At 44.9% G+C, this 144,179-nt stretch overlaps 2 protein-coding genes across 2 annotated transcripts; both read left to right on the top strand.

The window, feature by feature from the left end:
• Positions 1-19,467: 19,467 nt before the first annotated feature.
• LOC147897884 (transcription elongation factor B polypeptide) lies at positions 19,468-34,330 on the top strand. Its single transcript, XM_087380720.1, has 8 exons — positions 19,468-19,663; positions 19,847-20,056; positions 23,673-23,810; positions 31,482-31,560; positions 31,720-31,794; positions 33,338-33,410; positions 33,514-33,672; positions 33,808-34,330. Exons 2-8 carry the CDS (start codon positions 19,859-19,861, stop codon positions 33,911-33,913), a joined length of 828 nt encoding a protein of 275 aa, XP_087236846.1. The 5' UTR covers positions 19,468-19,663; positions 19,847-19,858; the 3' UTR covers positions 33,914-34,330.
• Positions 34,331-64,145: 29,815 nt separating this feature from the next.
• On the top strand, positions 64,146-122,477 carry LOC147897883 (uncharacterized protein YJL213W-like). The gene is made up of 6 exons (XM_087380529.1): positions 64,146-64,892; positions 98,398-98,604; positions 120,990-121,265; positions 121,358-121,492; positions 121,638-121,766; positions 121,923-122,477. Exons 1-6 carry the CDS (start codon positions 64,680-64,682, stop codon positions 122,337-122,339), a joined length of 1,377 nt encoding a protein of 458 aa, XP_087236655.1. The 5' UTR covers positions 64,146-64,679; the 3' UTR covers positions 122,340-122,477.
• The last annotated feature ends 21,702 nt before the right edge of the window (positions 122,478-144,179 follow it).

Raw genomic sequence — 144,179 nt, 5'->3', positions numbered from 1 at the left:
CAGTAAACACCAAGACTCTCCGAGATCTATGCCAACATATGGATGAGGACAAGAAGAATGTGTTCTGTCTCTCAGTGCATGCAAATCTCATACAGTTAAATGCTGATGCAATACTACTATATGAATGCTTGATGGGAAGCCCCTTCTTCGTGTAGTATCCAGACTCCTACCTTTACTGCAACAATCACTAGCAACTTTCATGGGATATAACTCCCAAAAAAATCCAAAATTAAAGCTATCAATGCCTACTAGAAGCGACAAGGATCTTCCAAAGGAAAATGTGGTCTACCTTCAATCTAATCTCCCCTATCTTGCCACTCTCTATTATGATCTACTCACATCCCTCCCTAACTCCAGTTCTCTCCTCCATACCTTTCCAAAAATCCACGCTAATCCATATTCCTTGCCATGCCTCTCTAAACTTTCACCTAATCCAAGAATCTAACTCCTATCATCCGGTTACACCTAACTTTTTCCAACACTTGACAATCCATCCCTTGAGGATTATCAAGTTGCTACATGAATTTGCCCTACTCTCCCTCCACTTTCCACCAACATCCCTACTTCTACCTTCTCAAATTTAGTACTTGCTTTGACCTCAAGCTTTTCCCCTATAACCTCTTCCTCTCCCCCAAGACCACATGTTCCTCCAATCTCCCTTGAGTTTTTAATGGAAGACGCCATTAATGATTCCATCAATGAGCTTCAAGAATTGGATAATCCAATTAGCATAACCACAAGGGAGTTGCAACAAGATACAGATAGGATTCCCATGCCCAGTAATTCCATTGGTGATTTTTGGAGGCAATACCCAAACATGCAGTCAAGAGGAGGATGTGACCTCTCCAGAATTTCAATGAGTATTTGCCAAGCACAAATCACTCCAGACATCGACGTGAAATTAGAGCCACAACCTGCTTGGCATAGACCAAAGCTACTCAATGAAAAGTACCTCCTTGAATACATACAGGCCCCATCTTGCTTTTGGACACATCCCAAATTTGATGCGGTGCCCCGTTAGTACCGGTGGGATGCCAATCATCATGATCCAGATAATGTAGATGCTCCTCGGTCACAATTGGCCGTTAATCAATAGAAACTATAAAATGAAATGGACAAGCCTGGAAACACTCACTAGAGCCTTGGACAGACATGCATGAATTATGCAAAGCAGTTACGACAAAACACCCAAGGAAAGTGCAAGATACACTGAAGCCTTAGCAGTCATCCTGGAGGTGTCCCTCACCATTGATGACCATTTGCCCAACCTCAGCTTTAATCCAAATCAATAGATAGATCCTCAAGCAACACGTCACCACTTTCAAAGAGCCATATCTCTTCAAGGGAGTTATGTGTGTTTGTTTGAAGAAATGGTTGACACAGGCTTCTTAAAAATTGAGCAATCAATCTACGATGTTCGTGGATTACAAGGAAAAGATCGACAACAAGCTCACTCCACCTATCACTGCCGCCATCTTTATCATACTGATTGGGTAAAGACAACTGCATCATCTGTAGACCCAACCATAACCCGAGGATGGGTAATCAAATTGGTCCCGGGGAGTTGTTAACCCTATGGCAACAAGGGCCAGAAGTGCAGTCTAGGACAACAACTATGAGAGCATTGTGTGTGTAGAGTAGTAGCAAAGCTCCGCTTGTAATATCTTGAGCCTGAAAGATGGTATGATAAATCTTAAAGGATGAGGATAGCCAAAATCCTCTCTAGAAAAGATCCAATCATACTTGCAAATTTTGGATCTAGAGAGAAAAATACTAAATTTTGAGAGAGAAAGACTACAAGCCTACACTTTCCGAGGTCCCTCCACTTTGTGTAGAGACCCAAAAAGTCCCTCCACTTTGTGTAGAGACCCAAAAGGTCCCCCCCAAAAGTGGAGGGACTCCTGTCCAAAAGGTCTCCTACAAAACAAGTCCAACCACAGAGGTACCTATGGATTGTATGGAGACCAACATGTATAAATATCTCTCAATGGACTGAAGCTCCCACTCTTTGGAGTTCAGTGTTCAAGCTCACTATTGTGTTCATGCGATTGATATCCATTGCGTCCATGCTCTCTTACACTATCGTGTTCTAGCATGCCCTTACCCTTGCACTCTCTACCCTTGTAGTCCCTCCTTCCTCCTCCTTCCTCCCTTCTCCTCCTCCTCTTTCCTCCCTCCTCCTTCCTCCTCCTTCCTCCCTCCTCCTCCTCCTCCATCCTCCTCCTTCATCCCTCCTCCTCCTCCTCCTTCCTCCCTCCTCCTTCCTATCTCTGTTTCACCCAAGTGCAAGTGCCGAGGGTGTTGGTCACCTACAGTCGTGTCGTTGCTTGTTGTAGCATAGGTGTTCACAAGTTTAGCATAGGTCCTCAAGTCGTGTTTCAGTGAGAGATGTATGCTAAATTGTGGAAAGCAGATTCATGCACGCGTGGGTGAGAAAGAGGGCTTGATTATAACGATTGATGGAGGCTCTCGCCTCCACAAGAGTTCAAGGGTTTAGAAGGGTATTTCAGGGTTCGAAGGGGGACAGGGTTAAGAGAGCTAACTAGGAATACCAGGGTTCTGAGGGGGTTGCTAGGTTTAGGAGGAGTCCAAGGTTGAGGAGTGGAGAGCTAGTCTCCTTCATGGACTCGAGAGGTAAGGGTTCAGGAGGAGGGACAAGGAAGGAGGAGGATGAGAGAGGAGAGTGGAGTAGGAGGGAGGGAGGAGGAAGAGGAGGAGGAGGGAGGAGGAGAAGGAGGAGAGAGGAGGAGGAGGGAGGAGGAGGAGGAAGGAGGAGGAGGAGGAGGAGATAGGAGGAGGGGAAGGAAGAAGGAGGAGGAGGAGGGAGGAGGAGGAGATGGAGGAGAAGGATGAGGGAGGAGGAAGAGGAGGAGGGAGGAGGGACAAAGGAGGAGGAGGAGGGAGTATAAGGGTAGAGAGTGCAAGGGTAAGGGCATGCTAGAACACGATAGTATAAGAGAGCATGGATGCAATGGAGATCAATTTCATGAACACAATAGTGAGCTTGAGCACTCCTCCTTTCTCCCTCTTCCCTCCTCCTCTTCCTCCCCCCTCATCCTTCTCCTCCATCTCCTCCTCCTCCCTCCTCCTCCTTCCTCCCTCCTCCTTCCTTCCTCCTCCCTCCTTCCTCCTCCTTCACCCTTTCCCCTTGAATCTGTGAAGGAGACTAGCTCTCCACTCAACCTTGGACTCCTCCTAAACCCTGCAACCCCCTCTGAAACGTGGAACTCCTAGTTAGCTCTCTCAACCCTATTCCCCTTCCGAACCCTAAAATCCCCTTCTAAACCCTTGAACTCCCATGCAGGCCCTCTTCAATCGTTATAATCAGGCCCTCTTTCTCATTCACATGCACATATGATCTACTTTCCACACTTTAGGCTACACCTCTCACTGAAACACGACCCGAGGGCCTATGCTACACTTGTGAACACCTATGCTACAATGAGCAACGACACGACTATAGTTGGCCCTTGAAGAGATATGGCCCTTTGAAAGAGGCATCTTGTTGCTTGAGCATCTATCTATTGATTTGGATTGAAGCTGAGGCTGGGAAAATGGTCATCAATGGTGAGGGACACCTCCAGGATGATTGCTAAGGCTTCACTATATCTTGCACTTTCCTTGAGTGTTTTGTCATAACTGCTTGCATAATTGATGCATGTTTGTCCAAGGCTCTGATGAGTGTTTCTATGCTTGTCCATTTGATTTTAAAGTTTCTATTGATTAACGCCAATTGCAAGGAGCATCTGCATTATTTGGATCATGATGATTGGCATCCACCGATAGCGACGGGCACCACATCAAATGTGGGATGCATGTGAAAGGAAGACGGAGCCTATATGTATTCAAGGAGGTACTTTTCATTGAGCAACTTTGGCCTATGCCAAGCAGGCTATGGCTCCCATTTCATGCTGATATGTGGAGTGATTTGTGCTTGGCAGATACTCATTGAAATTTCGAAGAGGTCCCATCCTCCTCTTGACTACATGTTTGGGTATTGCCTTCAAAAGTCACCAATGGGATTACCAGGCATGGGAATCCTATCTGTATCTTGTTGCAACGCCCTTGTGGGTGTGCGAATTGGATTATCCAATTCTTGAAGTTCATTGATGAAATCATTAATGGTGTCTTCCATTGAAAACTCAAGGGAGATTGGAGGAACATGTGGTCTTGGGGGAGAGGAAGAGGTTATAGGGGGAAAAGCTTGAGGTCAAAGCAAGTACTGAACTTGAGAAGGTAGAAGTAGGGATGTTGGTGGAAAGTGGAGGGAGAGTAGGGCAAATTGATTTAGCAACTTGATAATCCTCAAGGTATGGATTGTCAAGTGTTGGAAAAAAATTAGGTGTAACTGGATGATAGGAGTTAGATTCTTGGATTAGGCGATAGTTTGAGAGGCATGGGCAAAGAGGCATGGCAAGGAATATGGATTATCGTGGATTTTTGGAAAGGTATGGAGGAGAGTACTAGCATTAGGGAGGGATGTGAGTAGCTTAGAATAGAGAGTGGCAAGATAGGGGAGATTAGATTGAAGGTAGACCACATATTCCTCTAGCAGATCCTTGTCACTTCTAGTAGGCATTGATAGCTTTAATTTTGGATTTTTTTGGGAGTTATATCCCATGGAAGTTGCTGTTGATTGTTGTAGTAAAGGTAGGAGTTTGGCTACTACCCGAAGAGAGGGCTTCCCATCAAGAATTCATATAGTAGTATTGCCTCAACTTTTAACCGTATCAAAGTTGCATGCACTGAGAGACATAACACATTCTTCTCGTCTTCATCCATATGCTGGCATAAATCTCAAAGAGTCTTGGTGTTTACTATTCTGGTCCAATCAAGACCAGATACTGCATGTAACATTTTGATTTGCAAGTTTCCAGAGTATGCATATTCTTCCTTCAAGGTGATCCTCTTGCTGTGGAGGATTGCAACAAGCTCTTGGTATAATGTAGTGATGCCTTGTAGCAGAAGATCTTGTGCTGACCCCTCTGCATCATCATCCGCTTGACCTAGTAGTTGAATTTCCAACTTGGAAATTATTGCCTTTTGATTTTGCCACTCCATGCACTTGTCTTTATACTTACCCAATGCGGAGGTGTATGCAAGCTTTAGACTATTGAATTGTTGAGCTGCTTTTGTATGCCATGGAAATTGATCATGAATCACATATATTTGGAGTATCTCTTGCTCTTGAGCATCCATTTATGCTTTGGTGTGCACAAGTATCTCTCTCGATGCCATGAATTCCTTCTCTAGTGCTTGAATTTGACGTTTACCCTCTTTGAGGTTGTTCTACAACTCATTGTTTGTGTCTAATGTAGCATGGGCTGATTCTCTTTAAATAGCAATATTTCATTTAAGTGCACCATTTCCTTCTTGACATCATCACAAGTGGCTTGCATATGGGAGAGGGATAACTCGACCTTTTCCTTTTGGTTTAAGGCATTAGATAGTTGTAGGTGTTTTTCTTGGAGAGAAACCGTGGCTTGTAGGACATCCTTTCTACTTTCTGCTAGAGCATTTTGTACAAGGAGTTATTGTTGCATTTGGTCTGCCATTCTTTCCTTGAGCTTAAGAATTTCAGCCTTGGCACTTTGCAACTTGGTTTGGAGTGATGGGAGCATCTGTCTTTCCATTTCACTTTCCTGCTCATCTGATGCCATGGTAGCAAATAATTGAGACCATTGTTGTAACTGTTGGCTATGATGTATGATTTGGAATGTGCTATGGCCTTGCTTGTATTGGACATATAGTTGACTCCCATGTGCTCATGTGGAATTTTGATCTATTTCTTGAATAGTAGTCTGTTGTATGGTGCCACTAGAGACATTTGGGGTTGTGACTCTAGAGTCATGGAGTCGTCAATGTTAGTGCCTTGTGATTCTTGGAGAGGCATGCTATTTGGCTCTCTTGCAAATTCATTATGTGGCATGGTATCCTCTTGGATTTCCATGCTCGAGTCCTTCTGTTGCGAGAGCAAGACTGAACTGAGTTGCAGTATTCTTTGGCAGAGTTCCACATTGTCATTCTCTCGAATTTGGTCAGATTGTTGTCCATCCATGCTATCTGCATTGAGAGTAGGTGGAGAGTAATAACTTTGTTTAACTATTGCTCTCAGCAATGGCTGAGTTGTCATACTTGTAGGGTATAATCTCTTTTAAGTTTCAACTTTAATATATAAATAATACTATTGCCATAGTCATCATCACTCTGGTAGTGGTCATTGCTAGTTGTTGTAGCTATTGCATACGCAATCGCTGCACAAGGAAATACATTGTCCTTGGTTTTAGGACTAACTACAAGCATCATACAAATATTTCCAAGAACCAATGCAATGGTTGCAAGAAATACATTTTCCTTGGTTTAGGATAAACTGTAACCCACACTAAAATAGAACCAGCATGGTTGGTGGATTGTTTGACTTGGAGTATAATAGTTTGACCACATAATGTGTATCCTTCATTGTGTAATCCTGTAGTAACACACGTGTTGTGGGGATGCCGTCAGAGCCCCCACTCCTAAGCTAATGGATTCACTACTCAGGGGGTGCACTGCAATAATAGTGCCAAAATTGTTCCTTCATAAAAAATGGGATGCACAAGCGGGGTTCGAAACCTATGTCTACATCATTGAGGGGGAATGGTGTGCTAGGGGCTAGGGTATAGCCACCACATGTGCGTTTGGGGTTGGCCCGCCTCGAATCATTGATGAATGATTGGGTGATGAAAGTGGTGAGGGGTCGAACTTCCACTATTTTGTGCAAGTGTAGGCAAGAGCCTTCAAGCTGTGCCTTCCAATGATGCATTAGCATGCTGTCTAGAAGCTTCTTTGGATATTCTTCTTCTGCCTCTGAAAATGAGAAAGCCACCTGCATAGTGGATCTATTGAGGTAGATCTGTAAGGGCTTTTCTTTATATGTTACTGTGCCATACTTATCTTTCTCCAACTCCGTGCTTTTATATGATGTTATAAATTGACAAATGTATTTTGTCAAAGTAGGTGTTGGTAAGAAGGATTTTAGCTTCTCTAAAAGACTACCTAGTCCCTTTGACTGCAAGAAGCTGTAAGCATCAGGTGACATGGCGAACATTGAGACTCGTGGCCATACAAGCTATATTATTCCATCTGTTGCTAGCTCTTTGTTGGTCTAGTCATCATGGTATTCCGCACCTGCATCTTGCATAGTCAATTGCTCTACCTCAATTTCTCCTGCCTCTAGGATCCTTTGGTTCTATGGCATTTCTTATTGGCATGTTGCATTTATTTGCTCATCAGTATCACTGTCCAAAACCACTAGCCGTGGCCATTTTGGTGCTAACCTTTGGGTTGATGATTTTGGACCGTGTCCTTCTTCAAGTGGGTGATTTGAGGAGGGCTATTAAGGTTGAGGCTTGAGTCATTTGGCATGGTGTTGCTTTGTCGATGGCATTGTAGGCCTTTTTTACATCTTATTGGACCATCTTCACCCTGGCATTGCACACATGAATTAGGTCCCAGTTTGATAGTTGTTGCCACAATAAAGTGCCATGTGCTAAGAGTGCATGTTTCTTTTGTGAGTGGCCAATGCATTTTACTCTTTTTGTGATGAGGGTGCTGTGTGTGTGGATAAAAACAAGTATCTCTTGGAGCTTTTATTTCTGCAATTTATTCATGGTGCTCGAAACATTATGCATGACTAGTGAGGTGGGAATTCCTCCTATATGCTTGATTTGCTAAGGGAATCATAGGGCAGCTAGGACTCGGTCATCACCTCTGAGTCCTAGGTTGAAATCGATTGAAACTACCTATATGTGTGAAGGCATACATATGCTAGTTAGTGCTCGTGATACAATCTAGTTCTAACTATGGAAGACTTGGGGCCCCCAAATCTTCATTATTGTCGAGGATGGCTTGCATGTTGATATAGTAGTGCTTCAGTAGGCTCCAATTTATTGTTGTTGTGAACTGGACTCCATCCTATGTTTCTAGCAGCACAGCTCCGATGGGATTCATTTTTTTGACTCTATAAGGTCCTTGACCTAGAAATTTGAGCTTGCTCTTATGGACTTTGGTATTGTACAATAAAACCAAGTCACCTTCCTTGATGTCTTTGTCTTTGAGGTTTCTATCAAACCATGCCTTCCTTCTTCGTTTTTATGTTGTCATGGCATGGTAGGCAACTAATCTGGTCTTTGTATGCTTCTCTTATTGGTAGAGTCTTTCTTTCAGCGATGCATGATGTCCTTACATTCTTGTATTGCTATGCGTAGACTGGGTATTACAAATTCTAGTGGGACCACAACTTCAAGGCCGTACACTAATTAAAAAGGTATATTTCCTATACTGACCTTGAGTGTGGTTCGGTATGCCCATAAGGTTGCATTTAGTTTCTCTGCCCAATCAGAATGCTTTGGTTCTACTACCTTGGTGAGGACAATGCATAAAATTTTGTTTGTGGATTTGGCTTGTCCATTCCCTTGAGGGTAGTAAGGTGTGCTCTTTCGATGGATCACCTTTGGCACTGCTGCCGGGGAGGTTAGCACCTGAAGCGAAAGCAGAGCATGTGCTTGCATGTGTGAAAAAGAACCCCCTTCAAAAAACCATTCAAGATACATCCCCCCTCAAGGGAAAGGAGTATAAAAATGCTTCCAAATGATGCAAAAGGATAATGTTGACTTACAAAATCACATTAATACTCTAAACACGCCAAATTAACCCTTAATCCCCCACATCCTATAAAAGCAACACCAATCCCCCTCATTTCTTTCCCCACACTTTTGCTAGCCACTTCCTTCTCCAAATTCCGTTAAGCCTCCATATTTTTCGTCTATCTCTATTTTCTGTCCTCCAACTTCCATCCACCATTTCCACCACCACTTTTTCTGTCAACCCCCCCTCCACCACTACTTTTTTCATCGCCCCCCCTTCTATCTCCATCTCCACCTCCCATTATCTTCCTCCCCACCACGTCCACTTTTTTTGTCCATCCCCCATCTCCACCAATCGAGGTAACCATCCTTTTCCCCTCCACCATCTCTCTACCTCTCTCTACACCCCATCTCCCCTTTTTTCCCTCCACCTCCACCCCCCCATCTCAATCACCTTCCACTCTACTATCTCTCTACCTCTCTCTACACCCCATCCCCCCTTTTCCCCCCATCTCCTCCACCCCCCCCATCTCCTCATCTCCATCAACCTCCACTCCACCATCTCTCTACCCCCCATCTCCACCCCGCATCTCCATCACCCTCCACTCCGCTATCTCTCTACCTCTCTCTACACCCCATCCCCCCTTTTCCCCCTTCTACCTCCACAACCACCCCCCTTTTTCCCTTTTCCTCTCCCCTTCCACCTCCACCACCACCCCCCTTTTTTCCCTTCCCCCCCCCATCTCCACCTCCACCCCCCATCCCCACCTCCACCACCACCCCCGTTTTTTGTCACCTCCCCATCTCCACCACCCCCCTTCCCTCTCCCCCCCCATCTCCACCTCCACACCCCATTCCCTCCCCCCCCTCCACCCTCACCTCCACTTGCATCCCCCATCTCGCCCCCCACAACCCCCCCTCCACTCTCTCTCTCTCTCTCTCTCTCTCTCTCTCTCTCTCTCTCTCTCTCCCCCCCCCTCTCTCCCTCTCTTCTTCCCCCCTCTCTCTCTCTTCTCCCCCATACTCTCTCTCTTCTCTCCCCCCCTCCCTCCCTACCCACTCGACCTACTCTCCCTACCTCCCTAACTAAGCAATGGATTAAGCCCTTGCTAGCCTTAAGGCTACAAGGCAGCCAGGCGCATGTAGTGCCAGAAGTAGTAGCACAGTCAGCCACCAACGGCAGTGTGCCAACCTTGCCCCACCTACCTCCTCCTCCTCCTCCTTCCTCCTTTCTCCAATCTCCCTTGAGTTTTCAATGGAAGACACCATTAATGATTCCATCAATGAGCTTCAAGAATTGGATAATCCAATTCGCACACCCACAAGGGAGTTGCAACAAGATACAAATAGGATTCCCATGCCCGGTAATCCCATTGGTGATTTTTGGAGGCAATACCCAAACATGCAGTCAAGAGGAGGATGGGACCTCTCTGGAATTTCAATGAGTATCCGCCAAGCACAAATCACTCCAGACATTAGCATGAAATTGGAGCCATAGCTTGCTTGGCGTAGACCAAAGCTGCTCAATGAAAAGTACCTCCTTGAATACATACAGGCTCCATCTTCCTTTCACACACATACCACATTTGATGCGGTGCCCCGTCGCTACCGGTGGGATGCCAATCATCATGATCTAGATAATGCAGATGCTCCTCGCAATTGGCCGTTAACCAATAGAAACTCTAAAATCAAATGGACAAGCCAAGAAACACTCATTAGAGCCTTGGACACAGACATGCATTAATTATGCAAAGCAGTTATGACAAAACACTCGAGGAAAGTGCAAGATACAATGAAGCCTTAGCAGTCATCCTGGAGGTGTCCCTCACCATTGATGGTCATTTGCCCAACCTCAGCTTCAATCCAAATCAATATATAGATGCTCAAACAACAAGTCACCTCTTTTAAAGGGCCATATCTCTTCAAGGGTGTTATGTGTGTTTGTTTAAAGAAATGGTAACACTGGCTTCTTAAAAACTGAGCAATCAATCTACGGTGTTCATGGATTACAAGGAAAAGATCGACAACAAGCTCGCTCCCTTTATCTTACCACTGCCATCTTTACCATACTCATTGGGTTAAGACAAGCGCAACACAACATCATCTGCAGACCCAACCATAACCCAAGGACGGGTAATCAAATCGGTTACGGGGAGTTGTTAACCCTGTGGCAAAAAGGGCCAGAAGTGCACTCTAGGACAACAACTATGAGAGCATTGTGTGTGCAGAGTAGCGGCAAAGCTCCGCTTGTAATATCTTGAGCCTGAAAGATGGTATGATAAATCTTAAAGGATGAGGATAGCCAAAATCCTCTCTAAAAAAGATCCAATCATAGTTGCAAAATCTGGATCTAGAGAGAGAAAGACTACAAGCATACACTTTCAGAGGTCCCTCCACTTTGTGTAGAGACCCAAAAAGTCCCTCCACTTTGTTTAGATACCCAAAAGGTCCCCCCACTTTGTGTAGAGACCCAAAAGGCCCCCACCAAAAGTGGAGAGACTCCTGTCCAAAAGGTCTCCTACAAAAGAGGTCCCACCACGGAGGTACCTACGAATTGTGTAGAGACCAACATGTATAAATATCTCTCAATGAAATGAATCTCCCACTCTTTGGGGTTTAGTGTTTATGCTCACTATTGTGTTCATGCGATGGATCTCAATTGCGTGCATGCTCTCTTACACTATCGTGTTCTAGCATGCCCTTACCCTTGCACTCTCTACCCTTGTACTCCCTCCTCCTCCTCCTTCCTCCCTCCTCCCTCCTCCCTCCTCCTCTTCCTCCTCCTTCCTCCTCCTCCATCTCCTCCTCCTCCCTCTTCCTCCTCCTCCCTCCTCCTCCTCCTCCCTCCTCCTCCTCTCTCCTCCTCCTCCTCCTCCTCCTCCTTCGCCTCCTCCTCCCTCCCTCCTCCTCCACTCTTCTCTCTCTTCCTTCTCCTTCGTTGTCCCTCCTCCTCAACCCTTACCCCTCGAATCCGCGAAGGAGACTAGCTCTCCACTCCTCAACCTTGGACTCCTCCTAAACCCTGCAACTCCCTTTGAACCCTGGAACTCCTAGTTAGCTCTCTCAACCCTGTCCCCCTTCGAACTCTGAAATCCCCTTCTAAACCCTTGAACTCTTGTGGAGGCGACAACCTCCATCAATCGTTATAATCAAGCCCTCTTTCTCACCCATGCGTGCATGAGATATGCTTTCCATGCTTGAGCCTACACCTCTCACCAAAACACGACCCGAGGACTTTTGCTACACTTGTGAACACCTATGCTACAATGAGCAATGATAGGACTGTAAGTGACCAACACCCTCGGAACCTGCACTTGGGTAAAACAGAGACAACATATCCATTAATTTCAGCTGATCATACCCATGAATAGGGGGTTTTACTGAATCATGCAACCACTCAAGTGACAAGGCATCCACTATCTTTAGCCGTTCATTGTCTCCACTTCACTCTTGTCCTTCATCGTCTTCATCATTTAAATGCATTCGCCTTTAATCCTCTTGGTTTGTGCATCAATTTCATTAGCAATATCCCCGTATCCCTCTCAGATCTCCTTTCCGTCCATCCCATCTTCACTTCAATCTATAGCAATGTATACCATCCTAGAGATAATGGAAGAACGTGAGCATGCATTGTTCAACAGAAGAGGCATAGGATGCCTTCATGGATCGCACCCTCTCATCCCACCGCGTACCTCACCAACACCACCATCAAAGGGATCCTTAGATGCAATAAGCTTATGAAGTTCGCAAAGCTACCATGGGAAGAGGTATGCAATGAGGCCCTTGCAGAGGACATCTTGGATTCCTATGACAAGGAGGACCATGGCATCACAATACGGGATGTGCATGTGTTTTTATATAAGTCATTTAGATGAGGCCACTAGCAGAAGCTAAATGTTGTTGATGAATATTTCAACGAAGATAGCTACTCCTCCTCTCAGATCTCCATATCCCTCTCAGCTCTCCGTGCCCTCCATCCCATCTTCACTTCAATCTGTAGCAATGCATACCATCCTAGTGATAAAGGAAGAACACGAGCATGCATTGTCTAATAGAAGAGGCATAGGATGCCTTCATGGGTCGCACCATCTCATTCCACCGTAGATCTCACCAACACCACCATCAAAGGTATCCTTCGATGCAATAAGCTTATGAAGTTCGCAAAGCTCCCATGGGAAGAGGTCTGGAATGAGGCCCTTGCAGAGCAAATCCTGGATGCCTACGACAAGGAGGACCATGGCATCACAATATGGGACATGCATGTGTGTTTATCTACAAACTTGTTGGGAGAGGTCTTTTAGATGAGGCTACTGGCAGAAGCTAAATGCTGCGATGACAATTTCAATGAAGATAGCTACTTCTCCTCCCAGGATTATTTGATCAACTAGGCACCGAATGAAGGTCTCTGGGTTGTCTATGATTTCCAAAACCATCTACTCCATTGCATTTTGGAGGCCCAAAGACCCCTTCCTACTAGCTCTTGCACGATTTCATGGAGATTTGGAGAAGTTTTGTATCTTTGTGATGCCGAATCATCTGTTTCTCTGTCAAAAATCCATTCAAAGGTTCAAACCTTTAATTTTTTTATTTCAGTTCAATTGCAAGGGTTGACTCCCCGTTTCCCATTCATCGGTTGGGATTTTGGAGTTCCAGCAAAAGAGAGATATTTGCAAATTTTCTTACTGAGTCCGATTATGTAGTGACGCCCATGTTTTGAGGCATATCAGGTCCTATTTTCAGTAGCGGTCATTGCTGTAGGGCCATGATTTTGGGGACATACCTTATACAGATCAATCTGGTTGCATTCTTAGTCGTGTATCCTCATTTGTGCTTTGTTTTGGGCTACAATGGATGCTTTACAAGCATTTGGATGCATTGTGGTACTTGTTGGATGCATTGATAGGCCCTGATTGCCTTATGGGATGCTTTATTGATGGATGTTTAGCACACAAATGCTATTTTATGTTGAGGGACAGCTTTGACACATTGCAATTGATGCACTCATAGTGCTATGCTCTCTTGGATGGGACATTATTGATGCATGTGCCATTGGATGCTATTTATGCTTGAGACATTTAGCTCTTATTAGCATTGGGTTTGCCATTGTTTTTTCATTATAGGTTGACATTTTCTTTTGTGTCAGATATGCTCATATGGATGCATAGTATATGCACATGAGTCATATGCATTTTGATGCTTTGAACCTTGAGTTTGACACTATCCTCCATTAAGGCAGACATATTTGGGTTCACCTGGTATTTGGTGTGATTTCTCTCTTGCAGGTACTAGCATTTGGAATTTTGCTTTATTTGCATCATGGCATCCTCTTTGATGTCTTAAAAGGAGTTTTTTAGCATTAAAAAGTTTGATGGGACAAACTTTTCTTTGTGGAAAGAATAGATAAGGGATGTGCTTATTCAAAAGAAGTAGATTAAATCCTTGGTAGGGATTGAAGCTAAGCCTGTAGATATGTCTAAGGATGATTGAAATGAGTTGGATGCATTAGCAAAGTCTACTGTTAGACTTCATCTTGCAGAGGCAGTTTATTTCATAGTAGTAAATGAGTAGAATACGAAAGATTTATGGAAGAAATTATGTGCCACTTATAAGAAGGAAACTACCACTACTAGAGGTTGTTTGAGCTACAAATGAAGGAAGGCGCCTTCATTTCTTCTCACTTGAATGAATTCAATTATTATTTTCAACCAGCTTCAGGCTCAAAAGCTAAATTTTGATGTGAAGACTAAGGCAATATTCCTCGTGTTCATTGCCATTCCTCATGGGAGACCTTCCTTACAACTGTCCAGTAACTCTGCACCTGGTGGAGTACTAAAGTTTGATGATGTTGTGTGGGTAGCTTGTTGGCTAAGGAGATTAGAAAAAAGTCTATGGATGGCAACAAGCATGATGCAGCCTTAAATGTGCAAAGGGGCAGATCACAGTTCAGGGCGAAGTCCCATGAAAGAGGGAAGTCTCGTAGAGCAAATCCAGGGCACGGAACATTGAGTGTTACCATTGCGGTAAGAAGGGCCACATAAAAAAGAATTGCTACAGGTAAAAAGAGAGCAAAAGGATAAGAAAAAGAATGCAAATTGGGGTGCAAATAAGAAGGAAGAGAGTCCAAGGGAAGAAAAAGAAAAATTGAAGATCGAGGAGATCAATGCAATCACTGATGATAGTGATAATGACATTCTCTTCCTATCTAGTCTACCTGCATAGTTGCTTACCAATTTAGATGATGCATATTCCCAAGATTGGATTTTGGATTCTGGTGCTTCATTCCATGTTACTCCCCATAGGGAATGGTACTCCACTTATGACAGTGGAAAGACATGTTGTGTGCATCTTGGAAATAACTATGCATGTGACATAGTGTGAGCAGGTGACATAAAATTTTCTTTTGCAAATGGGTCTGCATTTGTTTTGAAAAATATGAGACATGTGCCTAAGCTGACCAAGAGTCTCATTTCAGTGGGTCAGCTAGATAAAGCTGGTTTTTAGACCACCTTTGGCTTTCAGAGTTGGAAAATTCAGAAGGGCTTTATGGTTTTGGCAAGGAGTGCCAAGTGTGGGACATTGTATCCCTTACATATACTAGGGGTGTCTAATCATGTTGTTACAATAATTGAGCAGCCAAGTACTTCTTTGTGGCATTGCCAGTTGGGGCACATGAGCCAGAATGGAATAAAACTCTTATGCCATTTGGGTTATGTATCACATTTGAGTTTTTCTAACTTTGAATTTTGTGAGCATTGTCTCTATGGGAAGCAGACTAAATCAGCCCTTAAAAGAAGGGGGAAGAAAGAGCTTGAAAAACTTGATTTGGTGCATTCAGACATATGTGGTCCCATGCCTACATGGTCATTAGGCGGAGCTGAATACTATGTGACATTTATTTATGATGCAACTAGGAAAGTGTGGGCTTATGCTATAGCTCAAAAGAGCGATGTGTTCCATGTATTTCAAAAATGGCTGGCTTCAATCCGGTAGAACACTAAATGCCTACGGACTGACAATGGTGGAGAGGATCTCTCTCATGACTTTCAGCATTTCTGTGATACACGTGGGATCAAGAGGGAGCTCACGTCCCCTCATACTCCATAGTAAAATCTAGTTGCAAAATAGATGAACTGCACCATTTAGGAAAGGTTACAATGTATGCTTTACAATGCAAGTCTTTCTGGTGGTTTTTGGGCTGAGGCAATGAAGACTGCAGTGCATGTGATCAATAGATCACCTAGTAAGAGTTTGGATGATGGTATTCTTGAAGAGGCATGGAGTGGCAAGAAGCCCTCTTACTCTCGTTTGCGTATATTTGGGTGCAAGGCATATGCACATGTGCCAAAAGAGCTTTGAAAGAAGCTAGATCCTAAGTCTAGGAAATGCATCTTTCTAGGTTATAGTGAAAGTGGAGAGATGGGCTATCGTCTCTAGGATCCAAAAGCAAAGATCATAAGAAGCCATGATGTGGTCTTCAATGAGAAGAAGATGTATAAGACACCCATGAGGGATGTGGGAATGAGGAGAATCACTTTTTAGGATGTGAATCCATCTGCATATGTTGATAGATAGCAACCTATCCATGCACCGAATGGGCAGGAAATGGTGCCACCATGTACTCCCACAGGTACACAATCAAGGGCAGATGATGGATCATCTATTGGAGGAAATGATGAGCCAAATATGGTTGATATGTAGGTGGGACAGCAAGCTGAAATGCCCTTGAGAAGATCAGTTAGAGTGTCTAGACCACCTGAGAGATTTGTTCCAAGGGCATACTATGTGATGCTTAATAATGATTGTGGGGAGCCTTCTTGCTATAGAGAGGCTATGATGCGCGAGGATCAGCCTAGGTGGGAGTATGCTATGCAATCAAAGATGAGTTTACTCATGACGAATAAGACTTGGGACTTGGTTTCTTTGCCACATGGAAAGAAAGCATTGCCATATAAATGGGTCTACAAGATGAAAGTCACAGGTGATGACATGCCTAAGTACAAGGCCAATTTGGTTGCTTAAGGGTTCAAGCAAGAGAAGGGTGTGGAGTTTGATGAGATCTTCTCTCCGGTTGTGAAGATGACCACACTTAGATGCGTACTTGGACTTGTGGCAGCAGAGAATATGGATGTCAAGACACCTTTCTTACATGGGGATCTGCATGAGGAAATTTACATGGTACAACTAGAAGGCTTTGAAGAAAAGGGCAAAAAACATTTGGTTTGCAAAATGAAAAAGAGTCTCTATGGCCTTAAGCAAGTGCCTAGAGAATGGTATCAGAAGTTTGATACTTTCATTTGGTCCCAGGGTTTCAGAAGAAGTGAGATTGATCATTGCCTCTACCCTAAAAGGGCTAAGGATAATAGCCTAATAATCCTGGCACTTTATGTGGATGATATGCTCTTGGCTAGCATCACGCGTGACAGGAGTAGGAAACTCTTTTGGCTTTCATAGAAGGAGTATATTACAAAAGTGTTGCAACGTTTCCATATGGAGGGGAGGAAGGCAGTAAGCACTCCATTGCATCCATATGTGAAACTGAGTCAAGCATATAGTCCCAAATCAGACGAGGAGAGGGCCATGATGGCCAAGGTTCCTTATGCATCAGCGGTTGGGAGTCTTATGTATGCTACGATAGCTATCAGACTGAACATTGCATTTGCAGTGGGAGTTGTTAGCCGGTATATGGCTAATCTAGGAAAGAGGCATTGGGAGGCAGTTAAGTGCATCATGAGGTACATGAAGGGTACCAAGGAGATGTATCTGCTTTGGCAGAGGAGAGATGCGTGTACTTGGGTACACAGATTCAGACTATCTAGGGCATGTGGATAGTAGGAGATTCACTTTTGGTTATGTGTTCACCTTTGCAGGTGGTGCAATGTCGTGGATGTCTCGCACACAGAATTGTGGTGCTTTGTCTACCACAAAGGCCGAGTATGTTGTAGCCACAGACGGTTGCAAGGAGCCTTATTTGGCTTGATCGGCAAGTGGGAGATTTGGAGGTGTACCGACATTGCATAGTGATTCCATGAGTGTTATTCAGCTAGCACGGAATCCAGTCTTTCATGCAAAGACCAAACACATTGAGGTCAGGTACCATTTCATCAGGGAGGTACTTGAGGACAAGCGCATAGAGCTTGTCAAGGTTCATATAGATGATAACCTTGTAGATATGGTGATGAAGAGTCTACCTAGTTAGCAGTTTGAGTATTGTCGTGTATTGATGGGCATTGGAGAGTATGCTCACTGGTTGTTCTCCCTTAAAGGCATGTTGGCTTTTAAGTGGGAGGTCGTGGTTTAGAGTGCTCTCACCAATGGAAGCGGAACGAAAGAGGGTGAGAGAGAGGGAGAGCTAGAAGAGAGCCACACAAGTTTTTGGTGGGTGCAGAACACCAAGAGAACACCCTAATCTTCTATGTCATCCATATATATATGTGTTTTAGTATTGTACATAACTAGGGTTAAGGCACAGTGGCCTTTAACCTCCACATCGGCCTCAAGAAGAGGGTTGGTTATGTGCCTCGGTAATACGTTGCATGGATTGTCACTACCTTGGAGGATAGGTTGGAAGTGAACGGGCTCTCCACTTTTGATAAAGCCTTCAAAACACAGCGTAAGACTGTGAGCAGGGGCCAGGCACATTGCAAACTCGGCCCTCATCTATTATCAGCTCACAGTTGGAGAAGTGCATTGGCCAGACACCATTCCAGCACCTGGTGGTGGAGTAGGGCCGTCCGGCACCAAGGAGAGCAATGGCCCAAGGTCGAGAGACAAAGGTATTGAGACAAAGACTCCTAGTAGCACAGCGGGCAAGGTGAGGATAAAGACCAGAGTGGTGACAACAAGGAGGAAGGCTCCTCTGATAGTGTCCGAGCAGTAGGTGCATGAACCTCCTATTGGGCCCCAACAGCAAGACCGAGAGCAAGCTCACAATCAAAGCCAAAGTCAAACGAAGTGGTTGCCACCAGTTCCATTGTAGTAGTCACAATCAAAGCCAAAGTCAAACGAAGTGGTTGCCACCAATTCCATTGTAGAACTTACCCCTCCGGGTATGCTTTGCACTCTGGCCCCACCCGAGCCATTTTCTCTTGATCTCATGCTACTCCGTGACGACCATTAGGATAGGATGCCACTGAAACCTTGTGGCATTGCCTAAGGGAAAATGTGCTTGTCGTAGCAACTTGATTTCTTGGCGAATCACTGGCTCCCTCCCCAGGTACTCGACCACAATTTATATATTAAGGCACGGTGCCGGGAGCAACTATCAAAGTTTTTTTAGGACAACACGCCCGCGCTACGACACCAATAGAGTGCCCTTAGTGTAGAGCAGGACAGGCTGCAAGAGCAGTTGGAGAGTAGGAAAAATGTGTACGATGAATTGTTGGTTGCTGAAGAATCACAGTGAGCTTCAGCACATTCACACGGAGTTACAGAGAGACCATGGGAACACACGGAGTTACAGAGAGACCATGGGAACCTCTAGTGTGAGGCGGAGGTGTGTGTGTTTTCAGCTCGGAGATTGTCCACTTCAATTCTTTGTTCATTGCTCATTTCACAAGAGGCGGGCGGGAATCAAAATATCCTACTTCAACAAGCAGCCTTGGTTCATTGGTAGATGCTCCACATGCCGGAAAGGTGGGGCTAGGTTCGAATCCCGCTAGTCATTCGCAGGTTTGTTGCTCAGTTGAAGTTCTCTGCCCGTAGTTTGGAACGACGCCGCCCGGGGTTTTCGGGTGTGACTCGGATGCCACGTAATTTTTGGCCATGCGGTGTCTGAGCGTAGCTGGTGGCTCAAGTGTCAACAAGCAGGTAGGAGACGCGGTGGACAAGCAAACCATGGTTGAGGGTGACGTGAAGTTTGGAACAACGTTTGGACTGCAGTGGAGGGATTTCTTGGCAGTGGAGGGATTTCTTGGCAGATTAGAGCATTTTGAGTGTTGCAGTGAATTGGACGGCGATCGATCGATCGCTTTTGCACGAACACGATGGATTGCATATAATCGAAGCACGCTCCAGCTCTCCATTGATTCAATCTCAAAGCTGTAAGTTTTTTGGTTCCAAAAATCCGGCTTTTCACATGCAGTTTCTACCAGTTTTGGAAGTTTCGCACATGGCAACATGCATGGCAATCGAAAAGTATTTCTTATCATCTGCAAAGCGCCTGCTATAGCATGATTTTTGTATCGTGCTTTATACGCCCCCGTTGCGACGCGTTTGGAGCGTAGGTGAGGGCTGGAATGAGGACGGTGGGAGTTTTGCCGGTAACACATGGTAAACGGAGCAAGTTGCCTTCATTGGAGGATCTGTGCGTACAGAGTGCGATCGACAACCTTCAGTATTTGGGGGACGTAGGACAAACAGATCTTAGCCTTCTTGCGAAGATTCTACCACACTGTACGCCGGAACAACTGCATCGGATCGAGACTTCGTCGAGTGTAAGTTATTGTTATGATTGTTTTTTTGGACTGTATTATCTAAGATGGCTAGCTTGGCGATTTTGTTTTTCGCACATCAAAAGAAAGAGTTTTATGCTTTGTGATTGCTTTGTTTGGGTAAATCATGAATTAGTTGTTGAAAGTCTAAGGCATGGCCCTCACATTCTGGCTGTAATGTTAGGTGTGAGCCCTCACAGCGCAGGATCACCACTTGCCAAGTCACATGAATGATGAATAATGAATTAACAAACACCAAAAGGCAAGTGGTGAGGGTCAATTTAAGGACTGGTGGTGATTTGGGGTTCTTCCCAGTCTTCATAAGGTCGAATGTCATTTTTTTGTTCGCCTATGATATCATGCATTTCTTCTGTTTCTTCAATGCATCACGTCCTGGATCTTTGCTTAGTAAGTAGTCTTCTTTAATTTCCTTTTTGGCCTGCCCCAGGGAGAAGGGCTTAGTGATGGTGCTACTTTTGAAAGGGATAAATAATTTTGGCTATTTTTTGTTTGGGTTTTTTGGTGTAATTCAACTAGTACCTGGTTTAAAAACAACGCGTTTGTATTCAGAGATTACAGCTAATGCGAGGCCCATCCTCACCCCTCCTCCTCCTCCTCCTCCTCCTTCCCCCACCTTAATGCCCGCCTCCCTCTTGCCTCTTGAGCTCCCCTCCTCCACAACTTCACCACCCTTGCCAAGCCCAAGAGCCTGATCACCTCCACCACTTCCACGGGCCTCACCTCTACCAGCCTCTCCTGCAAGATCATCACCACCTTCACCATCTGCCCCTTCTTTATAAGCTTGAAAACCTGCTCGTATAGCAAGGTCCATAAAGAAATTTGTCTCCGCATCTTGGTGCTGTAACTCTAGCTTATGATTTCGTCTGGAAAGCCTTGCACTCTATGACTCGAGACAGTTACAAACCAGAAATTGATTTCTCTCAAAGCAATAGCATAGCCCTGAACAAAACAACGATCGTCCAAATGATGCCAAGGTGCCGTTCTCATGGCAAACAACGTCAAAGTGTTTCTCAGCAGCAGCTCTGCAGCGTTCGCGATATTCTTGTTGTTTCTTTTTGTGTTTATTTTGAAAGCTGCTGATTTGATGACATACGTTCAACTGTGCTGTCTCCATAGCAGATGTAGCTTCAATGCTAAGATTGCTAGTGGCCTTCTGCCTCTCCTCAAACCTACACATAATCTCTTTGGTGAAAGAGAAGACCCTCTGTGCCCTAGCAATGGGCTCCTTCGTCAGTTGCTCACTACTTTCTGCCTAAACCTCTTCCAAGTCAATCCCAACCTTGTTCTCAGATGGGTTGCCCACCTTCAACGGAGTTTGCGTATGCACATTACTCACCGATATGCTTTTGCCCCTTCCGCACTCTATCCACGACATCACCATCAGCCAAAACGTGGCTGTGTGCAATCCCTAGTGCAATGCCTCCACATTTGAATAGTGTCACTAGGCTTATCATCAGTGTGCGTGCTACATGAGGTGCAAAGGGGGAAGCGTGTTGGCGGATGCTTTGCACATTGTTACAGCTTGCCCCATTTCAGGTTGGTTCCATGTTTAGAACATAGTCACATGAAAACCCGTTTCGTTTTGTCAAAACCTCGAAACGACAAAACAGAGAGAGAGAGAGAGAGAGAGAGAGAGAGAGAGAGAGAGAGAGAGAGAGATTTTATTCCTGGTTTTTGTTTCTTGATTTGCTTGTTTATTTTTGCTTAGTCACCTTCTGCCTTTCTTGTTTTCGTTCTCTTTTGTTTATTTGACACCCATTATAGAAACCCATTATAGCTGCTTATGCTTGGGCATTGATGATGACATAAGTGTTGCTTTGCTTGCTAAGTATGTCTTCCTTTTGTTTCTAAAAGAAGTTTTTGTTACCTCTTTTTTCTTCTCTTTCGTTTTCTCTTTTGTTTTCTGTGTAGATTTTTGGACCTTAGAACAACAAAAAATCTAAATCTGTATGATTGGACATATTCTAGTCTTACAAAGGTATATATTTATGCTAATAGACATCGTTCGCCTAGGGAGTTCTCTATTGGAACGATGGTATATTCTCTTTTGTGTATTCCCAAGGAATCCAAGAGCCTAAGTACTAGGCATGTTAGGAAATTATCCCCCAGATTTTGTGGCCCATTCAAGATTATACGAAGAATTGGCCAAGTTGCATATGAAGTTGAATTGCCTCATAATATAAGAATTCATCCAGTCTTTCATGTCAGTAGACTGAACGAAGTACTGGGTGCTAAGGATCAGGTAGTAACTCCTCAAGAACTTATAGAGGTTGAAGCTTTGACCTTTGTACCAACGAACGTGAAAGTATTCTTGGATTTCGTGAACTTCAAGTTAGAAATAGGACGATCATTGAACACTCCAGATTGATGCCATCTTTCAGACAGTGACATTCGTTCACCGAGTTTGGGCCTTATCCAGCTGGAGATTGGCGAGGCTGGCACTAGAGTCATCTAGAAGATTAGTAGAGAATGAGGTCTACACAGCATGGTATGCATGTGTATCCACATGGTTTGCCAGTCAGGGTATCCAGATGGACCGGCTCCCCCCCTTTGAGTGCAACATGGATGCACCGCCTGAGTTGATCCCACGAGATGAGATTAGTTGTATCCTACGGCTAGATCTCCTCCAGCTCCATACATTTCAGACCTAGGGGAAGGAAGAGTTTTGTGCAAGCTCTCGTTTGTTGTCGGGTGCTCTCTCCGAGGTGATTACAGTATTTGGTGCTGGAGGGTTCACACTATGAGCTGCAGAGAGGGTGTTAGGATTTAGAGCATCTCATGTGTGGAGAGTGAGGGCTTCTATGTGGTCGGGTCAGCTGACTTGACCGAGCTCAGATCAAGCGAACCACGACTCGTCACTGGTATGGTGCGGGTCCAGGCTGGCTTCTAGGGCTGCAATGGCATGGACGACTCCTCCAAGCACACCTTTTCACGAGATAGGGTCCTACATAGAATGGGGCTGATATCCTATGAGATCCCTTTCTTTCATCTCAGTTTTCAACCCATGGGATGACATGCACCCAACTCGCGTGGACAATGCACTTTCCTAATTTGTTTCTTGTTGAGCGGTGCTAAAAATGCGTGGCACGATTGGACAGTTCCACCTTGTCACATGTTGTCTTTCTAGCTTTAAGGCCTTGTGGACTTGACTTGTTTTGTTGGAAAGTGAGAATCTTGTAAAGTACAGGAATACTGTTGTATCTCAACAGCCAAGTTTTGAAAAAGTTAATGGTTTTGTCAGCTTTCTTTTAAGAAAAGGGGATAAAATCTGCTCTCTTTGTTTGACTAGTTGTGAAATACACGGAGCACACAAAATTTTTTGGGGGATAGTGTCTAATGTTTGATCAAATCGTTTAGATTTAAATATGTTAGCGTTGTACTGCAATTATTTCTTGGAGTTCGTGTGGTATCGATACTACGAATGTACACAGGAAAATTTCCAATCTTCGTGGACTCTATAATGAATGCACTGCACTTTTAGTTTCTCTTTTGTTCTTGACTATTAATGACACATTCTCATGTGAAAGTTTTTGTTTTGATGAATTACATGACTGAGCTAGATCGTAAGATAACTGAGATGAAGTTTATGCCTTTGCAGCGAAGAGACTTAAGTTCTATAACAAATGAGTTTTGGCGCAAGTTCTATCTTCATAAGTTTGGCCCTGAGAATGTGAAACTGGTGTTGGAACGGATGAAGAAGCGAAGTGTCTCTTTCAAGTGGCATTTATTGTATCAGGTATCACAGACCAACTAACTTGCATGATCTATGATGGTAATAGTTCTGGACTTTATCTTACGTTTGTGATGACGTGTCTCACAATCAGTCTTTTCTCTCATCTCTTGCGGTACCTCTTTTTTGTGCTTGATTGTCCTTTTGAATTCTGGTTTACATGAGATGTTGGCATGTGGTACGCTCTTCTTGCTGCTCTCTTCATCTAACTCAGTAATTTTGATACACCAGATACTTTGCAATGTCAAACTTTAAACGAAGTAATCTCCATTGCATTTAGTTCAAACTTTGTTGAAATGGCTTCCAGCTACTGTCCAAAGCAAACACTTGTACGTTAAGAAACGAGCTTGTGACCCAATATATTGACTTCTCCCGATATGGAGAGATGAGGTGAGGTTCAACTTGACATTGAACGAAATCAGAATTTACCCTTTCTTTGTAGGTAGTTGAAACCAGGCTGCAATCGCTTTTGAATGTATGATGATGCTTTGTGGTCATCCTAATGCTGCTCCTCCTCCCCACAGCAACCTGTAATACCCCATTCCCTCTAGTGTTCTCTCCCCCTTTACCTTTTCTTCTATGGTCACATCAACAACAGATTCAATCTCCAATCTCCTCCTCAACAAAAGGCCTTTATCAAAAGAAGATGTTTGTCTATCAACAAGACAAAACCAGGGAAATGTGAAGAAAATCATGAAAACATCTTCACTCTCCAAATGAGTAGGGATGTTTACATATACTTCTAAATTTGTATGATTGGACTTATTCTAGTCTTACAAAGGTATATGTTTACATATACTTGGAGGTGCGATCCATCAGAAGGACTGAATCAAGACATTCCAGTGTATGATTAGGAAGACATCCTCAAAAAGGCACTCACACATTCCGTACTGCTCCGTCAGCTGGAGTTTCATTCAAGTCTCGAGTCAAAATGTATGCTTTGCTCTGCCGTTTGGCATGGGATGCCATATGACCAGCTTGATCACAAAACGAATAGACAATTTTGTTCTCAAGAGCCATTTTTGAACTTCACCAACAGGTAGGCTTGATGGAATCCACCTGTTTGTGTACACCCAGGCCCATTGTTTCTTCTGTTGTCCACCCATTGAGATCCATGAATCCAGACTCCATGAAAACTCCTGCCATAATTGCTCTATGTGAACTTGCCACCTGTTCTGCATGCTGCTGACTATTTGGGTTCGCACTTAGAAACATAGGCGAATCAATTTCTGGGCTGGAGTGAAGGCAAAGCACCCGGAGCAAAAGCTGTGATGAAGATCAAGGTTCGGGTAAGGAGGGATGAAGATATGTGGAACTCTGCGACAATAGAACTGAGAGAAGCTGGCAGGTAGTGATACACCTCAAGGAAATGCAACCAGCAGCCGATGCAATACTACTCGAATGATCAGGCACAGTAATCGCGACCCACCACAGGATTTGGGGCTCACAGATGGGGAAGTGACTACCTGAACTCCAACACCCACTGCGTGGAGAAACTAGCCAAGGGTCTAGGTTTTCACGACAGTTTTCCTTTTCTTTGCTTGATTCAAGAAATGATTTGCCTTGCACAACGTCATCTTCGTTCTTTTCCTGTCTTCCTCTTGCATGAGCATTGTGTTGGAAAGGTCACCTCCCCATTGGTAAGCCCCCATATGAGGAGAGCATGGGGGAGGGAGACCTAGGGCAAGAGCTGCCACATGGGCATCTGTTTGGATGCCATGTGGGCAGCATGCCTAGAGGAAAGAACATGTAGAGGGGGCTGCCACATGGGCAGTACCCCACAGGAAAAGAGAGAAAGGGGCTGCCACATGGACAGCATCATGGCTGTCATGTGGGCAGCACATCTAGAGAAGTACCTGGAGCCATCTGGGAGTATGATCAGCACCATGGATAAGGCGACAGGCAGAAGCAGGTCCAGGAGCAGATCAGTGGCAGTTTGGAGCTCCAGACAGAGGCGAGGAGTGGCTGTATGAAGGTGACGCATGGCGGGGTACTGCAGCAGCAAAGGCGCACACGTGCGGGGCAGGAATGGGGCCTGCACAAGGGCCTGTTGATGGCGGAACAGCTGCAGCAAAGAGCAGCCTGGCAGCAGCCCAAAAGGCTAGGGCCCTTATAAAGGGCTGGTTGGACCAGCCAACCAGGTTGGCCAGCAAGCAGACTGGTCGGCCAGGATGATGCTGGCTGGTCAGTATTTATTGCAGGCCTTTGGGCCTATAAAAGGAGGGCTTCCAGGCCTTCACAAAACATCTTCTGGAGCAGCCATTCACAAGCAGATTGGAGCAATGGAGCAGCTGCCTTGGGTCCTCCCGTGTGCTGCAGACAAAGGTTGAAAGGGCTGCCCACCCACCTAGGCTGACATTCAAGGCAGCAAGGTGGAGAGGATCATTCTGGACAGAAAAAGTCTATAGATGCTGGAGGTGGAGCACGCGGGCTCAAGCCTAGAGATAGCTGGCAGATAGGAGGACCTTGTGGTAGGATCAGAGCACCACACCATTGGTGGGACTCTGGATCTATCTCTTTTGTATTGTGTCCATAGCTTTGGACGGAAATATATTATTTTGGTGGTTTCTATATCTGGCTGGTTCATTGTCTATTGATGATTCTGCACATCTATGTGATGCACATTAAGTAAAGAAGTTTGTGATTCCACTCCCACCCACACACTGTGTGAGCTCTTGGGCTATTCTATCAGTCTCCCGCTTTGCGTACCCTCTGTTGGTCGATTTCTAACACATTGGCCCCCAGCTTCTCAAAATTGAGGGGCTTAGATCCCTCTGTAGTGGTTAGTGTCGTTACCAAACCTCCGAAGCTCTACAAAGAATATTTAGTAATAACAACACAATTTGACTTGTGTTGACCCTCTAGCCTATAGCTGCTTAGTGCTAGCTGATTTTTGACAAACTCGACTTCAATCAAATGCTCATCCCTTCTCCATCTTCATTGTATACAACTAATTTTGGAGCGTAAGAATCCGGCGAATGTTGTTCGTCATGTACAAGTATTTCAGTGTGGTCTAGGCCTCTGTCAAAGTATTCGCCAATTGAATGTGCAGAAGCACTGCATCTGATGTCGTGGCAATGCTTCCTTTACTACCTTACCTTGCGGCATCCACTACATCCTCGGGTTTCAGTTCTTCGCCTGTGGCGACCTTCCAAATCTTCCTAGCCACTATGTGGCTCCTTATCTTCACATTCCACATCGGGTATTTGCTTACCTTCAACTTGCCATTGCCCCCAAAGTTGGGTAACAGCATCTCTCTGAAGCCATCAAATCCTGAAAGAAAGTGGAACGTAAACTGACAGATGGAAAACTCTGCTCACCTTTTCCTTTTCTTGAAACACAACTGCCAAAGTCACAACTTCCGGGTCGATCTGTGAGCCCCTGGAGCTCAATCACCTTTCTTGGCTCTTAAACCTTTGAAACCTGAACTGGCTCTGGTATCATGTTGGAGTAAAATGTGAGCAGTACGGTACCATGTTAGAACACACAGCACAAAATGAATCGCCCACAAGATCACACATGAGAACTTTAGATCCTACTTGACGTGCACAGATGCGTGTAAATGTAAACCACCCTCAGATTTGGAATAGGCAGTAAGATACGACAACCAATACTTGAATAAGAACATCCAAGAGAGGACCCAAAACGTATTACAACGTGGTGCACTCTCAAACCACACTATGTGGACAGCAGGTTAGTTGCTGCATCTGAGGCCAGAACGGTGTTGCCCTAATCTGCTGCTCACTAGCCCAAAGCAGTGATTGACAATTCCCTTTCTGCCTCTGTATGTTCCACTCTCTGAATAAGCCCTACACACTCGCTAAAGTCTACTGTTGCTTCTGGCTCCTGAGTCCACCCTGCTGGAACTCTGGTCTGCATCTTCTCTTGTGCCTTGGTGTAGTTATGAAGCCTGGTACCTGGTATAGCTGGCTGATTCTCTGCCCTTGCTGCTGCCTTCTACTGGCCCTCTTAGTGCCTAGGTATGCACTCCTGAACTGCCTGAAGCAGTCTGCAATGGACTGGCTGAATGACTATGCTCCCCAACCGCTCCCCCCCGCAGACTGCTGGCGGCCTGACCAGCCGACTGACTGGCCGACCAGTCTGTGTAATCGGCCGAGCAGATCAGGCCCTAGAGGCCTATAATACCTGCCTTGCTTGCACGATTTTCGCCTATCTCCAGGGCTGACAGCAGCCCCTTGTGCCCCTTCAATGGGGCCCCAACTGAGCTCCAGACCTGCCAGTAATCAAAGCCTGTGTGTGGCCCAAACAATGGCCAACAGCATGGCTGTCTCTTCCAGGACAGACCTGCCCTAAAAGGTGGGTTGTATGTAACTCTAAAAATGATATCTGTATGCTGCCCGTGTGGCAGCCTCTGTGCTGCCCACATGGCAGCCTCTCTCTCCCTCCATGTTCCCCCTACCATGTTACAGGTATCACTCCCCTTGCTCTCCTTATTTGGGGGCTTACGCACGGGGAGTTGACCGGCATGCTTTATACCTATAAAGACAGTAAGAGAAAGAAATTGCTTTAAATTGCACTGGGTTGCCAAAGGATATGGAGAAGAGGGAGCTAGAGTTTACTGGTAACCAATCAATGTATGTTTGATCATGACCATAGCTAGACTACAAGGACAATAAGGGAAGCAACTTAAATCGGATGTGTAGTTTATGCCCTTAACTTGTATCGGTTGCCAAAGGATATGGATAATGACAGAGTCTACAGTTTATTGCTCACCTTTAGCAAACTTTTGCTCAAAAAATGAAAATCACCTTTTATGTGATCATGAACAATGAACAGATTGAGATTGGAAATCAGCCAGTCCGTGCTTCGTTGGAGTACAACCCTGTAATTGACTATCACAAGAGTGAAAGAAACTACACTATTTGTTGTGTTTTCAGAGGATGATTTTGGGCATCTTCTTGGCTTCATCTAGATGCCGTATTAGCGGACATGCAAATTTCATCTTGTGAACTTTTTGTCTATGTTTGTGATTAGTTCTTTCTATCTTAAGTGGTGCTTCGTCCTAGCATCCATCTTTCTAAGCATGTTTTGCTTAGAAATTCTGGGAGACGAAAGTAGAATACTATAGCCTGCACGTAGCTTCAATGAGAGAATGTGGACTATTTTTTGATTGGCCTCCTCTTTTAGTGCTTAGCTTTTGTCATAGCTGAGTTTGCCCTTCGCCTTTAGAGTGCTCATAGAACCTTGGTACAAAGACCTTTGTACAAATGGATGCTTAATTTTTGTGTGTGTGTGTATATCATGTATGTGTGATAGCATTTGTTTATCCTATGGTTTCCGCCCGCATGTGGGGATGTCATAGTTGCTAGTTCTTACTATGCATGATGGAGTTTATGGTTTTGATCCTTGTGAGTGACTGTCATGAGATTGAAATTGCACTATTTGTTAGGTTTTCAGAGAATGATTTTGGTGAATTCATATAGATATACATTGATGTAATGTTTTTGAGCTGCAAAGCCCTAGCATCTATACTCTCTGGCGCTGTCAATTTGAGGATATGCAAGTACGGTGTAGATACATGTGTCACAGCCACATATAATGGGATGCTGTCCAGTAGAAAACTCTAATGTAGAAAAAGTAGAAGCCGTGCCACGTGTTGCATATGAACATCGCATAAAAAAGACACCCAAATGCAAGGAAGAGTTTTTCAATGAATGGCGTTTCGAAAGTATTGCCGAATGTGATTGCCATGAGCTGAGCTCCAGTGGTGGTGGATACTAGAAAACTGTATGGAACTAGAGTGTGAGAAAGAGGGAGGAAGAAGCTCTTGGAAAAAAAGACAAAGATTCCAGTGGTGGTGGATACTAGAAAACTGTATGGAACTAGAGTGTGAGAAAGAGGGAGGAAGAAACTCTTGGAAAAAAGGACAAAGATTGAAGCAACTTAATAAATACTAGGCTTAGATCAGGCAAGGTCCTGCCCATGAAAGCTTAGAGAGAAGGAGAGCCTAGCAATCTTTGATGATGGAAAGGCTAGCTTGGAGTAGGGTACACCATTTCTAAACCTCCGGAATTCATTTTGAAGCATAAGTTTTATTATGCCTCTAATCGTACTGCACCAATCGCGATCCAAACAATCTTGAAGATGCAAACCTTTGAAGGTATGTGGAATTTTTTATAAACAAGTGTTGTAATAGACTTTCATTTATTGGTTGGTTCCAAGGATCTATTTTTGAAGTGGTAAATCAACCTCCGTACTTCATGTGATGGGATTTTTAAAGGAAAAAGTATGAAAGTTACTAGAATGTTATTGTGGCAAATCCTTGTGTACTGATTTTGTTTCATAGCTGTTTTTATGTGTGTTTTTAGAGGATGAGTTTGGGAATGTTCCTGGATTCATCTAGGTATACACCATTTCTAAACCTCCAGAATTCATTTTGAAGCATAAGTTTTATTATGCCTCTAATCGTACTTCACCAATCGCCATCCAAACAATCTTGAAGATGCAAACCTTTGAAGGTATGTGGAAATTTTTATAAATAAGTGTTGTAATAGACTTTCATTTGTTGGTTGGTTCCAAGGATCTATTTTTAAAGTGGTAAATCAACCTCCGCACTTCATGTGATGGATTTTTAAAGGAAAAAGTATGAAAGTTACTAGAATGTTATTGTGGCAAATCCTTGTGTACTGATTTTGTTTCATAGCTGTTTTCATGACAAGTGGCTGCTACTAAACAGGCTTGAGAAAGGTCACACTCATTGATTTTACTAGTTCACCATGATGACTAATTGGCTGCTGCTATAATGGTCGTTTCTCTAAGAGGCTTGAGAAAGGTCACACGCATTGGTTTTACTAGTTCTCCATGATGACTGAGTTGCATTCTTGAATGTGAAGTCTACGTATTGAGATATGGATTAAGTGGATTACCAATGCATAATCTCTAGACCTTAGAAATTTATTGGCTCGACTTTCTTGATTTCGCTCGTTGTAGTTTGGCTTTGGATTCATGGCTAATTGCTGTGGCTTTACAAAGGACTATTTTATCCATATGAATAAGCTCGGAATTTTAGCTAGCACTGATGATGTGGTATGGTAGGTGGTTTTGGAGCCTACATTGGTGAATGCCTGTTGTTATAACTTATAGTGTTATTTCCTTTTTGTGATGTTTAAGTTACAAATACATGTTATGCTACTAACCAGAACTCTGAACCTTGAACGTGGCAAAAATTGAATCTAAACAAGTGAAATTGAAACAAGTGGAAATTGAACTCAAAATAAGGGGACCTGGAAGTTTGAACAAGGCCAGAACAAGTGAACTTGGAACATGTGAATTTAGAACTTGAACTAGCTACTTTGGAATCCAAAACACGGAACAACTGAAGTTTGAACCTAGAACCTGAAATGGACAAGTAAAATTCAAACAATTGGCATGAATTATCTCTGGAAGGTGATTTCAACCAAGCATTTGAAACCATGCCTTGAGATTTTATAGTTGATCGGTCATAAGCCTTAGCCCAATGCTCTAAACATTCATAATCCAGTGGTTCTGCCATCTTGTCCCATAGAGCTCCCTTGTTGTTAGACTATAAGGTAAAATTGTACATGCTTTTAAGTCATCTTCTTGCTTTATGGCTATATTTCTTGTCATTTGTCTTTAGTCTTTGTAGTTTTTACTTAGCAATTCTATCTGTTCTCTTAATACTGGATTTTTGATTAGGCTAAGCTGCGGGAACAAGAAGAAGTACAAAAAAAATGTGTGGATCGCTTGAAACAATTATACATGGAGGCTGACGTGCGTAAGTGCACCTAACCTTGGCTTGTTTCTATGCAATTTATTTGAATCATTTTGGCACCTTAATCAATTTTTCGGTTTGGCATTTTCAAGACTTTATTGGGATTCACATACTGATCTCTTTCGTTGTCTTGTTGGCAAAATTGATTTGTGCTATTACTAGAGAAACAAAGCAGACAAATCCAGCTGTGCACTAAAGTCCCCCCAACAAGTAAACGAAGAAGATGTGAAATAGGAGGTAAATGCCTCAACAATTGCCTTTCTAGGAATTGCGGTCCCTTTCAATGTGATTCATTAGGATATGAATTTGAGATCCTTATGATGCACATAACCCAATGGATGTCTTTCTAAAAAAATAAAAAGTATGACCAAGATCGACTAATGGAGAGACTTTTGAGTTTTTTTTCCCTAGTCACTATCCAAAATGTTAAATGTGCGTTATACGTGAGCATAATGATTGCATGGTTGATTTTAGAATGATAGACACCGATTGCTCAATAGGTTTTCTCATTAAAAGCCCCTAGCCAATATTATTTCTTTTGTCTTCCCATTGGGATTTAATGTCATAAACCCAGAATCACGATTCACATCGTAAGGAAAACACGAAGTCAAACGTTATCAATGCCTGATACTAATACATTGATGGGGAGGAATATTAATGAGTTATTCTTCTTGTGTGTCTATTTGTGCGTGTCAACCATAAATTAATTGAGTGTAAGATCTATTTGACCTCATGATGTGTACACTGTTTGTCCATACTATGTATGACCTAATTTGTGGCCATGTAAGGCATTTTAAGTGCTGCGTAAGGTATGGCTAGGGCTGGGCTGATTGTTTTGTAGACAAAAGCATTGTGTGGTACACATGCCAAACCATACAAAAGAAAATTTCCAAAGCTATGTTTAGAAATTGCTAGCTAAAATTTAGACTTAGATCTTAGAATGAAATATGTAAATGTGTTAGAGATCACTGCCCCACCTGTGAGCCGCCATATGAGGACATAGGGGCAGTAGATCTAAAGGGTTAGGTGCAGGAAAACAGTGACAGCAACAGTACTCTGTCTGCGGTTGTTCTGCAGCAGGATAGGGTTACAGAAAAACCCTAAAACGTGGACACGAGCAGGTCCAGCAGGCCTCAGTCAGAGCCTGATTATAGGCACTTGCAGGCTGCATACTGCAGCAATCTTTGCATAGGGCAGAGGGGCAGGTACAGGCCCTGGTCTGGACCTTCTATAGGTCAGATCTAAGGTTTGCCAGTCGCTAGACAGTGTCATGAAGACAACTCTCTCCAATACACAACAGCAAGAAATAGAGCAGCAAAGGTACTATTCAGTTTAGGTCGCCACAAGAGTGACTGATGTCCCAAGCATCTCGCAAAGTGTTGGGCAAAATGGAAACTAGGTGTCTGTCTCTTCCGTCTCTGGCACTCACAGCTAAAGCTACCTTCTTCAGATCTATAGAATTATAAGTACATGGGTAACTTGAAAAGCTGTATAAGCGATTCACAGTTTTTAGTGATACTTGACAATCATGAATGGAAGGATTGACTTGTTGAACCCACATCTTTTTTCCCCAAGCTATTTAGGTTTGCTGGCTTGGTTGAAGTTTTAACTGCTGGACTGTGAATGGATGCTAATGGAGATGTCTTTTTCCTCGTTGGGCTCCATATTTATTTGAAGTTGAAATTTGCCTTGAGAGATCAGGTCTTGAGGGATGTTGAGAGAGAAGAATGGAGACCACTTGTAACCCTTACGATTCTGGTTGTTATCTTGGATACGTCAGGTGGATCTGCCAATCAGTTTGCTAATGTGAAAGGGCGTTTGATGAAAAAGGCAAGGATGGAGTTTGCCGCAAGGTGCAAGTTCCTATATTATTTCTATTTTGTTGATTTCATCCTTAGTTCCCTTATCTCTTCAGAATCATTGACTGTGAGGTTTGTATTTGGGTTTTGAATATAGTAATGAGGCAAAATTTGCCAAAATCAAGTATCAGCACACGCTTCCCAAAGTTAATGCACCGCAGTCCAGAAGATTGATTACACCTTTCCCTCAAAAGTCGTCAGAGCCTTCTGAAAAGCTGCAAACTGTTCAAAAGATGACGAAGCCTCCAATTGTTGAGTAAGATTTAGTCTTCAGTTGGTGCAGTTTTGTATGTTCAAAGAAACGGTTAGCTTCTTTTGCCTCATCCTGTTGGTATTGGGTAGTGTTTATCAACCTAGCTGGTGAAATTTGATCTGTCCGACCTGTCAACAGTAAGGAGCTCAGTCATACGTCGAACAACCCCAGGAAGGACAGACTCTCAGGTAGAAACTGCATGGCAGCTCCACAATCTGCCTTGGGTCACATGTGCAAAAGATAGCTTTCTGAGTAAAGCTTTGAATGCACATCTTAATATTGTGATTCTTTGCCCTATGTTTTGTGTTAGTCATGGGTACGCTTTTTCAGCCAGAATCACTGCCCTTAAAATGTCTTTGTGCGAAAGGCATTCTTGATGTAACAGAATTAGGTGTACATCTTAAAGAAATAGGGCAATCGAGGAAGCAAGGAGATCTAGTCTTCTGCCTTTCTGCTATGTGTACTGGCTCTATTGAATCAAAATACATGTGTATGATTTGCAAGCGTCCTGCAAAAAAACTATTTAAAAAGCATCGGGTTTACAAGTCCTCTTGCTCTCAATTATGGAATTTTTTGGAGGGAACTTCCCTGGCGCCTGTATGGGCTATTGGGTTCTTCTGCACTGGCTCTATTGAATCTAAATACTTGTGTATGATTTGCACGAGTACTGCCAAAACACAATTTAAAACACATTCAGTTTATAGCACCTCATGCTATCAATAATGGAATCATTTGGAGGGAACTTATTGACCTGTATAGGCTATCGTCTGTGGTCATGTTTCCACTTTTCTGTATCACTTTATTTATTTTTCATGCCAAAATTTGGGAATATAATTGTGCTCACACATGCAAATGCACGCCTACATGCATACCCACACATGCATGCACAAATACCTGCACCCACGTGCTCACTCTTTTTTTTCACCTTGAGGAAAGAAGTACCATCTATGAGAAGCATTGAAACCGATACTAAGACTCAGAGGCGCTGACCAAAAAGTGTCGGCTGTTTTGCAACATGCGTCTTGAGATCCCAGCTTGTTGCCTAGGTAATCCCAAAGGCTGGTGCCAATAGCGGACTGATATGTAAAAATGTAAAAGCTACTTCTAGGCCATGCCTTGTAGAAACCCCATTACTAGATGTAACGTGTTATCTAGATGTTTTAGGTTGTGATGTTGGCAACCATTTCCAGACGTCATTGTCCAAGGAAAGCTTCAAGCTCCATTAAGATGGAGGGAGGAATTGTGTGTCTTGGTTGATGACGTTCTCTCCCACCTATTAGATAAATAATCTCCATGGAGAAAGCATGTCCCAATTGGTTAGCCACATCATTATGCAATCTTGAGAGAGCAATGCCACATCCTTTGGGCCGTAGGCAATTCCATAGGAAGTAGGCTATTGCCTTTGTCTCTTCCCTCACATGAAAAAGCACATCCCATCTCTTGGCATTTGCTCTCATGATGGGTGGACATATCTTTCTCCAATGAAGCTAGTACAAAGATGGGACCAAAATTTGTTGATGATCTTAATCATCACTTACTGCTCTAGCTAGTAGTGCTTCCACAAGGGGCTCCAAGATGAGGCATCTAGTTGTGTCTGTTAATGTAGGTGGTGTAAGAGAAGGCTATTGTTCTGTGGCATCCCCCATTTGAGATGACCAAAATCACTCATCGGGGTTCCATTGAATCTCTCTTCTTCTACAACCATAACCTCCACTAGGTATACTCCTTTGTATGGTTTGTGATCGATGGCCCATCTCCTTTGGAGTCGTGTAGTACTTAGCTCCTATGCCACTAAAGGAATCCAAAGTAATTGAAATGTTGAGCACGCTATGCAGTGGCATTTGGAGCATATGGGAGGCTTGCCATGGCTCTGTGTTAGTTGCATCAATTTCTTCCTTGCCATTGGCATTAAGTGTGCTAGTGCATGTAAGAATCCCTTGAACTCCTTGGGGATGAAGCGGAAACACGTGGAGGAGAGTTGAAGCGGAAACACGTGGAGGAGAGTAAATCTAACAACAGGAATGGTGGGTGTGAATACAGGGACGAGGGCACACCACAACCCTCAAGAGTATATATTAGGATAGGATAGGCATTTGGGTGGAACCGGTTCAAAGTGAACCGTGTTCACACTGTATATGAGGTGGCACAGGGCCTTAACCCCAACAACCTCCCACCTGAAGGCAATGTGCCTCAAAACAAAAAAAAAGAATTACAGCAAGTACATATAAAATGTACAAGGCCTATCCAACACCCATCAGTGTCCTGCAATGTGCAAACCGCTCTGCTGGCAAGGGCTTAGTGAAAAGATCAGCAGGGTTATCATCAGTATGGATTTTGGCAAGCTCTAACAACTTGTCATGCAATACCTCACGAATAAAGTGGTACTTAACATCAATGTGCTTGGTCTTCTTATGAAAGACCGGATTCTTTGCCAACATAATAGCACTCTGGCTATCACAATGCAAAGAAGGAATATCCCCTGAAAAGCCCAAGTCTCCCACCAGACGTGAAAGCCATATGGCCTCCTTGCAAGCCTCAGTGGTTGCAATATACTCTGCCTCTGTGGTAGACAATGCTGTGCATCTTTGTAACCTGGATATCCATGAAATAGCACCACCTGTGAAAGTAAACACGTAGCCCGTGGTGGACTTACGATTGTCTACATGCCCTGCATAATCTGAATCTGTGTATCCATGCACTTGTGCATCTTGCTTGCCAAAACATATGCACACATCTTGAGACCCCTTAAGGTATCTCAATATACCCTTAATTGCCTCCCAATGCCTCTTACCGGGGTTAGCCATATATCTACTGACTACTCCCACTGCAAAAGCAATATCTGGTCTAGTAGCAACCATGGCATACATCAGACTGCCACATGCAGAAGCATAAGGAACCTTGGCCATATTAGCCCTTTCATCATTTGACTGAGGGCTGTCCTTTTGGCTGAGTTTCAAATATGGAGGCAATGGTGTGCTCAAAACTTTTGCTTTATCCATATTGAACCTCTCCAGAACTTTGCCAATGTACTCTTTTTGAGAAAGATAGAGTAAACCCTTTGACCTGTTCCTCACAATTCGCATACCAAGAATGTGATTTGCATCACCAAGATCCTTCATGTCGAAGGTTTTGTGCAGTTTTGCCTTCAAGGCATTCATATCAATAGATGAGTTCCCAGCAATAAGCATATCATCCACATAAAGAATGAGTATAAGAAGACTACCATCTCTTGTCTTCTTAGTGTAGAGGCAATGATCATGATCAAACCGTCTGAATCCTTGTGCTTTCATGAAAGCATCAAACTTGTGATACCACTCTCTGGCTGCCTGCTTGAGGCCATAGAGACTCTTCTGCAATTTGCATACAAGCCCTTCTTTTCCCTTGACTTGATATCCCTCTGGTTGCTACATATAAATATCCTCATGAAGGTCTCCATGAAGGAAGGCCGTCTTCACGTCCATTTGGACAAGATCCATGTCCTGACAAGCAACCAAAGCTAAAACAGTCCTTAATGTAGTCATCTTGACTACAGGAGAAAAAATTTCATCAAAGTCAACTCCCTTTTCCTGCTTGAACCCCTTAGCAACTAATCTTGCTTTGTACTTGGGCTTAGCATCCCCTGGAGTGATCTTCAACCTATAGACCCATTTGCATGGTAGGACTTTCTGGCCTATAGGCAGCTGCACTAGATTCCATGTCTGATTCTTCTCAAGAGATTGCATTTCTGAAGCCATGGCTTTCTGCCAATTCTTTGCGTCTTCCCTCTTCATGGCTTCTTTAAAGCACGAGGGCTCACCACAATCTGTCACCATAATGTAATCATCAAGTGCATTTACCCCTGGAACAAACCTATCAGGCATACGAGACACCCTGGTGCTCCGCCTAACCCAACCATCTTGATTAGGTGGCTGATTTACTTGCAGTTCCTGCATATTTTGGGGCTGTACAGCCTGCTCTGGAAGCACATCTTGCTGAATCTCAGGCTGTATTTGTGGTTCTTCCTGTGGAGGATAATATGGAGCATTAAAAGCCGGAGGTGGCTGCTGATTTTGACCATTTTGGACAGCATTTTGATTGGCATTTTGTGGTTGTGCTAAAGGTCCTTCCTCCTCAAAAATGACTCTTCTCACTCCAATGGTATTGATAGGCTGTTTTTGCATCCTATCTTCTCGAAAAATCACATCATTGCTCCTCACAATCTTGTGAGATTCAGGTCCCACAACCTGTAACCCATCTCTCCATTGTCACCATACCCAAGAAAAATACACTTGCGTGACTTTGGGTCTAATTTGCTGCGTATTTCCTTTCTGATATGCATAAAGGCCTGGCAGCCAAACACCCTGAGATGTTTGTAAGAGGGTGGCTTTCCGGACCACACCTCCTCAGGTACCTTTAAATCCAAGGCACGGTTGGGTGACCTATTGATGAGATGTACTGCTGTCTTAACAGCTTCTGCCCAAAAACCATGGGTCAATCCTGCTTGTGAGAGCATGCTAAGAGTCCTCTCTTGAATGGTCCTATTTGCCCTTTCAGCCACGCCATTTTGTGGAGGATTGTAGGGAGCGGGCAACTCCCTCTTTATCCCCTTTTCATCACAAAATATAGTAAATTCCCTTGAGAGGTATTCCCCTCCATTATCAGACCTGAGGCATTTGAGCTTCTTTCCTGTTTGATTCTCAACGAGTGCCAACCAAGTCTTGAAGACTTTGAACACATCACTCTTATGCTTAATGGGATAGACCCATATCTTCCTTGATGCATCATCAATAAAGGTGACAAAATACTTGGCACCGCCCAAAGAAAGATTGGGCATTTCACATACATCTGTATGTACTAAAGTTAGGACTTCTTGCTTAACATTTCTAGCCTTTTTATGGGCTGATTGCTTATGTTTGCCATAAATACAATGATCACATGCTGAAAAATCAGAAAAATTAAGTCTCGGCAAGTAACCCAAAGAAGACAATACTTTCATTCCTTTCTGGCTTATATGGCCCAACCGGCTATGCCACAATGAAGTGTGTGGCTGCTCGGTCACATGAATTACATTAGCATCAACACCCTCAACATACAGTGGATACAAGGTGCCTGATTTGCAGCCCTTGGCCACAACCATATTTCCCTTAAGCACCTTCCACATAGAATGACCAAATTGGGTGAGATACCCAGCATCATCAAGCTGCCCAGTGGATATCAAGCTCTTCCTGAGCTGTGGCACATGTCTCACATTGTGCAATATAAATTCAGAACCATTTGGGAATTTTAAATGCACATCCCCAATACCAACAACGTCACAGGCATAATCATTCCCAAGTTTCACGCACCCTTTCTTCCCTGCATCATACGAAGCAAACCACTGCTCATGAGGAGTAACATGATAGGATGCACCTGAGTCTAATAGCCAATCCTGTGCATATGAGCCATCATTGGCCACAAGAAAAGAACTATCACCAGAGGAGGCAACAAGTATGACATCGTCATTATCTTCATCACTGCTAATCACTGCATTGAGCTCCTCAAGTTTAGCCTTGCCCTTGGTGTCTTTGGCATCTCTTTTCACATCTTTGTCCTCTTCTTTTCTTTCCTTATCCTTGCCTTTGTTTTTCAGCTGAAAACAGTCCCTTTTAATATGCCCCTTCTTATGGCAGTAGTGGCATTCAAGGTCCTTCCGAGGACGGGACTGACTGCGAGATTTCCCTTTATTTTGGTTTTCCCCTCTATTTTGCTGCCTACCTCTGCCCACAGCCAATGCACTTGCATTCTTATTTTCACTGCTATTCTTACGCCTCACCTCTTCCTGCAGAAGAGCGCTTTCCACATCTTGGCATGACAATCCTGTGAAAGCAGGGGCTGAATTGCTTATGGCTGTAGCAAAAGTATATCAACTGTCAAGAAGGGTACTCAAGAGAAAAATGGCCTTCACCTCATCATCAAAATTCATTTTCTGATTTGTGAGTTGGCTGAATATAGAGTGAAACTCATTTAGGTGAAGTGAGAGGGCTGTCCTCTCTTTCATGCTTAGTTTCATAAGCCTCTTCAACCAAAACACTTTACTAGCTGCACTCTGACTCTCGAAAAGGGACTCAAGTTTTTTCCATATGCTGTAAGCAGTGGCTTCATTCTCTACATTGAAGTAGATCTTCTTTGAGATGGTCAAAAGAATGGTACTTTTGGCCTTCTCATTCATGGTTTCCCACTGAAGGTCACTAACTTCATCGGGCTTGATCCCTTTATACTTGATAGGCATATTTTGATCTTTCTGGACCAACACATTATATATTTGGTTCTTCCAATAAGAGAAATTTGCATTCCCTTCCAACTTCTCGATGTTCCAGTAGTTGCCTTCGTTGCTTGAAGACATAGTGATAAGCTGAAGTAGAAAGAAATAAATACACCTAAGGCACAGAGGGCCTCAAAGTCACGTACTGTGACTAAATGCAATGTTGTCCACTCTCCAAAACTGATTGCAAAATCTCGTCTTTTGTCACTGCATTTGACGCATAGACATGTAAATCCCCTTCCAAAACTGTTTACAGCGGCCAATAACACCAATTTGAGCAAAAGCCCTTTGTTTTGGCGTCTATTGAAGAAAATTATGTCAAATAGGTACCCACAAGTGCGTAGAAGCACTCTAGCGTCAAAAGCCCCAAATTTGTTGCATGAAATTTCTCCAAATTCGGAGAATGCACCACAATGGAGCAAAGCTGTAGACGTTTTCTTTCGAACGGGGATCCACTCATGTAGCGTCGAAAGTGAAGGCTCTGTGTGTTGCTCTGCTGCGCAGCAGCACTTGCGACAGCCGATCACTTGCTTTACTCCCCTGAAGACCTCGAGTCAGAAAGCAGGCTCTCCGCGCTATTTGACACCTGGAACGAAGCTGATAAGGCTCCGCTATTTGACGCCTGGAACGAACGCTTCGCTATCGTCAAAGCGCTGGGCCTCACACGCTTTGCAAGCCTCACGAACGAGGAGTTCCAATCACCCGCTTTGCAAATCTCACGAACGAGGAGTTCTTTAGTCTGAGCCGTTGCAGGGCATCACAGGAAGCGGCAGCAAAGCGTGCGTTGCAGGGCATCACAGGAAGCGTGCGCAAAGCGTGCGTTGCAGGGCGAAGCGTGCACAAAGCGTGCGTTGAGCCTGCTTCACGAGCTATATGCAAAGATGAAAGACTCGCTCTGATACCAGTTGAAGCGGAAACACGTGGAGGAGAGTAAATCTAACAACAGGAATGGTGGGTGTGAATACAGGGACGAGGGCACACCACAACCCTCAAGAGTATATATTAGGATAGGATAGGCATTTGGGTGGAACCGGTTCAAAGTGAACCGTGTTCACACTGTATATGAGGTGGCACAGGGCCTTAACCCCAACAGGGGAGCTAGCTCCAAGCCCCCATGGATTTGGTAGTTCTCTATCCCATTCTATGTTGATGATATGTGTGGTGTTGTAGCATAACCATTGAGCTTGTACCTTTGGATGCGAAAATCAAAGGTTATCGTTTATCTCATCTCTACATTGAGGGATGTCTAAATGAGTTTGGTTGAGAGAAGTTGCCACACCCTTAAGAAGATTTTAATGAATGGCAACCTCCTATTCAATAAAAGGGCAACTCTAAAGATCCATTGGTGCAACTATTGCCATAGTTCCTTGTGCGAAGGTTATTCTTAGAAGCCCTTGTTAAAGCAACAGTTTTGAGGCTTGGAGCTTGAGGTAAGACCTTTGACAATGAGCTTGCTTAGGAAGTCTCTTCACCCCAGCTTTGGTTAATGGTGCCAAGACCCCCCTCTATTTGTGTTACTTTAGCTACAAGGAGTGTACCAAGTCCCTAAGCTATCCCATGCATCCTATGTGGAAGCATCAAGGCACAATGCACCAAGTTGTGGCCAGAAGGATCACAAAGTTCTCTTTGCCAAGGCAGAGCTTTAATAGAGGACCCTACGGCACACACTCTTTAGTATTGGGGCAATTTGCTCTAAAGGTATGAACCTCCTTGGTGTTTGTGAGAATGAAAACTAATTTGTTCCAATTGATCTTGGTTTTTGAAGTAAAGTAGTAGAATTTTAGCAACTGTCTCACCCTCTCCAACTTGGTTCCACAAAAAGGGCCATGTCATGCACAATCTTAGAATCCAAGAGCTTCCCCTCTTGTTGGTTTAGGAAGTGCATCCTAGCTAAGCTAGTTGCATTAATCATAGAAAATAGCTTAGGTCCTTGCCACATCAAAGAACTTGGAAAGGCACTAATGGGCAATCTTATCCTATTGAGTGCGAGAGACAAGACCTCCCCTAGGTTACTGGCAATCATAATTTGGTTGGAGCAACTAGCACACGAGGTTGAAATCCCATGCACCCACTTCTCGAGAAATTGGATCTCTAAGAAATTTCCCTCCTCTGCTTACATGTGCTACGTACATGTTTGAAAGGTGAACTCATCGGGGATTGTTTGAGCTTCTCACTCTTATGCCAGACAAATATTGTGACGCCTACAATAATCCTACCTCTATCAGAATACCTTGATTAAAAGTTTGGTCACCTCAATTAGAAAAGTCTTTATATCATTAACTAAAATTATATAGTTCAAGTATTACCATTACCCACGTAAAATATGTGCATCATGTTATAGCAAATAGAAATTTCCTTATAAATATAATATGTGCATCATGCTATAGCAAATAGAGTTTTCCTTATAAATATAATATGTGCATCATGCTATAGCAAATATAGTTTTCCTTATAAATACAATATGTGAGTCATGCTAAACATAGTTCGAATAAAGAACCACGTATGTTCTACAATTGATGCACCCTATTTAGGGCAAAGACCAAATTAGTCTTTACGTATTGCATGGTACTTAGTCACGTTTACTAATAATTATTCCAAGAAATGATGGATATAATTTATGAAACAATTCTTGTTTTAAAAAAATATCATGGGATGACGAGGGAGGTCACACATGTAGTAATGATTATTCCAAGAAATCATGGATATAATTTATGAAACAAAAAATCAAAGCATTTGACCGCTTTCAAGCTTTTAAAGATTTGATGTAGGAAGAAACTTGTATATATGTGTAGATTTTGAGATTTGAAAATGGTGGTGAAACCACTTTAGACCAATTCTTGACTTCGAAATATCATGGGATAAAGAGGAAGTCCACATGCTAATATACACCATAGCAAAAAGGTATGTAGGAAAAAGAAAAGGGTAATTACTGCATGTACCCATTGCATGATGGATGAGAAGTATATGCCAAAATCCTATTTCTCAAAAGCACACAATATTGTGATTTACTTCATGAAGATGGGTCCCACATCTATTTAAAAAAACATGACATTAGAAGAGGAATTTAGTGGCAAATAGTCAAGGATTACCCACCTCAGGATCTGTGGCTCGCATACTTGTGCACATGTTGAATGGAATTTGTCAAAAGACACCTGATAATTAGTACATAAGTGATTGTAGATGAACAAAGGAGTGACAATTATTAGTCTATAGTGGTACAGATGCCAATTCCACCATCGCCCAAGAAATTCAAACAAGTAACAATACATCATGCCAACAAAGAGAAAATCGTCAAGTGTGACTAAAGTTTCAAACCAAATACCCATGAATGTAGATAGAGTCAAATCAATGATGTACATTGTTAAAGTCAACACACATTACTTAGAGAGTGCTTTTGCATAGCTTAGAAGGAGTCCAAGGGAAGTGTATGATAAGTAGACGTATGCCACAAACTTTGCATACATGGGAATGTGGACAAAATAAGTGTGGTAGCTAGTTATAAAGAGGTCTAATAACACCCGCAATTGTGGTTAAAAATGGATGAAGAATACAATGCCATATTGATAATCAAACATGGACAACAGTGTTGTTTTTCAAGCCCCCTCCCCTTGTCATGAAAAATTGTTGTACATTTGGCAACAACCCATATATATATTTTGGAAGAAGTATAATGCTGTTTTACACTATTTTCCATATACTTATGCCGAGTATAGTGCACTCACTTGTGCTCATTTGTTGACATTAGGGAAATTTTGGACTCAAAAAGGGCCTCATAAGGAGTAGATTAGCAAATTGGATTAAGAACTAACAAGGCCTATTGAGGGTCCCATCACCCCCATATGGGGACAAAAAATTACATCTCTCTAGCCCCTTAGTGGTCCCAAAAAGTGCACCTCCCTCTCCTAGTTGGAGCCCCTCCCCCCCCCTCCTCCCCTTTTGCCCCCACTTCCAAAAAGTTGACTCTCTCTACACCCTTTGGGGTGGTTCCCATTCTCAAAAAGTATCTTGCGGATATATCCCCCCCCCCCAAAAAAAAAACAAAACAAAACAAAACAAAAAGTGCTTAAAAAGGCCCATACCCGCCATTCCAATTCTTTCCCCAAACCATGCATATCCACCCAAATCACTTTCCAACAACTAAATATTACTCCTCACGGTAGCCACTTTTCAACCCCTAAATCCAAAGTCTTCTTTTGAACTTGCTTCCATTGATCGCTGCGGAGCACCTTGTATGTCAAGGTTCTACTAGAGCGCGCTATGACTCGTCAAGCCATGGCCACAAGATTGTCGACAAAGAAACATTAGATCAATTATGACAGCAAGGAGCAAGGCATGTCGACCTGTGGAGTGTGGTGGACTCTATCCAATGGATCCTTTAATAGGTGCTTCTCTTATGTTTGAAAATGTGATAAGTTTGATTCAATATGTAGGAGATGGCCTTCAAGGCTCAATTGGCTATTGTAAATGCACGGCCATTCCAATGAACAACTAACCCAAGAATTAAAAAAATCCATGAAGACTTAAAGATACCATGCATAGTCTCCATGAATAACTAACCTAAGAACAAAATAAACTTGTTGATCTACAATTGCAAAAGAAAGGTCACAAGGTTCAATCACAATATTAATTGATGATAAGAACGACTTGTTGAAAGAGACTCGGTCCCTCTAACAATAGCTTGCTACATTGACTAGGAGATTAGAAGAAAAAAAAAGAACCCCTCGTTACAATCATAGGATCAAGCCTATACCCAATGGAGAGGTGGTAGAGCAAGGAAGCACGGGGTGCAAGGTACACAGTATGTATGTTTGGACTACTTTGTAATTATGAATCATTACTTACAAATGATACAATAATCATTTATTTTGCTAATGTTATCATGCTTTTTATAGAAATTTTATGAAGGAGGTTATTGAAAGAGATTCATCATCCAATAAACTTTATGCCATAAAGAGTGTAGTGAAGAAGAAAGATTTCATTTCTATTCTTAGGGATACCCGTCGGCATGATTTCAGCATGCAATTTTACAAGAGGCTACAACTGATTTAGAGAATGTTGTAGATCCATTAGAAGTTGTCATGCATGCGATGCTGCTAGAATTAGTCAGCAAGGATACTTAATTGTATATAACATCTTTGTAAATGCACTTCAAGTCAAGGAATCCTTTATTGTTGAGAGCAATATATGTTAGAAATGCAAGGAAAAAAACAAATTATAAATACAAATTTCAAAAAGCATGATGTTGAAAGGAATAAACAAGATGAAAGGCCAACAAAGCAAAAAGAAACGTGGACAAACTACCAAAGGGGCAAAGCAAGGATCGAGCACCTTTGAGTACACGGAGCATAAAAACGTCTTTTTGGATGTATGTGGGGTCCAATAGAGTTTTACAACATAAAAGCATGGTGTAGGTGATTTTTATATTATTTATTTGAGCTACAATTTTTATCGGGGTCTTTTCTAATAGTGTAAATCTTATAATTTAACAGTTTGTGAAGGAAAGTTGGGGTTATCAGATTAGATGAGTGTGCACTGTGAATTTGGACAAGGCCACAAGTTAGAGAGGGCTAGTATCACTTTGATGGACAAATCCCTTAGACATAGGAAGTTACAGAAGATTTTAGTGTGCAATCCGAAAGACGCATTTGGTGGCTTGCCACATTTGAACCCCATTCCAAGTGTCATAGATACTCGAAAAAAAGGAGAGTTGTGTCAAGTTGAAGAGCTTGGATCCTTCAAAGTTGAATGGAACATGGCAAGAGACCTTAAAACACTGAAGTGTATGTTTGGAATAGAATTGAGTGCAAATGCAACATATCCATGCCTTTTTTGTATACACTCACAACAACTTCGAGTAACGAGATGAGCACAGGAAAACATAGAGGGAAAGGGAAAATAAAAGAAGAAAAGAATTTGGAAATGGTAAAGATGTGATGACTGACATCATAGCCTACTTGTGTGCCTGTTGTCCATGTGCCTTCATGTAGGAGCTAATCTCCCTCTCCAATGCTGACCCATAAATCTTGGCGAATGCAGATCTTGACGTTGTTGGAACAACGCCGGGTGCTTAAATTACTATGGCCAAAGAGAGGGGGCATTTGGAAGTGCTGGGAAGGGTGTGTGGCATTCAACATAATGTATCTACAGGAACCAGTCGGCTGCCTTCCCCCAAGGTGGTCGAGGCAACAAAGTAAGTGCAAAAGAATGCACAGTGCACTCTAGCTAGAAGCACAACCTCCACATCTTCTCCTCGAGCTGATTGACTTGGGTTGTTTTCCCCCTAAGAGCGTGGGCTTTGGTTTCTGAAAAAGTTCTAGCGGCCCTCCCATGAAGCATCAAACTCCTCTACTGCCACCTTGCCTTTCTCTATCGTGCACCCACCGCCTTTAGTCGTACCCTACTATGATCTAGTTACCATGGGGGTCGGAGGGCAGCTTGTCACCATTCCTTCTACATTGGCTTTTACACCTGCACCTGAGAGACCACCTGCCCCACCACCCACATCATCGAGATCTGGGGGTCATCGAATGATGCTTAGACAAGTCTTTGAAACTAAGGCGCATTGCTAGCACACAATTTGGGCATCCCACTCTCGCCGCATCTCATCCTGTAAAGTGGCTGACAAGTCAAATAGCTGGTCCACGTTGACTACCACTAGGCCAACCGTCCTCGCCAGAAAGTGTGCCAATGTGTCCAACATCCTGTGCAGCTCCACAAACATACTCTGCAGACTTTCCTCATGAAAAGAGTGAGCGTTATGCATAGCCTACTCCACATTGCATACCTGCTCTTCAAGAGTCTAGAGTCAAATCTTGTTTTGCTACATTTGTGCCACCTGACTCTGGAGCATAGTGTTTTGCATCTGTAATGCCTATTCTCATTCCATAACTCCTCTAATTGCACGATATTGGCTTGCTATGCTGCACAATGTCTTGACAACCCAAGAAAAAAATGGCCACAGGCCTCCAACTAGGCAAGTTGTGACAATGATGTCAAGGGCCTCAAAAAAAAAGTTGGTGGAGAGGACCCATCTACGACAAATAGTGCTAGAGTGACCAGCAATGAACAAACCAACTGCGTAGACATTGTCGAGGTACCTGCTACTGTGCTGACATGGGAGCTGTCATGGTCGAAGTGCCAATTGATTGCAAAATTCTCTCTCACCACTATTGAAGACCGACAAGGTATTTAGCTCCCAATTTCATTTGACTTTGGCTTGCCGCAACCAAGGGTGACCCAGCAAAAAGTTGTACTCTGGGCTAGGTGCTTCCATGCGAAATGATGAAGTAGATTCTTGCAACCTCCATGAACACCGCTTTCAATATTCCAAGTGGGCGAACTCATCACTCGCTAATTTGCCATCCAAACCAAGAATGGTGCAGGCTCCAAGTGCATCCAGCCCATCTCCTAACACGTCTTCAATGTCGCAATGTTAACCTGGAACCTTCATTGACAAGCACTTTGCTCATGTGCTTTTGTGGAAATAACTGGAATCCGCATATTAGTGAGAGGTACTGCTGGAACTGGAATTGACGCGGCATGGAAGACCTCCTACCACTTCACTTGTCAAGGATTGTATGAGTGTTTTGTGGAATTGCAGCACCGACTACAGCGACCACCCTAAGGAGATTTGAATTGGTGCATCTAGGAGATCCTTTGCTCCCGATTCATCAATCTAGGGGGGTGCCATCTCCGGCTACACGTACTCAACTACCGCTCCAGTTGGCACTGGTTCCAGAATGGGCTTCGAACACTAGGATCCTAGGATGGCTCTTCCGTTTCCATAGAACGCGGCACCTCCATGAACTAAACTTTCCAGACTTTCTTTGGTCTAGGTTTAGGTAATGGTGCCACTTCAGGTGGAGTCGCTAATCGATCACTTGTCGTCTCACCACTTCCTGAACAGGCTACTAGAGTAGTGTTGGTGTCTTTTCTAATTTGCCCCACACTACTTTGCTCAGGCATTCATGGAAATCTTTGCAAGTCTCCTAGAAACATAAAAGGTGGTTAGCAACTAAAAGTTGTGTAGGAAAGCATTGGATCACCAAACAAAATGTACACTGATGCGGGTAACAAATTGGAGTCACAACCTAAATTAGAGGAGACCAAAAGTACTCAAATAGAAGACGTGGGATTGGTAGAATATCGTGTTGGGAGGATGGACATTGATGACGGCTCTTTGATGACATTTTTAGCTATAACCTCTTTACCATAGTCACCTATAACCTCTCAAAGCACTGCCACTCTGATAGATCACCCCCCTGGATAGGTATTGCATACATGGTCATCAGTCTCACTAATGTGTTGAATAGCCATCCCTGTATCGGGAGATCCTAGAAATGTGCATGAAAGCATTATCTCTAGGTGGGTCAGAGTCCCTAGACTCCTATAAGTAATGCCCTAGCTACGTGGGTCATCGTGAAGATAGGACCTGCAAAGACTATCCCTAGGTAAGAATACAATGGTATAATCTCCACTGGCTCCCCTTGATATGTGAATCTATGTTGGTGAAGCACTACTCGTGAGGTGGTGAAGATCATGACACTAGTCTTGACAAGGTTGTACTCTCAGTCCCTCTCTTTGTAAAACATCTCCAGGGCCTCTAGGTGTCTCTATAGGCCTACTTCTAAGGAAGATAGGAGGACTATGTCCTCCTATCCCTCTTGATATCGATATGTGAAGCTGTGTTGGTGAAGCACTACCCCTGAGGTGTTGAAGATCCAGAAAATTTTATTGCCAAGGTTGTACTATTAGGTCCCTCTCTGTGCAAAACACCTCTAGGGCCTTCAGGTGTCTCTATAGGTCTACTCTAGGTGTTTATGTAGGCCTACTTCTGAGGAAGATAGGAGGACTATGTCATCTTCTTACATCAGTATCTGTATCATCAAATCAGCCAAGAGTGACCCATGACCTCCTAGGTGATCAATGAAAGTTGTCCACTAAGTTTTTAAGGTTTCACATGGTTAGGAACGAGTGTGGCATTAATGACATCATGTGAACGTAAAATCAATCTAAAGAAGTCTTACATCAATCGTCTTTGCCTGTGGAAAGGATTTTCTCCTCATCAGTCTCCTATCATCAAATTTCTCCTCATTGAGGACTTCCTTGATTCATTGATCCCTATATAGGCAGCGCCCTTGTGGAAGCCTGATTTGGATTGATGGGTTGCTGGTGGCTCGAATTTGGGATCTAGATGGGCCTAGTGTAGCAAGGGCTAAATGATGTCCGATTCTAGAGCATGCTTTGGTTGATTATAAAAACTAGAGATGGATATAAGCATCCCTTCTCACCTGCTGGGGCTGAGTGTCATGCGTTGTACCTTCTTTCTGTGTTTTTACAGTGTGTATCTTGCATCTGCCAGCCAGGGATAGCATGATAACTTTTCATCCACACAGCAAGTGAACAAAAACAAAACATCTTCTCAAAACAAAAGACCAAAAATTCTGACAATCAACATGCCTTTGGAAAAAACAAACTTAGGTATTATTTTATGTACATCAAACCCTAATCTACGCTATCAACTATGTAAAGTATTTTTTGGAGCTGCATGGATTTCCAGGTGATGGTCCATCACATGAAGTTGAAACTCAATCAAGTTCTAGCTCTCTACTTGCTGGAACTTGTGTTGATAGTAACTCGGAGCTTTTTGAAAAGCCATGCACAGATTAAGATGATGTTGATTCCTACCTCATCAATGATTAGTGTTGATGAGAGGGGGCAACCTTATTTCACCCCTACCATGCTCTCAAACCAGTTTGAGAGGCCTCCAAGGGTACACACACACTCTCTCTAACTAAATCGTATAAACTCATCACCCCCCAAACCATGACTCTTGTGACCTATATCTCCTGAAGTCACCTAATTAGATCATGGAACTATGTTGAAGGCCTTTTGAAAGTCTACAAAACAAGCATAGACTTCTTAGGATCTTGATCTTGCCTCCTCAATGATTGCCCTCAATGTGAAGATGTGATCAAAGTGGAATGCTATCGCCAAAACCCATTGGTCTGGTTTCCATGCTTCTAGAATTGGATGCTAGGTTATGAATGATCGGTAAGGGATAGCCTGGAAAAAGATGGCATGGCCTGGCGTAATCCACTACCTAGTCATCATTGTTAGGCTCCTTCCACTTGGGCAGCTTCAGTAGATGTTCGTCTGGTGCATTGAGGAGCCTTATGATAGATTGAAGTTGGGCATATCACACCAACTTCCCTTAGAGCTTCTCCTTCTGTACTTTGAGGCTGGCTTGATGGAGCTGTGTGTTTTTGGCTTGGAGGCTGGCCACTTCTTCCTGTACCCCCTCTAGGGTTTGCAGGTCAGCTCGGGCCTTGTGTGCATCCTCTACTACTAATAGTATCCGAGCAACCTCAATTGCCATTGTGACTTGAAAAGCTTGCAGTTTGAGTGAGTAGTGTGTAGCTTCTCTACCTCACACTAGAGATTGCCGTGATCCCATTGTAATTCAGTGTGAGTGTGTTGAACCTTGCTATGATTCCGTAGCATTTCATCGTAAACATTCTTCTTGCTCTTCAACTACTCCTATAAGCTGTTCTACACCAAGGGCACTCTATTGTTGCCTTAGCATGGTCATATTTTCATTAAAAAATCTCAGTATTTGCTTCCGATACTATGCATGAAGAAATAAGTTATGGTTGAGTACATGAGGAGGGAGTCAATGATGTGCCAAGTAGTTTAAAACCTGGGCTACTGTGAGCATGTTTTCCCTTAGGCAATGCCACTAGATTCCAGTGGCACACCTATCCTAATGATCGTCTTAGAGTAGCATCGGGTCAAGAGGGAACGGCTCGGTTGGAGGCAAGGTTCAAAGAACATCAGGAGGCACTAGTGCTACAATGGAGATGGTGGCAACCATTCATTTGATGTTGTGAGCCCACTCCCTGGTCCTACTATTGGGGCTCACCACAGGGCTCTTACACCTCCTACTCAAACATGAACTTGAGTGCGTCCCAGCCAGTTGTGGCTACTAAGTCAAACTCGACATTGTATTCTGACTTAGAAATTCCATTGTAAGAGGAGGAGCCTCCATCCTCATTATTTCCACTCTAGGATTTTTTCTGCACTTTCTCATTGTGCTCCTTGGACACTACCTTTGTCTTCAAACCTCTGCAGTTTGTTGTACCTCAGGATCACTTTGATGACATCATTCATAAGGCCTACAATGGGATGAGGGGGTGTAACCCATGAAGGTCCCTGTGCATGCTCTGCATTTCTCTATGATCACCAACATGATGTATGCTACAATGGACGAGAGTGAAGATGGGGCTGAGTGCAAGAAAACTTGAGAGGGAAATGGGAATAGTGCAAAGAAAGAAATGTAGAGGGCAAGAGGATAGGAATCGAATGCAAGTGATAGAGATGACAAAAAGCTAGAGCTAAGCGAAAATGATGAACAACTAAAGATAGATGTCTTCACTTGAGTGGCTACATGATTGAGTTAAACATTCTCTTCTTGGGCATGATCAACTGAAATTAATGCCCTCGTAATCCTTAGACTACCATGTGGTTGCATGCAATTCATCCCTCTATTGTCACTAAACAGCTTGCTAGCATATGTGCTAATCACAAGTCTCTAAGGCAATCTCAACCGAGTGGCCTGTATCCGAGCCCTATGTTAATGAGAAACTTGTTGCTAGGTAGGGTTTTACTTTGGTCCCATTATACAGCTCCAAGAACACATGTCCTTACAAATCCTCAAGCTGTACTGTTCCATTAGGAAAAACTTCAATCGGCTTGTAAGGCCCATTCCATCCACGTTTGAAATTTGTTTTTTGGGGTCCCAACTTGGCATTATATAGTAACACCAACATACCTTTCTCCAAATGTTTAGGCACAATATGCCTACTATGCTAGGCTTTCCTTCTCCTCCAAATCACCTCTGTGACCAAGCTGCTCAAAGACGTAGTTCATCCGTCACTTAGCTGATGCAATCGTCATCACTTGATTGCCTTGGATTCGCCTAAGTGATGTTTATCTACCACTTAGATACTGGGAGCAACAAATTACAAGGGCACTACCACTTCCAAATCAAAATCCATTTAGAACGGAGTCAAATTTGTGGCGACCTTAAACACAGTTCTATAAGCCCTTTGAGTAGTATGGAGCTTAGTATCCCAATCACTCCTTTTAGACTACACTCTCTTGGTCAAAATTTTCTTATTTGTAGATTCATCTTCTCCATTATTTCTTGCATAAAACTGGAGAGACTATATGCTTAATCTTGAATTCATCCTTCAGTAAGTGCATAACTTCATTAAAAAAGTTGACCCTTGACCATTGACAATCTGTATTGGGCACCCATACCTACAAATGATATTTTAAAAGACAAACTTATCTATTCTCCAAGTGAAGTTATCCCAGAGTGCCTTAGCTTCTGCCCATTTGGTAGCATAATCAGTAGCACCACAATATAATTATTCTCTATGTAAACTTGGTAGGCTTGAAAGGACCAACAAAGTCCAATCCCCATCTTTGGAAGGCTTCCCTAGGACACGTAGGTTGTAAGGGCATAGAATAATTTGGAAAAATATGGCTAGGATGTTGGTGTATATTACAATGCATACTCTTGGTCTGAGGATCCTTGAATAAAGCTCCCCACCATAGTCTTGCTTGTAAGACTTTCCAAGCTATAAATTCCCCTTGAAAGTGTCCACCAGATGGGCTCAAGTGAGCTTCTTGCAAGACTATAGCACATTCATGTGCTACAAAACCCATCAATGCAAAACACCATCTGCACACTGACACAATAAAGATGCCCACCAATTAATGTGAATTTTCAAGCTTTCAAGGTTAACTCTCTATGTTTGTCTCTTGGCATACTATCAAGAAATGTTCCATGAGACATGTAATCCATAATTTAGCATACTCATTTTCATAGTTATCATATGCAAAGATCCCAGCATCTGGAATCTCTATAATAACCCCTTCAACTGTGTGTAGTCGAGACAAATAGTCGGCTCCCACTTACATTTTACCAGTCTTATGAATAATCTTAAAATTGAACTCCTGTAGTAGTAGCATTCAATGCACCCTTCAATGATAGTCTTGTTGTGATTAAATAAAGAAAGGCCTGATGATCAACATAGAAAACAAAGGGATTGCCAAGTAAATAATGCCTTTAGTTTTGCATATTGAATATCATGCCTAGAGCTTTAGGCTTGCTAGTGCTATAATTAGAATTTACAAGTGTCAACTACTAGAGCTAGCATAATGTACTGGGTAATACAATCAACCATCTGGTTGTGCCAATATAACTTCTAATGCGTATCCAGAGGCATCAACATGCACATGGAAGATGATATCCCATCTAGGTTGCCACAAAATTGTTGTAGCCATAGCTCGACTTTTCAAGTCATGGAATAAAATACTCACTTCAAACTTGGCATCCTTCTTGGTTAATTCATATAATGGAGCTGCAATCTTGGCAAAATATTTGCTAAAACTCCTAGAAAAGTTGATAAACCCCACAAAAGAATATGATGGTGTCAGATTCGTAGGATCTGGCATTTGTTGAATGGCATGAATTTTGCATGGGTTGGTTCTTATACCATCTTGCGGAATAACATGTCTAAGAAAAATACCAACTCGGACACAAAAAACACTCTTCTAGATTAAGCAAGATTCTCGCTTGCTTGCACCTCTAAAATGATTTTTCCAAAAATTAGACATGTAGAATAGACAGAAAAATCATCCAAATAAATACCTATAAATTCAGTCAGATAGTCCCTGAAAGTCTCTACCATGAACGTCTAAAAGGTTGATGGTGGATTTCTCAAACCAAAAGCCATTATCTAGGTTGGATAAGCACCCCATTTTGTAATAAAGGTAGCCTTACATCGATCTTCTAGAGCTAAAATGATTTGATTGTAGCCACTGTAACCATCCATACATGAATACATTTCATATCCTACAACCTGATCTAAGATCCCATCTATGAATGGTATTGGAAATGGGTCAACATTCAATTTATGGTAGTCCATACACTTGGAGTTTACCATTTTTCTTGGGCACTACCACACTAGGAATAAGCAATTAGTATAGTCAATAGCATAAATGAATCTTGCTGATCATTACAAAAAAATTAGACTAAAAAACGGGCCTTGGAACAGAGCCCTTGGGCTGGTGATATGGAAGAATGAGGTGAATGAAATTAAGTAAAATATTGGATAGTGGAGGGCAATAGAATATTTTGAAATGTTCTCACTTTCCCATTTCTTTGTTCAAAAGCCCAAAATTTGATGTAGGCCTCCGACTTGTTGCCTCCACTCTCTCATCACATTTTTAAACAGTAACCAAACTTTTAAAACTTAGTTTCTCAACCAAACTTGTACCATTTTTCCTAAAACCAAATCCTCCCATCCAACCACCACACTCCTCTTATTCTCTTTCATTTGCTTCCCTCTCCCTCATTTCTAAGATCCATTTTAGTTTTTTCTTGCTCTAACCCTATTTTCAAATATCTTCCTTTCTTTTGAGCGAGAAGTTTATTTCTTTGTTCTCCCTATCATGGGATGGAATCTCGTGCCAAATTCTCATCAATTCCCCTCTCTACTTACATTTTCCTCCTATTTCACTTTCATCTTTCAAAACTTTCAAGATCTTTGAATGAGATTCACCCTACCTTCTTCTTGCTCTATTTTGGGTGCTTTTCTTTCAAATGTGGCCTCTTCTTCTCTTAGCTAAGATTCTCTTATGATCGCAAATTGTTTTCAAGCAAAAACTCAAGGGAATCATGTTCTGGATGAACCATGAATGATGCAAGGTGTTTTGAGCCTAGAAGGATCTACTATATGAGACTCTTTGAGAAAGGATGAAAGAATATTAATTTTCAAGCATTACACTTGCTTATGCATGAAAAATCAATCTTTCTTTTGCCCATCTCTCAACACTGGTTTGTAGGGGGGCATGATTTCAAAGCACTTGTGAAGTTTTAGGGTCTATCTGAGTAGATTTCATGGAGGTTAAGGTGAGATATCCTTTGAAGCAATGCAAGATAGTAAAAATTATGAAATATTAAATTTAATGATGCAACTTTGAAAAATATAGTTTGTAGTTCATTTTATCTAGTTTTATTTTTTTCTTTTACTACATAGTTTGAAAACGATAAAAGATTTATTTGTTTTGGGAAATTTTTCATGAGAAGTGAGGTCATAGAGGCTTTCTTACAAGAAGGAATAGTGCAACATGTATAAAAGCAGTTACTTTGGGTTTTTTTTCAAGCAAATAAATAGTTTCAAATGCATATACTCTTGCTATGTACAAATTTTGATAAAACATTGTTTGAAATAGATTTCAAGATGTTTGGGAGCATATAATTTGTTTTATAGAAAGATCCATGAACTTAAACCTTCTAGAATACAAGAGGGGGCCACTGGGGAGAACAATTTTGATCACATTTTTCCTCCAAATATCCCTATTTCAAGAATCGAGTCTAGTCATTCACCAGTTTCTTATTTATTTTACATTTAAGAGTTTGACAAGGTTTGTAGTATTTAAATGTGATTTTGTTGTTTATTTGGAATTTACAAAGTCAAGAGTGCCTCTAAATTTGCTAAATGCAAGTCAATTTATTTTTTGTTTGTGTATGTGATATTAGTTTTATTTTCTATCATTTTACCATGTATATGTGCTAATGTAATTGATTTCATAATTTTTTAAAGCATGTTTGATATAGTTTGTTTTAATTTTTTATTTATTTTACATGAAATAGATTTTTCTTTTCGAGAGACATGCAAGAGTTTAACAATGTTTGTAACATTTAAATGCATTGTGTGTTGTTTCTATGTAATTTATTGAGTTAAGTGTGTTTCTATATTTTTCTAATGCAAGGTCATTTTATTTGTTATTTATGTGATCTATGTATGCGGTGATATTAGTTTTGCTTGTTGTCATTTTACCATGTTGTATATACTGATGTTATTGATAGTTTAATTTAGCATGGTTGATTTGGGTAAACATCATTTATGTGGTTTGGTGATGTCATTATTATATCATGCTAGGTGCAAAGTGTATAAAACCATGGATGTCGTCAGGAAAAACAAAAATTCGACATCCATTTTCAAATTGATGCAAAGAATGCACCATTTATAAAGAGGAATGAATCCTCCTTAGCAAGTGAAAGTGATTTTAGTAGCGCTTCCAAATCAAGGAAAAACACGTATGGATTTGTGGTTAGAGGGGAAAATATATCCATAGTATATCCACAAACTTGTTAGGATCCTCAATTCCATGGGTTGAGTAGCTTAACAAACTTTCTTTTTAAGGGTGAGAATGGTTTGTTAGGATATCAAAGGTTGATTGCTCATGGAGCAAGTAGCCTTCACACCCACTACCAATATTTGCTTAACAAAAGAGACAAAAGGATTGCAATATTAGAGTCTTGGAATCAACATTTGGTATCATCTATGCAAGCTACAAGTGTTCAGATTGTTGTGAAATAAAAATGGTATGATGGCATAGAGAATAAAAAATAGGAATTATTGGTAAAGGTTTAAACATTAGATGCTCAGTTGAGAGAGCACGTTGTAAATGCAATATTCAATTATAGAGATAAAACACATCTCTTAAAGATGAGATCAGGAAATTGGAAAAAACATTAGCATTCATGAAGTATCTCTTATGGGTCCACGATTTCCTAAGAGGAACCTATCCATGATGAATACTCTAGTTCTATGGGTGATGTGTTTACAAAAAAAATGTTAGAGTCTACTATACAACATTTAAAATTGAAGTCTAAAATTAGAGATTACATCTAAGTCAACGAACAAAATTGTGAACCAATTCAATGCAACGAATGCAGAGGGAGTCTATGATGCTGCAGGTATAAGTACAAGGGCATATCGGCTCATATTTAAGAGCTTAAAGAAATCATGTCTTTTTGTAGGAATAAAAATTAGCTTTTCTAGCAAACGGCTTTCTGGATAGTAATTTTTTTTCCAAGGAATAGCTTCAGAGTTAACAGGTGAATCGGCTTTAGTGCCTTGCTCACAAACGAACACGCGAGACTTGGATGAGGCATGAAATATGCCCAATAACCACCCAGAAACAAAATGATAAGGCTCTCATCTAGAAGCTTAAGCAAATCTCCCAAAAGCAAGATATACTTACCCCTTTCCTGGTTCAACATAACGTGTTGATTGTTGCATGTAGACTTCCTCGTCTACGTAACCATTGAGAAATGCATTCTTGACATGGCTCAAACACATTCCATCTACTGAGTGTCGCTAGTGATATCAAGAACCGTATGGAATCCATCTTTGCTACTACTGGAGCATAAGTCTCATCATAATCTTGACCATATTGCTGTGCAAATCCTTTTGAAACTAGTCTGGCTTTGTATCTTTGAATGCTTCCATCTGGATTGTACTTCACTTTGTATAGCCATTTGTTTGCTATGGCCTTCTGTCCTAGTGGAAGGTCACATAATTCCCAAGTATTATTCTTGTACAAAGCACCCATTTCTTCATTCATAGTAGTTTGCCATTCTAGCTTGTCTACTGTGTCTTTGAAGTACACTGGCTCTTCTGTAGCCATGATGGTAGTCATAAGAGCATAATTGGTGGTTTCAACCTAAATTGCATTGCCTTTCTGAGCATATGTCAATCTGGCTAGTGGTCTACTTGCCCTAGTAGACCATCTGAGCTGCTGTGGTTCTTCTGGGGGTGTTTCTGGCAATTCTTGCTCTTCTTCATCAACCTTTCTTTAAATGATTGAGTAATCGGTGCATCTATCTCCTGTGTATTTGAGGTTTTCCAATTTGATTCCTCATCAAAGATTACATCTTTGGAGATAATGACCTTTCCGTTGATGGGATCATACAGCTTGTATAATTTGCTTTCTTCATTAGAGCCAACCATGATGCATTTGCGTGACTTCGCATCTAATTTTCTGCGATAGTCATCATGTATGTGGGCATATGCTATGCAACCAAATATGCATAGATGGCTTGTGTCTAGTAAATGCTTCATAAGGTGTCACACCCTGAATCGGTTCGGTCGGAAGCTAATTAAGCAAGTAGTTTGCAGTGGCTATTGCTTCTACCCAATACTGATTCGAAGATGCTTCTCACTAAGCATTGTAGCACTATCTGTTAAAGTACCATTCTTCCTTTCAGCTCTTGCATTCTGCTGAGGAGTATCTGCACAAGTGAATTGGCTTCGAATGCCGTGACTTTTGCAAAAATTCATGAATGCTGAAGACATGTATTCACCTCCTCTATCTGATCTCAAGACTTTGATCTTTCTGCCTGTCTGGTTTTCTACCATGGCTTTGAATTCTTGAAATCTGGAAAACACTTCATATTTCTCTTTCAGAAAGTAGACCCAATAATATATGCTATAGTCATCGTCGATGAACGTCAAGTAGTAAAGTGAACCATTTATGCTGCGGGTCTAGGCATAACCCCATACATCTGTATGTATCAAATCAAGAATACCTCTTGCTCGAGAGGTGCTTCTGTCGAAGTGGTTCGCTTTTGTTTGCCGAAGCAGCATGCTTTGCAAACTTTTCCAAGAAACTATAGCTTAGGAATCCCAATTGCCATATTCTAATTCATGAGATCTATCAAGCTCTTGAAATTGACATGACCATATCTCTTGTGCCATTTTGCGGATAGTGGCATCTATTGCAATAATTGAGCTGACATCGCATGCAAATTTGGTACTATAGCTAGCATTCTGTACAAGCATCCTTCCTTGGCTCCTTTTCCTACTAGTAGCTGAAATCCTCTGGATTTGTCTCTGATAGTGCATTCATCTCTGTCGAAGATGACTCGGTAGTTGTGTTTCATCATTTGACCTACTAATGACAAGAGGTTCTTGCTGAGCTTCGGAACATAGAGTACATCTTTCACCAATCCTTTTGTACCAATGAAATTGTTCATAGGGATAATGCATATCCCTTGAATTGGATTTAATGTATTATCTATTGTGTCGATGACATTCTTTTGATCTTCTAATGGTTTCATCTCTATGAACCATTCATGATGATTTGTCATATGAGATGATGCACCGGCGCACCGCTGTTGATGTACCAAGGATCTTGATCCGCTTGGTCGACTTGATAGAGCTGAAATCCTCTTTTGTATTGCAATCAGTGTCTAGATACACTGTCTAGATACACTGTATCAATCTTCTGTAAGTGAAATGCTAATATCTACTTGTTGTACTTGGATATAATTGTGTCCTTAGGGAAATTGGCAAGGCACATCTTAAATTGGTTGTTTTGCTAGTGAGCTATGAAATTGTGAAGCATATATGTTGGGATGGATTGAATTAATTGATCCATAAGCTCTTGTGCACGAGTGATCTTAGACAATAAATAGCCATGTCTTTCTGTCTGATCCTTTTACCAATCATTTTAGATCTCGTCCACTTTATAACAAAAAGGTTGCCTATCTTGAATTCAGTTGGGAAAACAAATTACTCCTCTTCACACCACGTTGTGGGAATTTGCCACCATTAATGCATTCAATATGCTGCCACTCATAGTCCTCCTTTGGACAAATCACCGACTCCTACATTGACCTAAGGTTGTCATACTTGCTTGCCCTTGGAAAACAAGATGAGGATCTAGGTGGTCAATTGATGGGACTTTCATAAGTATCTATCTCCATGTATTAATGCTCCAACATGATCACATCTCGAAGCATTCAAAGCTTGACAGATTAGGTCAATCTATGTGCGCTTTATAACAACATCCATTCTTGTCTTTGAGTCTCTTGACATAATTGAGCTTGTAATACTCAAGCTATTTTGCCCAATCCTTACCTTATAATTCTAAGCCAGAACTCTTAGGTATATCTTTGTTTGCTTATCTAAAAAAAATTTAAAACTACATTGTAAAGCTATCTTAGGTATAGCTCTGTTTGCTCATCATATACGAAAAGTACATTCATTGTGTTTGTAATATCCTTGTTTGAAATTATGCAAACGCTCAAGGGAAATGAACTTTTAGAACACTAAGAACGCTAGTCATTATAACAAAACCCATGATACATGTAGTATATACTTACATTCCAACAAGTAGCAGCATGAGGCTATTCGAGTGACTACCAGACTCATGTCTTTAGAAGTTGACCCTCTAATACTATACTGCTATCCCCCAAAAATTATGTTGGTTTATTCTCATTTGCATTGTTGTAAATTTGGAGAGAGAGAGAGAGAGAGAGAGAGAGAGAGAGAAGCATGGGCTAGCCAGCTTGGAAGTTTTCATTTTTATTAAAACGATGTCAAAGGCTTGCTATAAGAGCAGGATAAATCACCTTTTGAGACCTCTTTGAGAAAGAGAGAATGTGAATGTGAGGGAAGCTATGAGGGAAGGATGAAATGAGTGAGGTGGAGTGCCTATATGGGATGAAATTGTGAGTGAGAATGTGGCACTTCTAGGAAGAAGGAGTGCAATCCTTGTTTCATTGGGTGTCACATGTGTTTTATGCAACATGTTGTGTGCTTACACCATACAATATGTGTGAGTACTTATGGGTATGAAGATTTTCAAGGAATTGATGGTAGGTGGCATGCAAGGCCATGTGGTGATTATGTGTAAGTCCATTTTTTGCACTCAATTGACATGCCCACCTAACCATGTGTATGATCTAGAGAAACTAAATTGTAAAAAGTATAGAATATTTTGATTGGGTGGTTGGTCATTATGTTAACATGGCTTGCTCGCATCCTACCCATCAAATACATAGATGTAGGCAAGAGCTTTCACTCTTTTGGGACTCTAATGGTTAGGTCATTGTTTGGTTATGGAAGCACACATGTAACAAATTCTTTAAACTCAATTGATTTCTTAGGTGAACAAGTGGAGCACTAAGGTCAACGGGATAACTTTGAAATTCCTTTCAAAGGGGGGACTTAAACCCATGGCATCCATTACCCATCAAGAAGGGCTTACCCACTAGGCTACATGAAGATGCTATGAAAGAGTAGAGTACAGGATTTGAAATTCTTGCCCAGGAATTTCTCTTTCTTTACCCCTCCCCTTGCCTTTATACCCTCCCCTTTCCATTTTAGAACTTTTTTCAATTGTACACATTCTCTTTGAATTCCTCTACTTGTCATCATTATACAAGAATGTGCTTTGAGAGCATGTTGCTATCCTATGTTATTATCGAAGAAGTCAATCCAATCGACTTGTGTGTTGTTTTTTGCTTTTGATTGTTTGAAGATACCATCTACTCCATTAACTAGCCCATCCTTGATATCCAGGTTGCTTGAACAAATCTCCATGGGCACATTAGGTTTCAGATTTAGTTTGTTGTGTAGCCCTGTTGTTGTCTTTTGGCCATTTGGAAGGTCGGCTCGCCTAACACAAACCATGTAGAGAACACACCCAACACTGCTGCATGCTCCAAAGACCACCACAGAATATTATGAATTTGCTCTAGTATGAGCAACACCATAAGGTGCTTTGCGACACACTGCCAACACATGCAAACCTTTGAGTATCGAGACAAAACACAACAACGTGCTCCAAACCATTTGCGACCTCATGTTTAGTGAATCTAGTTTCCATAGCTATGTGTTTGGAGCCTTGCAATTTCTTGTAGTACTATTTGGTCAACCTTTATGGGTTTCCTCTCTAGCTTGCTCAGGAAGTTAAAGTTCTCAGGGTCTGACACATGAGAGAGCGCCATGCATACTAATCTGTGAGACTTGATGTTAGATGGGTGGAATGCCAAATTGTTCATGGATACCCCCTGGGTGCGATGTACTATTCTTGTGGCTAATGAGTGGATTGGAAACTGTGATCTAGATATGGTATTTAGACTAGTCTTTCTAATTCAAAATTCTCTTGTTATTTTTGGGATTGGAGTCCATGTGCAAGGTGTGCTATCATTATACAAGAATGTGTTTTGAAAGCATGTGTGCTTTCCTATGTTATTATCGAAGAAGTTAATCCAATCCACTTGTGTGTTGTTATTTGTTTTTTATTGTTTGAAGATACCATCAGCTCCATTAACTAGGCCATCCTCGATATCCAGGTTGTGTGAACAAATCTCCATGAGCACATTAGGTTTCAGATTTAATTCGTTGTGTCGCCTTGCTGTTGTCTTGGATATTAATTGACCGGCTACAAGTTTGGCTTCTTGTGTCTTTCGTCTTGAGAGTGTGGGGAGATGAAGAAAGTATCTGGAATATCTTGTTGTTGTACTTGTCCTTCACAACGTTTGCATAAAATAGATGAGGGATGACATTTGGCATGTGCACGTAAGAGGTAACACTATTACCTTCGGTGTATGCCTCTTGTGCTGCTGTAGCTCGAAAGCCTTTCCATAGAAGTCACTACTCTCGCTACCTCTCACCATATCCCTCAACATCTTTTGCAGTCCTGAGAGGCGATAAGCCTGAAACAACATCGGACATTGCAAATCAATTCATTGCAAGTCAATCACTTCCATTATCACAAACCGCAACGTAGGACCAGCATATGATAATACAGGGAAGCACTGAAGTAAAGCAGGAACAAAATAAAGGGACATATGAAAGGCAAAACCACAGAGTAGAGTGACGTCGATACCCGCTAGCCAAGCAAAATAGACCAAAGCCACAAGGAAGAGTACGAAACAAAGAACCAAAAGCCCGCAAATACTATGGATAATTCTTTCACACACATTCACATGAACCATTGCTGGTACATTGTCATTAGAGACACGTAAGCTAGAAACAAAATGTGATTAATGGAAGGAAAAGGTCATCACACGAACTTCCAATTTCATCTTGGGCTGGGAAAGGATTCAAGCTCTGACAAACCTTTCAGTTGCAAGACATCATGAAACACAATAGTACAAGAGAATAGCTATCCGTTTCTTTCATTTCATTGGAATGTTAACCTGAATGAAGCTACTCAAACATCTTACGATCATTCAACACGCCAAAAGCTGGACCTTAACATCAAAATAAAAAGAACTAGCATCATTGCCCCAAACTACCATAAATCATGCTTCACAGTGGACCGATTAGTTGCACTAGAGTTTGGGGAATGCTAGTAGCTGGGGGTGACGAGTTACCATGAAATACACCATTTAGTTCATGACATTATAGGTCCACGTCTATGACAGATGTCTTTGGTAAACTTGTTCCATGTAGTGCATCGTTTGGCGACACTATATTGAAAGAACCTACTTTCTTTTGTAACTCGACCCCTCTAGCATGGCTTGCAAAGGGTTCCGTGGACGGCAACGGTGTAAACCCAGCGAAATAGATTAAAGTGACATATTCAAAGATAATTGCATACACTAGACCGAAAAAGTATTCCAAGAAACCGCATGTACCATTCAATCTAGAATTGCCTTTGTCATCATTTCCATTGATGCCTTGCCCAAGCCTCTTCTTGAGATTTGTTCTTGTGAAATGAAAGGAAAAGAGAAGTAGGAATGTAAAGTGAGACGAATGGATCTGTCCAAAAATTTGTACTTTTAGTGTCCATCAACTCCAGAGGGACCTCACATCTTGTGCTTCCTTCCATCACTTGTATAATGGAGGTAGGTAGATGCAAGATACACACGATAACAACACATATATAAGGTACAACACACGACACAGATGAGCAGGTAGGCTTACATAGAACTCCCAAACCTTGGAAGATCAGCTCGCCAACACAAACCATGTAGAGAACACGCCCAACATTGCTGCATGCTCCAAAGACCACCACACAATATTATGATTTTGCTTTGCTAATGAACAACGCCACAAGGTGCTCTGCGTGCACACATTGCCAACACATGCAAACCTTCGAGTATCCACAAAACACGACATGTTCCAAAGCATTTGCATCTGGAGGATGCCACGATTTGCAAGCAGTGCCGAACATTCCGGCAGCACTCGCAGAGAATCACTAAAAGGAATGCAACACATGGTCCAAACCATCTACATCCGAAGGACGCCACCATCAACAAACGACGCCAGACATGCAACCATCTACACACCCCCCATTGCAAACAACGCTGAACATACCGACACCTCTACCGCCAAAGGCATGCTCCGAAACCATCTGCATCCATCTACAAACGGCGCCAAGCAAACCGACACCTCCGGCCGAAAGGCAACGACAAGTGTACGAATGTGATAGTGCGAAAAAGCAGAGGATGAAAAAATTCAAAGGAAATGAAATTTTGTGTGTTACAAAGAAAAGCCCTTTCCCAAAATGTCTTTTCATCTTTCACCTTCAAAGTTTCACTTTTTGGAGAACTGAACTCCAAAGCTTCTCTCGAACAAGTTTTCGTTGCGAGCTAGCCTCGCCGGCACCGATTGCTTCCTGCATTCAATGCTCCATCAGCATCTCGTTTTGATTTCAGTAGTTGCATTGGACATCGCCGGAGTAATTTCCGACAGACCACACAAATCTGGTTCCATTTGACGCTCAAATTTCTCAGCTTGGAATTTGGTGTCTCCCCTCTCGACCGGACAGAGCAGGACACATCTCGTCGATTTTCGCAGCTCAACCGGACAGACGCTACGGCGTGATCCGGATTCCGAATCCATTTTGACTCTGTGGAGGAGGACACGGTTCGTCTTTAACCGCCTGCAGCCTTGGCATTATCGAGAATCGGAGTCCGCGGAGCAATACGGTTTGTCTGCGTGAGAAGAAACGGAAGTGGACATACATAAAACAAAAGAGGATCGTCATGGTCGTCCCATTCGAGGCTCCCTATCCAGTAATGATCTTGTCTTCTCTTAACTAGTCCAACTAGTTCTGGTGCTGAAACATGGAGTCCGGTGTGACAGACTCGTTTTCCGGGCTTAGGACCTCTTCATCCGGAGGAGGTGCCACAGAGGATAATGGATTGTTGCTTTGCAATTGTTCGGTTATCCAGCTCGGGGAGGCTGGCTCCCGACCTGTTGTGAGCAAAGGCGTACACATCTTGATAAGAAACAAGCTAATTGAGTACATGGGGCCGACCCCAGTCATTCCTTCGCAGGTACCTTCCTGTCTAATTTAACAGATGAAAGTTTGGACTCTGGAATTTATCGGATAGCAGTTCTTCTCATGCTTGGACAGGGACGCGCTATTGCCTTTCACGTACAAAGCTTGATCATCGCATATACCTTCCAACGACTTTGACTCACTAATATTCTGTTTGAAATAAATACGTTCATCGCCCTTCTTCTGGTTTTTGGCAAAACCGAGAATTTGTTCTTTCAGCGTGGCACTAGATTTACTGCAGCTTCGCTTGTTCCTCAGCAAATGCGTTTTCTGCGAGTCCCCCTCCAAATCTTGCAAATCTCGATCCATATTGTTAAAATATCATGTCTGGTTATTGCAATACTAAGCAGAGATATGTATACTTAAAGATACCTGATAATGCTGATTTTCTGAAACGATTTCTCTCATTTGGAAGATTGCTTTGGAACCAGCAGCCAAGGCAAGTTTGATAACGAGAATCTCCCTTGGGGTGCTTGTTAGAGACTCACTGTACCCACCTGTGAGCCCCCGTTTTGTGGGGACAAGAGGCAGTGAGAGTAAGGAGGGATGGGAAAGAGAGACCCAGGCAAACAGAGTTGGCAACCAGCACACGGGCTGGCTGCTGTCTGCAAACAGCAGAGATTTGGGGGGGGCCCTTTGCCTTCCTAGAAGCATGGACTGGCTGCACAGGGCACCCTTTTATAGGGGCCTGTGGCAGGGCCAGTCGGCCCAACCAGGGCCACCGACCAGGGCCGACCCTGGTCGGTTTTCCAGACTGTTCTGGTCGGTCACCAGTCAGGGGACCGACCCTGCTGGTCGGCCAGACCAGAAGGCCTGGGCAGTGCCTATAAAAGGCCCACACTTCCCTCCATTCTGGCATCCAGTGCAGGACAGAAAGCTTTTGATTCTAACGCGTGGGTGCATGTGCACAAGGAAGACAGGACCAAGCTTGATTCCCGAAGCAGACAATGTATCTTTGTTGGGTATAGTGAAGAATCCAAGGCCTACCGCCTCTTCGACCCAGTAAAGAAGCAAATACTCATCAGTCGGGACGTTGTCTTCGCGGAAAAAGAACCTTAACCCCAGGAGGAGCCTCAGATTGAGGAGGAGGAGATTGTTCAACCCCTGATCCCACCCCGTCCCAGGTTGACCATTCAAGAGGTTACCCAATCAAAAGCTGATATTCCACCCGATACTCAGGAAGAGCAGGATGTTCCAGAAGAAGTTCCCGTTCCTCCTCCCACAGAGAAGCAGAAAAAGTTGCCCCAATGGTACCTCCGGACATTGGAAGAGTCTCGGGTCACCTCATTACCTGAGAGTAGCAGTTCCGGATTGCGACGGTCTCAATGTCTTCAAAAGGCCCCATCCGTGAATTTTGCTTTGGTGGCTCAGATTGTTGAGCCAAGAACCTTCGAGGAGGCGAAGGACAATCCCGAATGGCAGGCTGCCATGCAGGCAGAGATGGATGCTATCCTGAAGAACCATACATGGGACTTAGTGGCCAGGCCCCTTCGACGGAAAGTCATCGGCACTAAGTGGGTATACAAACTTAAATACAAATCCGACGGCAGCTTGGATAAGTATAAAGCAAGGTTGGTAGTGAAAGGCTTTGCTCAAACTGAAGGCATGGATTTTGATGAAACTTTTGCTCCCACAGCCCGCATGGTTACTATCCGGACAGTGATTGCCCTTGCTGCCCAATTCCAGTGGCCTATTTTTCAAATGGATGTGAAGTCCGCTTTCCTTAATGGAACCCTGGAGGAGGAGGTATACGTGGAACAGCCACTGGGCTTTCAAGATCCAGTGTCCCCATTAAAGGTCTGCAGGTTGAAGAAGGCGTTATACGGGCTGAAACAGGCCCCCAGAGCTTGGTACCAAAGGACTGATATATTCTTTCAGAAGATAAGGCTCAGTCGGAGTCCTTCTGAGGCAAACCTTTACTTGTTCATTGAGAAGGGATTGCGATTGGTACTCATCCTCTATGTTGATGATCTTATCTTGACAGGTGATCATGTCAAGAAGATTTCACAGGTCAAGGAGCTACTCGTGTCTGAGTTTGAGATGATTGACCTTGGGTTATTACATTACTTCCTTGGGATTGAAGTAAAGCAGGCCAAAGACAGGATCTTCATTTCACAGGAGAAATATTGCAGAGAAATTCTGAAGAGATTTCAGATGGAGGATTGCAGAACAGCATTAACTCCCATGGAGGTCGGGCTTAAGCTAAGTGTTCACGACACATCTCAGCCGGTTGATACTCTTTTGTATCGACGATTGGTAGGAAGTTTGCTTTACCTTACCAATACTCGCCCTGATATTTGTTATGCAGTTGGGCTATTATGCCAGTTCTCTGCTTCTCCCAAGAAGAATCATTGGGATGCAGGTTTACGAGTGCTGAGGTATCTGAAGGGTACTTGCACCTTTGGGATCAGCTACACCAAAGGCATCGAACTAGGCTGGTTTTGTGACAGTGATTGGGCAAGTGATGTGGACACCAGAAGGTCGACGACAGGATATTGTTTCTTACTTGCATCTGGTGCCATCTCTTGGCTAAGTAAGAAGCAACCCAAAATGTCCCTTTCATCTACAGAGGCAGAGTACAGAGCCGCGTGTACAGCAGCTTGTGAGACACTGTGGTTGAGGTGGATTCTGGAGGACATGGACGTGTGTCAGGAGAATGCGACAGTGCTGATGTGCGACAATCAGAGTTGCATAGCTATTGCCAAGAATCCAGTGTACCATGCGCGGACCAAACACATCGAAGTTCATTACCATTTTGTTCGAGAGCTCATCATCGACGACGTGATCGAGCTTATCTACTGCCCGACCGCCGACAACTTGTCCGACCTCTTCACGAAGGCACTCCCTCGAGAACAGATGGAGCACCTCATCAAACGCATGGGGATTGGCCCACAGTTGTGACATTGAGGGGGGGTGTTAGAGACTCACTGTACCCACCTGTGAGCCCCGTTTTGTGGGGACAAGGGGCAGTGAGAGTAAGGAGGGATGGGAAAGAGAGACCCAGGCAAACAGAGTTGGCAACCAGCACACGGGTTGGCTGCTGTCTGCAAACAGCAGAGATTTGGGGGGGGCCCTTTGCCTTCCTAGAAGCATGGACTGGCTGCACAGGGCACCCTTTTATAGGGGCATGTGGCAGGGCCAGTCGGCCCAACCAGGGCCACCGACCAGGGCCGACCCTGGTCGGTTTCCAGACTGTTCTGGTCGGTCACCAGTCAGGGGACCGACCCTGCTGGTCGGCCAGACCAGAAGGCCTGGGCAGTGCCTATAAAAGGCCCACACTTCCCTCCATTCTGGCATCCAGTGGAGGACAGAAAGCCTCAGTTATAAGGCTGTGCTGTGCACTCAGATCTGGTATCTTCTGACAGAGAGAGTTCCTTCAGTTCGCCTCAGCACTTGGCTGAGTTTTGTATTGCTCCCCTGGAGCCAGTTTTCTGCCCACCATCCGGTGGATGAATATATTCTCTTCTGTCTAAGTTTTCTCTGAGTGAGTATTGTATCTGTGATCAGTTATCTGAGTTGAGTGTTGCTAGAGCGGGAGAGATCTTGGCTGGAGGTTAGAGTGATTCTTTCCTTCTGTTTTCTAACAGTGCTTCTGTTTGTGGGGTCTTTAAGCAATCTTCTGCCTAACTGTAGTCCAGGCTCTGCATGACATAGTTTTTGGTTTTGGTGGTGTGGCGTAGTGCGGGTCCATGGTTCCTGTTAGAGCCTAGCTGTCTAGTGGCCACCCTTGGTTTTGGTGGTGTGGCGTAGTGCGAGTCCATGGTTCCTGTTAGAGCCTAGCTATCTAGTGGCCACCCTTTTAAAAGGGTTGTATATCATGAGATTGAGTTACTCACAGGAAGTCAACCTGTCTCCCTGCAGCGTTACAGGTTCACACAAAAGGAAGAAAGGCTTCACGTGATTGATCACCTGATGTATACAGTTCAGGATGAAGGAACGTACTTGGGCATTGACATGATCCCACAATTGTGCCAAGTTTCCCCGCTCCTTCCAGTCAATGATGCCAAGGTCCTCCTGGTCTCTGGATCTGGCCTGACTACTACTAAAATGAAATCATAGGATTGCAAGATTGACTCCATCATTACCTTCCATACACCATAGTTGCTTCCGTCCAAGTGATGGTCCACCATGAACGTAGGAGGGATTGGATCTTCACCCACTTCTCAGCCGTCTCAAACAAATTTGCCTTCTTGGGGGTTGACCTCGATCTTGTAAAGGGAGGGTGGTTAGGAAAGAAAGGAGAGAAGAGGCTGCAGGATATTTGCAAGGTGGCTGTCTTTCAGCGAGGCCTCCTTTTGGCTAGCCACTCCTTCTCCGGAACTGTCCACTCCTCTGATCAGCAGCAAACACCTGCCCTGAGTGCTCTCTGTGTGTCCAAGGCTATAGGCTGCCTTGGGTTCTGACACCATGTCAGAGTATGCAGCGTAATTATGTGCATTGAAGAGAGATGCAGAAATGCGATTAGAGAGAGAATACTGCACCGTAGAGTGTAAGTGATGTACTGGAACAACGCTGGTCTTTACTGCTCAGAAAACCACAACTGGCTTAGATTAAATACAAAGGCAAGAACTGCACCTTTATATAGGCAGTAGGGGGGCAGACTGGGCAGGCCGACGGGCTACTTAAAGCCGTGGTTCGACCCGACCCACCAGCTGGCAATAACCAGCCTTGAACAGCCCTCTACCAGCCCCTAAAGAGGCCCTGTTTCCAGCCCTTAGCGAGGCCCTCTAGTCAGCCCCTCATCCAGCCTAACTACCTTGGCAAGATGCCTTGGCACTGCCCCCAGACTACCTGCATAATTTACAGGGAGAACCTATGACTATCGTTGGGCGGCGGGCAAACCCACAAATCATCCCTCACTCTCTATAGTACAAACAGGAGATGCCAAGAATTCTAACGTGCGCAAATTGTCAGCACAAGTGACTCAGAACTCTGAATGGAGACTATGTTTGGAAGGGTCAGCCAGTTTAAGAAGTGTAGGAATGGTTTTGGGTCCCTATCATGTACCAATGAAGGGGAGCTACTGTTCTGCCAATAGAATTACATAGATTAAATGGCTTGTTCAGCTCTCACAAACAAGTTGGATGCTGAACTTATGGTGCTGATGACTTGCTTTGGGCATTAAGGAGATGCCACTTGACAAAGAAAGACAGTCACAAGGTGTCTCTGTTTCTTCTGGCTCCTTAACATGAAAACTTTTCAGTGGTACAGCACCTTGTAACTAGCTGGATGTGGCAGGTATATCTGTCACTATGAGAAGGTGAACCTGTAGCATGGCTCGAGGAGCTGCTTCTGATTTTGGGGCAGCTGCACTGTACAAGAGGTTCACCCTTGTTAATCCCTTCTCGACAGGCTCATCTTGTGCTCAACAGAGGAGGGACTGCCTTTCAGTGGTACATATATTGTTTCTGTAGCCCACTTCACAGTCTACACATTCTAGCTAGTTATTGTGCTTGTAACAGTGGTATATCTTGGTTTTAATCAGGATATCTGCTGTACGCCTTAGTCTTCTGTGTGCTTTTCGTGTCTTTGAAAAGAAACCAGACGAGGGAGACCAGGCCATGTATGGGTGGCTCCACATCCTTAATGCCTAGCCACGTTTGAGTACTTAAATCCCAAACTGAATTCAGGGATATGGAAGTGCCTGCACCTAAACCACTCAAATGCATATGAAAGAAACAGAAGCAGACCTATCTACACGTGGCACTGACTCCATGGAACACACATTAGCTCTCTATTCCCCTATGATCTTGCCCAACAATTACACTTCAGCACTTTCATATTAACTCGATCCAAGGTCCTAATATGGAAATTATCTCTTTGCATTGGTAACTCTTTGATTGTTGAACCCCTCAACCGAAGGGTTTTAATATTCAAAAAAGAAGACGAGGCCGAGGAAAGGGCCGACGCCAAAGCCTAAGCCAAACGACGAAGGGCATCAGCAAGCAAGTGCAGAGTGAACAAGAGAAGGTTTGGGCGAAATAAGGGATGAGCCACTTGCCCAAGTTAACATAGCATTCACTGAACCAAGATGATTGTTGCTGGAGCACGCCATGGCGTGTGCCAGGGGACCGCCTATGGTAGAAGCATTTCGGTGTTGGACTTGATGGCACCTATGTTTGAAAGGTTACCTCCCCATCTGTAACCCCCCAAATGAGGAGAGCATGGGGGAGGGAGACCTAGGGCAGGAGTTGCCCAGAGAAGAAAGAGAGAGGGGGCTGCCACATGGGCTGCTAGCACCTCATACCTGGCAGTATGGAGCCACGATGGAGGACAGCAGCGTGGATCAGACCCGGGACAGGTGGCGGCGTTGTACGGCCCAGTACGGAGATGCACACGTGGTTGAATGGAGCTGGAGATGGCACAGACATGGCGGGGGAAGCCTTGAAGGGGTCAGCCACTGAACTGGCCTGGTTAGGGCTGGTTGGACCCAGACAACCAGGGCAGAACCATGGGCTGGGTCCCTGCATAGCAAGTGGGCTGCAAATGGGCTTGGCCCTGCCCTTGTATAGGGCTGGGCTTGCTGGTCGGCTGGCCAACCAGATGCACACGTGGTTGAATGGAGCTGGAGATGGTGCAGACATGGGGGGGCAAGCCTTGAAGGGGTCAGCCACTGAACTGGCCTGGTTAGGGCTGGTTGGACCCAGCCAACCAGGGCAGAAGCATGGGCTGGGTCCCTGCATAGCAAGTGGGCTGCAAATGGGCTTGGCCCCCTGCCCTTGTATAGGGCTGGGCTTGCTGGTCCGCTGGCCAACCTCACAGCCCTAGAAAGCATGCCCACAGCCCCATAAAGAGGGCTAGGTGGGGTCGGTTGAAGGGGCCAGCAGTCGGCCAGAAGTGGCCCTGCTGGTTGGTCATTTGGAGCCCCTTTGGGGCCTATAAAAGGAACCCCTTGGGGGTATGCTACATATCCAGCAGATCAGCAAGCATAGGAGCAGCAGGACCTCATCTCTAGGCCTACATCCAGGAGGCAAAAGAGGGCCAGAGTTGCTGCAGACTGAGCTCACTGGGGGCTGAAGCCTAGGCTATCTACTAGGGCAGCAAGGTGCTGAGATCTTTGGACAGAGTCTACATACGCTCGAGGTGGAGCACACGGCCTCAGAGTTCTAGAGGTACCAGCAGATAGTAGGAGAACCTTTTGGTAAGAGTCAGAGGACCACATCCTGGTGGGACTCTGGATCTATCTTTTGTATTGTGTCCATAGCTTTGGACGGAAATATATTCTTTTGGTGGGATTCTATATTTGGCTTGGTTCGCTGTCTATTGGTAGTCTGCACAACACATCTATATGAAGCACATTAAGAAAAGAAGTTTGTGATTTTACTGTAGCGGGAGATAGACTATTGTCACTCTCTCTCCTGCTCAATACTAACTGCAACTGCAAAATGATGCACTCAATACACAAAGTGATGCTGTGGATGTGAATGAGAGAATCAGAGGGAGAGAATGTAGTGGACCTCCGAAGAGGAAAATAGATACAACTGAATAATGAATGCCTAAAGGGCTGAATACAACTGTATGAAGGGGCTGAAAACCTCACTGCAAAACCAGAAGACTAGACTACCTAGAGGAGGTGAAGCCTCACTAGATCCATGAAGAGGCTGAGGCTACCCTGCTGGTCTGGCTGCGGGGAGGCGTGACTCTGCTGCTCTGAAGGCTTGAAGGCGTGAGAAGTGGATGAAGAATGAGGGTCCAAGGCTGCCCTTTTATAGGTTGATAGGTCAGCATGGCCGACTTGGTCAACGCTGACCGTTGACCAAGGCAGGCAAAAAGCCGTTGACTTTTGACTAATAAATTAACTCTGTGTTTTTTGACCTGCGATGACATGGCATTGACTGTCTGTTGACTGTGTGCTGATTGCTGACTGCATAGGGCTTCTTGCATGGCTGTAGGGATGCTTGCGTGACAGTTGACTTAGCTGCCTGTGCTAGCACCAGCTAGCATGGCCACGGGCGTGTGGATACCCGTGAGATCCCCTTCTGTTAAAACTCGAACTAGGGTATGAAAGGGGCCTTCCATCGTGTTGACAGAGGTGACTGTCTGTGGTATACTTGGATGATAAATCCTGATCCGAATGCCTGGTTCATGAATCCGGAAATGGTTGCTAAACTCATGAATTTGCACGTACTGAATGCCTGGATTTGGTGCTAACTTCTGGTATGGATATTTGCTATGGGTTAATATTCTAGGATGAGGCTCCCTGTGGTTTTCCTCGGTGCATATAGGTGATAGGGACGGAGGAAGATTGGGTTTGAGATAGGCATCCCGGTCTTGGTGTGTTGCCTGCTGTAATACTATATCCTGCTTTAACACTGTATCTTGTTGTAATACCGTGTCTTGTTGGCGCCAGCTTGAACCCCTTGAATGATTGATATCAAAGGTCGAGGTGGAACACCCTTACTCCAATAGATGAACTTCGACCCATGGCTTGAGATTTTGACATCCAAGCCTTGGTCTTGATAATCTAGTCGGACTTCGAACCGGTGCCACCATCGTGCTCCCAAAATGACGTCCGCTGCCTGAGTGGCTGAAGCTACCTGCATGCTGCTCTCTATCTGCTGCCCTGGAAATGCACCATTCAAGGTCATTGGTTCCGTTGGCGTAAGAGGCAACTGAGCGTTCTGAGCTGCTTTGGTGGAGATGATGTCCTCGGAACTGCCTGAGTCTGCCAGGATAAGGACCTTCTGACCACCGACCTGTCCATAAAACTAAAACATATTGGGAAACTGACGAGGCTCTCCCTTCTGTTGAGCTTCAAGCTCTTGAATGACTACTGAGGTTGTCCATGTAGTCTGTTGTTCATCAAGCTCCTCGATGGTGTTGCTGAACCACTTGATGTGGCTCCTGCTGTTAGAAGCTTGATGTGGCTCCTGTTGTTAGAAGCTTCTGGTAATGCGGGCAATTCTTCTTTTATGGCCCGGCACATGACAATGGAAGCATCGGTTCTCCTTGGCGTAGTGCTCGTGTCGCTGTATCCAAGTATCCGCCATAGCCATTGCTATCCTTCGCCATCCAGCTCTTCTTCTGCTGCCCATTCCCACCATCACCTGGTGTGGAATCCTGGGACTTGTTACTGTTGACTTGCTTGGATCCTTGACCCTTGTGCATGAGCTCAAAATTCTAAGCAAGCTCATATGCACACTCATAATCCCGTGGCTTGAAACTTCTGATATACCACTGGATGTCTGTACGCAGCCCATGGAGAAATTTGCTTAGCTTCTGGCTGTCCACCAACTGCAACTATATAAACACATGAGTGAACTTATTGGCATAATGATTCACCGTCTTGGTGTCTCCTTGGTGTAGCTTGTAGAACTGATTGAGCCTGTCCAGGTACTGCAGTGGTAGGAACCGTGATCAAAGATCTTTCACGAATTCCGTCCAGCTGTAGAAAGGTGTCTCCTTGTCTGCATCATAGTGGTCCTTCTGCCACTTGAGCCACCAAGTGTCCGCCTCGCCGGTGAGGTGCATGGATGCTAGGATGCACCGCTCGGTGTCCTTCGTAGGCATCACTGAAAAATAACTTTCGAATGGATTGAGTCGTGATGTGAACACTAAGGGTTCCTGCTTGCCATTGTACCGTGTAAAGTTGAACCTCCTTGGAAAGAAAGGCTTGGCTGGAGGTGGAAGTCTCTCCTTTTCTCCCCTCGCTGGTCGGAGTAGCGAAATGAGAAGCTGCCGATCCCGTTTTTTCTTCTCTTCTCGAGCAATACATTCTCGAAGCTCCTTGGCCTCCTGAGCCTCGCGGTCTTGGAGTTCCTTGGCTTCCCGAGCCTCTCGATCGTGTTCTTCTTTTGCTTCCCGAGCTGCCCTCTCGGATTCTCGAGCTTCTTGATCGCGCTCTTCTTTTGCTTCTCGAGCTTCCCGATGCGTTCTTTTTTTGCTTCCCAAGCTTCCCGATTGCGTTCTTCTTTTGCCTCTCGAGCTAGCCTTTCGCGCTCTCTGGTGGCCTGCTCACGATCCTCCCGCATCTCTTGAAGTTGGGCCATGCGGGTGAAGAGAGCCTCGGACTGTTGCTGCTGCATCTGCATCATAGCCTGCATCATGGCTGTCATGGTAGACATGGAAGTGTCTGCAGGATTTTGTATTGGGGGTGGTGGTGGCGATTGAGGCACTGAACCCTCATCCCCCTTGTGTTGGACTGCTCAGTAGTGCTCGTGGTGTCCTTGCCGGATCTTGTCTGGACCATAAAACAATAGAGCTGCCCCTAAACTGACCCTCCCTATCTCAGGAAGAAAACTGAAACTCTAATACCAATGTAGCAGGAGATAGACTATCCTCACTCTCTCCTGCTTAATACTAACTGCAATTGCAAAATGATGCACTCAATACACAAAGTGATGCTATGAATGTGAGTAGAGGGAGAGAATGTAGTGGACCTCCGAAGAGGAAAATAGATACAACTGAATAATGAATGCCTGAAGGGCTGAATACAATTGTATGAAGGGGCCGAAACCTTCACGGCAAACTGGAAGACTAGACTACCTAGAGGAGGTGAATCCTCACTAGATCCCTGAAGGGGTTCAAGCTACCCTGCTGGTCTGCTGCAGGGAGGCCGACTTTGCTACTCTGAAGGCTTGAAGGGCTGAGGAGTGGATGAAGAGGGCTGCCCTTTATAGGCTGACAGGTCAGCCTGGTTGACTTGGTCAACGTCGACCGTTGACCTTGGTCGGCCTAGCATTGACCAAAGTCAACTCTTTGACTTTTGACCAACGTTGTCAACTCTGTGTTTTTTAACCTGCGATGACAGGGCATTGACTGTCAGTTGACTGCGTGCTGATTGCTGATTATGTAGGGCTTCTTGCATGGCTGTAGGGATGCTTGCGTGTCAGTTGACTTGGTTGCTTGCGCTGGCACTAGCTAGCATGACCATGGGGGTGTGGATGCTCGTGACATCCACCCACACACACACACATAGTGTGAGCTCCTAGCTATTCTATTAGTCTTACGCTGTTCGTACCCTCTCTTGGTTGATTTCCAACATGGTATCAAAGCCCAAATAGGAGGCACACACATTGTGTGAGCTCCTGGCTATTCTATTAGTCTTACGTTGTTTGTACCCTCTCTTGGTTAATTTCCAACATGGTATCAAAGCCCATATAGGAGGCTCACTAGTGTAGGAGCTTGAAGGCATGGACCTTGCTAAAGCACGACTCTGATTCAAGGCTCTAGGGAATCGACTTCCACGACTGGAGGATTGTGCTCTTGCGAGAATGCCCATGCCTTGGCCTTGATCATAGGGACGACGACGGACTCGGTAATACCTCATATCCAGATGGTTGACATGAGTAGAGGCGTGGACATTTTGAAGGATCTGTATGAGACATAAAATGCATCCTTGATCTTGACTCTTTAACATCAACTCTACAACATGGATATGGATGAGGGAGATTCAGTACATGACCACTTGACGAAGGTCAAGGTGGTGAGGGATCAACTAGCATCGGTTGGTCAGAAGGTAGACTCAAGCCAGTTGGCCTTGATGGTACTTGGGATGCTACCATGGAGTTTCAAGAGCGTCGTTATGGCTATGACAGCAGGACAGAGGACAAAACCTCTGACCTTTGAGGAGTTGGGCCCGTTATTGCTACAGGAGGAGGCTCGGGAGAAGCTCTATAACAAAGACAATGACAACAAGGCGTTGCTGGAAAAGGACAAAGCCGGCAAAGGACAAGGTAAGCCTAGTGGTGGCAAGCTCAAGAAGGATGATTCTGGAGATGAAGAGGACACTTCCAAGAAGAGGAAGCAAAAGAAGAAGTGCTTCTATTGTGACGAGTTAGGCCATTTTACGAAGGATTGTAGAAAGAAGAAGGTGGATCAAAAGAACAAGGAGTCGTCGTCCCCGACTCAGATTCAGATGGTGAAACCAAAGCTAAAGCTAATTTGGTAATCGGATAATTGTTCTTGCTAACATCTCCATGTGTTACTGAGGTTAGATATGGAGACCTAGAAGTCATAGTGAAGATGTTTGATGTTGAGATGTGGGCCGACGGGTAGTCAAAGACCTTTGTGAAAGTGAAGGACAGTAGGGAGTGTTTGGACTCTTCCAGGTGCGTGGCTGTTGATACTAACATGAGGGTTGATTCCATGGAGTGCCCTAGGTTCTACTATCTGCTGGTACCTCTAGATCTCTGAGCCCGCGTGCTCCACCTCAAGCGTACATAGACTCTATCCAAAAATCTCAGCACCTTGCTGCCCTAGTAAACAGCCTAGGCTTCAGCCCCAAGTGAGCTGAGTCTGCAGCAACTCTGGCCCTCCTTTGCCTCCTGGATGTAGGCCTAAAGATGAGGTTCCTGCTGCTCCTATGCTTGCTGATCTGCTGGATATAATGCCCCCACCAGCAGGGCCTCTTCTGGCCGACTGCTGTCCCCTTCAACCGACCCCACCTAGCCCTCTTTATGGGGCTGTGAGCTGGCCAACCAGGTTGGCCAGCCGACCAGCCAGCGCAGCCCCATGTAAGGGCCATTTGCAGCCCACTTGCTATGCAGGAACCCAGCCCATGGTCTGCCCATATTCTGCCCTGGTTGGCTGGCTCCAACCAGCCTTAACCAGGCCTGTTCAGTGGATGACCCGCCAAATGCCCCCAAGGGGCTCCTTTTATAGGCCCAAAAGGGGCTTCAAAATGACTGACCAGTAGTGCTTCTTATGGCCGACTGCTGGCCCCTTCAACCGACTCCACCTAACCCTCCTTATGGGGCGGTGGGCATGCTCACTTGCTATGCAGGGACCCAGGCCCATAATCTGCCCTGCTTGGCTGGCTCCAACCAGCCCTAACCAGGCCTGTTCAGTGGCTGACCCCTTCAAGGCTTCCCCCGCCATGTCTACGCCATCTCCAGCTCCATTCAGCCACGTGTGCATCTCCATACTGGGCCGTACAATGCTGCCACCTGTCCCATGTCTGATCCACACTGCTGTCCTCCATCGTGGGCTCCATACACCAGGTATGAGGTGCTGTCCATGTGGCAGCCCCGTCTCTTTTATTCCTCTAGGCATCTCCTGCTGTAGGTCTCCCTACCCCTTGCTCTTCTCGTTTGGGGGCTTATAGACCGGGAGGTGACGTTATCCAATACCCCCTCTCACAACACATCTCTGCCCAATCCGACTCGTCGATGAAGTTGCCACAGCAACTCCCATGATGAAACCGTATGGAACAATCCAGTGTCGATCTCGATTCCTAGCTTTTCAACCTGGGGCTCTTGCTCCTCCAAGTCCAGTCCTGCAAAAGCAAACCATCCTAGTACACAGGTCCATCCAAGGTAGCACCTGATGGCACCACCACTTTCAGTCACGTTCCCACCTTCAAACTCGAGCAATCCAGATGCCACCATCTTCCAGTTTTCACCTTCATAATGAGTGAACAACCTGGAGTCTTCAAGGCACCATGCTCTCAGTGTCTGTTTCAACTGGTCCTCCCTTTGGCACGTCTCGAGAAATGAAATCCCAAGAATATCTCCGGATAACTTGGACGTCATACTGCATGTGTGCGTAGGTGTAGACGAATGTAAATGCAGGCTGGTGGTACCTACCATGCTCTGTCAGAAGGGAATGTATAAAAGGGAGTCAACGAGAGTTAGCTAGGGTCATCCTAATTGCTATTGTAAGTAGTGGGTGTGTTGTGTTGGCTAATAGCCGGTTGTACCGTCTCCGTGCAGAAGACTATCAATGGAGAAATATGAGGGCTATTTGTCACTTTAACATGTGTGGACAATTGATAGACACATGGTTTCTTGGGGAAATTAATTGTACGCCCACATTGAAAGCATCTAAAGGATTACTTGTCTTTGTTTTTGAGTGATGAGTAGGGTGTTCTTGCTTCTCATCACCTTGAGTCAATATTCTTGAAGATTAGTCATTTCCTGCATTTCTTGCTTTGCTGGACTGTTGCTGCCCTTATGTACACGCGCGCATGTGTACAGACACAGATATATACTTGAAGCAGATGCCTGATTTGAGAATTGCAGTCACATATGCAGTATGACATCCTTTGCTTCTTTGGATGATGCTCTCATTATTCAGCCCATCATTGTGACAGCAATAAAGGAGAAGGAAGTACTGATATGGTACTTTAAAATCATTCAAGAGAAAAATGCACGGCCTTGTTTTGGGATGACTACCGCAGCTAACAGATATGCTAATGCTGAGATCAAATATGCATTGATGAGCACATAATGCATGCTCCTCATTGGCATCAAGATGCATAGGGCCATTCTTCTTGGCAAAAATTGTTTGACCTTATCTTCAAGGAAATGTCTAGAAGGCAAAGGATTGCTCAGGTGGATGGTGGAGAACTATGAACCCCTTTTATTGCCAAGGGGTATTTTGGATGAGGGGATTGATTATGAGCAGACTGTGAGAAGTGCAGCAGAAATGAAGAGAGAGATAGCCAACCTCAGAAATGAAGTGCAGCAGAAATGAACACATTGATAGCACATAATGCATGCTCCCCATTGGCCTCAAGATGCATAGGGCCATTCTTCATGGCAAAAATTGGTTGACCTACTTCAAGGAAATGTCTAGAAGGCAAAGCATTGCTCAGGTGGATGGTGGAGAACTATGAACCCCTTTTGTTGCCAAGGGGTATTTTCAGGATGAGGGGATTGATTACGAGGAGACTGTGAGAAGTGCAGCAGAAATGAAGAGAGAGAGAGCCAACCTCAGAAATAAGTGCAGCAGAAATGAACAGGAGTGAAGAGAGAGATAGCCAACCTCACACACACCAAACAAGAAAGGAGAGAGAGAGAGAGAGAGTCTATTAACGTCCATGGAAGACCAAGAAGTCTATGGGACAGCATGGAAACCAATTAGTACATCAGCTTAGGGAGCGTAGCTCCCAGGGAGTGCATAAAGCAGCTCCATTTATTTAGAGTACCTACATTATGACTTGGAAAGAAACATAATCGGCCATACATCAGTTTAAGACTGAGAGTCTTCTGGCTTGGATTTAAACTCTTTAATGAGTGCTACGCCCTCACCGTACACTGCCCATTTCCCATCATTCCTTGCAGCCTTGACCTTACCTAATTCCGCTGCCTTATTTTTCAATTGATCTCGTGTAAGTTCTTCAGCTATCCATATCTTAGTTCCTTTCAGCTTGTAGGATTGTTAGAGAAGCTTGACTCGTAGATCCCTTGAGTTAAGCGTAATGATAGCATGACCTTTAGACTGTAAGATACGAGTTACTTTGGGTTCATCGTCATCATCAAGAGCATCATCCATATCAACTGTCCAATCAATATTAGGCATGGCTGCTTTGACATGTGCTAAGGTGTCGCTGAAAGAGTCCTCCTCTTTGTACCATCCTTGGGGTAGTCCCCCTATTCTAATCTTCAAAGCATTATCACGCCTAGTTGCATGTTCTTTAATCTCTTCCTGAATGTCAGCCTTGTTAACCTTTGCATGAAACTCCACAATCACTTCCTTCTTTGCGGTCTGTACTTCAATGTGAACTAGGTCTTTGACTGTGGAGACTAGCGGGGGGGTAGGGGGGGAAGCCTTGTAAGATTTTACAACCTCATCGATGATTGCTGGTCCTTCTAGAACCTGAATTCTAGCTACTGCATCTGCCAATTGCATCTTTAACTCTCTTACTTGGCTCTTGTAGGTAAAAAATCTGGTCATGGTGCCCAATGATGGGTCGGTCCAGACCTCCTCGTAGGTATGTATGTGCATACAGAGAGGGTATCATAGCTGCAACGGCGGCGTATCGGGACCTGCTGCCTGAAATGATTGGGGTTGAGGGGGGGGACTTCGAAGAGAGGCTCGGCCATTCCTTGCTGGCCATGTCTTCTGCTGCCCCCTGGCTGAGCTAACCCCCTAGCTGAGAGAGAGAGAGAGAGAGAGAGAGTACAGTCTACTAGTGATCTCAGGAAAAAACCCCATGCGATAGGGAAAACCCCTACTATAAAGAACTGCTCAAGGGCTGCTCAACCCTGCTCAAGAGACACCACACTGAGATGAAATGAAAGGAAGGGGGGGGGGCTATATATAGCCCCAGCCCCTCCCTCAGTCGATTGCAAGACTGACTGACCCCCTGCTCTAGGGGCCGACTCCTGCCCTTAGGTGGGCTAGCTGCAGCTCCTCGGGGACCGACCCCCTCTGCCCTCTACAAGGGCTGGCAGACTGTCCTATAACTATAAGGGGCTGCACCTCAGCCCTATGAGTGGCCTGTGCCCCTGCCATACAGGCCGACTGGACTGCGCCCCCCTCCTGCCCTATAACATGGGCTGCAAGGGGCCCATATGAGGGGCAACCCTCCTGCAGACACCCCCAACCCCTGCCCTACACGAGGCCCTACTATATGGGCTGCACATAGCCATAAAAGGGACTGCTCCCCTACCTGAAACAGGCTGACCCAAGGCAGACAGGTGGCCGACTAGCAGGTCTGCCCACCTCTACTCACAATTGGGCCCATAGGACTGGGGAAACCCCTACATACCCTACTCTATCCTCACCGGGGGGTGGACACACCTACAACACAGGCCCTCACTCTGTACGATTGGGCGGGCACACCCACAAGCAAGGCCCTCTTTCTCTACAGTGACATCAAGAGATGTTGACCTCCAACAAAGACTAGTGGCAAAGATGACAACAATCCGCTCCCCAATTGAACTTTATGGTTGGCAAGATTATTAGATGCATCTCGAGAATGCCTTCTTGACTGGGGATCTCTACGAGGTGTGTAGATACCCAAAGTTGGGCGAGAACAAAAGGTATGCAAGCTCAAGTCATTACATGCTGAGGAAGGCACCACTTGCATGGTATTAAAAGATAACATCAAATTTTCTTGTCCAAGGGCTTTAGAAATTCTCTTGCTAAGCCTACTTTGTATGTTTTGCAAGAGGGAAAGATTGTTAGAAATCATGGTACAACGGAAGCAAAAGAGATGAATACTTGCTGGAAAACAACTCAACAAAAGTGCAGCAACAAAGTAACAAAGGAGATGGCAAAACTGAACAAGTTCTTCCTTCTAGGATAAAGGGCAAAAGGCTGCAAGAGGAGCAGCTACAAAGGGCAGCAGTTGCTGCAATCTTCTTCCACCAACGGTGGGCTAGACAAGTCGCCTTCTCCCTACTAAGTGCGCGCTACTGGATCAGCTTCAGTGCTAAGAGGCTGAAGGCTTGAGTGGGAAGGGGGCTTTATATAATAGAGGGGAGAGGCCACAAAGGGGTGGTGGATTGACCACCGATCATTGACCTTGACCACTGGCCATTGACCATCGACCATTGACTTTGACCTTGGCCACCGACCATTGACTTTGACCGGTTGGCGACCCCCTCTCAATCGCTCCTCCTTCTAACCGCCTAAGCCCCTTGTCCTTCTCCTCATAAATGGGGGGGCAAAACAAGTGGGGCATTAACCACGAATTCTAACACCCCCTCTTAATGACCCAATGGTGGGCCGATACCTATGCGTGTGATCAGATGCTCCAGTTGCTCTCGAGGGAGAGCCTTCGTGAAAACATCAGCAAGGTTGTCGGTGGTGGGGACGTACATCAGCTCAACAATGCCATCGATGATGAGCTCTCGAAGAAAATGGTAGTGAACCTCGATGTGCTTGGTTCTGGCGTGAAACACCGGATTCTTCGCAATCGCCATGCAACTCTGGTTGTCACACAGGATCATGGTCGCCTCCGTCTATGTCTGGTCCAGATCCTCCAAGATCCATCTGAGCCATAAAGATTCGCATGCTGCGGTGCATGCAGCCCTGTACTCCGCCTCCATCGATGAGAGGGCAACGGAAGGTTGCTTCTTGTTGAGCCATGAGATAGCTCCTGAAGAAAGCACAAAACGATAGCCTGTAGTGGATCTCCGAGTGTCGAAGTCCCTGGCCCAGTCGAAATCACAGAAACCCCCAAGGTCCAACCCTAAGGTGTAGGTAATGCCATAGGTACTAGTACCCTGTAGGTACCGTAGTACTCTTAATCTTGCTCTCCAATGTGCCTCCTTGGGTTTGGTAGAGAACTTGCATAAGACTCCAACGGAGAAAGAGATGTCGAGCTGAGTGTTGGTAAGGTACATAAGACTCCCTACCAACCGCCGGTAATGTCCAGCATCCACCAATGTTAATGAATCATGGATGCTGAATATCAGCCCAACCTCCATCGGTGTAACTGCAAGCTTGCAGTTCTCCATCTAGAACCTCCTAAGCAGCTCATGACAATATTTCTCCTGACAAATGAAAATATTGTCACTGCTCTGTTGTACCTCAATACCAAGCAAGTAGTGGAGCAGCCCCAAGTTTGACATCTCGAACTCTGTCATAAGCAGCTTCTTGACTTGGGCTATTCTGTCCTTGTGATTCCCTGTGAGCAAGACATCATCCACATACAAAATGATAACCAGCATCATCCCTCCCTCAATGAAGAAGTAGAGGTTGGGATCAGAAGGACTCCTCTCGAGCCCAATCTTGTCAAAGAACTCATCTATCCGCTGGTACCATGCTCTGGGGGCCTGTTTCAGCCCGTATAGTGCCTTCCTCAATCTGCAGACTTGTGATGTGGACCCTGGAACATGAAACCCTGGGGTTTGCTCAACATAAACCTCCTCCTCCAGGGTCCCATTAAGGAACGCAGATTTGACATCCATATGAAAGATGGATCAATTGTGACGTGCAGCCAAAGCTATGATTGTGCGGATCGATGTCATCTAAGCAGTTGGGGCAAAGGTCTCATCAAAGTCAAGACCCTCTAACTGATCATATCCCTTCACCACCAATCTAGATTTGTATTTGTCCAAGCTCCCGTCGGACTTGAACTTCTGCTTGTAGACCCACTTGGTTCCGATGACCTTCCTCTTGCGAGGTCGATCCACCAAGTCCCATGTGTGGTTCTTCTGGATGGCGTCCATCTCTGTCTACATGGCCGCCTGCCACTCTGGGATGTCATTGGCCTCCTCAAAGGACGTGAGTTCTATGACCTGAATCACCAACACACAGTGAGCAGATGCTCCGAAGGCCATAATTGCTCTCAGGTATATCCTGTCACTCGGGACTCCTATAAAGTCCTGAGATACCACTTTGGGAGTTTCCTTGCTGGTTGAGGATCCTCTAAAGTGGGTACTAGAGCTCGTTGCTCCTCCTCCTCGTCTTTGGCTTTCAGGACCTCCTAGGGGACCTCCTCAATGACAACTTTGGGTGGGGGAGGGGGTAGAGCTCTGAATTCATGATCATCATCAACAGTCTCTGGCAGTGTCTCCTCAAACACCACATCTCGGCTGACAATGATTTGCTTCTTCTTGGGGTCAAAGAGTATGTATGCCTTAGACTCTTCACTGTAGCCAACAAAGATGCATTGCTGGCTTTTGGGATCAAGCTTCTTCTGTTCATCCTTGTGCCCATGAACATAGGCGTTAGAACCAAAAATCTGTTAAGTGAGAGATTGTTGGTTTCTTACCATAGTACGCCTCGTATGGAGTCGTGTTCCACAACCTTTGTCTTCGTCCGATTGAGAATATGAACTGCGGTTGCAAGGGCTTCACCCCAATAGGCTTTGGCAAGATTCTTGCCTTGCAACATAGTCAATCCCATCTCAAATGAGGTCTTGTGTTTCCTTTCAGCTACACTATTTTGCTAAGAAGTCCTGGTTGTAGTCAATTGTTGCTTGATTCCATGTGTTTTGCAGAAGCTGTTGAATTCAGTTGATGCAAACTTGCCTCCCCGATCGGTACGGAAAGCCTTGACCTGCCTCTCTGTTTCTTTCTCCACCTTTGCCTTCCATTCCTTAAACTTTTCAAAGGACTGAGATTTCTTGGCAATACAGTAAACCCAAGTCATTCTGCTGAAGTCGTCTCGAGAAATAAAAGAGAATACCTTGAACCTGCGAAGGAGTTTGTTGACATCGGTCCACATAAGTCGGAATGGATAGGGGCCTTAGCCCTATATGAAGCCTCCTGAGGGAACTTGTCTCGATGCTACTTGTCGTCCAAGCAAGCTCGACAGACACCATCTTTTCCTGTGATTGACGGAAGTCCATCCACCATTTTGGTCTTTTGCATGTCGGTCAAAGCGCCATAATTCACATGCCCGAACCGTTCGTGCCAGAGTTTGGACCGGCCCTGAACTCCATGAACAAGTAGGGCATTGAGTCGATACAACCCATGGTCCTGTACTCCTCTAGCAACCACCGTTCCGTCCTTGGTCTTTACTGTGACTTGACCTTTGCTGAAGAGAACTGACATTTGATGCTGGTCCATCTGGCTCATAGAGAGAAGGTTTTTGCATAAGTCAGGAACATAAAGTACACTAGATATTACCTTCTCTTCTCCAGAGCTCGTGACGAAAAGAATGCTTCCAACACCTTTGACCAGGCACATTCTGCTGTCCCCCACCGTTACTTTGGAGCCTGGATGAGTAGACTCCATGGTGGTGAACCAATCCTTTTTGAAGGACGTGTTTCGAGGCACCGCTGTCCACGAACCAGCCATTGTTGTTCTCTCCTGCCAAGAGAGCAGAGCATGTTTCTGAGATCATGAAGAGCTTCTCTGTAGTAACATTTGCCGCCTCCCCGCTTGACTACTCCTTGCCCTTGTTCTGCTTCTTTCGCTTTAGGTCTGCCTTCTTCTTGCGGCATTCCTTCGCCATATGACCAGGCTTCTCGCAATAGAAGCATTTCATGTTCTTCTTGCGCTCCTGATCGTTAGTCTTCTTGTGGAAGCACAGTTAGGTGGTGGAAAGCCACATAGGATGATTGAGAGAATCTAGGAGCAGATTGAGGAGATGATTGTGGAGCTCTGAAGTCATCAGTGATGTCAGCGAGCATGTATGAGGTGCCTACTTAAGGACCTCACTCTTCTTCATTCCATAATGCAAATATTCTGAGTTTGTGTCCACTCTTTGCTTTCCTTTCAGTTCACCAACATGGTATCAGAGCCCTTTGATCCCCCTTGAGCCCATTTCTGCCACATCATCATCTTCTTCTTCACCATCTCTTCCTCTTCTTCCCAAAGTTTGCTTAAGCTTGTTCTCCTCCGGTTCTCAACCATTTCCCACGTCCTTCCTGCTGGAGATCCACCTCGAAGGGGCGAACCCCTGGCTGAAAGGAATCAGAGAAAGCCGCGCTCGTTTCGTCGCCATTACACGAATTCCGTCGACTTTTTCTTCTGCGTTTTCTCTCAGCATACTTCATCTTCCTCTAATTCCTTTCAGGGGTAGATTCTCCATGCCTTTGGCTATCCTGTGCTGAAATCTGAGCAGCAATGGCTGCATATTCAAGGTAAAAACAGAGAAAAACCAGTCGTTTTTGAAGACGCTCCAGCCAGCAAAGTCGCGCGAAATCGCCTCAGACCTCTGCACCAGAAGTTCACCTTTATGTGAGCTTTTTTTTGCTTCAGAAAGCCCCTCTTCCTTTGCTCTGAAGAATAAGCTACAAGCCCTCCAAGTTCAGTCTTTTGGTTTTGACAGTTTTGACAAGTTTTTGAAGAAGATGCTACATAGGATGCTATTCTAGCATTTCTGGTTTTTTGAAACTTTCAATAACATCAGTACAACTGTGGCTTCAGTTTTGCTTTGAATTGCTATACCTGGTTTTGATTGGAAAGTATTCATTTTAGCCACCTCTATGAAGCATGTAAGAAAAAGCATCATTGATTGAATATTGGTCACAAGACTTTGCTACATTAAATGCTTATATTTCAGTTGTTATTCTAAGCCCTGTAAGAGAGAAGACACTGCCCAATACCTGGGTTAGACCCTCTCATGGCTTGCTTATGCAAAATATGTGAAAAGCCTAAACATAAAGCAATGTCTTGTTATGCTACAAAGGAAGAAAATGCCAACATGGCTTCCTTGTTGAAGATTGCCAAGATAATGGTTGCAAAAAAGGAAGCAACTTCAAAGACAGAAAATGCCAATCTACTTTCAGTTGATGAGCCTCCACAAGAGGAGGCATCCTTTGAAGATTATGCATTTTAAATCATCTCTATGTATGCTCCAGATCTCTCTTTTTATGTCAAGGTACTCAGCCTGAATAGTCCTCCAAAATGAATGAAATAAATTATTGTGTTTTTGTGTGTTTTGTAAACACCTCTGGTCACCTTATGATGTAGGCCATGTGTATGTTTTGCTCCATGGTACCTCCTGCAGACATTGTGTGCATGTACCTGCAGGGGAGATAACCATTGGAAGGTCTTTTTGTATCCCTTTTGTTTACCTTACACCCATGGGAACCCTTGCTAGCATGAGAACCTAGCCATAGATTTATCCTTGACCACCATGAGATGGCATGAGAAACTATGAGACTAGATGTATCTATGAGACTAGATGTATTCTTGACATAGCCTGAGGCATTCCCTTGAGGGGGGGTTTGATGGGATATCTCAAGGTGTATGCCTCAGGCACACCTTGGTTTCTATGTGTGAGTGCTAGAGGCACAGTTAGGTGCCCATAAGCACAGTTAGGTGGTGGAAAGCCACATAGGATGATTGAGAGAATCTAGGAGCAGATTGAGGAGATGATTGTGGAGCTCTGAAGTCATCAGTGATGTCAGTGAGCATGTATGAGGTGCCTACTTAAGGACCTCACTCTTCTTCATTCCATAATGCAAATATTCTGAGTTTGTGTCCACTCTTTGCTTTCCTTTCAGTTCACCAACAACAAGTTCTTCTAGAATGAAGGGCAAAAGGCTGCAAGAGGAGCAGCTACAAAGGGCAGCATTTGCTGCAATCTTCTTCCACTAACGGTGGGCTAGACCAGTCGCCTTCTCCCTACTAAGTGCACGTTGTTGGATCAGCTTCAGTGCTGAGAGGCTGAAGGCTTGAGTGCTATATGATAGTGAGGGGGAAGGGGGCTTTATATAATAGAGGGGAGAGCCACAAAGGGGTGGTGGATTGACCACCGACCATTGACCTTGGCCACCGACCATTGACCTTGACCACCGGTCATTGACCTTGACCATTGGCCATTGACCACCGACCATTGATTTTGACCTTGGCCACCGACCATTGACTTTGACCGGTTGGCGACCCCCTCTCAATCACTCCTCCTTCTAACCGTATAAGCCCCTTGCCCTTCTCCTCATAAATGGGGAGGCAAAACATGTGGGGCATTAACCACGAATTCTAATAAAGATTTGATGGTGCTTGTCCTTTTGTGGATGATATCATAATGGTGTTAATGAGCATGGAAATTGTAGATTTGAACATTTACTCGTTGGGTATATTTAACATGACATTTCTGAGCTTATCGCACTATTGTTTGGAGTTTGAGTTTTGACAAACATTAGAATGCCCAAGCAAAGTTCAGATTGTAGAAAGAAGGCATGGCAATAAAGTGATAGCAACTTTGCTTAATAAGCTTATGAACTGTGCCAAAATCTTTGATGGCACATTTTATGGACAGGTAATAAGTGACCTCTTTTTCATGTGTTCTATGAGGTTAAGTATTCGCCTATCCTTTAGGGTTGTTGAGTCAATCTACACCTTGTCCTAGGGTCACACATTGGAATACAGCCAAAAGACTTCTATGATACTCAAGGCACTCTATGCTAGTGACCTCTGATTGTCCATGAGGCATTGACGACACATGCTCCATGTTGGGATTTTGTTTCTTTCTGTGGTTAGATCGCATTCCATGGTGCAAAGAAAGATTAAAGGTCTCTCTTTCATCAAGTGATGTTGGATATAAAACAATTAATATACCCACCATGGAATGCATGCCACCAAAAACATACATGAGTTGAGATACTTTAATACTTTCCACCAAGAAAGCTTGACTTGAAATCAATTATGGCCAATCTTTACCCACTTCAATAACACATTTCGACGCGAGAATTTTTGTTGCTGATTCATTTATTGAGGGGATTTTGCACGTTATTGATCAAGTTTTGAAGAAGAGATTTCAACAGCTTTGTATCCAGAAGAGAGATTCCGAGCATATGCGTTGAGATTACCAATTAACTAGATTGCATTCCATGGCGCAAAGAAACATTAAAGATATCTCTTTCATCAAGTGATGCTGAATATAAAACAATTAATATACCCACCATGGAATGCATGCCACCAAAAACATATATGAGTTGAGATACTTTAATACTTTCCACCAAGAAAGCTCGACTTAAATCAATTATGGCCAATCTTTACCCACTTCAATAACACATTTCGGTGCGAGAATTTTTGTTGGTGACTCATTTATTGAGGGGATGTTATAGGTTATTGATCAAGTTTTGAAGAAGAGATTTCAACAGCTTATCCAGAAGAGAGATTCTGAGCATATGCGTTGAGATTACCAATTAACTGATGCATGAAAGAAGTAATGCTTTATTCGTTAAACGTCATCAAAGGCAAGAAAACCACCAAAACTGATTGTACAATTCAGAGTCAAACATGAAGAGGCCAAGTGGCTAACTTCCAATATTCTAGTTTCTTCTTGAGTTTTGCAAGTACCCAATTTGTTTGCTAACGGCTAGTGATGGTCCAGCCCAAAGGATAGGCAAGATGACGAACAAGCTGGTCGGGCAAAACAATTTCCCCCGGCCAAAAAGAGCTATGCCAATCCTTAGTATGCAAAGGCAGAAGCTTGGACTTTGGAAAGTTTACCTATAAGCCAATAGCTATTCCATAAAGTACTCATGAATTGCAAAAGATCAGTTTTTGTGTTCATTGGAGTGAAGAATGAATCATCAGCATAAGCTTGCGCAATCATGGGCTTTCTTGCGTGTATCTCCAGACCATGTAAGACATTAGTTGCCATAAGATGATCAATATAGCAAAGCATCGGATGAGTAGCTATTGCATAAAGCAAAGCACTGAACGATATAAAGTCCACTGATCAGAGAAAATATCTAGATAAAATGCACGCTGCTTTACTATCACTGTATAGCCAGTAGATAACATGTTGCATTCGATGCCCAAATCCTGAGGATTGCATGGTCTGCAAGATAAAATCCCACTGTATAGTATAAAATGATGTGGCAATGTCCACTTGCAGCAAGAGTACATCCTACTGAGTATACTTTGCATATTCTATCCCAACATAGGCATTTGCAACATTATCAGTGATGTGTCAGCAAGGGATGAATCCATATTGGGTAGGATGTAGACCATCATGCAGAAAAACCTTTTATTCTATCAACTACCATTTTGGCAACCACCTTATAAATGACTAGCATGAGTGTAAGAGGTCACCAATCAGTAAATGATTCACAAAGACGCTTTTTTGGCAATCAACTTAACCAGCCCTTTCTAAGCATTTGGCATTTGCTGATTTTGCCAAGGTATTATCAATCATATGCAATAAAACATGCTTAAGAGCATCCCAGTAAGCCATAAAGAACTTCACTGTAAGACGATCCCGACCTGGGGACTTCCATTTGCCACATGACTTTAAAGCATGAAGGAGCTCCCTTTCTGTGAAAGATGTCTCAAGCTGCAGAGCCTGATCAGGAGTAATAATGGGAGAATAACTCTCGTTTGGCCAACTGAACTTCTTGCAAAGAGGACTCCAGATTCCCAAATTGTCGAGCAAAATGATCGACACATGCTTGAGCTATTAAAATGGCAGCGGAAGATGCAAACAAACTGAAATTATAGAACCGCACAGAGAACGCTTAGAGATAACAAAATGTGCCACAACTGATCTGCTGTAACTCAGCCCTTAAACCAGGGCAGCAACTGACATACAAGATATCTTGAATAAGATAAGAAACTAGAAGCTGCAGGAGAGGCTGAACTGAAGCAGAGGAAAGGGAACACAAGGAGGCTGCAGACGAGGCTGAGCTGAAACAACAGAAGGGGGGGAGACTCAAGAAGGCTGCAGCCTGAGAGCACGAAGGCAGGAGAAGCCTGAAGCGAAGAGGCAGGGGCCAGGAGCGAAGAGGCTAGAGAAGCCTGAACTGAGGAGGCAAAAGCCTAGAGAAGAGGAGGCTGAAGGAGCCTGGGTGACGAGGCAGGGACCTTGGAACAAAGGGAACTGTAGAGGCCTGGAGCGAGGAGGCAAGAGCCCTGAAGAGAGAAGATCTGCTGCGGGAGTGAGGGCAGCCAACTGCGCAGCTGAGAGGAGGCTCTGAGGGGCTGGTCAGGAGCAGGCTGTGTACTTGGGCCTGGAGGAGCTGCAAGGAGTAGTGAGGGATGTGAAGGGAAGGAGTCCCTTTTATAGGGAAGGCCAGGGGGGAGTCGGCTAGATTGCCTAGACCGACCAGCCTGGTCGGTCAGCCAACTGGGCCGACCAGCTGGTCGGCCAAGCCTGGCTGGTCGGCCAGCCTACCCCCTCTGGCCCCCCTTGCTGTGTGGGAGCTGGTCGGCCAGCCACCCCTGGAGATGCCTAATCTCAACACCCCCTCTCAGCTCCAGGGTGTGGCACAAGACCCAGAGAGCTGGTATGACGTTGGAGAAGGGGAGGAGAAACAGGTTTGGTAAATATGTCGGCGACGTTGTCGGAAGTGGTGCTGAATAGGAGCACAATGGTACCGTCAAGAACCTTCTCTCGTGTGTAGTGGTACTGAATTTCAATGTGTTTTGTCCGAGCATGGAAAACCGGATTGCGAGCAAGGGCAATACAGCTTTGATTGTCACAAAAAAGTGTGGTAGGAGCTGGTTGCTGAAAACCACAATCGAGAAGAAGGCGCCGAAGCCACACAGCCTCACAAGTGGCACTACACATAGCCCGATACTCAGCCTCGGTGGAAGATAGGGCGACCGTGGGTTGGCGTTTACTGGACCAGGAGATAGCCGCAGAGCCAAAGGAGAAAACATAGCCCGTGGTAGAGCGGCGAGAATCGGGGTCGCCAGCCCAATCGGAGTCACTCCAACCTCGGAGAGTGAGCGGGGAAGGAGAGGAACCACCGGCAGTATATAAGAGCCCGAACGTAGAGGTCCCCTGAAGATAGCGGAGGAGACGTCGAGCAGCTTGCCAATGAGAAAGCGAAGGGGTTTGCATGAAGGTACTGAGGGTGCCGACAGAGAAGCCGAGATCCAGTCGAGTGTTAAGTAGCCAGAGAAGAGATCCAACAAGCTGGCGGTAGAGGGAGGCATCAGGATAAGCAGTGGACCCAGAAGCAGAGAGTTTAGAGTTGGGATCCATGGGAGAAGTGATGGGCCGACAGTCAGCCATGTGGAAAGTTTCGAGGAGCTCGTGAACATAGCGTTGTTGAGAGACAAAATACCCCCTCTTAGTCTGCCAAATCTCAAGACCCAAGAAAAAATGGAGAAGGCCCATATCCGTCATCTCAAATTCAGTTTGAAGAGCAACTTTAATGGCAAGGATATGATTGGTATGACTCCCAGTAAGGATCAGATCATCCACATAAAGAATGATGAAGGTATGAAGCTGTCCTTCATGAAAAAGATAAAGATTGGGATCAGCCAGAGAGCGAAGAAGTCCTTGGCGGCAGAAGAAGGTATCAATACGTTGATTCCAGGCCCGAGGAGCTTGCTTGAGACCGTAGAGGGCCTTGCGAAGGCGACAGACCATGAAAGGAGAACGAGAATTAATGAAGCCGGGTGGCTGATCCACATATACCTCTTCATGAAGATCACCATTCAAAAATGCAGATTTGACGTCCATTTGAAAGATGGGCCACTGATGGTGGGCGGCAAGAGCAAGGATCGTTCGGATGGTGCTCATCCGGGCGGTAGGTGCAAAGGTCTCCCCATAGTCGATGCCGGGTCGTTGGGCATAGCCTTTAGCCACCAGCCGAGCTTTATACTTGTCGACAGAACCATCAGAGGCGAATTTTGTTTTGAATATCCACCGGACACCAATGACGGAACGGTGTGAGGGACGAGGAACAAGGTCCCAGGTGTGGTTCCGAAGAAGAGCATGAATTTTCGCTTCCATAGCCTGTTTCCAATGAGGCTGGGCCAGAGCCTGAGGAACGGTAGTGGGCTCACGAGTGGCGAGGATGCGAGACATAAGGGCGTAATTGACATGGAGGGGGTCAGAAGAGGACGGTGGGGGATGGCGATGAGAGCGACGAGGCCCATCATCAGGGTGTGGTTCGGAGTAGGGATCCTCAAGACCGGAGGAGCGGAGAGTATCAATGAGCCATCGCGGAACACGTACCGAGCGGGGTTCCAAAGAAGGAGCAGACGAGGGTGGAGCCGGAGAAGGCGGCGGAGGAGAGAGAATAGGAGGTGATGTAACGGGGGACGAGGCAGGTGGAGGGAGAGAGGGCTCCAGGGCATCGGACGGATCTCCAAGAACAGGAGGAGAGTCGGAGGATGGCGGAAGGACCTGCTCGTCGAAAAGGACATCCCTGCTCACGGAGATAAGGCGGCGGCGAGGATCATAGAGGCGATATCCAGTGGAGACGGAGTTGTAGCCTACGAACAAGAGCTTGTGGGACTTAGGATCAAGCTTTCCACGATCAGATTTAGGAATATGAACATAAGCATCACAACCAAATACCCGAAAATGGGAAACATCGGGCTTAGATCCATAGTAAGCCTGATAAGGGGTCATGCCGGGGACTGCTGATGTCGGAGAGCGGTTAAGAGTATGGATGGCGGTCATCATGGCCTCGGCCCAGAGAGACTGAGGGAGTTGACTGTGAGTTAGCATGGTCCGAGCCATTTCAACGCTGGTACGATGTTTACGTTCAACCACGCCATTATCAGAAGGGGTACCTGTGTTGGCAAATTCCCGTTTGACACCATGACTACTCAAGAACCGATCAAACTCGAGAGAGGTGAACTCACCACCTTTATCAGCACGAAGAATTTTGAGGGAGTGATTGGATTCTTTTTCCACCATGGCTAGCCAGGTCTGGAAACGACTGAAAGCCAGATCCTTGTGGGAAATAAAATAGATCCAAGAATAGCGACTGAAGTCATCAACAAGGAGCATGTAGTACGAGGCTCCCCCCAGTGACATAATCTGCATAGGGCCACATAGGTCGAGGTGAACAAGACCAAGCGGAACGGTGGCACGGCGAGAGGCATGATGGGCGAACGGCTCGCGATGTTGTTTGCCCAAAATACAAGAGGGACAGAGACCTTGGCGAGTGCCGACGTTAGGGAGGCCGAGGACAAGCTGATCACGGAAAGCACGATGGAGAGCATCAATGTGTAGATGACCAAACCGATAATGCCAAAGGTCGCCAAGAGAGGTTCCTGTAAGGGAGGGAAGGGCGACAAGCTTGTAGATACCATTAGTAGAATGGCCGGTCCAAACCGGCTGTCCGGTAGCATGATCGCGGATGGTAACAGAGGCCGCTTCAAACTCAACCTTCATATTGTTTTGACAAATCTGATGAACCGAAAGGAGATGAAAGCCGAGAGACGGAACATAAAGAACACGAGAAGAGTGTTTACCCCCTTTGCCATCAGGAATAATATCAAGAGAGCCCTCTGAATGAACAGGAATAGAGTGCTTATCGCCGATGCAGACACGACCAGAATGAGGAGTGAGATCCTGGAGCAGCGAGGAGGAGGGGGTCATATGCCGAGAGGCCCCACTATCAACAATCCATTCACGAGCATCGGAGCTATGGAGAGCCAATGACTCTGCTGCAGGAAGGGATACCGAATTCAAGAGCTCAAGGTGAACAAATGCAGGAGTGGGGGTAAGGGAAGCATCAGCCGCAGCGGCCAGGGGTGCGTCAGCTCGTTTGTGTTTGCGGTAGGGACAATTGCGCCAATAATGGCCAGGAGTGCCACAGTGATTGCAATTACCTTTGGGAGCAGGACGGTCACTGGAGGGATCTGAAGGAGATGAGTTATTGGCAGAGGACGGGGCATTCTTGGATCGTGATTTGGGACGGTGGGCCACAAGAGCCTCAGAAGAACCATCAGAGGTTTTAGTGAACTGTTCCTCCTGATCCATCATCATGGGGACAAGTTCCTCCCAAGTGATGGTGCTGAGGCGGCCAGAGGTAATAAGAGAAGAATAGAATGCTGCATATCGACTGTCAGTAATAACATGAGATAAGAGAGTAATAGCCATATCTTCGGAGGAGATAGCCTTGCTTGCATGGAGGATGTCCTGATGCATGCTCTGCATTTTGTTGATGTGGTCCCGTATGGAAGGGGAAGTAGCCGGATCGAGGCGACGAAGCTGAACTTCCAAAGAAATACGTTTCATGGGAGTGACGCGAAGATACATGCCATCAAGAAATTCCCAAATAGCCCGAGCAGAAGTAAAATGCTTGATATGATTGAGAACCCCTGGTTGACAATTGAGAAAGATGAACGAGCGTACACGAGCATTCAATTTATCCCAGATAAGAGAAGCATGTGGCTCCTCCTCAGGTGACGGACGAGGGATCCCGGGATCAACAAACTCAGCAAGATCATAAGATTCCAATATAGACGCCATCTGAATTTTCCAAAGAGAATAGTTGGTCCCATCTAACTGCCGAGCATCTGGAAATGTAGGAAGAGTGGGAATACGTACAGGCTTGTCAGACTCTTGAAAGAAACTGGACATAGGGGAAACGCGAAGATCCGGAGTAGAATCCTTTGTTTCATCAGCCATAACTGAAACCAGGGAGTGGACAGCAACAAGGGGCTGAAGAAAGGATCAAGGTCGAGAACAGGGCTGCCGACAGGCAGCAAAAAATATATATATAGGGGGGGAAGAAGAGAGCTCTGGAGTCAGTGGGAAAGAGAGTTGCTGACGAGGACAAACTTCTTCAACTTCATCAATATAGAAGTTCCCAGATCAGAGAGTATCCTGGTGCTCTGATACCATATTAAAATGGCAGCGGAAGATGCAAACAAACTGAAATTATAGAACCGCACAGAGAACGCTTAGAGATAACAAAATGTGCCACAACTGATCTGCTGTAACTCAGCCCTTAAACCAGGGCAGCAACTGACATACAAGATATCTTGAATAAGATAAGAAACCAGAAGCTGCAGGAGAGGCTGAACTGAAGCAGAGGAAAGGGAACACAAGGAGGCTGCAGACGAGGCTGAGCTGAAACAGCAGAAGGGGGGGAGACTCAAGAAGGCTGCAGCCTGAGAGCACGAAGGTAGGAGAAGCCTGAAGCGAAGAGGCAGGGGCCAGGAGCGAAGAGGCTAGAGAAGCCTGAATTGAGGAGGCAAAAGCCTAGAGAAGAGGAGGCTGAAGGAGCCTGGGTGACGAGGCAGGGACCTTGGAACAAAGGGAACTGTAGAGGCCTGGAGCGAGGAGGCAAGAGCCCTGAAGAGAGAAGATCTGCTGCGGGAGTGAGGGCAGCCAACTGCGCAGCTGAGAGGAGGCTCTGAGGGGCTGGTCAGGAGCAGGCTGTGTACTTGGGCCTGGAGGAGCTGCAAGGAGTAGTGAGGGATGTGAAGGGAAGGAGTCCCTTTTATAGGGAAGGCTAGGGGGGAGTCGGCCAGATTGCCTAGACCGACCAGCCTGGTCGGTCAGCCAACTGAGCCGACCAGCTGGTCGGCCAAAGCCTGGCTGGTCGGCCAGCCTACCCCCTCTGGCCCCCCTTGCTGCGTGGGAGCTGGTCGGCCAGCCACCCCTGGAGATGCCTAATCTCAACATGAGCAAGGTGTGCCCGTGAGAAAGTCCAAAGACCATTAAATGTCAAAACCCGACAAACATATAGAGCCTGCATCTTATAATGTAATCTTTTGAAGAACTTTTTAGAAGAGCAATCTTTATCCCAAAGGGCCTTTTGCCTGGTTTTGGTTTCCCATTTTTCCTATGGTCATTCCTGTGTAATAGATGCTTAGCATGATATAAGCAATCAAGCTCAGGACGAGTTAAATCCGTGACATGGCTGAGTTCTATCAACTTTTGACAGTTGACTTTAGTATCTGCAACCGCTTTTCTCAAATCATGCAAATAATGCTTCCCATAGGCATGAATAATAGATTGCATGCGAGAAGCAAGGCAAGCCAAGCATAATCAAGATCAATTTGGCACTGTTCTCGAAGGGGCGCGTGCTGTTAGAAATGACCCAACAGAGGGTAAGCACAGCGGAAGACTGATAGTAATGCCCAGGAGCTCACATAGTGTGTGTGTGGGGTGAGGAATCACAAACTTCTTAACTTATGTGCATAAAATAGATGTGCAGACTCATCAATAGACAATGAACCAGCCAGATAGAGAAACCACCAAAATAATATATTTCCGTCCAAAACTATGGACACAATACAAAAGAGAGAGATCCAGAGTCCCACCAATGGTGTGGTCCTCTGATCTTACCACAAGGTACTTCTCCTATCTGCTGGCTATCTCTAGACTTGAGCCCGTGTGCTCTACCTCGAGCGTCTGTAGACTTTCCGTCCAGAACTATCCTCTCCACCTTGCTGTCTGGAAACCAGCCTAGGTGGGCTGCCACTCAAGCTCAGTCTGCAGCTCCTTCAGGGTCACCTTCACCTCCTGTGTATAGGCCCAAGGCTTGCCTTCTTGCTGCTCCTGTCTGCTGTCAGAGGTCTGCTCCAGAGAATGATGATCACAACACCTTGCTGCCCTCGAAGACAGCCAAGGTCCAGCCTCTAGGGAACTCAGTCTGCAGCTCAACTTCTACTCTCCTTCACCCTCAGTGTGAGGCCCAAGGGAGTGGCTCCTGGCTGCTCCTGTCTGCTCCTGCTTTTGCTGAACTGTTGGATGATATATGAGGTCTGGAGGCCCTCCTTTTATAGGCCCAGGGGCCTGTCGTAAAAACAGACCAGTCAGCTTCATACTGGCCGACCAGTCTGCTGCTGGTCCAGCCCTTTAAGGGCTCTAAAACCGGGGCCCTTTGGCCCAAACTTCTAGGGCCTTGGCCCTCCAATTAAGGCAAGGGCCCAACCCTATATAAGGCATGCCACTGCCCACTAGCAGCCCCATTTGCTGCTCATGGAGACCCTATTGTAGGCTGTACACCTGCCCACAGATCCCCACCATGCTGCAGCCCTTTGCCGGCACCATGTCCTTCCCGTACACGTCCGTACTATTGCTGACGTCATCGCACCTTTTACCTGGGACACCCCGCCATGTCTGCTGTTCCAGATCCACCTCTTCCAGGCCAGATCCTGATGCTGAATGCCTCGCCATCTGCTCCTGTTGTTGGCACCATCTGTTGCAGCCACCTTGACTACAGGTGTGTTCCCTTAGCTGGCTGCCCACATGACAGCCTGTGTGCTGCCCATGTGGCAGCCCCCTCTCTCTCTCTTCTTTGGGCATCTTTTGCCCTAGGTTTCCCTCCCCCACGCTCTCCTCATATGGGGGCTTACAGATGGGGAGGTGACCATTCCAACATGTGCGCGCACACGCGCGCACACACACACACACACACACAAAATTAATATTTATTTGTTTCCCCCATGGCAAGGTTGTTCTTTAAAGTTGGTTAGTGCTTGGTCTTCTTTTGTGGTTCTCTGATTTGTGGCATAATCTGATGTTTTTTGGTGGGTGCAGAAAATTTGATTTTGTATTGGTATATGTTAAGGACATACAACAAGGTCTGAAATTAGATTATGTGTGCACAGAGAGCTGCACCATATATATTCTTAATAGATCCTTCATATGAGAGCAGTAACAGAGTTCACATGAGTAATCTGATGTTTTGGATTCCATGAACTCAAGCTGTAAGCTTTCTTTTACATTGTTTGTTTTAAATCGATATGAAATCAGTGCTCAATATTCTGCAGGTTATTGATGTTGGTGGCCGTTATGTCTTTCCTGGTCTATGCGATGCTCATGTACATGTGACAGCTGTGACTGCTGATTTGCATGAACTTGCACAGCTTCCTCCATCCCTAGTCATTGCAAGAGCAACAAAAGTTCTTAAAAAAATGCTTCTTCGTGGGTTTACAACCGTTAGAGATGTGGGAGGTTGTGATTGGGGTCTTGCTAAGGTAAGTCTTCATTTTTTGCAAGGATTTATTTCTTCCCTTCTAAATTTGCCTTGAGCAGGCATTTGCTATCGCTTTCCAAGTTTAACGTGGTTGCTTTCACATCAGCTTTCCCAATTTTTCTGCTTTTGTTGTTAAGACCTAAAAATGAAACACTGCCATAGATTTCACCGTATGGGCAGAGAAAAATAATTGCAGGACATTGGAAATGGAGATCTGGTATCTTATTTATGGCCAAAATGTAAATAAAAATACTGAGTAGGTTCAAAGGAGCGTAATACAGCTAACTTACAAAGTTGCTCTGTGTCCAATATGATTTGATTACAGTATATCATTTGTAATAACAGAATGTTTACATTCTGAAGGGTAATTGAATATAATCTTGCTCAAGTTTTTCAAAATTATAGCGCTTGTTATATTATTATGCTCATGTAACCCATTTTGAGAGACACGATGATTGTTCAAGGAAACCTTGTTTCCCAAAAAACAAAAAACCTTCCGGTTCACATAATGTATATTTCTTAGATAATTTTGGAGGCTTCTTAGCAACGTATAATTAGGCCGCTTATGACCTTGAAATTTGAAAAAATCAAGTCAAAACAAAAAACTTTGCAATCATCTTACTTCAAATTCTCATGGATGCTGGTGATATTTTTATTAAAGAGTTCCTTCATGATTGCCATTTTGTTTAAAGACCAATGCTGCATACTAGTCAAAGCTTTGAAATTTCACAAACTCAGCATGAAGAGATGAACGGTGTGATTTTGGCATGCATTTATAAGACATTCAGATGGAAACTGCTAAATGGTTTTCTCTCTTTTTTTCCCCCAAAGAAAAAATCCTTCGATTAATTCTTGAGAAACCAACCATACAAATCAGCAACCTGTATGGTGGTGATTGTAGAAGAGACAACTGGCTGTCAACCAGCCTGTTTTCAGAGAACCCAGCTCCTTGCCTAGAGAATCTCTGAAACAATGGCCAACAACTACGGTGGAGGACTATACATCCAGCAAATCCCTCGCTCAATGAGTTCATAGAAGACAACTGCAGGCCATGCCTTTGCATAAATGTAACATGCAACGGTTAATGATCATGTAATCTCAGCGAGACCTTCTTTAAACCGTATTGTGAGGTGCATGTGTATGCGCGACAAAGAGGAAGAGGGAGAGAGTTTTAGGGTTAGAGAAGTGTAGACGACACAGATTGGGTCCCTGTACCCATTGAGGGACCCCTTCCCCAAATAGGGAAGAATTTGCTTTATACTTGGAGAACTGTGAAATACAAACAACGCTCCTTCAGAGAGCACATAATGCAACTGCGAGGATAACCCTTCGATGCTGAGAGCTGACCCACGAATGCTTGAGAATTTCGACAGGCCTGATGCTGCCCACATGGTAAATGTAGACCACTGTGCAAGGCTATAGAAGAGGCTTGTGCTGTCCCTGGGCATGCATTGGAGCTGCGTGAGTGAGAGAGGTGAAGGGAGGACGGAAAACTGAGAGATATGGAGCTTGAGAAAACTGTGTGAAAGCCGAGAGATGTGGAGCTAAAGAGAGCTAAGAAAGAGCTGAGAAAGAACTGAAAACTGGAAAAGGAAAGCTGCTGAAACAGAACCCCAAACCTCTACTCCAAGCCCGGGCTATGGTGCTGCGTAGACACCCTCTTGGAATCACCAAAGGGACTGCTTAGTATGCTGCTGTCCTGGAGGGAATTTTGGAGGGGCTAGAGGCTGCTCTGGGGCTGGAGAAGGAGGCTGAACTGTGGAGGCATTGGATGAGGAATGAGGCTGCAAGCCCCCCTGCAAATAGGGGGCTGGAGGGGCTTGGTTGGCTGGCGCAACCAGCCTAAAATAACCGGCCAGCCAGTCCACTGGTTGGCCCTGAAACCACTCTGCCAGGCTGCCTAGGGAGGGGCAGAAGGCAGCCTATAAAAGGTGCCTTCCCCCAGCCCATTTCCCTTGATGTGGAGCGGCCTCAAGGGGCCCTTTGGGGCTCCTATCTTGGTTGCTCCTGTCCTCTTCTCTTGGTCCAGCCCAGTGTCAGAAGAAAGGTTTCTAGAAACGCGTTTCTAGAAACGTTTCTAGATTTTGCTAGGCGTTTCGTCTAGAAACGGGTTTTAAAAATGTATTATATATAAATTATCTATCAAACATAAATAATTATCTCCAGATTCTCTCTCTCTCTCTCTCTCTCTCTCTCTCAAGAGCTCTCAGATACACACATACACAGTAAGCATTCTCAAAAGAGTAAAAAACAGACAGTTTGCACCAAGGCGTTTCTCCCAATGCACTGGCATTTTGCCCGTTTTGGCGAAACATTTCGCCTAGAAATGTTTCTACACATTTTGCCTGGGCGTAACGCGTTTTCTGGTCACATTGGTCCAGCCCTTGGGGGCCTTTCTAGGCTCCTACCCTAGGCTGAGAAGTAGACCTAGCTAAATCCTAAGATGGAAACACTAAACTATTGAGTTTCTAGTGGGTAGTGAACAAGGACTGATCTAAGGCTTGAGAGATTGACCTACGTAGCTCGTGCTTGACTGTCCTCGGACTAGGGCTCACAATAGGATCACGGCATACGACAAAATCACCTAGACTAGGGATCTACTAGCACTTGTCGATGTAGCCAGTTGTCACCTTGCACCCAAGTGTGACATTCCCTGTAAATGCATGGCCTCCAAGTAGTCCACCCATATCTGTTGGAACTCTTTCATCAAGCCAAACTGCTTCATGGGTCCCTCAATCTCGAAACGTCGTGCAAAATTCACAGATGCGTCGTTTTGACCCGTGCTTCCATTTGTGGAGGAGAATCCGCCCTGGCTCTAAAACTTCTGCATCATCGATCACTTTGGGTTGCTGCTCATCTGTGATATCACTAAGCGTTGGGCCTATATAAGGCTTCAACCACAAGACGCAAAGGACGTTATGCATTGTCTAATTGTGTTGCAACCGCAACTTCATGGAGATGTCGTTGCTCTTCTTAATGATGGCAAATGGTCCAAAAGTTCTGAAGGAAAGCTTGGGGCATCCCTTGCCCACCTGTTTTAACCTTTGCTTAGTAGAGATGAGGGGATCATCCTGGTGAGGAGTGAAGAAAACCTTTTGCCAAAAGCTGCTTCATACGGTGTATGAACAATGCTTGATGAATGTGTATCGTTCAGTATGGCCTGTATGAGTGGAAGATACGGCTCCCACTTTGATTGCGCATCATGACAATAAGATTTTAGTATATCAAATGCCAATTGATTATATGTCTCCGATTTCTTGTTAGTTTGCGAATGGAATGCATTGGACATTTTGAGCTTGGTGCCAAAGTTTTCGAACAAGGTCCTCTAGAGATTAGAGGTGAATTTGGAATCCCTGTCTGTGGTAATGGTCGTCTGTGGCAATCCTTTAATTGAATACCAATATCTGATAAACAAGCGTGCTATGTCTTCTGCTTTGGTCGTCTTCTTGCATGGAATAAGCATACAAAATTTGCTAAGACGATCAACAATAATTAGACATTGAGTGTTTCGCGTATCCGCAGATGTTGGAAGGGGTCCCACAGAATCCATCGTGATGTCCTGAAAAGGACCTTCAGGGATCGGTAAGGGTTGAAGCAAGCTTGTTGCCTTTTGATGTGACACTTATACTTTTTGGTAGATTTGATATCGCTGCACATAACTATACACATCCTTCTTCATTTTCGAAGAGTAAAAGTAGCGCTCGAGTTTCTCCAATGTGCTATTGATGCCCTCTATGGCCAGCTGTGAGGGCGTCATGGGCATCATGGAGAAGAGCTTGCCGCTTGTCTTTGAGCACACAAAGTCTATGCTTGTAGAATAGCCACCCATCTTGGATTGAATAATGGTTGGAAGCGAGAGTCATGACAAACTAATATTGAGTGCCTGTAGGCCATCTTCTGGTGGTTCTAGTGATGCCCTATAGGCCATGGTATGTGCCTTGTAGGCATAAGTGTAGGCACTTATAGTGTTAGTGCCTTTTAGGCCACATAGGACACTTAGTCCTATGTGACACCTAGGACACTTAGTCCTAGGTCTAGGTACAAGTACTTTATACTTGTGTGTTATCATCTATCTAAGACTTTGACGTGACGGCTATTCTACTTCGTGTCCTTCGTACCTGCACTCTCTCTCTCTTCTCAACGCACCTTCAGTGGTATCAGAGCCTAGCTTTGCTTCCTGTGCCTCTTCTCCGTACTGTCCGTACAACCACGTACGGATATCGTACCGTACATGCTGAGGAGTGGTCGCCGTACTGCATCGCGCATCGTCGTACTACATCGCGCGTAGCCGTACTACATCGCCATACCTGCGTGTCGTCGTACATCCGCGTTGCCGTACATCTGTGTCATCGTACCTTCAGTGGTACCTGATTCGTACACTGCGATCCGTAGTTGCGCCGCCGTATAGACCAGTGCCTGCATCGTTGTATTGTCTGTACTGACCCACACAGATCTCCCGTACCTGCAGTACTTCAGATCCCCGTACCTTCAGTGGTACAACGTATGGTCGTACAGCCGCACAGCCGTACTTGAGCTGACAGTACAGCCGTACATCGTACTTGAGATGTCTGTACAACTATTGCTTCTCTCGAGACTGCCGTACATGTGTTGCACGTGTGAAGTCTCTTGCAGGACTTTGGCAAAATTTGGGGCTTTCAATACCTTCAGGAGAGATTCGGGATTTGGTCTGCAATTTCTTTTTGATTGCAGTACATTGAGTCACATTTGCAGGACATTGAGTCATTTTACAGAACATTGAGTCACTTTTGCAGGACATTGAGTCAGATTGCAATAAATTGGGTCACATTTGCAAAATCTCAGCAAAATTTGGGGCTTTTCTGCATTTGCCCTCTTTTTGGCCTATTTGCCCTCAATAAATTTGGGGCTTTTGCCTAATTTGCTGTTTTTTGCAGTGAACATTGCCTGTCACAGTCACATTTGGGTCAGATCTGCATTTGCCCTTTGATTTGGGTCTGAAATTTGCAGGTATTTGCTGTCATTTTTGGGACAGCCAGCTTTTTGCAGTGATAGCCTTGAGGCTTTGGGTTTTCAAGTCTTTTTCAAGGTATCACATTTGCTATGGCTGGGAACAATCAAGATTTATTTGGAGTTCTTCGTGAAGATGATAAGTTGGATGGCACCAACTATCCGATGTGGTCTTATCTCATGAAACATATTCTTGTTGCAAAGAATTTGTGGAATATTGTTTCTGGGGCTGATCTGAGGCCAGCCAATGCTATAGTGGTTGCCTCTACTGCTGGTCCTTCTACAAAAGGGTACTCCTCTTGATGCCTCTTCCTCTAGCACTCCTGCTGCTGCTCTTCCAACTCAAGAACAGTCAAGATGGGATGCAAGAGATGCAAATGCACATTCATGCATTGCTTTATCATGCAAGAGAATCATTATTCCACACATCCGGTCTTGCAGGACAGCAAAGGATGCTTGGGATAAATTGGCTTCTCTCTATCAGATTCGCAATGAAGCTCGTGTTGCATATTTGAGAAGGCAATTACAGGAAGTCAGTATGAATGAAGGTGAGTCAATGGATGCATACTTGACATAGGTCAAGGACCTCATGGAACAGCTTGCCAACATTGATGAGGTGGTGCCAAATTCACAGCTTGTCAGTACCACATTGAATGGACTGCCAGATACATATCAAGGGTTTGCTACAACCCTTCGATTAGTGGCCATGGGTAATCCAGACCACTATTCTTTTGATCAGCTAGTTACTTTGCTTTTGCAAGAAGAGCAAAGTAGAGCTAACAGACAAGCCATTATTCCTGATCATGCATTTGCTTCACAGCAGACAGGAAGAGGCAAGGCTTCCAAGTCTATGGGCAAGCCAAAATCTGTGCATAGCAGCTGCAATTCCTCCCATGCATCTAAAAATACAGCAGATAAGGCAAAGAAGAAAACACATTGCTTCGGAGAAAAAGAAAGCAGGAAACACATTGCTTCGGAGAAAAAGAAAGCAGGATTGACAGTTAATGCCTCACATGCTAGGGAATCCCATGAGCCAGCAGATGCTTCACATGCACATGCTCTTCAAGATGATTGGGCATGGGCTGTCCATTGCTAATTTGATCCTTCCAAAGCTGATGCACTCTTTACTGCTAATGATGCTCAGTCCTGGTACTTTGATAGTGGTGCTTCCAAGCATGTCACATCTTGCAGACAGTTGTTTCATTCTCTAGCTGATGCACCTCGAGGGGGGACTGTTACATGTGCTAATAATGCTTCATTTGCTGTAAAAGGAGTTGGAGATGTGCAGCTCACATCCATTTCCAGCCATCCTGTCACTCTGACAAATGTTCTTTTTGTGCCTGGCATTGAAGTCAACTTGATTTCAATTTCAACAATTGCTACTTCAGGTTTCAGAGTAATTTTTGATGGCTACAGATGCCTAGTATATGATCTTCGTGATGACAATGCCATAGTTCTCACTGGCACTTTGCAAAAAGGGCTTTATCACCTTGATCATCATGCAGCTGCACTTTCTATTGAAGCATTGGCTATTTCAGATTCACAACTTGCTGAAAGTCATCTTCGGCATGAGAGAATGGGCCATCTCAATTATAGAGCTATTGCAAAGATACATACACAACAGATGGCAAATGATGTACCTCAGACTCACACAGTTTCCAAACATGTGTGTGAGGGTTGTCTTTTGGGTAAAATGCATCGATTTCCTTTTCAAAAGAATTGTCCAAAACTCTCCCAAAGGAAATTGCAGCTAGTACACAGTGATGTCTGTGGCCCAATGAGGACAAATGCCATTGGAGGATACAAGTATTTCATGACTCTCATTGATGATTTCACAAGGTATTGCTGGGTATATCCTTTAAAGGCAAAATCTGAAGTTTTCTTATGCTTTCAGAGATGGCTAAATATGGTTGAGAATGAATCAGGAAACAAGCTTGTCACCCTCAACACAGATAGGGGGGGTGAGTATATGTCAAAGGAGTTTGATGCATTTCTATTCTCACGGGGCATTATTCACTCATGCACTACTCCTTACACTCCTCAGCAGAATCGTGTTTCTGAAAGGAAAAACAGGTCCACAATGGAGATGGCCAGATGCATGCTTAAGGCCAAGTCTTTGCCCAATAAATTTTGGCTTGATGCAGTAATGTGTGCCAACTATGTGCTGAATAGATCACCTACACGGGCATTGAAGACTATTACACCTTATGAAGCATGGAAAGGCAAGAAGCCCTCACTTTCACACATGAAAGTTTTTGGGTCTCTTGCATATGTTCATGTACCATCTCAGGTGAGACATAAGCTTGATGACAAGGCAATCAAATGCATATTCATTGGTTACAGCCAGGAGAGCAGAGGGTATAGGTTATATCAACCAAATATTGGGAAGATTATTGTCAGTAGAGATGTGATCTTTGCTGAACATTCAGCTTCTCCTCTTGTGGACTGCAAAGCAAAGCCAGATGTTGACATGTTTGATGCCTTTGAATCTTGGTTACCTCTGCCATCGTTAGAAGAGGATTTTGAGCAGCAACATGAGCCTCCTGCAGGCCCTCCACTAAGCAATAATCAGCCTCAACCTCATGCTGATTTGCAGGTCTCTCTTCCGGCACAAAATGATCCCACTACTCATGATGCAATCATTGAAGAAAGAGCTGTCAATAGACAGCAAAGGCAAGTTCCCAGATGGCTTCTTGATACATTGAGGTGTAGATACGAAACGAAGAGAGAGAGTGCAGGTACAAGACGAGTCGATAGAGTAGTCATGTCAAAACTTAGATAAGATATGAAAAACACAAGTACAAAGTACTTGTACCTAGACCTAGGACTAAGTGTCCTAGGTGTCACATAGGACTAAGTGTCCTATGTGGCCTAAAAGGCACTAGCACTATAAGTGCCTACACTTATGCCTACAAGGCACATACCATGGCCTATAGGGCATCACTAGAACCACCAGAGGATGGCCTACAAACCCCCCTCCATGGGATGGGATGAAGTACTCTGGAAACGTCTTAGAATACCTGGTAGTTTTTGGTCATGGTGGCACATGTTCATCCAAAAGGATATAGCCACCTATGAATGTACAAGGAATGCCAGATCATGTAACAAAGGGAACCAAGTGTAAAGCCTGTCGGAAGACTTCGAACTTGGGACGAGGAAGTGCCTTTGTAAACAATATGTGCGATGTTGTCCTCTGTGGGAAGATAGGACAACTCTATGTCTCTTGCTGACAACCGCTTCCGAACATAATGATAGTGAACTTCAATATGCTTGGTACGCACATGAAACAGTGGGTTACGCGCAATGGCCAAAGCACTCTGGCTGTCAGTATAGACAATAGTGGAGGATGTCTGGCGAATACCAAGATCTGTAAGTAACTGTCGAAGCCAAACACACTCTACTGTAGCGGTGAAAGCTGCCCTGTACTCAGCCTCACAGCTAGACGTGGCAACTGTCGGTTGCTTCTTGCTGAGCCAAGAAATACATTAATTTCCAAGCAAAAAACAATTGCCAGTATGTGACACTCTGGTGTCGGAACATCCTGCCCAGTCACTATCCGTGTCAGCATGCATGGTAAGTGAACCCTGATCACCATAGAATAGGGCTAAATCCTGAGTGCCTCTGAGATATCTGAAGACTCTCTTCACTGCCCGCCAATGCTGTGAACTGGGCATGTGCATGAATCTGCTGAGCTGAGATACTGCATACTGCAAGTCAGGTCTGGTGTGACATAAATAAATAAGGCATCCAACAGCCTGCTGATAAAGAGTGATATCACATGGTTGGCTCCCATCATGAGCTGAGAATTTGAAGCCAGGGTCCACTGGAGTAGAGATTGGCTTGCAATCCTCAAACTGAAAACGATCAAGGAGCTATCCAATATACTTGGACTGAGACATCATGATACCCCCCTCAACATGAGCAAACTGAATGCCCAAATAATAATGGAGCCGTCACATGTCTGACATGTCAAAAATCTGCTGCAAATCAGCCTTGAAGGCTGCAATTTGCTGAGTATCTGGGCCCGTGATGAGCATATCATCCACATATAAAATCAGCACTAAAAAATCAGATCTACTCCCACGGAAATAAAGAGTGGGTTCTGTGGGACTATTCTGAAAACCAAGGGATAGTAAGTGTGCATGAATTTTGGCATGCCATGCCCTGGGTGCCTGCTTCAAACCATAAAGGGATTTTCTAAGCCGGCATACCTTATTTTCAGAATTAACAACCTCAAAGCCAGGAGGTTGTGTGACATAAACTTCTTCCTGCAGATCCCCATGAAGAAAAGCGGTCTTTGTCAAGTTGGTGCACTTGCCAATGATGATGGGCTGCAATGGCAATGACACATCGAATGGTAGTAATCCTGGATGTGGGAGCAAATGTCTCCTCAAAGTCAATGCCTTGTTGTTGGGCATACCCTTTTGCAACAAGACGGGGTTTGTATCGATCTATGCTGCCATCAGATTTCCTTTTTAATTTGTAGACCCACCGCGTTCCAATGGCATGCTTGCCAGGTGGGAGATCTACTAATTCCCATGTGTCATTTTTGGCAATAGATTGTAACTCAGCTTTCAATGCATCCATCCACTCTTTGCTGTCAAAAGCATCTTTATGGCACAAAGGCTCTTCATTGCAAGCTGTAGCAAGGAGTGCAAACTCAAGAAAGTGACCATGCTGTCTATTCCCTGGTCTTGTCCGGGCAGCAAAAGGCTGATCTTGTTTGCTGTCTCTCAATGTGTCCAGAAGCCATCTGGGAACTTGCCTTTTCTGTCTATTGACAGCTCTTTCTTCAATGACTGCATCATGAGTAATGGGATCATTCTGTGCCGGAAGAGTAACCTGCAAATCAGCATGAGGTTGTGGCTGATTATTGCTTAGTAGAGGGCCTGCAGGAGGCTCATGTTGCTGCTCAAAATCCTCTTCTGTTGATGGCAGAGGTAACCAAGATTCAAAGGCATCAAACATGTCAATATCTGGCTTTGCTTTGCGGTCCACAAGAGGAGAAGCTGAATGTTCAGCAAATATCACATCTCTACTGACAATAATCTTCCCAGTATTTGGTTGATATAACCGATACCCTCTGCTCTCTTGGCTGTAACCAATGAATATGCATTTGATTGCCTTGTCATCAAGCTTATGTCTCAGCTGAGATGGTACATGAACATATGCAAGAGACCCAAAAACTTTCATGTATGAAAGTGAAGGCTTCCTGGCTTTCCACGCTTCATAAGGTGTGATAGTCTTTAATGCCCGTGTAGGTGATCTATTCAGCACATAGTTGGCACACATTACTGCATCAAGCCAAAATTTATTGGGCAAAGACCCAACCTTAAGCATGCATCTGGCCATCTCCATTGTGGTCTTGTTTTTTCTTTCAGAAACAGGATTCTGCTGAGGAGTGTAAGGAGTAGTGCATGAGTGAATAATGCCTCGTGAGGATAGAAATGCATCAAACTCCTTTGACATATATTCACCCCCCCATCTGTGTTGAGGGTGACAAGCTTGCATTCTGATTCATTCTCAACCATATTCAGCCATCTCTGAAAGCATAAGAAAACTTCAGATTTGGCCTTTAAAGGATATACCCAGCAATACCTTGTGAAATCATCAATGAGAGTCATGAAATACTTGTATCCTCCAATGGCATTTGTCCTCATTGGGCCACAGACATCACTGTGTACTAGCTGCAATTTCCTTTGTGAGAGTTTTGGACAATTCTTTTGAAAAGGAAATCGATGCATCTTACCCAAAAGACAACCCTCACACACATGTTTGGAAACTGTGTGAGTCTGAGGTACATCATTTTCCATCTGCTGTGAATGTAGCTTTGCAAGAGCTCTATAATTGAGATGGCCCTTTCAGCAAGCTGTGAATCTGAAATAGCCAATGCTTCAATAGAAGGTGCAGTTGAATGATAATCAAGGTGATAAAGCCCTTTTTGCAAAGTGCCAGTGAGAACTATGGCATTGTCATCACGAAGATCATATACTAGGCATCTGTAGCCATCAAAAATTACTCTGAAACCTGAAGTAGCAATTGCTGAAATTGAAATCAAGTTGACTTCAATGCCAGGCACAAAAAGAACATTTGTCAGAGTGACAGGATGGCTGGAAATGGATGTGAGCTGCACATCTCCAACTCCTTTTACAGCATATGAAGCATTATTGGCACATGTAACAGTCCCCCCTTGAGGTGCATCAGCTAGAGAATGAAACAACTGTCTGCAAGATGTGACATGCTTGGAAGCACCACTATCAAAGTACCAGGACTGAGCATCATTAGCAGTAAATAGTGCATCAGCTTTGGAGGGATCAAATGAGCAATGAACACCCCATGCCCAATCATCCTGAAGAGCATGTGCATGTGAAGCATCTGCTGGCTAATGGGATTCAATGGCATGTCAGGCATTAACTGTCAATCCTGCTTTCTTTTTCTCCGAAGCAATGCGCTTCGTGCATTCTGAAATGTCATGTCCAGGCTTGCGACAATAGTTGCATCTTTTCTTCTTTCCCTTATCTGCTGTATTTTTCGATGCATGGGAGGAATTGCAGCTGCTATGCGTTGAAGAATCGCAGCTGCTGTGCGCAGATTTTGGCTTGCCCATAGGCTTGGAAGCCTTGCCTCTTCCTGTCTGCTGTGAAGCAAATGCATGATCATGAATAATGGCTTGTCTGTTAGCTCTTCTTTGCTCTTCCTGCAAAAGCAAAGTAACTAGCTGGTCAAAAGAATAGTGGTCTGGATTACCCATGGTCACTAATCGAAGGGTTGTAGCAAACCCTTGATATGTATCTGGCAATCCATTCAATGTGGTACTGACAAGCTGTGAATTTGGCACCACCTCATCAATGTTGGCAAGTTGTTCCATGAGGTCCTTGACCTTTGTCAAATATGCATCCATTGACTCACTATCATTCATATTCACTTCCTGTAATTGCCTTCTCAAATATGCAACACGAGCTTCATTGCGAATCTGATATAGAGAAGCCAATTTATAGTTGGAAGAGCAGCAGAGGCAAATATCTGCAAATTTCTGACCCAAATCAAAGGGCAAATGCAGATCTGACCCAAATGTGACTGTGACAGGCAATGTTCACTGCAAAAACAGCTAATTTGGCAAAAGCCCCAAATTTATTGAGGGCAAATAGGCCAAAAAGAGGGCAAATTCAGAAAAGCCCCAAATTTTGCTGAAATTTTTAGAAATGTGACCCAATGTATGCAAATCTGACTCAATGTCCTGCAAATGTAACTTAATGTCTTGCAATCTGACCCAATGTACTGCAATTTAAACAAGAAATTGCAGACTAAATCCCAAAACTCCAATATTCTTGCAAGAAATTGCAATCAAAGGAGGTGAAAGGAAATGAAAGCCCCAAATTTGCCAATGTCCTGCAAAATCCCCAAATCTGCAAATGTTTGTAGATGACTGCAGTGAGACCAAGAACCTGATTCAAGCCAATACCAAAACAGGTACGGAACTTGTGGTGAAGCTGTACGGAATACCCAGATGAAGTACAAGTTGTACGACTGAAGGTACGTGTGGATGGGAAGCTGATACAGACTGTTGACGACTGAAGATACGGTGAAAGTACTTTGTGCTCCTACGCAGGTATAGTCGTACGACGTAGGTACCTTGTACGGCGAAGGTATACGAAACTGCGTACGGTACGGCGTACGGAAGAGCGCGATGTACGGATGGAGTACGGCGCACCGTACGGTACGGCGTACGGAAGAGCGCGATGTACGGATGAAGTACGCGTACTGTACGATACACGTACGGCGATGCAGGTACAACGATGCAGTTTTGCTTACGTACGGACTGTACGGCGCAGATCCTGCTGATACCACTGAATGTACGAACAGGCTGGGAATGTGTCGACCAGCAGGGCAGAGAACTCCCAATGAGCAAATGGAAGACTCGGGGGCTGAGGAGAGCTGGAAGAGTAGAGCAATACTTGCTCTGATACCACTGTAGATACGAAACGAAGAGAGAGAGTGCAGGTACAAGACGAGTCGATAGAGTAGTCTCTAAAACTAAGATAAGATATGAAAAACACGAGTACAAAGTACTTGTACCTAGACCTAGGACTAAGTGTCCTAGGTGTCACATAGGACTAAGTGTCCTATGTGGCCTAAAAGGCACTAGCACTATAAGTGCCTACACTTATGTTAGAAATGACCCAACAGAGGGTACACGCAGCGGAAGACTGATAGTAATGCCCAGGAGCTCACACAGTGTGTGGTGTGGGTGTGGAATCACAAACTTCTTTACTTATGTGCATACAATAGGTGTGCAGACTCATCAATAGACAATGAACCAACCAGATAGAGAAACCACCAAAATATATATTTCCGTCCACAACTATGGACACAATACAAAAGAGACAGATCCAGAGTCCCACCAACGATGTGGTCCTCTGATCTTACCACAAGGTCCTTCTCCTATCTGCTGGCTATCTCTAGACTCGAGTCCGCGTGCTCCACCTCGAGCGTAAGTAGACTTTCCGTCTAGATCCCTTCCACCTTGCTGTCTTTGCACCAGCCTAGGTGGGCAGCACTCTGAGCTAGGTCGGCAGCTCTACAGCTCTCTTGTCACCTTCTGGATAGAGACCCACAAGTGGCTGATCTGCTGCTCCTTCTGCTCCCTGAACTGCTGCACCAAGTGATGATTGAGTGAGGCTAAAAGGCCTCTTTATATAGGCCCCAAGGGGGCTGGTAAAAAAAACCGACCAGCCTGCTACAGACTGGCCGACCAGTCTGTGGCTGGTCCAGCCCTAAAAGGGCACACCCCCCCAGGGCTTTTGGCCCACACTTTCAGGGTCCTTTGGCCCTCCTTTCAAGGCAGGTATCCAGCCTATAAAAGGCCTGCCTCCTGCCCACTGACAGCCACAGTTCCTGCTGCAGATCCGGGCCTGCACATCCTGCCATATCTGCGCCTCTGCCAGGTCCTCTTCCCAGCCACGTGTCCTGCGCGGTACACTGCTGATGTCATCGCGCCCTGCCAGATCAGATCTAGGGCTTGCTGTCCCTGCCTTCTGCTCCTTCCACAGGTTCCGTCCTTTGCAGCTTTCTTCTCTTGTGAGGTGCTGCCCATGTGGCAGCCCCCTCTCTCTTTCTTCTCTGGGCATCTTCTGCCCTAGGTCTCCCTCCCCCACGCACTCCTTATTTGGGGGCTTGTAGATGGGGAGGTGACCTTTCCAACACCCCCTCTCACCGACACATCTCAGCCCAATGCCAACACGTCGATGAAGATGCAATAGTAACTCCCTGGTCGTAGTCCTCTGGAACCTTTCGGTGTCGAAATCTTTTCCTGGCTTTGCATCCAGTGGCTCCTACTCCACCAGGTCCGCTTCCGCTTCCGCACACCATCCTAGTACACAGGTCCATCTCTGGTAGCACCTCCTGGTACCACCTCCTTCAGTCACGTTCCCGCCTCTGAACTCGAGCAATCTAGCCGTCACGATCTTCCAGTCGTCCCCCTCATAATGAGTGAACAACCTGGAGTCTTCCAAGCACCATGCTCTGAGGGTCTGTTTCAACCCGTCCTTCCTTTGGCAAGGTCTGCAACCAATGAATATTTCCAGATAACCTGGACCATGAACTCTCGCTGAGTTCTCAAGCAGGTACTCTTCTGGCTTCAGTACTCTTTGTCCATCACCTTCTAGCAATCTGCGTCCAAGATTTGAAGAAGCACCAATACTTCCCCTTCTGCCTTTGAAGAAGGCCAATTCCTTCCAATCTCTTATCACCTGAGACAAATGAAGAGCAGAGTCTCTCCACAGCATGCTATAAAGGCTCAAATGCAGAATATTAAATACATACCAGACTGTTGTACTGCCTGAATGTTCGCTCTGAAAGCAAACCCTGTACCTCAATGAGGCACCCGCCAAGATCCTGTGTAATCCTGTACTGTCCCCTTCTGAAATCCAGCATCCATCTGACCATGAGACCCCAGGGCTTTCCATGGAATCCACCCTCGTGTCAGTGTCAACAGCCACACACCTGGAAGGTACCAAGCGCTCCATGCTGTCCTTCACCTTCACAAAGGCATCTGACTCCTCGTCGACCCACATCTCTATGTCAGACATCCTTACTGTGATTTCTAGATCAACATATCTGACCTCGGTAACACTCGGTGACTTCACCAGGAACAACTCTTCGATTACCACATTTGCTTTGGTCTTTCCCTCTGAATCTGAGTCAGACTCGTGTTTGTTTTTCAGATCCGCCTTTTTCTTTCTACAGTCCTTTGCAAAATGTCCGGGCGTATCACAATAGAAACACTTCTTCTTGTGCTTTCTCTTCGAAGTCCCCTCGTCGTCAGAGTCATCTTTATTGGACTTGCCACCGTTAGGCTTGCCCTTTCCTCTGCCAGCAGATTCTTTGCCAGCATCGCCTTCTCGTCTTTGTCCTCGTTGTAGAGCTTCTCCCGAGCTTCCTCCTGTAGAAGTAATGGACACAACTCCTCAAACGTCAGAGGTTTGGTCCTCTGTCCTGCTGTCATAGCCGTAACAAAGCTCTTGAAACTCCGAGGCAATCTCCTCAGTACCATCAAGGCCAGATGGCATGAGTCTGTCTTCTGACCAATTACTGCCAGCTGATCCCTAACCACCTTGACCTTCGTCAAATGGCTATGTATCGTATCTCCTTCTTCCATATCGAGATTGTAGAGTTGATGCTGAAGAAGCACAATCCGGGAGGTATTGTCTGTCTCGTACAGATCCTTCAGGGTGGCCCACGCCTCTACTGACGTCTCGGCCAGCTGGATATGCGGAAGAACGGAGTCCGCCGTAGTCCCTATGATTATTGCCAGGGCATGGGCATCTCTTTCTTCCCAAGCTTCAAGCTCCTCTCTGTCTACTGCCATGAGTACCTCCCCTTTACTGTCCACCATGTCCTCCGGCTTCGACTCCTCTCCCGTGGTCAGCTTCCACAACTTCCGAGCCACTAAATGACTCCGGATCTTCACTTTCCAGATCGGGTAATTAGTCCCGTCTAGGTTCCCAGACTCTCCAAAGTTAGGGATAGTGAAAGAGAGAAAACTAGGGGAGGAGGAAGGGAAAGCAGGGGCTGAAGAGGCTGTAGAGGTCGACATCTCTACTGTTTATACCACACAGCAAAGTCAACCAAACTCAATTTCAGTGAACCAGAACTCTGAACGCACGTGATTGAACCTGAATCACCCTCCTTCTCGCAAGGGCACAATCCTCCAGTCGTGGAAGTCGATTCCCTAGAGCTTCTGAATCAGGGTCGTCCTTCAGCAAGGTCCCTGCCTTCAGGCTCCCACACCTGTGAGCCTCCTACTTGGGCTCTGATACCATGTTAGAAATGACCCAACAGAGGGTACACGCAGCGGAAGACTGATAGTAATGCCCAGGAGCTCACACAGTGTGCGGTGTGGGTGTGGAATCACAAACTTCTTTACTTATGTGCATACAATAGGTGTGCAGACTCATCAATAGACAATGAACCAACCAGATAGAGAAACCACCAAAATATATATTTCCGTCCACAACTATGGACACAATACAAAAGAGACAGATCCAGAGTCCCACCAACGATGTGGTCCTCTGATCTTACCACAAGGTCCTTCTCCTATCTGCTGGCTATCTCTAGACTCGAGTCCGCGTGCTCCACCTCGAGCGCAAGTAGACTTTCCGTTTAGATCCCTTCCACCTTGCTGTCTTTGCACCAGCCTAGGTGGGCAGACTTTGAGCTAGGTCTGCAGCTCTACAGCTCTCTTGTCACCTTCTGGATAGAGACCCACAAGTGGCTGATCTGCTGCTCCTTCTGCTCCCTGAACTGCTGCACCAAGTGATGATTGAGTGAGGCTAAAAGGCCTCTTTATATAGGCCCCAAGGGGGCTGGTAAAAAAAACCGACCAGCCTGCTACAGACTGGCCGACCAGTCTGTGGCTGGTCCAGCCCTAAAAGGGCACACCCCCCCAGGGCTTTTGGCCCACACTTTCAGGGTCCTTTGGCCCTCCTTTCAAGGCAGGTATCCAGCCTATAAAAGGCCTACCTCCTGCCCACTGACAGCCACAGTTCCTGCTGCAGATCTGGGCCTGCACATCCTGCCATATCTGCGCCTCTGCCAGGTCCTCTTCCCAGCCACGTGTCCTGCGCCGTACACTGCTGATGTCATCGCGCCCTGCCAGATCAGATCTAGGGCTTGCTGTCCCTGCCTTCTGCTCCTTCCACAGGTTCCGTCCTTTGCAGCTTTCTTCTCTTGTGAGGTGCTGCCCATGTGGCAGCCCCCTCTCTCTTTCTTCTCTGGGCATCTTCTGCCCTAGGTCTCCCTCCCCCATGCACTCCTCATTTGGGGGCTTACAGATGGGGAGGTGACCTTTCCAACAACTTATGCCTACAAGGCACATACCATGGCCTATAGGGCATCACTAGAACCACCATAAGATGGCCTACATGAGGGACAGCAAACAAGATCAGCCTTTTGCTGCCCGGACAAGATTAGGGAATAGACAGCATGGTCACTTTCTTGAGTTTGCCCTCCTTGCTACAGCTTGCAATGAAGAGCCTTTGTGCCATAAAGATGCTTTTGACAGCAAAGAGTGGATGGATGCAATGAAAGTTGAGTTACAATCTATTGACAAAAATGACACATGGGAATTAGTAGATCTCCCACCTGGCAAGCATGCCATTGGAACGCGGTGGGTCTACAAATTAAAAAGGAAATCTGATGGCAGCATAGATCGATACAAAGCCCGTCTTGTTGCAAAAGGGTATGCCCAACAACAAGGCATTGACTTTGAAGAGACATTTGCTCCCACATCCAGGATTACTACCATTCGATGTGTCATTGCCATTGCAGCCCATCATCATTGGCAAGTGCACCAACTTGACATCAAGACCGCTTTTCTTCATGGGGATCTGCAGGAAGAAGTCTATGTCACACAACCTCCTGGCTTTGAGGTTGTTAATTCTGAAATTAAGGTATGCCGGCTTAGAAAAGCCCTTTATGGTTTGAAGCAGGCACCCAGGGCATGGCATGCCAAAATTCATGCACACTTACTATCCCTTGGTTTTCAGAATAGTCCCACAGAACCCACTCTTTATGTCCGTGGGAGTGGATCTGATTTTTTAGTGCTGATTTTATATGTGGATGATATGCTCATCACGGGCCCAGATACTCAGCAAATTGTAGCTTTCAAGGCTGATTTGCAGCAGATTTTTGACATGTCAGACATGTGACGGCTCCATTATTATTTGGGCATTCAGTTTGCTCATGTTGAGGGGGGTATCATGATGTCTCAGTCCAAGTATATTGGACAGCTCCTTGATCGTTTTCAGTTTGAGGATTGCAAGCCAATCTCTACTCCAGTGGACCCTGGCTTCAAATTCTCAGCTCATGATGGGAGCCCACCATGTGATATTACTCTTTATCAGCAGGCTGTTGGATGCCTTATTTATTTATGTCACACCAGACCTGACTTGCAGTATGGAGTATCTCAGCTCATCAGATTCATGCACATGCCCAGTTCACAGCATTGGCAGGCAGTGAAGAGAGTCTTCAGATATCTCAGAGGCACTCAGGATTTAGCCCTCTTCTATGGTGATCAGGGTTCACTTACCATGCATGCTTACACGGACAGTGACTGGGCAGGATGTTCCGACACTAGAGTGTCACATACTGGCAATTGTTTTTTGCTTGGCAGTTCATGTATTTCTTGGCTCAGCAAGAAGCAACCGACAGTTGCCACGTCTAGCTGTGAGGCTGAGTACAGGGCAGCTTTCACCGCTACAGTAGAGTGTGTTTGGCTTCGACAGTTACTTACAGATCTTGGTATTTGCCAGACATCCTCCACTATTGTCTACACTGACAGCCAGAGTGCTTTGGCCATTGCTCGTAACCCTGTGTTTCATGCGCGTACCAAGCATATTGAAGTTCACTATCATTATGTTCGGGAGCGGTTGTCAGCAGGAGACAGAGTTGTCCTATCTTCCCACAGAGGACAACATCGTAGATATGTTTACAAAGGCACTTCCTCGTCCCAAGTTCGAAGTCTTCCGACAGGCTTTACACTTGGTTCCCTTTGTTACATGATCTGACATTCCTTGTACATTCATAGGTGGCTATATCCTTTTGGATGAACATGTGCCACCATGACCAGAAACTACCAGGTATTCTGAGACGTTTCCAAAGTACTTCAGCCCATCCCATGGAGGGGGTTTTGTAGGCCATCTTCAGGTGGTTCTAGTGATGCCCTATAGGCCATGGTATGTGCCTTGTAGGCATAAGTGTAGGCACTTATAGTGTTAGTGACTTTTAGGCCACATAGGACACTTAGTTCTATGTGACACCTAGGACACTTAGTCCTAGGTCTAGGTACAAGTACTTTGTACTTGTGTGTTATCATCTATCTAAGACTTTGACGTGACGGCTATTCTACTTCGTCTCCTTCGTACCTGCACTCTCTCTCTCTCTTCTCAACGCACCTTCAGTGCCGAACTCCATTGAATCTGCATACTGTGTTTTCATAGAATCAAGGTCTTTCCCTTGAGTCTCGAGCACAGTGGCCCCTTGTACTGACTGATTGAATGCTTTCTTACTTCTTAGAGTGTTGGTGATGAGATTATTCTTTCCATGGACACTTTTGATCATGCCCCCGAATTGTTGAAATATTTGACTCCATCGGGGTTGCCGATCACTCCACTAGGAGCTAGGCATTGTTTGAAGACATTTTAAGGCTTGATGGTTTGTTTTGATTGTGAAAGTCTGTCCATAAAGGGACGGCTTCAAGTGCTTCAATGCTTGGATCACACTGAAATAATTCTCTGTCAAAGACCAAGTAATTCTTTTTGGCTTCATTGAGCTTTCTGTTGTAGCACGCCATGGGTCTTTCTTCTTGCTATAAAACTGCCCCGATGGCCACATTGCTTGCATCCATGATGACCATGAATGGATCATCCCCAGATGCTATTTTCATAATAGAAGTTGTAGTGGCCAACCATTGTAGATCGTAGAAGTTCTGCAAAGTTGTGTCGATAACGGAAATCTTTTGTTGGCGTGTCTTAACCCCTTTTAATAGATTTGTTAAGGGTGTTGAAGTGGTAGAGAATTCGGGCATGTGAGAACTGTAGGCTTCGCAAAGCCCTACAAAAGATTGGATCTCCTTTGCTATCGTGGGGACTGCCTAGCTTGTGATTGCCTAAACCTTTTTTTGATCCAAACGAATGCCATCTGCGCTGATGATATAACTGAGATACTAGATTTCCATCAGACCGATCTCACTCTTTTTGGCATTTAGATACAATTGATTGTCACGCAGAAGATGGAGGGCTTTCTGCACTTCCGTTAAGTGCTGCTCCGTTGTGGTTGAGAAGATCAAGATATCATCTAAAAAGATGAACATGCACACTCCTATACGCTCAACAAACACCTGCGACATCATTTTATTGAATGTTGGTGGCACATTTTTGAGATCGAATGGCATGAGTACGAATTCATAATGAGCTCGCTTTGTCCTGAACGCTGTCTTTGGGATGTCAGCGCCGAATATTCGGACCTAATGATAACCACCCCTAAGGTCTATATTCGGACCTGATGATAACCACCCTTAAGGTCTATCTTCGAAAAATATTTTGCACTGTTTAAGCGCTTTAAGATTTATCCTATGTGGGGCATTGGAAATTTATTGCTGATCATAGTCTTATTGAGCGCCTTGTAGTCGACGCATAATCATGTCGACTTATCCTTTTTCTGGACAAATCGTATTAAAGGCGATGAGGATGGCCGAATAAATCCAGCACGCAATAACTTAATGGGAGGGGTAGATTCTAGGGCTAATTCAACTCGATGATCCTTGGGTCCGTGAGGCAAAAGCTGTGGTGGTAGAACGTCCCGGAGCATAATATCTTGAAACTCCTCCATGAGATCTTCCATGGCTTGTCCCAAAGGAGAAGCTGGTTGCACTGAATTCTGTTGGCTAGCGGACATACACCAGTGCGCACACCGTGCCTTTGTGAACTGCTCGGACTGCTTGGATGTGGGAAATCAAAAGGAATACCAGGAATACTTCTGTCCTTGTGGAAAATGGCCGTCTCAAGAAGTCCTTCGACAATCGTGAAGCAATCCTGCCACCAATCAGGCACAGGTGAGTACTCTCGGAACCACTGGATCCCCAGTATCATTTCGCATCCTAATAATGGTGTGAGGATGATTTCCCGCTGAAAAGATTCCTTTTGAACTATGAAATAAAAATATTTGGCCTTGTGTGTGATCTGAGTGCGTAGCCCGGGTGTAAACCCGTCCACCGCAAGCTCATGAGGCACTAAGGTGCACCCCATCTTCTTGGCGAGTTGAGGGGATACAGCATCTTCTGGACTCCCCATGTCAAATAAGACAAGAAACCGTTGCCCTTTAGCTGTGCCATATGCTCTGATAAGGGCCTTCTTTTGCTCGTCGAGCATGCCCTCCTTCTTACCTTAAATGACCACCGATGGGACGATGTTCAAAGCAGGTAGGACTGCATTTGTAGCTGAGGTAGGCGGGGCTGGGAGAGCCAAAGCAGTGGTGATGGTAGAATCTGGTGCTCTTGCGGCCTTTTCAGCACACACATCAGCATTGCCACATCACCCCGCCAACCACTTTGGGAAGTTTTTCTTAGGATGCCCTGCAATATGGTGGCAATGGAAATAACGATGCTCCGCGTGGTTGATTTCTGCTTTGAAGAGCACTCTTTTTCCGTAATATTTGTCCCATAGGTAGCGTAATCTATTATCTCGTTATAAAATGGCGAGACTGCAGATAATTTATCTTGTATGTATTGTAGTGGTTTGACTTGCCTCTAGTGTGAAAGTGGCTGCCTTCCTCCCCTTTAGAACCTAATATTAATTCCTTGCATTACACGGATAACCTTGTGACTGGCATGTTACGATTGGTACTTTACTCCTTGGATCAATTATAGATACTTGTTTCCAGTAGACGGATAATCTTAAACCTATAGAGCTTCCTTTTCACATGAGCTGGCTATTGAAATTCAGTTTGATAGATGTCATAACAGTTTTTCTACTCTTGGCAACTCTCTTATATTGTATAGGATCAGCTCCACTGGATTATGAAACACTGTAATCTATTTGGTTAGATGTTAGAAGACCTTCATGGAGATAGTTATCAGCTCAGGAAGCTGCTGTTCAAAGCAACCTTTTCATTTGTTTTGTGAAACAAACAAGTTACTTAGTGCTCTTTCTTTGATATGTTAACTATCTAGAGGGTGCATAAAAGGGGGTAGTTATAGGTTGTTTTCCTGATGATATCTGGAGGCATGAAGACATAACTTTCTTTCAGAGATCCCTGTGGTTAAATAATTATTACTGTTATTTTGAAAGACATGTCATGGTCCAGATCAGTGATTAGTTGATCCAAAGTTCCCCCACACGGCAGGCAGTGGAGGAAGGGTCCATTCCAGGACCCCGCATATTGTTCAGTGGGTCTTCCCTCTCGCAGACAGGTGGTCATGGTGATTTTCGTTTGCCAGGTGAAGATCAAATGTGTGGCTGCGCCTGCTCAAGAAGCTCAGTCAACCTTGGGCGTGTCTGCGATGGAGTTTCTGAAGTACGAAGAGCTGCCCGAGATGAACTGCGGAAAGGTGCTTTCCAGCTGAAAATTATGGCATCAGGAGGAGTGTCCTCTCCTACTGATCGTGTGAGCAATTTACAGGTGAAATAGACTTTATGTTGAAGTTCTACTTCTTTTTACTCATGCATTTACATTATACATATTTTGATTGTGTTGTATTTTGATGGTGGCAGTTTTCGGCAGAGGAAATTGCTGCAGTAGTAGAAGAGGCCAGAAATGTTGGAACATATGTCTGTGCCCATGCCTACACTGCATCTGCTGTTAAACGGGCCTTGGAGTTAGGTGTTCGAAGCATTGAACACGGCAATGTAAGCTGCACCCGTCTTTGTTTGTGTTTGTATCGATGGCAATTCTAAAATATTGAAGATGATATTCATTGATGTTTGATCTTAAAAAACACTTTCTCAAGCTTAGAAATTGCCTTTGGACCACTGAGTAAATTTTGTTATGCAGTTCCTGGACAGCGAATGCTTAGATTTGATCAAGCTTAAGGATGCATTTCTTGTCCCTACCCTGGTGACATATGATCACATTCGTCGCAACGGAGAAGCCGCTGGCATGTCGAGAACTGTAGTGGAAAAGGTTAGATTCTAAATCTGGCTTCTCTATCCTTAACTTTCGCATTTTAGCCTTGCTTTTCCCTCTTTACTATCCCCATTTTCATATCATTATCTATTCAGGTACAGTCTTTGGAATGTGCATGTCTCTGATTCCTAATGGTATTGAGATCTATGTTAGGTTGGGGATCTTCTTGATCGTGGCATTGAAGCCCTAGCCTTAGCTGAGGAGAAAGGCATAAAGATTTGCTTTGGAAGTGATCTCCTTGGAGCCATGCATGACCACCAACTTGAAGAGTTCGCGTTGAGATCAAAAGTTCAAGCAGCTGCTTCTATTTTGAGATCAGCTACCTCAACATGTGCTAAGCTTTTTGGCATGGAAGGTAAAGTAGGAGTAGTTGCAGAGGGTGCTTATGGTGACTTGCTAATCTTGGAAAAAAACCCAGTTAACAATATCCTTTCTCTGCTAGATCCTAGTAACATGACCATGATTTTGAAAGAGGGTGAAGTCGTGAGTTCCAAGAGACTTACTCCAAGACTTTTAGATACTGGCTGTGTTATTAAACAATTTGAAGATGACAGGCATGCTTCCAAGTAGGTGGCCTCCTTTTGTCAAGCAGGTGGCCTTGTATTGCTTTTGAATAGGTATCATCAGACATCTTGAACTTTCAGGAGAGTCTAGGTTCAGATATTAAGAAATTACTGACAACTGAGAGAATAGAATGAAATTCCTATGGCAGGCTTTATCATCAAATTTTATCTGTTAATTCTTTCTTAGATGTGTTAATTACTGTACATTTTTTTTGTATCTGTGCTTAGTACATATAAGCTGATATGCGGAAATAATGTTGCTTAATGTCTATACTTACTGCAATGCTTTATCCTCACAACTTTCTCGTCGATAAACAAGGAAGAGTGTGCAGCCCTGTATCATGACAGTAATAACTTGACTCTATGAGGTGAAAGGGAGGAATATGTGAAGGGCGTAGTGAATTATTTTTAATATAATAGGAGCAAGATTCGCTACTTAAAAAGGCTAGCTGTTAGGAAACCCGATTGTGGTACATAGGGAGTTTGGAAGCCTAGTTTCTTGCATCTTGCAACACTAGCAAGGTCCTCTTCTAACATCAAGTACAAAAGCCAGTTTCTCGAAACCGCAAGTGTTAAGCTTGTCCCTAACTGTTATAACCTTCCTTTTTAATTACTTTGCTCTCTACAGTTTCCCAGCCCCCTCAAGCAATCCTTTCTCATGCCAGGCAAACTCTTCTTACCCTCTCACAACCCTTGCACTACACTCAAACTCTTGCAGCCCGATTGTGAATCCCCTTGTACACCCTATATTCCCATGTGCATTCAAGAGCCTCTAAAAGCTTTTCTTTACTCCTCTTAAACTCCTAACCCTTACATATTCTTACTGTACACTTCATCCAACCCTCATGCCTTGGCGATGGGAGTAGTGCACCAACTCAGAGCCTCAACCCCCCCGCCCCCCCTAGCCCCTCCTGCTCCCCTGCAGCACCACCCTGCCTCTATCGCAATCTCCAACACCCCAATTGGGGGCTGCTCCTGCTTTGCGACTGTGCACCAGGTCCTACCGAGGACTGTGCTTGCATTGTGCTATGTGCCAGGTCTCCATAGGGGCTGCTGTGTGTCACGGTTTGTGCGTCAGGCCCCCCTTTTGGCTATAGCTGTCGCCACTTTCCTAGGTCCCTAGAGGGGGCTGCTACAGACATCAAGCCCCACTCTGGGCTGTAGCAGCAGCTACAAGCAATGCCTAGGCTGCACCGCAGACATTCAGCGCTATAGGAGATACTGTAGCAGCGGTAACTGCAAATCGTGTTCCCCATGGGGTTCTGGAAGGGGTTATCGGACCACCTTGTACACCTCTACCGCTCCAACGCGCTTCGGGGACCTGCAAAAAAGAAGGTGCAGCAAAAATCGGCTCAGCAGAGTTGCACTCTAGATTGGACTGCAAGAATCCACACACGTTAAGTGCTATGTACTAGATTCAGCAGAGATTTTTCACACACAAAAGCAATCGAAAGTGCTGGACTTGAAGCCTGAAAATGGACAGTTCACCAGATCAGAAAACAAGAGGAGAGAAGTATAGTGTCGTTGGGGCAAACACATAGGAAGTATAGTGTTGTTTGGGGCTAACACATAGAAGGTTGATGATGCTAATGTCAAAACATGCATATCTGCAATTAAGGATATTTTCAAGATGTAGGATGCGGACATTGGTCACTACAAAAGAGAATTGGAGAAAAAAAAGGAGATGAAATCATGCATAAGCTGAGGAATTATATGCAGATGGACCTGAATAAATAGAAAGAGGAGATGTAAACACAATGGGAAAAGTAGTTAAGCCAAATTTAAGAGGACATGGCTTGAATAATAGAGGAAAAAACCAACCATCATGCTTCACTCATCAAGGAGCTAGAGGCCCAAATTGGCATCCTCCAAACAGAAAATGAGCCATCGAGAGCATGCACGTAGCAAGAAGAGGGAATTTCAATCCCTTCAAACACGAGGAAAAATAAGACAAACAAGGCACCATAAGAACTCAAATCAGTAAATGAGACATCTAGGAAGGAGATGGTTGTCATTCAAGCCAATATGCAAGGCAAACATACATAGCTTACTCAACAAATAATTGAAGGAAAGGAGAAGATTCTAGAATGGAAAGAAGTGGTAAAGAAGGGTACATCAGCCCCGAAGAAAACAATCATCTTTGACATCCTAGAGGAGGAGAAGAGACGGAGCAATAAGGCCCTAAATGTCCCAGTAAAATCAATGACGGATGCAAAAGAATTCATTACCAAGGTGGGTGTTAACCTCACCTTTGAGGTTGTATGGAGAGTGGGGAAGGATGACACACCCACGAGGTCCATGGTAATAAAATTCAAGATAGATCCACCTTTATGAGTTTGAGTGCCACGCTGAAGGAAACCAAGACATATTTGGATGGTGACCTCATGCTCTTGCATTAGCAACACCACAATGAGGGAATGGTATGTGTAATGGCAGTCAGAGAAGAAGGGAAATGGGTTGTCTACAGAAATCGGAAAGTCATTATTTGAGAGAGGGCACAGAGAGAAGGAGACGAAGATGTTGATAGCACATGATGGTGTCGAGGCCAGGGGGTGGGGGCGCATAGATGATCTTGTACACTGAGACATATGAGAGTTTAGAGAGAAGAGTACCCACAATCACAGGAGTCAGCCTACAGTCAAGAGACAAGGAGGGATAGTGGGATACGAGGTTCTGAAGGGGTAGCAATTCTTTTCAGATCACACCTGAGATCGCTTTTCTCTATGATGCGGAATGAGGAGCACATGGCACATATGGGTGCGGTTTCAACCACCCGCATGAGGTCACAACATGCCTGCTCCCTGTGCATGCATTGAAGTCACTTAGAAGGAGTACCTCTCCTTAAAATTGCTTGACTTTTGAGTGAGACCGACCTAATAGAGCTCTGATTCAGAGGACTTACCACGTGATAGGATATGGGAGATTCCTACTAGAGATGGGAGGAGTACATGACCGGATCATATACAATGGCCTTCAGAGATGGTCACTATATGGAGGACTTATCTGCTTTCCACGCGGAGGATGCACTAGCATTGTGGACTACTTATTGGGTTCCCTACCTTTTGTGACACGGGTCCCCCCCCTTGGTGTGCAGATCACTCATTAGCATGTTGATTGCACTACTAGACACATTGCGTGAACCCCCTACTTTCCGAAGGCCTTTGACGTGAGGTAGTTAAAAATATACCTTGGTTTTGCCAAAGTTTATTGACACGTCCCAGCACTCCTGAAACCTCTGATCTGCAAACAAACACACACAACGTCAGAAACTGAGCAGGCTGCTCACCACCCAACCATGACATCTACGGGATGTGATCCCGAATCAGGAGATGTCCCCTCCAAGCCACGAGCTGAGCTACTGGCACGAACTCCCAATCAGATCCAAACCAGCCTGGTGTCCCATACCACCAGGTGGCGCTGTGAAGCCTGGGATCTGCCACTGGGCCTTGGGCTACGCTAAGATGCAGGCGCGCGTCCGCGACTCAATCCAGGATCAGACCTAGCACCTGGGAACGAAACTTGCTCCCATCGGCTCTTTGAGAACTGAACCCCTGGGCCCCTTTTATAGACTCGGGCCCCAAGCGCCAAAAATAGCGAAGACCTCAAACTGGTTCGTACCCTTGCCACTCAACCCGAGAATCAAGCCTGCCTAGCTCTAAGCCTCCCCAGGCTACCTGAGCTAGTCTTGTGTACCCAGTACACGTTAGATACCAATCCGTGCACATGACATTTACTATCAGGTCTCTCTCTCTAAAAACACCTCTAGGGCTAGGTGCCTCTGTAGCCCTATTGCTGAAGATAATAGGACTACGTCATCTACATACAACAATATCTGTATCATAAAATCAGCCCACAACGATTCCTCACCTCCTAGGCAGTCTCATGATCACATCAATATAGAGCCCAAATAGTGTCGGTGAGAGGAGGCTTCCTTGCTTCACTCCTATGGTGCTCTCGACCAAGTCTGACAAGCCTCTAGAGGCGCGTCCTCTCCCTCTAATTGACTCATACATGCTCCTCACCCACCAAATCATGACTCCTAGGATCTGCATCTCATGAAGTCGCCTAATCATGTGAGACTGTGGGACGGCAGTATTTCACTGACACAGCTTCACTTATAGAGGAGAGCCATTGGAGATTGTAAAGTCATACACTTAGTAGTCTTCGCAGGGCCAGTCTTCATGATGATCCACGTAGCCAGGGCACGACTTCACAAGGCTAGGGAGCTCTAGCTCTTCCAAGACCCCCCACAAAGGGTTGGCTATTTGACACACTGGAGAGACCTACAGCCACGTATGCAACACCCTTCTATGGGAGTGACCTATAGCGAGCGATTGAGTGGCAGCGCTTTGAGAGGCTGTAGGTGATTATGGATCTGGGATGACTCAGAGTAATCCCTCAGTCCCCTATCAAATTGTGCAGGTAAAGTTCCCCATGACACCACTACGGATTGATGCCTTCCTCCAAATAGTCACTTACCTTCATAGGGTTTGGGCCTTATCTAGAGAGAGACTACTGAGGTTGGCACTGGAGTCATTTATATGACTAGCCGAGAGTGGGGTCCGTGCGGCCTAGTGCGCATGCATATCCAGATGGTTTGACGGCCAAGGTAGTCAAATGGACCATCTCCCCTCCTTTCAGTATAGCTTGGATGCTCATGATCCCTTGGTCCCACAAGATGAATCAACCGTATTATACAGTTAAACCTACTCCATGTCACGGAGTTGGGGAGGGGACCAGGAGTTTCCTACAGAGATCCACTTCTACCACGATCACTTCTTGAGAGTATCGAAGGATGGAGTGATTATCAGACCCTAGTATCTTGAGGACAGCTGAGTCTCACAGTCTGTGAGGATTACCATCGGATAGATATAGATCTTGTCCCATTAGTTGAGGATTGAGGCAAGCAGAGCCACATGTACGTCTAGAGAGCATCAGATTTCCAGATTATGCACGTTGGGTGAGGTGGAGACAAAGGAGCATTTCTTGTGTGCCTACCCAGTTTATTATGAGATCTGAGGACGGTATCACTGTCTCTTTCAAGAAGGACACATTTTTTTGGTTGCTCTCTCGGCACTATTTTTGCTTGCAGTCATTCACTGGTGATGCTCTTCCACCGGTAGCTCTAGAGCAAGGAGGTCCCTTAGCAAAATAATCAGCACAGTCGGAAAAAGTGCAAGGTTACCAAAACTGTTGGATCTGGGACGAATGCGAATGTCATGTTGAAGTCCTCCATCTGGGCAACTAGAGCTAGGGAGAAGCCAACCTCCCGAAAATTGAAGCGAGGAAAGTTGTATGCAATATTGGGATCCGCCTCTCGTATCTTCTCAAAATCTGTCCAACTCCAGCGTCAGCACAGTGGCATGAAGGTGGGGTCGATCCTCCGTTCGAGCTCCATGCAGCAGTAAGTCCGCCAAAATGTTGTGTGTTTCAAAAATGGGATCCTCCATTGAGGTTGGAGACCAGCATCCTTATCGGCTCGGGGTGCTATGTTGTAGTTAGGTCGACTATATCCTCCCCGTGAACATCATATTAGGAAATTTGGGAAAATCTCAAGTCCCATTTTGCATAGATCTTAAAATGGGGCCACGATGAACCCTTTCATGCTTTTGTCAAAACCCCCTCCTTGACATATCATTGGAAAGCTCTTGAAGTTTGGAATGCATTAAGTCTGGAGCCTCTGATTTACCGGAGCTGGGTCGTTCCTCTTCTTCCACCCTTTCTGGCACCTTAAGTGCCTTTGTTCCTCAGTGAGTGGTCAGGTGGTCTAGGTGGATGCTATCCAACCCTCTGCTAGCCTTCAACCTATGCTTGAACTTCTCCTGCATTCCTGTACCAAGTTCTAAGCATCTATAACGTGTTGTTTTTCCATGACCAAGTCCGGATAGATTCTCTTATACTGAGGCGGAGGTGTGAGGCCTTGGCCCACACTGGCTTGTTTACATCCGAGTATGGAGGCATACTCGGATCACCTTGGGAGGAGGTTTGTTTGGAGGCAGAGGAGGTGGCAAGGGTGGCTATCTCCTCATTGGAGCCATCTTGGATAAGCACCTGGTCTGCTACTTCACCTACCCGGATGGCCTTCTTGGACCTAGTCTGTGGGGGTCGGGACACCTTGGGGTTTTGCGACAGGGGTGCGTTATCCTTCCTTGCTTGCTTCTTCATTTCCCTACCTATGGCTTTGTCCTGCATCCTTGTAATGACCTTCAAGGGGGTACTGCTCCTACTTGACCCTGTTCAATACTGAACAAATTAATGCTAGTGCTCTTATGTGGGATGGCCGGAGTCGCTGGTCTTCTCAAGGGGCAATCCTTGAATAAATGCTCTACTCCACAACCAACACACAAGGGCATAGGGCCTGTCGTGGGTGGAACTGCCAGGGTAAGATCTTTATAGGGGCAATCCTTTAAAAAATGTGGCCCCTAGCACTTAAAGCATGACACCGGAGGGTTTGCTAAGCCTTTGTACGGGCACTCACTTGCCCTATGTGGACCTTGGCAAGTATAACATTGGATCAGGGCCTTCACATCACGGAGTTCATGTCTCTTACCCTCATGGCCACGAGAGATGTCTGGAACACTGGGACCTGTTGATCATCCTGTAGGAGGTAGGGACTTAGGGTGCCAATTTCTTCCTCGTAAGGGTAATAGTCAAGACGACTGTGGCCTTGTTCCAGCTCCTCCCAATCAAGTCCCAATCATTGGGCAGTTCCTCCACCAACACTTGATTGATGGGGGGGTTATACGAGGTGGGGGAGGATGTGGGCCCAATATGGGTGGCGGTGAGGGAGCTTGGTGTGCCCTATACTACCATGGATTGGCTAAAGGGGCACCTTGTGCATTCATAGGGTTGGGTGGGGCCATCAAGGCTAGAGGGGGTCTCGCTTGATACATCAATTGGGGAAGGGCCCTTGGGAATCTGCATTGGGAGGTGTCGTGGTTTCCCCATCTATAGCAGTGTGCACAATAGAGGGCTTGCCTTGCCCTAAGGCAGGGGCACTCATTGGAGGGATGGTTGCCATTGCATACCGCGCACCACACGTTGTCTCTCCTTGGAAACAAATGGGGGTTACTTGGCACCCCCTTGGATTTCCTTGACTTCCACTACTGGCCCAGCTATTCAACAGATTTGAGGCCAACTCGCTCATACCCAAGCCCTTGGGCTCATAATTCTCCTTCTTGGTAGGCTCCACACTAGAAGACCTTACCGATTGTAATACCTCTGATGGAGTCGTGTTTTTATCTTGAACAACCTTTTCCATCATAGTATCACTTATATGGATAGCCACCTTGCTGCAAAGTTTGAAGGAAGTAGGATTCATAACCATTAAGTGGTCATGCAGCTTTGGGTCTGCTAATCTGGTGGGGCAACAATCGTTCGTTGCTCATCCTCTCACATGGTTCGCAATGGGAATTGAGGTGTTTGATCCTGGCTGTCTCGATGTAATCCCGAAGGGATTCCTTGTTATTCTGCTTCACCTCACATAACTGGTTAATTGGGATCCACTTATGTCCACTAGGGGTGAACCCTACAATGAATGCTTTTCGCAGTGCCTCTTGACTTTCTCTTTCGGGTTGAGGGCCCTATACCATTGGCATGCCTTGTCATCCATACTAATGCCAAATGCATTAACCATTTCTAGATCTCCAGGAGCACCACAGGCTTCGCATATTTGCTCGAATCGTTCCATGTGGGAGACTTGATCTCCTTCCCCAAGGAATTTAGTCATCAGCTTTGAGATGGCTATGGGTGCACTCCTAGAGGGATTGGCGATACTTGCTGGAAATATGGGTGCAACCAGGGGTGGTGCAGCCCCCTTCCTAGTACATTCACTAGGATGTGCATCGCCTCATCAAATAGCATCGTTTGGGAAGCTGGTGGAGGCTGCGCCATTGTGGTCCTAATGGGTTGTAGAGGTGGCCTCAAGCGTGGCCCTGGTTGCGAGATCCACTGAGTTGCCAGTGCTGGCGTTGGGGCTAAAAAACCTGCCTCCCCATACATTAAAGTAGCAGCTGTGAGAGTGAACTGTCGGGCTCTAGGAGGGAGCGGGTCACTGGGAATCTGCATGGAAATTCCTTGTATTGGACGGTAAGGTGGAACTTGTGGAGCTACATAGCCGGCGAATGTCTTGGGCACCTGGAAAGTTGGGAGTTCATAAGAATTCCCCCTTGAGATTCTTGTGCGTTTCCTCGGCTAGGGTCTTGCCTTGCGAAGTCCCCCATCCATGGGTCTTCGTCCTCCATGAGCTCCAAGTCAAGATGCCTCACGAAGGCTATGCGCCTTGAGTCCACAAATGCGGTCTCAGTCCCTCTCTGTGGCTCAGGAGCCGTGATTGTTGCTAGCCTCCCCTTTCCACGGACATACTGGCGAAGGGGTTCTCCATGTGTACAGAATTCGTTTGGCCCAACCATCCAAACATGTTGGATATCGTACCTCTTAGCCTGGAGGCTATGAAAGGAGCAGGAGAGTTGTGTGGAGCCAAGCTAGTGTAGGGGGTTTTGGAGGCCCTTGGACCTGTGGGGTCATGCATCTCCTCGTTCAAACTCTCGGTCTTATCGAAACTAGAGGGGTCCTCCCGATGAGGCCCTAACACTGGAGTGAGAGCAAGGAATGGATATTTTGTCTTGGACCGATCCCAAACTGGGGCAAAAGGCGGGCTAACTATAGCTTGAAACACCATCCTTGGGCTCAGGTTCCTTGGACAAAGTTCTTCCAAATCTCAAGTGCATCTATAAGATCTCCGAGGTGGTACACTCTAGCTCAAATTTAATTATGTATTTTTTGACTGTCCCAGAGATATCCCAATGGTCATGGGGATAGGGCTAAGGTGATGGGCGTGGGGTTGACAATAAGGCAACAGGTGTAGGGTTAGACCCTAGATGCCGGTCGGTGGGTTATTTGTCTCGACGAGATGTAAGTATAGTGAGATGGGCGTGGGGTTGACAGTAAGGCAACGGGTATAGGGTTAGACCTTGGGCATCCGTCAACAGGTTATCTACCTCGATGGGATGCAAGTATAGCAACAGGCGGGGTTGATAGTATGGCAACGAGTCATGGGCATAGGCTCAAGACTGAGGTTCAATGCGTGTCAGACTAGCGGGATATCTGATTCTAACACGTATTAATTAGGCCAGCGGGTTAGATGACGGTCAAAAGTTAGGTCGTGGGGATAGGGCTAAGCTGATGGGTCAATGAAGGTTTGATCGTGGGGATAACACTATGACAACAGGTCGGTGGGTTAATGCTATGGCGACGACCCGTGGGGATAGGAAATGTCTAGGAACATGAAATTTGCCGACTTCTATTTGGTGAATTTTGGTGATGTCTGAGTTTTTGTTCTAGCTCCGAGTGTTTATGGGAGCTATACACTACCTAAACTACCTATATGAAACAAAAAATATCAAAATACATCAACTTTTGGTGCATGAATGAGAAATTTCTACAAGTTGGACTGTCCACCCTCAAGAACCATTTCGAAATTGAGCTTGCTTCTCCTTTTTTAAGTGTTTTTGTTAGAATTTGCTATCACACACACCTTAGCAATCTTCTAAACTACCTTCCTATCACTTCAAAACACTAACAAACATAAAAAACAAGTTTCCCATGCCAAAAATTGCTTCCAACAAAAAATGATAGTTTTTCACCTTTTTTCTGTCCAAATACACACTTCTTCACTCTTTTCTCCTACAACTCCACTAGTAAGGCTCCAAGTTAAGCTTGAAACAATGTGTAATGGGGGTAAATAATGAGAGAAGGCAAGTGGAATGCAAAAGCATACCTTGAATTCCCCGATAATGGTGCCATAGATGTGTAGTCTCAACGGTGACTCACGTGTTGTGGGGATGTTGAAGGAATGTCGATGGAGCCTCCACTCCAAGCTACTCCTTGTGAGACCAATTCAAAGTATGATCCATCCACATGTGCCACTCAAGCGGCTCCCAGATTGTTGCAATGTGTTTCCACGCGAGAGAAAGAGTTAAGGGGGAGAAGGGAGAGGAGAGGGAGAAGGGGAGAAGAGAGGGGAGAAGTAGGAGGGCAGGACAGAGTAAAGGGGGATGGAGTAGCAAACACAAAGGCATTACAAGGGAAACAAGAGAACACCCAAATACACTCTTGGAAGAGAAGAGGGAGCTTATATTTCAAACTTGTGCATACAACAATGAAGACCAAAGTCAACCATTTGACCTTTTATACAAGTCATCTTTTGAAGTGAGGGCCAACCCTTTTCCTTTCACACTCCCTCTCGTTACATCTACAAGGCTCTTGGGCCCATAGGGTGCCAAGGCATCTTCTCTATCCTTTCCTTCCCTCTTTTCATTGTAGCTCCTATTGTTACGCTTCTCTGTGTGTTGAAAATAGCACTTGTGTTAACCATATAAGAGCACTTGGGAGAATCTTAGCATTTGGAGGTGCTCCTACCCGGGTCCCAAATAGCACTTGTGTTAACCTTGCCCATTTGTCCTAAGACATTTGAGGCTCAAAGGGATGTGAGGCTCAAAATCTGGATTGGTGAGGTCGATCTTGATCCATTTGCGGCTCAAAACCCATAAGACCTATAATTGTGCTCCATCCATGGTGGCTACATCCATTGAAGTAAATCATGAAGCCTAATCACCTCTAATCACTCATTACCATGCATTTTGTGACTGGACCATGCATTCTGGGGTTGTGGCTGTTAACAAGGTTCTTGTGTGTCTACTGTGGTCCATGACGAAGATGATTTAGGAAGTTGAGTGGTAGACCTGTGAGCCTTGAGCACCCATATGAAGTTGTTGCCCTGATAGAATCCTTGAGCTTCACATACCTGTTTTGGTATCCACCTATAATGGTGCTTTTTCAGACCCTTTGTTGGTTGGTGTCTTCTCAAACTTTTACTCTTCCGGCGTGCGGTTTTAACTTTTGTGGAACAACAGAAGAGTGGGTAGACTGTACTTTGACTCTTTCTTGAGACGGAACCTAGGAATTGGAACCGGTGTTTGAGTTCTTCAGAAGCCAGTATGAGCACTTGACTTTATGTGCCCTTGTCGTAGCTGGGGTAGGACCATCATCCCTCGTTAGTGTAGCTATAATGGAAATTGTGGTAGGGATTGCAGTTGATGAGGAAGCCATTTTTGGAATTGTGGGGTTCATAGGCTGCTTGCTAGACTTCCTCAATATAGGAGATGCAGGGAATGGGAGCGACATCACCCTCTTTCAAATCGTTATTGTGCAAGTTGCAGTCATACCATTTTTTGTGGCATAGTTTCTCCACTTTTATGCCATAAGCGGCCCTTAACCCATCTCATCAAGCTTTTCCAGCTCGATTAATCCCTCAGGAATTGCCTCATGGGATTTCGATCCCTAACTGCGACTCTGAGGCTTGGCACAATAAATTCCATGGGCATGACTACCTTTACCCCAAACACAAGGGTGTGTAGTTTGTTGCCATTTTATAGGCCGTTTGGTAGGCTCATAGTACTACGGTGAGTTTGAGCTCCCAATTGTTGTGGTTGGCCTCAAATGTGCACGTGATTATTTGGCACAAATTTTTTTTGAACTCTTAGCCTAGCCATTTGTTCGAGGGTAATATGAGGTGGACTTTCGATACACAATAAGGAACAAACTCATTAATGTTCTAATTGTATCATTCACGAAGTGCATCGCTCAGTCGCTTACAATCTCATGTGGAAGGCTGAAGTGAGATATTATGTTTTCGTATAGGAACTTCATGGTGGCCCTCGCATCTCTTGCCTTGTGGCTCTGGCTTCTACCCGCTTCTACCCATTTGGTAAAATAGTTCATGGCCACTATAATATAATGAGCCTGAGTTCCGTTAGCGGTGAGATTGATTGGACCAATGAAATCCATATCCACTTTTCAAAGGGCTGGTCCATGGTGGTGAGAAATCCTGTCAAAGGCATGTAGTCCTGGCTATGTGGTATGGAGATGCGTTGGCAAGGATCACATCATTTGACAAACTTTGCGGCATCCACAAAGAGCGTTGGCCACCATAATCTAGCTTGGAGTACTTTACAGGCTATAAGCTCTCCTATGAAGTGGCCACCAGCAATGCCAGAATGAGCTTCCTCCAAAAACTCAACAAACTCATCTTTTCAGACACATTGACACATAATGCCATCTTTACCCATCCAATAGAGTTCTCCGGCTATCAACTAATATGGGGTTGCATCCTTGATTAGTTTTCTAGCCTTATCTTATTGAGTGTTTTGTCTTGGATAAACCATTTGCTAAGAAGTGTTCGATCTCTTGTGCCCATTTAGGAACTAAGTCCACTAAGAATAATGGGACATTTGGAAGATTGTCTTCCACTCCTATCATGAGTTTTCCATTAGGGATTCGAGACATATGATCAACCATGAAGTGTGTGTGTCCCTTCCTGACCGCCGCTATGAAGTCACAATCTAGGAGGATAAGCATCCATCAAGTGATGCGACCAGTCATGCATGGCTTATTGACTAAGTATAGGTAGAGCTTGGTGATCTACGAAGAAGACAAAATCTTTTGCTAACACGTAATGCCTAAATTTTTTAACTGCATACACCATGGCTAGTCCCTCTCGTTCAGTTGTGGTATAGTTCATCTCAACATCGTTAGCTCGCGACTAGCAAAGTATATGGGATAATCCAAGTTAAACTCACCCGGCTGTGCCAGTATGCACCCTATCGCAAATTTCAAGGCATCGATGTGAACATGAAATACTAAGTCTCGATTGGGTGCTTGCAAAATAGGGGCGGATGCCAAGACCAACTTAAGGGTCTCATAGGATAGTTGACACTCTTGTGTTCAATGGAATACACCCGGGGGGGCCACTGTGTAAAAAACCCATATAGATCAAGGGGTAATAAGGCAAACCCCTCCTTATAGATTTTGACAACCTATATACACCCCTTTGGTAAATTTTGAGATGATTAAAGTATCCTTTATGTATGAAAATGTTTGATTTTTTAATTAAAAATCCCCTTATGTATGTATATTTTTTGTAACTCCATAAAAATATAAAACCCCTTCCGTTGAGTGCACGTGCTATCTAACATATTTCTTAGTGCCCCTCCCAGGGGAATACAATCAGCAATTCGTACAGGGGGCAAGCAATCTCAGCATAGTTCTAAATAAAGTTGCGGTAGTAGCTCGTATGCTTGGTGAATTACTGTACACCCTTTGCATTCATGGGTGGGGGTAATTCCAAAATGAGATTGATCTTATTATAATCATTGGAAATACCATTCTTAGACACTACGTGCCCGAGTATCACCCCATGTTTCAACTAAAATTGGCACTTCAAGGGATCGAGGGAAATTCTATAGAGACGACATCTCTCGAATACAAGTCTCAGATATTTGAGATGATCATCCCATTTAGAGTGAACACACAGATCATCTAGGAAAACCTCTAGAAAATTCCTTAGGTATTCCTTGAAGGCGGTGATCATCAGCCATGCTGGAATGTTGTGGCAGTGTTAAGGAGTCCAATGATCATCACATTCAAAGAATAAACTCACTGAATGAAGGTGGCAACGTTTTGACTTACGTGATGCCTAACAGAGTAGCCTCCTTCAAGTCAACATGACGTAGAACCTGAGCTGTGGATTTGTCTTCACAGCTTTACCATCCGTCTTCTATGTAGAGTATCTCTTAAACATCGCCTCGTTCCCTATCTAAGGCTACGACAAATGCATTCATACCAAATTTAAACGTATGCTGCACACACACACGCACACGCACACGCACACACACACACACAAAGTAAAAAAGATCTCCTCTCTCTCTCTCTCTCTCTCTCTCTCTCTCTCTCTCTCTCTCTCTCTCCTCCATCAACTATCTATCTACTCCATAAAAGTTAAAAAGGTAGCATTGTCGAGCTCATCATGTGCTCCCTTGTTTTTTGAGGTTCTTTTGTTGTGTTCACTGCCATTTGTCTATTGTCTTTGTTATTTGTTGTGTAGAAGTTGCGTCAGCTTTTGCTTGTAGTTTGAGCTTTGTGCTTAATTGCTTTTGTGTCACCTCTAATTTTTTGGTTTGTTTCTTGTTAGTTATGCTATGTCTTAAATGTGCTATCGCATGTTGTTTTGCATCTGTTTGGTCTAGCATCCATTGCATTGTTGTCAATGCATTGTTCATGCCTTGCTGTTGTCGAGGTTGTCCCTAAAGCATCGCTACGTGAGTCCATGCAGTCATCTATTGGTGCAAACTTTGGGTCTTACGATGGTGCCTTGCGCTTTGTTTTGGTGTGTTGCTAATGGATGTAGCTCATGCTTTGCCATAGAGTTTGTTGGCTGGTTGCATCTTCTACTCTTTAGGCTCGAGTCACCTTCGAGTAGGCTTGTTGAGGCTTGTTATTGTTGCAACTCCCCTAGATAGGACTCTCTCTACCTTTGCCTTTGGAGCTTAGGACAGCCTTGAACTCTCTCAAACCCGAATGAGTACCTCTCTTTCTCTCTCTCTCTCTCTCTCTCTCTCTCTCTTCTCACAACTCTTATCGAATTGGAGAGATAGGATACTCAAAATCTTTATTTACAAAAACTCTATCACTCACACAACAAGAAATAAAAACCTCACAAAGATCACTTAAACATTTTCTCACATTCTCAATATGGCGCAGTACACACAATTATGTTATGACACAATGTCAAAACATGAGTACCTAAAGATCTATAAAGTTCCTACACTAATCTAAGGTTGATGAATCCTAAATGCACACATGATAAAGATATAAACTAAATAAGCATTGATTTAACCTCAATTAGGTCACAAGATTGAGACATGTACTCATAGAAAGAAACAAAGAAAGAAAGAAAGCTTATTAAAGTCTGCGGAAGACCGATGGGTCTATTGGACTGTGAAAAATCGTGATACAACGAGCTGTGGTAGTGGAGCTACTAAACAAGCGTCCATACCAATGCAAAATGCAAAATGCAAAAAATGTAAAAATGCAGAATGGCAGTACTAAGTCCTAAGTACAACATAGTCATGTTGATGGTCGACTATATATCAATCTCAGCATCATCATCAATATCATCATCATCCCCAGCAATAGCAAGATATCAGGATGGATGAGGTAGTGGAGGCATGAAGTCGATAATAGAGTGCTGTCAGCCACTCAGAGGTGCAGTCCTGGCACGTCTCCTAGTCATAGCTCTGCATCTAACCAGGGCTACTGTGACCCCCGTCGGTCGGGCTCCGACTCTAAACAAGGAGGGGATGTCTCCAAGTGTGACTTGTGTGTCGACCCTCTGTCCGAGTTGTCGGGACACGGGCTCCGGGGGTCACGGTCATGTCGAGGCCTTGTCTCGTTGGGGTCCATGTGATCTAGCTGAAAGAACTCTATGATAGAGCTCTAAGAGGGATCAACCAAGGAAGAAGTCTGCTCCTGTCTCCGTGCTCGGAGTATCCTCTCGCGGTGTCTAAGTGCCTCATGAATGAAACCTGCCAAACACCGCTGGTCTGGGTAGGAGAGGAAATGGGCTAAAATCCCATAACTATCTCTGAAGAGGCAGTGGAAACGTCCTCAGATCTCATAGTACATAGGACACCTGAAGATGAAATGCTCCTCTGTCTCAACCTCTTGTATGTCACATAGTGTGCATATGTGTCGCTCCCTGGGTAGTCGCTCTGCTCTACCGCTCTCGATGCGAAGTCTGTGTGAAGAGACCCGGAACTGCCCAAGAGAGATCCTCATCGAGTGGGGTAGGTGAATCTGTGTGTATCCTGGTGGGTCAATGAAACCCTCCGCTGTGATATGTAAGAAGTGATCTCTGTAGAAGCTAAGCTTCTTTGGGAGTTCACTCGGTTCCAACCAGGTCCGAAAAGTGTGTAGCTATAGTAGATCCTCACGGATAACTTGGTTGACCTCGTGTGATAAGAGGGGAGAGAACGGAGCATCCATGCTATACTGGAAGGGAGGTAGTCTATCGATGTGGAGCCCCAGTCGCTCAAACCATCTCTCTGTACGTGCATACAAGCACCTCTGATCTCCTCCTGCTGCAAGTGCCATAGAAGAGGATAGAGCTATCCATGGTAGCCTGCTACACCCCGAGGTATAATCCCCATATTCCCTAACCCGATACAGATATGTGATGACCTGAAATGCAGCATCTAGCTATAAAGGGGGTGACACAAACTCAGCCTGAATGATCTGGTGAGGAACGGATGACTTACCACGAATTATCCATGATAGCATGAGAACCTGTAGCCGCTCCACACGGGCCCACTCTGTATCCGACAAGTCTGGCCCCCAACAAGGGTTGTCGTACATCCCCACTGGGCGAGCCAAGGAGTCAAAAAGCAACCCCTTGGTGCATGGATCCTGAAAGTGTGAGCGGAAGCACTACCTCTCTAGCCTGGCCAATGAGGTATACCCTCTAGTCAAGCGTGCCTGCATCACGGGTCTCATAGTGAAGGTCGGTTCGGAGAAGGTAACCCCAAGATAAGTGTATGATGAAACTATCTCAACAGATGACCCTACAAATGTGAACTGCTCCTGATGCATGATGGATCGAGATGTATTGAAGATCATGACCTTGGTTTTACCCAGGTTGACCTTCAAATCATGAGACTCACAAAAGGACTGTAGTGCATCTAGGTGTCTCTGAAGCCCCTCTGCTGAGGAAGACAAGAGAGCCACATCATCTACATAGAGAAAAATCTGGATCAGTGTGCCTGCAAGAGAGCAACCTACACCCCCTATGTCTGCATCACTATCTCAAGCTCGTCAATGTAGAGGCCAGACAAGGTAGGCGACAAAGGACACCCTTGTTTGACCCCGATGGTACTCATGATCTTGTCTGTCCACCCAGATCTTGCTCAAACTCTGCCAGAAACTCTCTCGTAAAGTGCCATGATAGCCCAAATGATCTCCTAGTCATAACCCAAGTCCTGTAGGCGTCGTATGAGGTGGGCTCTCGGGACCGTGTCAAATGCCTTGCGAAAATCCACAAAGCAACAATAAACCCTCTGCTTCCGTGACCTCGCCTCCTCGATGATACATCTGAGCGTCAGAATGTGGTCCATGGTTCCATGATCACACCAGAATCCGGCCTGTCCTGCTGCTCTGAGTCCTCTCTGAGTCCTCGACACTCTGCAAGTCTGCTAACCTTGGAGTCAAGTACTGAAGCATAAAACTTGGACATGACATGTCCAATCATAATGGTCATGTAGTTCTTCGGGCTCATGGGATCCCCTGCCTTGTGGATGGGGGAGATAGTGTTAATGGTCCAAGTGTGTGGAAATCCCAAACAAACCGCTTCATTAAAAAGCTTTGCTAAGATCAGGGCTAGGAGGTTAATCCCATATGCAATGAACTCAGTGCATAGTCCCTCATGATCCTTCGCTCGGCCATTATGAAGTTTCATTACAGCATCCTTTACCCCTCCTCTAGTGAAGAGGGTGCAAGATGTGGGACGAGGCATGTGTGAGAGGCTAGGGACTGGCTGATTTGGGATGTCATAAAGTGTGCGTGCATAATCAAACCAAATTTGGGTGTCAGTGAGTGGCGGAGGAGACCGTCCTTCTAGAAATCTTCGCCAGAAGTCCTTAGAGTTGTTACTAAACAAAATGTTTAGTAGCTCCTCCTCGTTTCAACGAACGAAGTCTAGTTTCTTCCTCCGTACTAGTCGATGGTATTCACGTAGCGTATCTGATGTGCTCGGAAGACTGTTTTTGGTTTCGAATCTGAGTTGATGGCATAAGGCCTTACACTCATCATTGTACCAACTATTACAGGGTACGGTTCCAGGGGGTGGTGGGCAGGTGGTGTGGGAAAAAGCATGAATGGTGGACTCGTGTAGTGAGCGGGTGACAAGGGCAGCACAATCCTCTAAAAGGGGTATGAAGTCAATATAAGTGAGAAGTATGTACAGACGGCCAGAGTAAGAAGGTGAGTGATCTCGATCAAAGCGTATATCGTGGTAGGTGGAGTAAGCACTGAGTGGGGTGGAAGGTGCTGTGCGAAGGGAGGTAGAGATGCGAAAGAAAAGGTATGTATGATCAGCCCCTGGGGGGAGAGGTGCTACAGTGAAGTCAGTAATGCGAGATGTGAAGACAGGGGATCCCATGATGTAATCAACAACACTGGAGCCCCCCCCATGTGGAAAGCATGTGAAACCACCTGAAGCGGGCCATTTGTCAAGACCATTATAGATAATGAGATCATGTATCCTGCCTAGGTCTAATAGGGCTTGCCATAGGATGAGAATGGACCTCGCCTGTCAGCCGAAACCCATAGCATACGTGCCTCCTCAAGGTCAACATCTGCCAGTAGAGTGGAATCATCTCTGAAATCAAGAAGTGGTACCTAATAGGCCCAAGTCCTCACATTGAAGTCCCCCACTAGAAGGACTTCTCCGCGGCTAGAAAAGTCAACGATGGACTGATAAAGGGCAGGAAATGGGGATGCCTCATCATCACCTCGAATATCTTTGGCAAAGTGGGAGGTCTCCAGGGGGAAGTAGCAAATTGCAACAAATAGATCCTGGCTATCCATGTGTTGTATCCGGATCCAAAGAAATCTGGAATGTGTATCTCTTTGCTCTACTGAAATGATCCCTTGAAGTGTGGATCTGAAAAGGACTGCAACTCCACCTGAACCTAAAACTCCTCCTGTACCCCTCGTCTCATCTCTGTAGGTAGACTCCCATGTATATCCACTGACTATTGGAAGAGGGCGCTCTGGACTCTGATGTGTCTCTGTATAGAAAACTGTCGTGGCCTATATAGGATTTTGAGAAGTTCCCTGGTTCTGACCATAAGGTACCATTACAGTTCCAAATGGTGCAGGACAGGGTCTCAGATATCTGAGTCTCATAGACCCCGCTTCCCTATGTAGGGGAGGGGACAGGTGTCCTATGGGGGCCTGTAAGAAGTTGTCCCTCTCGTATCACTGCCCACTTCCCCTCCTTTCGGGCTTGATCCCGCTACTACAGCAAAGAGAGACTCTCCTCAACCTGTAGAGGTGTGAGGTCCTCATCCATAGAGATCGCTGGCTGATCTCAAAGGACTGACCTACGTCGTAGAGCTGAAAGTCGTGCCTGAGTGTCATGAAATCGTATGATCAAGGGTTGCTCTCGGTTGGGATCTCTCCCCACCCGCCATGCCCTCTCTATCTTGTGCTCAGCCACACCCAGGGTAGCGGTCACGAACGCAGTCGCATCTACCATCGGTGTAGCCTCAGTGCGTGGGATCCCACGTACTCTGATGTTGAGAGCCTTACTGGCTCTCTGCTGCTGCTCCATGAGGGTAGCCGAAACGGTGACCCTTGCAGGTTTGCGTTTGGCCACGTGAACCCATCTGGAAGTCTCCTCAATAGCAGATTGCATGCTCGCAATCTGTGCCTCGACCACCGGGGTACTCCCTGGGGCAGTGTGTATGGCTGTGACCTCCTGTCGGAGTTGCATGATATCCTATCTGAGTCCCTGAATAAGACCCACCTACTCCTGTAGAGAGACTTGAGAATTCAAGTCTATATTATGGCATGAAAGTGACCACCCTTTTATAGGAATGGGGTACATACTTGCATCAGTTGCTCACATATGGGGGGATAAAGCTTCCTTGCCATGGGAAGCATGCCATGATCTTGCCTTCATACCTTTACTCATACTTTGCCTCTATTATGTGATCATGGCACCACAACTCTCAACAATTTCATTGAGAGATTGAGCACTAATAGAAACTTTAAGACAATTCCAAAAAAAATTTCATCACTTTTTCAAACCTCATTGGTTCTTATAACCAAACATGAAATTGAGGTTCAAGCAAGAGAGATGTTATATAAATTATATTCTTGCATTACTTACTTAGGGTTTCATAATCTTGCTCAAATGACACCCATACTCCATGGAGCCACAATGGATGCTATAGGCATTCTAGAGGATACTTTGTATGGTTTAGTTAGGGTTGCCTAATTGAGCTTATGTTTTGCAATGCTAGATGGTCAAAATTTTGGGTGATTCCATGTCAATGTTGATGTCGCTTCTTCAAGTACATCTCCACCATAGGCCACCTTTATTACATGGCTAACAACATACATTCATAGTAGATGCCTTTATTGACAACTCCTTAAGTTTAGCACACAACTCCCTTATATTGAGCTTCTACAATGCATCCCATTCATTGACCTAGAAAGGGATTCCAATTTTAGAGTAGCACCCAACGCTTGGCAGAGGCACAACGGTTAGTCTGGGAATGCCAGAAGAGATTTGAGCAGTGGCTCAGGACCAACAAAGACATGGATACTATCCACCCCAATGCTCAAGTTCCAGAAAGAACCTTAAATCTCCTGCCTACCCTAGATAAGGTGGACGGGATAGTCGCAAATAGCACCTCACCGTGACACAAGATGTTTGAGGAGGACCCTACTTGGCCTCAAGCTATAGAGAGGACCCCATGTCCTTTTATGGGTTTGAGGAACCCCATTCAAAAGGCTAAGAACCAATTGGCCAACCCTGGGATGTCACTGGCTGCCTTCTTGTCCACAAAGATAAAGATGCCTATAACAGCCCTGCTAAGCGGGAATCCAATCCTTGGGAGAGATCTCTCCGATGGATGAATGGGCAAATAGTCAACCCTAAAGAAGTGGAGAGGTCTCTCCGCCAATTGGATGAATGAGAAAATGGTCAACCCTAAGGAAGCGGACACTGAGGTTGTCGAAGCCCCGCATGCGGAGCCAAATGTGCTAAAAATACCGGTCAATAAGCTGGGCTAATACTTTGAGAGCGATGATACAAATTTCATTAGGGGAAATATGGACTTAAAAAGGGTCTCATAAGGGAGAGATTAAGAAAAAGTTTAAGTCCTTATCTCTAGGGAAAAACGTTGTGGACCACTTGTGTTAATGTGGGAATTTCACGTATCACAGTGAGGATCGAATTATGTTTGAACTTTAAAAATGCCATCTAATGGCTCGGGCACAACACCATTTTTCCATCATAGATCACAATTCCTAATCAAATGGCTCGCACGTGGTGCCTATTTTTGAACGTTGATCCTCACTTAATCGAATGTCTCACCCTCGACCATGGGTCGTGAGTGTGCACCATCGATCCTAGATGCGAACTAGGGGCTCGGAGAGAGCACCTTTTATGGATTGTTGGATCCATCCTTCCATCCAAGGGTGCACATATTGTGCCACTTGTGGATGGTTGGATCTTAGGTCCATCCAAGGGCTCTCCTTAATGCGAGGTCCAACCTCTACCATATGGCCTCCAAGCCATTATTACCCCACGCAGCCTCCCATTAAGGAAAACACTAGCAATCACCACGTGTCCCCAAGGGCTAGACTACCACCACCTGCAATATTCCATCTCCATCGTTGCATCAAAAATAAATTTAATGTCACATATATATTATTATCTCACATTGAATTGTGTCCATTAGATCATCCACAATCCAATGGATGTGATTGAGGAGATGAAAGGGATTTCCAACCATTAGATCAACTATGATGTAGCCATCCATAAAAAGTCACGATTTCTCTTAAGGCCCTTTACATTGGTGATTCCACTAACTTGGGGACTATCTTCCCGGCAAAAAAAAATTTGCACCTTCTTATGTGAGAAATGATTACGCATTACAATAGTAGAGCTAGTGTGATATGAACCTGATCTACACCCCTTCTGATGGTTCTAGTATGAAGAGTGCAAAGCAGAAATATTCTACAGTTAGATGTACTTGTCACATAGCCATGACAAGCCACAAAGAGAGGTCGGCCCATTTGGCTATATGCTACGCCGATCTCAGTATCATATCTATGTTTGGAGGAAACCTCCTAGAATGTAGGCTATTCTACATGAGTCCCTGCATACTCAACCATGCATAGGTTCTAGCTTCCACAACCAAAATATTGGACATGACCAGCC

The sequence above is a fragment of the Dipteris shenzhenensis genome, chromosome 10 (genome assembly GCF_047967505.1).
Source record: "Dipteris shenzhenensis isolate YYH24624 ecotype China chromosome 10, Dip_SZ_1.0, whole genome shotgun sequence".
Lineage (NCBI taxonomy): Eukaryota > Viridiplantae > Streptophyta > Polypodiopsida > Gleicheniales > Dipteridaceae > Dipteris > Dipteris shenzhenensis.
Note: the sequence above shows the minus strand (reverse complement) of the source record. Positions and strands in the feature narration are given on the sequence as shown.

Coding starts and splice junctions, on each gene's coding strand:
- LOC147897884 (XM_087380720.1), top strand. CDS start 19,859: ATGAGGACGGTGGGAGTTTTGCCGGTAACACATGGTAAACGGAGCAAG. Junction 23,811..31,481: donor AGTGGCATTTATTGTATCAG/GTATCACAGACC, acceptor ATTTTTGATTAG/GCTAAGCTGCGGGAACAAGA. Junction 33,411..33,513: donor AGGATGGAGTTTGCCGCAAG/GTGCAAGTTCCT, acceptor TTTTGAATATAG/TAATGAGGCAAAATTTGCCA.
- LOC147897883 (XM_087380529.1), top strand. CDS start 64,680: ATGGAGTCCGGTGTGACAGACTCGTTTTCCGGGCTTAGGACCTCTTCA. Junction 64,893..98,397: donor CCCCAGTCATTCCTTCGCAG/GTACCTTCCTGT, acceptor AATATTCTGCAG/GTTATTGATGTTGGTGGCCG. Junction 98,605..120,989: donor GTGATTGGGGTCTTGCTAAG/GTAAGTCTTCAT, acceptor CCCACACGGCAG/GCAGTGGAGGAAGGGTCCAT.